General features: G+C 39.1%; 3 protein-coding genes across 7 annotated transcripts; 2 read left to right on the top strand and 1 right to left on the bottom strand.

Annotated features, from left to right (window-relative positions):
- Positions 1 to 12043: 12043 nt before the first annotated feature.
- Positions 12044 to 58105, top strand: LOC143882142 (mitochondrial Rho GTPase 1-like). The gene is made up of 14 exons (XM_077385583.1): positions 12044 to 12465; positions 12896 to 13028; positions 13629 to 13778; positions 21208 to 21384; positions 21521 to 21772; positions 22132 to 22200; positions 41139 to 41194; positions 46190 to 46271; positions 48805 to 49016; positions 49364 to 49433; positions 50668 to 50783; positions 54084 to 54234; positions 56578 to 56764; positions 57721 to 58105. The coding sequence occupies exons 1-14, from the start codon at positions 12251 to 12253 to the stop codon at positions 57792 to 57794; spliced, it is 1944 nt and encodes a 647-aa protein (XP_077241698.1). The 5' UTR covers positions 12044 to 12250; the 3' UTR covers positions 57795 to 58105.
- Positions 58106 to 64575: 6470 nt separating this feature from the next.
- LOC143881094 (protein transport protein SEC31 homolog B-like) lies at positions 64576 to 75607 on the top strand. 2 transcript variants are annotated; one of them, XM_077384087.1, is made up of 4 exons: positions 64576 to 65117; positions 67056 to 67178; positions 74038 to 74276; positions 75052 to 75607. In XM_077384087.1, exons 1-3 carry the CDS (start codon positions 64801 to 64803, stop codon positions 74039 to 74041), a joined length of 444 nt encoding a protein of 147 aa, XP_077240202.1. In that variant the 5' UTR covers positions 64576 to 64800; the 3' UTR covers positions 74042 to 74276; positions 75052 to 75607. The 2 variants fall into 2 exon arrangements, 1 of the variants encoding a protein (XP_077240202.1); XR_013251855.1 differs by lacking the exon at positions 64576 to 65117 and adding an exon at positions 66287 to 66923.
- A 3181-nt stretch (positions 75608 to 78788) lies between these two features.
- AGL15 (AGAMOUS-like 15) lies at positions 78789 to 119994 on the bottom strand. Of its 4 annotated transcripts, none has more exons than XM_077385580.1 (8): positions 119372 to 119994; positions 105958 to 106033; positions 103003 to 103067; positions 102794 to 102893; positions 102646 to 102681; positions 85318 to 85359; positions 85035 to 85210; positions 78789 to 79215 (listed from the first exon to the last, which is right to left on the bottom strand). In XM_077385580.1, the coding sequence occupies exons 1-8, from the start codon at positions 119584 to 119586 to the stop codon at positions 79131 to 79133; spliced, it is 795 nt and encodes a 264-aa protein (XP_077241695.1). In that variant the 5' UTR covers positions 119587 to 119994; the 3' UTR covers positions 78789 to 79130. The 4 variants fall into 4 exon arrangements, with proteins under 4 accessions (XP_077241695.1, XP_077241694.1, XP_077241696.1 ...); XM_077385579.1 differs by having other exon boundaries at positions 102646 to 102687; positions 119372 to 119991; XM_077385581.1 differs by lacking the exon at positions 119372 to 119994 and adding an exon at positions 116015 to 116214 and having other exon boundaries at positions 102646 to 102687.
- Positions 119995 to 121937: the final 1943 nt, after the last annotated feature.

Below are 121937 nucleotides of genomic sequence, written 5' to 3'. Positions count from 1 at the left end.
ATCGTCAAACAGGTGGACCCTACTTGTATAGCACTGTCCCTTGAAAAAATTCCAAGGGAAAATGTCCACAAACATGAGTTTTTATATGATGCCCGACCGTCGAGCATGTAAAAAAGGTACCGCTCTTAATATTTGATCCAACAGCTGCCCACTTTTTAAGAGGCCGCTGTTTGTGCCAGAAGCGTAGAGAGGGAAGGACGAGGAGATTTTGGGAGGAAGTAGAGTTGTAGGAGGGTGAGAAATGGCTATAAATCAAGAAAAAAGAATAGTTTTCTGAGTGGAGTTGTTCTTCCCTTTGAGATGCCAGAATTTGAAAATTCTGGCAAGCTTTTCAAACTTAAAACCTCGATCTACCTCTTCACATTTCAAGGAAATATATTAGAGAAGTCCCCTGTAATAACAAGTGTATTCTTGTTGCTTGTTGCTTGTTGCTTGTTGCTTGTTGCTTGTTGCTTTTTGCTCAGGAAGATGAAAGGTTGTGAGGTCTTAGTTCTCTACTCATTCCCATATACAATCATCTTCTTAGAGCTCGGTTCCGTCAACGCATCCTTCACGACTCCCAGCATGGTCGAGTCAGGTTGATTTCTTCGTCTTCCTGAGCGGTCAGGTATGCTCGCCTTCCATTTCTCTTTCATTCGCATTCTTTTCTTTCTATCATGTCTTCGAGTTCTAGCTCGGGTTTCGACTCTAGGTCGAAATCTTCTAATCCGGGCTCTTCGACCGGATACTTTTCTTCTCACTCGGAGGGGGTTGCTTCACGTGCCTCCCTTCTCGCTGCATGGCAGGTTGGTTCATTAGAGAGGACTTCGGAGGTATGGCAATGGAGTACGACCTGACCCCCGAGGTCGGGGCTCTGGTTGAGCCCTATCGCTGGTGAAAACCTAGGTAGAATTAGGGCTTGGTAGAATATACACGCGTCTATAGAAATTAGGTTGCCTCTCCCTACTGGGTGTAGTCGTTCTTGGTCGTCTGAGTTATGCATCTATGAGGACACCCTCAATGCTCGCTTTAGATTTCCTATTCACCCTTCTTCGTAGCAATTGGTAGCCATTATAGGCTTGTCCTAATTCATATTTTACCCAGCTCTTGGAGGAATCTGGTCGGGTTTGTATATCTTGTGCAAGCCCAATGGTCTAACCCTTGGCATTCTTCTTGTATTGTTTTGATGATTCCAAACACAAGTTGATTCGTTAAGTTTTACTATTGAATTTTATGCTTTAGTTGACAAGGAACAAAGTCAAGGAGCATGGATTAAGGCTTGGACCAATCATGAAGATCAAGTAACCAAAGATAAGTGAAGAAGATCCATGGAGAGAAGACTAAGACTTGAAGAATGAAGAACAATATTGAAGGATGTAATAATATAATCCCCAAAGGATCTCACTTAGAGGTACTCAGGGGTATCCTAAAAGAGTTCCAACTATGATTAACAAATAAAAGAAATTAAATGGACCCAAATTCCAAGTGTCGGAGTGAGCTTAAATGTGAAAAGGGCATCAAATTTGCATTTGCTTGGTTAGCCATAGGCCAATATCTTATAGATAATAGGTCTAAAGAATTTTAAAATAGTTTTGAAAGTATTTTTAACATATAGCGCTCTCTCTTACCTTTCCATAGAGCATAAGAACGTCAAAGTCTGATGAGAAATGTGAGAGACATGAATTTTACAAGTTAGCTGTGCAAATTTTTTTAAAACAATTCATAAACTCTCCAGCGACCATCTCGGCCAGCCGTGAGCGCCAAATTGGCTTTTTTAAATATGCACAGTGATTGGGATTAGTTAAAACGAGCCATTTGTAGTCATTCGTGGGTGCCTTAAAATGGCTAGTTTGAGCTGGTTTGGCTGTAAAGGGTGTTATAACCCCTTGGGATGTAAGATTATCACTCCAAAACATATTTTGATTATCTTAATGAGTGTTTAATACCCACAGTCCTCAATTTGCGATTTCTCGAAGGGATTAGATCCTAGGCCTCAAATTGTACTATCATTTGAGAGAGAAAAGTGGTTGTGAGCTTGTTGTTGTATCCACCTTGCGAGAGGCATTGTGTTTTTCATCTTCTTTATTATATCCGGAAGATGTAGAGCTATATCTGAGGTGCGATCTTCACAACTCCGAGGTGCGATCTTCACCAGAGTTGTGAAGATCGGGTTGTAACAGTGGGATCTTCACCAGAGTTGTGAAGATCGGGTTGTAGCAGTGGGATCTTCACTTGAATTAAGAAGATCTCTTTTTTAGTGAAAGCCATCAATGTTTGTTGGTGGAGTGGAAGTAGGTCCGAGCTGGTAACTAGGAGATTTATAGGGGCACTAAGTGCCGAGATACATATGGACCTTTGGAGAAAAGAAGTCGCGCATCGCGGGTGGCCGCGGGATTGCGTTGTCAGGTACGAAATAAGAGGACGTGTTTAAGGGGTAGACTCTCCCGCTAGAGTGCGTAGTTGGGCACAGGAGTCACGTTGGGTGACATAGAGATGCTAAGGTTGCGGTCACTCCCGGGCGTGCATCGTCACATAGTTCTACAGATATCCGAGTTGGATAAGCTCCTCAATCTAAACTTTTAGCTTCATGTAGCTTTTTGTTTCATGTGCATACACACGATGAAATTGGAAGTACTTGCTTTTATCCATCACTTGCCCTGATGAGCGGAGTCAGACAGGCCACTAGCCAAGTCTCTCTCAGTCCATTTTCTCAGGTGGCATTAGTGGGGTGCGACTATTTGGACGTTGCCTTGCATTTCGGGTGGGGGTGGTCATTATGTTGGCGACGGGCTATTTCCATAGTCTGTCAGTCAGTGCGCAGAAAAAAAATGGCCTTGCATCCTCGTACGTGGAAATGTGCTCTTCATGGTTGATGTACTTCTCTACTCGCCTGCGGAGGATGTCCATGTCCTTAACAGGCTTTTTACTTAGGGATTTGTCGTAGCAAGGACGTTGATTCCAACCCTTCCTCGAAGGAAATAAAGGTTGTTTCTGTTGGAAAATTTGTTGAGGGTACTGTTGATGATAGAAAACAGAAACTTGTTGCTTCAAGGCGTGATATCACTTTCCTTAAGACAAGATTCGCCCCCACTAGTAGTGTGCAAAGGGGATCCGCGAATTGCCTCCAAGATACAATGAAGCCTAGTAGGGAAGCCCTACTAATGTTTGATGACGCGTAGCACTAGCGGAATCAAACCCGAAATGCCCTTCCGAAATTTCAAGCCTTAGAGAAATCTCTAGATTCTGTTTCTGCAGAAAAACAGTATCTAGAACAGTAAACAAAAGAAAAAACAGTATGTAGAAATACTTGGGGATTTTTGTAGGAGTGTAGAAGAGAGTGTAAAATCAGTCAGAATTGCCAATTCGATTTCTATATTAAATGACTGAAGTTTGCACATTTTTATAGACCATCTGGTGTCTTTTCAGTGTGAAAAACACCTCTACAGGGCACCTTTCCAGAATGTTTGAAACCTGACCGTTAGATCGCACCCATTGATATTGAACGGTCCTGATCGATCCTAGATGTGACTGTTGGCTTGAGTAAAACCTCTCTCCAACCCAGTCATCGTTAGATCAACCATCTATGGTGTGGATCGCACCCCCTTGGCACATGACCGTTGGGGGAAGGGACACAACCCATTTGATCACACCCTTTGACCGTTGGAGTCATGGGCCCGTTGGGCCGACCGTTAGGCCCGAACCGAAACGGGCCCACCGTTAGGCCCGAACCGAAGCCCAACCCAACTGAACCATTCGGCTTGATGGGCCTGCGAACCATTTGACCCACCCATCCGACCGGTCCATCTTCATCTTGATCCAACGGTGCAGATCAAATCTGGAAAAATTAAAGGCTCCAATCGCTCCTCGCGACGTTGCGTACGTGCGAAGTGCAAAGTGCGCCTAAAAAAGCGCCAATAAAGCGCCACTATGCGCCCTATAGCCCATTGCCCACGCCGCGCGCGCGCGTGCGCGTGTGCGAACGGTGCGTTGCACCGTCCCGCGGGTCCAACCATGGGTTCAACCCAATGTGCAATCAACAAGAGTTAGAAAAGGTAGTGCTTTATAAGCCCTTCTCTTTCTTTTCTCTCATCCGATGTGGAACTATCTTTTTCAACTACACTTCTACATCCTTTTGTAAAAGCAAATATTTCCAAGAAAACTTTTTCTTTTTCCCAAACGCTTTTGATAAAACATTTTCCAAAACACTAAAACATGTAATATACATGATTTTGAAAATGCAAAATCTCTAACAATCCCCCACCATTTTCAAAATCAAAGAAAATTTTCTCATCAGGCTTGGAAATCTTATGCATAGATGAAGGTATCTCTCGATTTGAACCTTCACTTAGTGAGGACATATCAAAGTTAACCAGAATTGCATAGTAGACGTATCTTTGAACTAGCTATTCTATTTGGTTAACCGGATACGTCTCACACACAAGATTTCACCTCTTTGGGCAATTTCTAAAACCGACACATGAACTGGCCTTGTGTCTATATCTTGGTTTCATGAGCGCTCTAGAGACTAGCCAGGTCTCATAGGAAGCGGCACCACTTCCACACTCACATAGGTAGGCTTATCAAGAGTGCCCCTGTAACTAAGACACTCCAACAATATGTTATAAGCCTATTAAGAGTTTAAATACTCAGCCTTCTCCTTTTAAACATTACAGGTACCAAGCACTTTACCTTGGGATGGCAAATAATACAGATTATAGTGCTTGCAATCACTCCATATGATGTACTTGGACTCATTGAACTCAAGACTTGATGTTTATTCAAGTGTTGAGTTGATGTTCCATCATTGGTGACTATTGGTTAATGGCTTTAACCCCATCCCTAATGATGTTTTACACACCAGATCTCTTGCAAGAGCTTTAGTGAATGGATCGGCCAAGTTTTGGCTCGATCTCACAAAATCAATAGTTACTACTCCATTAGTAAGTAACTCTCTTATAGCACTATGTCTAAGTCCTATATGTCTGGACTTACCATTATAAACATGATTATATGCCCTTAATAGTGTGGCCTGACTATCACAATGGACATAAATCGATGGCATTGGTTTAGACCATAACGGAATTTCCAATAACAAATTCCGAAGCCATTCCGCCTCTTTACAGCATGCTGCCAGAGCTATAAACTCTGCTTCCATAGTTGAAGTTGTTATGCATGTCTGTTTCTTAGAGGCCCAGGAGACTGCTCCCCCACCAAGGGTGAAAATCCACCCACTGGTTGATAAATGGTCTATACGCTCAGTTATCCAACTAGCATCAGAGTATCCTTCTATTACAGTTGGATACCCACTATAACATAAACCATAGTCTATAGTTTTCTTTAAATATTTTAAAACTCTATAGACTGCATTCCAATGAGAAAAACTAGGATTACTGGTAAACCTACTAAGTTTACCTACAACATATGCTATGTCTGGCCTAGTACAAGTCATAGCATACATAAGACTACCAATTACACTAGCATACCCTAGTTGAGAGATAGTCCTACCAGTATTAAGATACAACTTTATATTTGGGTCAAAAGGTGTTGAAATGGGTGAACATTCAAAATGGTTAAACTTTTTGAGAACTTTCTCAATATAATGTGATTGTGTTAGAATAAGACCATTATTCTGTCTTATGATTCTAATACCCAAAATCACATCAGCTTCACCCATATCTTTCATATCAAAGTTTTGAGAAAGATATGATTTAGTACTTTGAATGCTTTCAATATCGGTACTAAAAATTAACATGTCATCAACATATAAACAAATAACAACACCTTTGCCACCCTTAAATTTACTGTATATACATTTATCTGACTCATGTATCTTATAACCATTTGACACTAAGACTTTATCAAATCTTTCATGCCATTGTTTAGGGGCTTGCTTAAGCCCATACAAAGATTTGATAAGCTTACATACTTTATGCTCTTGGCCTGGCAGAATAAATCCCTCAGGTTGTTCCATATACACTTCTTCATCAAGTTCACCATTTAAGAATGCGGTTTTAACATCCATCTGGTGAATGTGAAGTTTGTATATGGAAGCAAGGGCAATCAACACTCTAATGGTAGAAATCCTAGCAACAGGTGCATATGTGTCAAAGAAATCAATACCGGGTTTTTGAGTAAACCCTTTGGCAACTAACCTTGCCTTAAACTTTTCTATGGTCCCATCTACTTTGATCTTCTTCTTGAAGATCCATTTACATCCTATAGGTTTAGACGCAGGTGGTAGATCAACCAAAATCCAAGTTTTATTACCCATGATAGAATCCATTTCGTCATTAATTGCTTCTTTCCAAAAAGCAGCATCTTGTGACTTTATGGCTTCTCCATAGGTTTGAGGGTCACTTTCTATGCTAAAGTTTAACAAGATAGAACCTTGGAGTTTTTCCCTTGTCCCTTCTACCAGGTAGGTTACAAAGTCAGGGCCAAAACTCCTATCCCTTCTATCTCTTGAGCTTCTTCTTATTTTACTAGGTTGTACACTAGGTTCACCAACTTCTGTTTGTGATTCTAAATGATGATCTACAGAAGTTGTAGGTTCAATTTCTTTAGGAATTGAAGTGAACCTATTTTCATAGAAAAAGGCATCTCTAGATTCAATTATGGTATTGACATCTATAAAATCATTGGGTTCTATAACTAAGAACCTATAGGCCTTACTGTGACTAGCATATCCCAAAAAGATACACTCAATACCCTTTTCACCTAATTTCCTTAACTTAGGTTTAGGGACTTTAACTATAGATCTACAACCCCAAACTTTAAGGTAACTTAAGTTTGGTTTCCTTTTCTTCCACAATTCATAAGGGGTTATATCAGATTTCTTACTTGGTACCCTATTCAAAATGTGACAAGCTGTAAGTAAGGCTTCACCCCAAAAACTTTTATTTAAACCAGAATTAACAAGCATAGCATTAATCATTTCAGTAAGTGTCATATTCTTCCTTTCTGCTACACCATTTTGTTGTGGTGTATAAGGGGCAGAAGTTTCATGGACTATGCCTACTGATTCACAGAAATGAGGAAAGTGATATTCACCACCTCTATCTGATCTGATACATTTAATGCTTGTTATACATTGGTTTTCTACTTCAGTTTTATAAATCTTAAATTTTTCTAAAACCTCATCTTTATGACTAAGTAGATAAACATAACAGTACTTAGAATAATCATCAATAAATGTAACAAAGTACTTTTTACCTCCCTTTGTGGGAACACTATGAATGTCACATACATCACTATGAATTAAATCTAACAAGTTAGAAGTTCTATCTACTTTAGGAAATGACTTAGTAATTATCTTGGTTTGCATGCATGTTTTACATCTATCTACTAAGTCATTTTCATATTTAGGAATTAAGGTTAACTTAACCATATCATTCATTTTTTCAGTATTTACATGTCCTAAACGATTATGCCATAAAGATAAAGAAGAATCCAAAACATAAGCAAAGACATTCACTTTATTGATATTAAGTTTGAACATCCCTTCATACATATATCCCTTCCCAACAAAAGTACCCCCCTTAGAAAGAATGAACTTGTCAGATTCAAATACAAGTTTGAAGCCATTCTTGTTGATAATGCTTCCAGACACTAAGTTCTTTCTAACTTCTGGTACATGGTAGACACCGGTTAGAGTGAGTCGCTTGCCGGATGTGAACTCAAGTTCCACCTTGCCCTTCCCTTTGACTTCTGCTGTCGACGAATTTCCCATGTATAACACGCTTCCATCTTCAACTGTTTCATAAGTTGAAAACAGGTTCCTGTCTTTACAGACATGCATCGTCGCACCAGAGTCAATCCACCAATCATTGCCATCTTCAAGCATATTTGCCTCTGAAATCATGGCGACAAACTTTTCTTTGTCTGTTGGTGCACCCGACTTCTTATCCTTAAGAAGTCGGCACTCACTCTTGTAATGGCCTGGTTTGCCACAGTTGAAACAAGCACCCTTTCTTTTCTTATTCTTATTAGTATTCTTTTCAGGGTGTTTGTTTCTCTTCCAATTGCCTTTTCTTTGTTGGTTCGAATTCTTGACATTTTCCACCAAATGGATCTTAGAGGATACAGTTTCATTTTCTTTCTTGTCTCTGATTCTTGACTCTTCCTCAATCCTGAGGCATTGAGCCAAGTCTTCAATAGACATTTCCTCTTTCTTGTGTTTTAGACTTTTTCTAAAGTCTTTCCAATTTGGTGGAAGTTTGTCAATAATTGACGGGACAATGAAGGAATCATCAAGAAGGATGCCTTGCAAATGAATTTGATTAATTACATGTTGTATTTCATGTAATTGATCAATAACAGACTTATCATCTACCATTTTAAAATTTAAAAATTGACTCACAGTGAATTTCTTACTACTAGCGTCTTCCGCCAAGTATTTGGCTTCAAGTGCATTCCAGATTTCACTTGCTGATCCCATGCCTTGATATATGTCAAATAGTGTATCTGACATAGCATTTAGGATGTGCCCTTTGCAAATGTAGTCATCCTGTTCCCACTTCATCCTTGCACGAGCCTCCGCCAAAGTTTCATTTTCATTTGCTGACGGCTTTAGAGTTGTGAGAACATGGACCACTTTGAGTGATGTCAAAATGAAGTGCAGCTTCTTCTGCCAGCGCTTGAAATTTCCTTTGTCGAAACGTTCGAGTTTGACAAAGTCTTGGGTCATTTGATGAACTGAATAAAGTGCCATTGAAACAACAGTAGAGAATCTTGTCTTAAGATTGTTGGAAAATTTGTTGAGGGTACTGTTGATGATAGAAAACAGAAACTTGTTGCTTCAAGGCGTGATATCACTTTCCTTAAGACAAGATTCGCCCCCACTAGTAGTGTGCAAAGGGGATCCGCGAATTGCCTCCAAGATACAATGAAGCCTAGTAGGGAAGCCCTACTAATGTTTGATGACGCGTAGCACTAGCGGAATCAAACCCGAAATGCCCTTCCGAAATTTCAAGCCTTAGAGAAATCTCTAGATTCTGTTTCTGCAGAAAAACAGTATCTAGAACAGTAAACAAAAGAAAAAACAGTATGTAGAAATACTTGGGGATTTTTGTAGGAGTGTAGAAGAGAGTGTAAAATCAGTCAGAATTGCCAATTCGATTTCTATATTAAATGACTGAAGTTTGCACATTTTTATAGACCATCTGGTGTCTTTTCAGTGTGAAAAACACCTCTACAGGGCACCTTTCCAGAATGTTTGAAACCTGACCGTTAGATCGCACCCATTGATATTGAACGGTCCTGATCGATCCTAGATGTGACTGTTGGCTTGAGTAAAACCTCTCTCCAACCCAGTCATCGTTAGATCAACCATCTATGGTGTGGATCGCACCCCCTTGGCACATGACCGTTGGGGGAAGGGACACAACCCATTTGATCACACCCTTTGACCGTTGGTGCGCCTAAAAAAGCGCCAATAAAGCGCCACTATGCGCCCTATAGCCCATTGCCCACGCCGCGCGCGCGCGTGCGCGTGTGCGAACGGTGCGTTGCACCGTCTCGCGGGTGCAACCATGGGTTCAACCCAATGTGCAATCAACAAGAGTTAGAAAAGGTAGTGCTTTATAAGCCCTTCTCTTTCTTTTCTCTCATCCGATGTGGAACTATCTTTTTCAACTACACTTCTACATCCTTTTGTAAAAGCAAATATTTCCAAGAAAACTTTTTCTTTTTCCCAAACGCTTTTGATAAAACATTTTCCAAAACACTAAAACATGTAATATACATGATTTTGAAAATGCAAAATCTCTAACAGTTTCTCGGGTTAAGTTTTTCATCTCCATGGCTCTAGCATTGTACTGAGTAAAATAGCTTTTTAGCAGCTCACTGCTCTTCTGCATGAGGGTTGTCAGTGAGCCCGGGTCCCATGGTACTTTGAGTTGGGGAGAAAGTGATCGCAAAAATAGTACGCCCGACTTTTGAAATGAGCTAATGGAATTGGGGCTAAGGGAGGGATGCTGGGTGTGCGTTGCTTCCTCTAGGGTGACGAGGAAGGTTTGGGACATGATGGGCTCTTCCACTCCGTCTACGGCCATCGTAATCTTGAAGGCGTCCATGTGCTCTCTTGGATATGTGTAACCGTCATATGGTCACAAGAGAGGTAGCTTGAGGCTTCTGGGGATTGATACCTCCATAACTTTGGCGGTGAAGGGGCGGTCATCAGTCGTGACCCAAATTTGGTTGAAGGTTGAAGGAGATGTTCTCCCTCTTGGATGGTTTGAGTAGGGTGATATTCGTGCTTATGATGAGACTGGGTGTCCGGTTTGGGATGAGCCGGCTCTGCCATTTTTTTCCCATCAGCTAAACAAGGCGAGCAAGGTCTTCAACGTGCATGTGTGTGCATTTCGGGCATCAAGATAACGCTTCTATGTCTGGCTGTGGGTCAGAAACGGATGGAAGATGATTTCCGGGCTTAGGGTCATCCATTGCTAGGTTGAGATCTGGGGTGGTTTGGCTGCCTTTGTCACTGGCTCTTGTGGTAGAACTCGTGGTGGTGTTAGATTGTCAAGGGAAGCGCAAGCAAAAGGGAGGAGGAGCGATCGTCCAGAAACTCCTTCAGCCCCCCCCCCCGGCGTGCTAAACTTCGAAATTGGTATGTTGGCCCTCTTTTACCGTAGAGGCTATGTCAAGGCTCCATAGTGGGCGCCAATATGATGTTGCTCATTTCTGGCCGAGCGTACAAACGGTCCTGATTGTGATGGGTCCCGCCTTCATCTGGTTCTAATAGTTAGGAGTGAGATTGCCACGACCTATGACCTACGGTCACAAACCAAAGGTTAAGGACCACCCACAGTTGGAACTCCGGGGGAACCCTTCGGCACTCTAGTAAGACGGAGGCACCGGAATTAGAGCTGAACGCTAATGTGTGTGTGTGTGTGTGCGTGTGTGTGTGTGTGAGAGAGAGAGAGAGAGAGAGAGAGAGAGAGAGAGGGCTGAGTGGGGGTGGTGTTTAGGTGTGTTGTGCTCTGATCATAATGGTCAGAAGGGAAAGGTTCCAACAGGAGGCCTTAGAGGCTCCAAAAAAGCTTCGGACATGGAGTGAAGGGTTCCCTTTTACAGGGCCGAGTTCCGTGTTCAAGGGTGCGATATGATGATGGCGTGACACTGTGATGATCATTGAAGACACAAGTCATGCGTGTCTGGCTCTGAGGAGTGATGTGAGAAGACATGTAGTTTGCGTCATCTCAGGTGGCAACAGTTTACCGCCTTAGCAGATACAATATATCGTACAATGGAGGCTAAATCTCGTACAACTACTGGTAATGACAACCTGGAGAGTGACAAGATGCTGCACGGTCTCCTAGGGTGGGGAGAACGATTCTCGAGATGGTGATGCCATAAAAGGCAAGCCTGCAAGGGTTACGAGGCACTACTCGGGGTGAAGGCCTTCTAATCTCCGCTCCATGGGGCCTTTGTCCGTCGGGCACTTGGTGTGGTAGCTGGCCATGTATGAATGGCGGTCCTGTCTTGCCTGTGGGAGGGGTCCACGCGGGGGCCAATATCGTGCGGTCCGATTTTATTCCCAATAGTAATAACCTCTCACAGCTCGCTGAAGAGGCTCTTTTCTTTTAGAGTGAAAAATTGAGTGTAAAATATTTATTTTACTAGATTTTATATTGTGCCCCGATCGGGGCGCGTACACTGGCAGGACATCCACCCTTGATATTTGATCCAACAACAGCCCACTTTTTCAAACTCTTTAAGGGGCTGCTGTTGGATCAACTATCAAGGGCAGATGCCGTTTTAGGTTTGAAGAATGCGAGCCGCAGTGTAAAACAAGGTGAGTTCGCTCCATTGTAAAAACATAATCGTGCAAATATCAGTAGTTTGTTAAACTCCAACCAGTAAAAGCAGGTGGAGATGAAAAAAGGTCGGAGTTTATGGATGGGCCATGGACGGTGGGCCCGCAAAACACATTTAGTGATTAGACGTCTAATCAGATGTCGCAAATAACGCCACCCATGTACAAGTTCAATACCATCTCACCGATGCAACAAAAACAAATTGATATCTCTCGCGAAATGGGTTTGTCTGACTTCAAATCACACTCCCCTTCCAATATTACCTTTCCACTCATTTCTCCGACCTTTTCTTCTCTTTACCTTCTCTTCTAAGCTCCCACTCCCAGTTTTAGGGCAAAATACAGCCAAAACTAGGGTTTGATCTTCCCCATATTTCCACTCACCACTCTCTTCCATTTTAACCAAAAACGTCCCCATCTCCTCATCTTGCATCCCCTCTTTACTTTTCTTCCATGGCAAATTCAACTGCGACTCTGAATTTCGGAGGTCGGAGCAGCGTCCGAATAGTCGTAATCGGAGATCAAGGCACAGGAAAATCCAGCCTCATCGTCACCGTCGCCGCCGAATCCTTCCCCGACAACGCTCCCCCCGTCTTACCCCCGACTCGCCTTCCCTCCGATTTCTACCCCGATCGCGTTCCCGTCACGATCATCGACACTTCATCTAGGTCTGGAATCTACTAATTTTTCCCGATTTGATTTCTTAAGTTTTTTTTTTCTTAAATCTAAATCCTTGTTTGGCAACCATGTTTTTTTTTTTTTTCATAATAAATTTGGGTTTTCAAGTGATGATCGAGGGGTAATGCGGGTGGTAAAAAACAAGGAAAAAAAATAATTCATATTTTGAGTAGGGTTTTTTGTTTCCTGGTTTTTAGCCATTTCTCACCCAATAGTCTAGTCAATCATGCCCTCTAAAATCTCAATTCATGGTTGTAAACCAGTTGATTTTGTTCCAAGCTATTGATTGAAATTCAAGAGTACACAATCTAAACCAATAGATTTTATTCCAAGCCAGCCATAAAGGCAGTAGAATGCTTTTCTGAGTTATTTATATTTACTTACATGGAACTAGAAGTAATATAATTTATTTATTTGTAGACCGGAGAATAGAAGTAAGCTCGCAGCAGAATGTAAGCTGGCTGATGCTGTTGTGTTAACATATGGTTGTGATCAACTGGCCACGCTCGATCGGTTGAGTACTTTCTGGCTCCCCGAGCTTCGTCGCTTAGAGGTTTGTTTTCTTTACTGTAAATTTTTATTTTAATTTACATTATTGTTATTATTATTTTAATTTACATTATTGTTATTATTATTTTAATTTACATTATTGTTATTATTATTTTAATTTACATTATTGTTATTATTATTTTAATTTACATTATTGTTATTATTATTTTAATTTACATTATTGTTATTATTATTTTGGAGGGTTTTTTTTTTCATTTATGTTACGAACCCAAATCAGTTCGCAGCCTGATTGATCTTCTTAGATGGAAGATTAGCCTCTTTGATCCACTTCGAGGGAAGGGTCGGCCCTCTGTGCTCAAAGACACAATTTCTGAGACAAATTCCTACATTAATTTGAAAAAGACTATATACATGTTATTTATACTAAATAGAAAATCCACTTACCACTTACTCTAAAACTCCTACCCAAGCTGATCTAGAAAACCCTTATCTCCATGACTCCTATCCTATCCATACCAACAACTAGAGAGAAAATTCCACGATCTATAAAACTTATAAATTAATTTATTTTACCATATGTGGGACCCATCTAGGCGCGTACCAATTTAATTCATGTTTTTTCTGATTTTCTTCCTATGGGCAGGTTAAGGTTCCTGTTATAGTGGTCGGTTGCAAGTTGGATTTGCGAGATGACAACCAGCAGACGAGCCTGGAGCAGGTGATGTCGCCGATAATGCAACAGTTTCGGGAGATCGAGACATGTATAGAATGTTCGGCGCTGAAGCAAATTCAGGTATCAATTTTTTGCAGTCCTTGTTACACTGGCTGCTATCTGTTTTCATTTTGGTTTGCTCTGTCTTTGGTGCACACATGGACACTTTTGCTTTAATATTTCTGTATTTTGGATTGGATTTAGGGGTCAACTAGTTGTTATTTGGGTAACCATCATTCTCTATTGTTGTTTGTCATTAGTTCTATTAGTGGCGCTAACAATAACGATCGACTTGTGCCTATGTGTTCAAGTGAATTATTTTATATGTTGATGAATTCGTGTTTATATTTTTCTCTATGGCTAAATTATGTCTCCACAAATGCTCTATATTGTATTTCATACAATTGGAAATAATCCTTGTAGAAACATGCATTTCATTCCTGAAATGCCCAATTGCTCTTACTCGTAGTTTATTTATTCATTCACACTCATCCATACAAGCTAAATTACGTCTCCACATATGCTCTGTATTGTATTTTATACAATTGTAAATAATCCTTGTAGAAACATGCATTTCATGAATGAAATATCCATTTGCTTTTACACGTAGTTTATTGATTCATTCAGACTCATCCATATAGAGCCGAGCTTTAAAATTTGAAGACTGTGAGAAACGTGTACTTTTGAGCATGGTTTAAAATTTCGGTTTCGGTAACTGCTTCGGACCTGACAGAAAACCGAAATTTCGGCGAAATCCGAAATTTCATATTAAGCATTGGAATTTCGGTTTGAAATTCCGAAATTTCGGGCCGAAATTTTGTAGCAATTTTTTTTTACAGTAAAACGGCATTTCGGACCGAAATTCCAAAATTCCAAAATTTTGGCCTAAATTTGGTAATTGGCGAAATGCTGAATTTCAGTAAATTTCGATTTCGGTCCCCATCGAAATTCCGGATTTCGGTCGAAATTTTAAACCATGCTTTTGAGAAAGGTTTAAAATTTCGGTTTCGGACCTTGAAATTTCGAAATTTCGGTTGAAATCTGGTACAAAAATCGAAACCAATATTTTATTCAATATTAAATTTCGGTCGAAAGAAATATTAAATTAATTTGCCGAAAACACTGAAATTCCGAAATTTCGGCCGAAATAAATGACTGTTTCGGTTTTTGGTGGTTTCGGTGTCGGTCTCCACCGAAATCCGAAATTTCGGTCCTAAATTTCTGATTTCAGTCGAAATTTAAAACCATGCTTTTGAGTGCCCTAACTTTTGAAAGTAGAGAGTTTTGAGCAGGAATGGATCATGGGATTGCTTTTGATCTTGTCATTTGCAATCTCTTCCCAAGTTGGTTACTCATAAACCTGTGCTGGGGTGAAAGGCAATAATATATTTTTCTGTTGCTGTTGTGTTTAGATCCAGAAAGGGTTTTTTTGGATGGAATGTTGAATTTTGATGAGTGTGAAGTTCCATGTACGTAAAATCTTCTCCTTTGATCACTGCTTGAATGGAGGCCCCCCATTAGGCATATGTAGTTTGTGGCCGCTGCCGTAGAAGAGGGTGCTTTTAGTTCATGTTCGGAAGTCACACTACCGTATTGTTCCAGGGATATGGAGTTACAGATATTAAGAAAGTGCTAGTTTCTTTAACTGGCCTTTGGATTCGCATTGTGATGAGATGTACCTTCCGTTTTTTAAGTTTTAGAAAAGCATTTAATATTGATAGGGATCAAGAGAACAACAAGGATCATGCAACAGGTTTTAAAGAAGAAAACTAGAGCAAAGAGCTAGAAACGAAAGTGAAAGAGTAAAATGATATTCAGGGGTCAGGAAGGGAGTACAATGTTCTTACCAATAACCAGTTCGAAATAATGTCTTGAAGGGGGATTACCAGGGAAATATTGTCATTTAGAAGCACACTCTTACACCCAACAGTGTTATTGTTAATAGTATCATAAATCACTATTCCTGGTATTACCCATCCACTGGGAGAGTATATAAACAAATACAGATCCCTGGTATCATCATCTATACTGAGATATACCATGAGACCTACAAGTTGATTCGAGATCTTTCTATGGGTTGATGTACTACCAGAGTTCACCTCCCAATTCAATCTCATCAAGATGGATCAGAGATCGACTTTCCGCAACTTCCTCGATCCCGCAACTTCCCAGCATGAATGACAAACGAGGGTCCCCCGTCACCCCAGCTACGTTTTCGACATCTCCTCCAATTCTTTGCTAAGCACTGGAGATGACGGTGGGGAGCAGCTAGTGAGATCCAACTTCAAATAACCCCTTCTGACCACTGGAGTTCACCATGCTGCATGGCTGTTCTTCATTGGAGTGAATGCTCCTCTTGCACGACTAGAGGTTCACCTTCTATTCCTAGGTCATCCAGCCATATGAGCATTTCACTAAGGGGAATGTGACCTGTGGTGGGGACGTCTGCACTGCTGCTTTGCTTAACCATCACCCACCAAAACCACTGGTTCGCTAAGGATAGCCTCGGTTCCTTCAACATAAACCAACTCTGCCAAAATCCTAGGGGTGTCCTTAATAGGATACGACATAGTAGAAAAGACCAACATCAGAACCTGAAAGGGACACCTGTCGCGCAAACAATATACCTCCATCGAGGGTCAGTTGAAAAAAAGGCGTGCTGCTAGATGCATGCCCCTGACACTCTGTTTGAAATTAAAAAAAGGCCTGACTGAACGCTCAAAGAATTAACTGCATTTGAATTTTCTACCATCTGACTTGTCCGATGCACTTCTCCACATACCTGGTGATTGATCTCACTCATTGGATCACGATCTCCCGAAGTCAATCGCTTTCTCGCCCCTGCCTTTTCGTAGCTTACTGCTGCTTTGCCTCTAGCAGAATCCTAGTGATCATTTTGCTCTCCTAAACCTTCCATCCTCTCCGTGGTCAAAATTTATTGAAAACAGAAGAGAAAAAAAAGAAGAGAAAAAATGCAGCAGAAAAAAAATATAAAAATTCACACATGAGGGCAAAGATGCGAGGACAAGGAGATTTCTGAAGAGATTGTGAAGTTTTATAGAACTCTATTTTCTGTTTAGGAGTATTACACTCTTTCACCACAGGAGTGGAATTTGATCAAATGGAGGCGCCAGATCGAGAATTGTTGAGTCCGTTTGAGGAAGAGGAAATTAGAGCTGGTCTCTTTTCGAGGGAAGGTGATCGTGCACCGCGACTAGTTGGTTTCTGTCTGTCTTTTTTCCAGACCTGCTGAGATGTTGTGAAAGGTGAGCTTATGGGTTTTATTTTTAAAGTGTTTCATGAGGGATTAGTGGTGAATAAAGGTACATGTGCAACTTTCATTTTGTGGATTCCGAAAGTCGAAGGAGCAGATAAAATCTCTGATTTCTGACCTAGTAGTTAGTTTGATGTGTATATAAACTGTTGGCTGAGGTCCTTTCTGAGAGAATTAAAGAAGTCATGCACAATATCACTTCCCCTAACCAGTCTGCCTGCATTAAAGCTTATAACATAGTGGATTGGCATTTTCTTGAATACTTGATGGGAAGGATGGGCTTTTGGCCTAGATTGAGAATGTGGATTGATAAATGCTTATCTTTTGCTTGGGTTTCAACTCTTTTACATGGTATTCCTTAAGTTTTTTTTTTTCTAGTCTTCTAGGTTTTTACGATAGAGTGATCCCTTATCTCCATTTCTGTTCACTTTGATGGCGGAACTCTCAGCATAATGCTTGATAAGGGGAGGTGGTGTGGCTGCATTGAAGGTTTTTGAGTAGGGAACTCGGGCGTGGAGATCACTCATCTTCGGTACGTTGTTGATACTCTTTTGTGTAGTAAGGACGAGGAGGAATAGTTGCTGAAGTTGAAAGCTATCCTTCGATGTTATGTTGTAACTTGGAAGAGAAGACTCTGGTAAAACTAAGTTGATGGACATAGTTTTAAATTTTGGCCGAAATCCGAAATTTTGGTTCTGGCCAAGCCCGAAACAAAATACATCATAAACGGGATTTTTATAGGATTTCGCCTAAATTGTCTAAATTTCAACCGAAATCACCCTTAATTATAAATTTTTTACTGAAATATTAGAGATTTCCGCCTAAATTTTAAAAATTTTCACCGAAATTGTCGAAATTTCTAAATTGCCGAAATTTCCATCGTAATTTTAGACATTTCCATGGAGATTTTAAAAATACAGAAAATTTTAACCTAATTTTACATGATTTCGGCCGAAATTCCCACTAAAACCGAAATATTTCGATTTCGGTGGTGGCCGACACCGAAACCGAAATTTAAAACGTTTGATGGGTATTCATTTTCATAAAGATTTTCTAAAGGATTCATTAGCTCACCCCAACTAGAGACAAAGGCTTAGTTGAGTTGGGTTGATGGGTATTCATTTGAGTAATGAATAAAGTGTCAAGTATGCAAGATTACTTGTTTGCTATGTGGATATGCCCCCTTCCAAGTATCTAGGCATCCCTTTGTGAGAAGGTAGACCAAAGAAGATGTCGTGGTACCATTTAAAAAGAAGAAGATGGCATGGGACTCGATCATTGAAAAAGTGGATAATGTCTTATATACCTCGGGGGCAGGATAAGTCTTGTAAAGGCAGTTTTGGCTCATCTTCGTATTTACTTTATTCCAGTGTTAAAATGCCTGATAAGTGTAATCAAAAGAATTGAGCAGCTGCTGCTGAGAAACTTTCTTTCCTTTTTTTTTTTGTTTGGGGGTTTTGTGGGGGGGATGGGGATCAGATGATGAAAAGCGGATGCACTTGGTAAAATGATTGTGGACCTAAATCAGCTGTTGGGCTTGGTACGCACAACCTTAGATTTTTGAGTTATGCTTTACCTGGGAAGTGATTGTGGAGGTTTGGAGAATGGAGAAATTATCTTTGGCATTTGATTATCGAGCATAAATATGGGATCTGCCATGAAGGATGGACTTCAGATTACATACAAAAGTTGGGTTATGACGGTGTGGAGAGATGTTCTTAAAATGAACCCCAGGTTCATGAAAGGTATTGGATATAGTGAGTGTATAATGGATATAGTGAAAATTTGGAAAGACTAGTGGGGTGTGGAGGCGCGCCTCGCGCCTCTTATGGAATTGGTCCCGGATCTCTTCGCGGTAGCGAGTGCCTTTGATGTAACCATTCAGGATTCTTTTGAATGGTAATGGCAGGGTATCTTGGATTAGTGGCCGGGTTTGTAAATGGTCTAGACTCTTTCTATGAAGAGAAATAAAAGCATCAAAAGAATCTGGGGGTTTTCAACGTCAAATGCTTCTACCTGCAGCTTGCATTAGCTCTGCCTACCTTTCCAGCAAATAGAATACGGAGGATCCCAGCGTTCCCAAGTGTGTGCGCCTTCGGGTGGCCCACGACCCTGGCTAAGATTTTGACGGTAGATAATTTTAGCTGAAAATTTCTTGTTGTTTATCATTGCACAATGTGATTAGAGGGTGGTGAGTTGGTAGACCACCTTTTTATTCATTGCAAGATAACTAGAGAGGTGTGGAACCACATATTGGATCATCTTGGCATTATTTGGGTCTTTCCCCATGGCTGGAATAGCTTGTGGGGAGTTGGGCACTAGCTCCCTTGCCGGCTAGAGGGAAAATATTATGCAATTTAGTGTCACTTGCTACCATGTGGGCAGTGTAGAAAGAAAGGAATAATCACGTGTTTAACAACAAAGTAAAATGTCCTCACCTCTTTTCTTGAAGGTGATTGCTGTTACCATCAAGGTGAGCTTGAGTGTTTCCTTGCTTTAGATTTGTTTCCACCAAAGTTACCGGGATCGCCCTCCCATCCTCCGACCCGCGATCCGGGGTCGCCGACCCGAAACGTGGGTCGTTTGCGACCCGGATCACCAAAGATGGCGATCCGGGGACCCGCGTGAAAGGGAGAGATGCATAGATGGAGGGAACACTTAAGAGGACTTGGAAAAGAGAGTTGCACAGTAGCTTATTAGTTTGTTCAGATTTTTATGTTCTTATTACAGACCCGAGTAGTTATTTTCTGTTTGCTTTCATTTAAGATTGAGAATGCAATATATGTTGGTACTTAATTTAGTGATATCTGGAGATCTTTAAATTTTATATATTATGGATTGGATTGGAACTGGAATTTTCATTTTGAATATATATGAATGGCATACACGAGGTTTTTGGTTTTGTTCATTAAATGTATGTGGTATGGACTATAGAATGATATTCTTATAAAAATATATGAAATTATGTATATAGAGTACTAGAGTGACCTAGATTTGCACTCCACATTGACCCGTGAGCTAAAATAGCCAACTGACTTAACCTACCCTCATCGTACCGCGTACCGGAACAAACCGCGTTCCAGGTAACCTTGGTTTCCACGCTCTTAGATGGTTCTGTAAGGAGATGTGCTACAGTGTAGAGGAGTCCGATTTTTCCGTGCCTTAGTGCTCTCTCGCGCCCCCAGGTTGGCTGAAATTGAACTTTGATGGTTCAAAGCATTGGCAACCCTGGACCGACTGGAGTTGGGGGTCCTAAAGAGATGAGGACAGGTTCATTAAGTGTGCCTTTTCTAGTCCGATTGGGTTGAAGGATTCCAATGAAGCTGAAGTTATTGTCAGTATTGGATGGTATTTGATTTTCTGACGGCAATATTTTAGATTGGTTGATTGTTGAAGGAGCCTCTCTTAATGTGATCAAATGGCTGGGACCGCAAAACCTTCTCTCCCCGGAGATTTGCATACTTGATTGATGAAATCCATGAGCGTTTGAAGGGATACCTGGTTACATTTCAGCACGTTAGGAGATCTACTAATGCTGAGGCTGATCGTTTGGCCAGAGATAGTGTGATTAGCCCAGATTGGATCTGTTTGATCACCTTCCCCCTTGACTGTTTTTGTTTTCGATATTTCATTATACTTCTCTAGTGTAGTTTGTTTGTGTGCTTCCTCTTGTATTTGACCAGCGCGGTCTTGTTCTCTGTTTTTTTTTTTTTTTCCATTTAATGAAATCTTTTTGCCATTAAAAAAAAATTGATCACCTTGTCAGAAGAGGGAAAACTTCCATGATTTCCTGTTTGGTTGTCTTTGAGAATTCTTGGAACAAACAAAAAGAAAATATGTCGAGGCCAGAAGTTTTGGCCCTATCAAGGCTTGTAAATGCGACGCATATATCATCTTTGGAGAACTTGTCCTCTATCTTTGATTTAACATTCTTCTTTAGATGAAGCATGCTACTGTAGATCAACAGCATGGACCCCACCTAACCTTTAGAACATCCATTCAGTTCAATTCTCACATCTGAATCGCTGCTTTGTAGCTGAGAGCTTTAGATTTCTCATTTCTCACTTTCACCCATACTCTACGTTGCATAAATCTTTGCTGCTAATATTCTACTGAAATTACTTTTGGCTTTTCTTTCATGTATCCTTTTTGTTGATTTCTCAAACTTATATTTTTCCTCTCACTGTATTTCGGTTCTTTTGCCTTACTAATTTTAGTATATATCTTCTTGTGCAGGTCCCCGAGGTTTTCTATTATGCTCAAAAGGCAGTGCTTCATCCAACAGCACCACTATTTGATCAAGAGATACAGACTTTGAAGCCTCGATGTGTGAGAGCTCTAAAGCGGATATTCATTCTTTGTGATCATGACAGGGATGGTGCTCTCAGTGATGCAGAGTTGAATGATTTTCAGGTGTTTATCTATATACTCAGTGGAATTTTCTTTTTTTATGTTTTACCTTGCTTTGCAGTTTTAGAAGTAGAGTGACACGTTACATTTAGATGCATTGTCTACCATTCTGAAATGACTTCAAAATGCGTTTATGCAGGTTCGATGTTTTAATGCTCCACTTCAACCTTCTGAAATAGTGGGTGTCAAGAAGGTTGTACAAGAAAAGTTGCCTGAGGGGGTCAGTGAACGTGGTCTTACCTTGACAGGATTTCTATTTCTGCATGCTCTGTTTATAGAAAAAGGGCGTCTTGAAACAACATGGACAGTCCTGAGGAAATTTGGATATGACAACGATCTTAAACTCAGAGATGATCTTATTTCAGTATCTTTCAAACGCGCTCCTGATCAGGTGTGCTTCTCATCAAATTAACTTTAGATTCTTGTAACTCCAATGTTTGCAGAGATGCTTATGCAGATTTTACAAGATATCTGTTTCTGCGAAGCTTTAAAATCCTGAAGTTCTGTTGAAAAATGAATTTTATGCATTGTAGTTTTAGCAAGACTTCTATTTTGCAAGAAGTTTACTTGAGTGTTAGTAATTGGATTAATTAGTTTATAGAGCCTATATGTTCAAAAACTTTCATCTGTCTCAGAATAATGTTTATGTTTTTTCTTTAAATTTTTCTGCTGTACCTTTTCTCTGATTTCTTTCTGTTTTTGAAGTGCTATTTGGAGCTCCCTATAATACTCGTATGTATTGTATTTCAGAATGTTGAGCTGACAAATGAAATTGTGGAGTTCCTGAAAGGAACCTTCTTCATGTTTGACATTGATGGTGTATGTATTATCACTTCTTTATCCTCTTACTGATGATGTCAAGTATATATTTTAATGCTTTTACAGCTTCAAATGTTCTCTGTTAGTTCATATCATAATACATATGTCTAAATGTGTACAAATACATACTTATCCCAGTTCCATTTCTGTTGGTGATAGGATTTCTCATTTAGCTGTTGATATTTTGTGTTCTCTTTCTTATTGATGCAGGTTCCTCCCCCCCCCCCCCCCCCCCCCTTTTTGTTTGGGTTGGTATGCTAGTTGTTTCTTAAAATCATAACGAGAACTTTTTGATAACTCAGTTCTTGAATAACATGCCTTATTTTTGCTTACGAGTTACCTACTTGGATCTGTTGCTTATTCAGGCAGTAGTCGTAGGACTACTGTATAGCTATGATTGAAGCTGCTTTGCACTGGCCGCAGGGGATGGGGTCTTGAGACAGAGTAACATATGGATTGGAATGGATGTACAAATCAAGTCATAAATATTGAAAGTTAAAAGATGGAAGAATGATGAGAAATGTGGTTCCATGTTTTTACCCTTGTAGAGAGGAGAGTAACTGTGATGGACAAGTCAATCGCAACAACAATTGATAGGGTTATTTTTTCAGATTGGTTTATCTGTTTCTTTATTGGTCGGGGTCACCTTAGTAATGCTGTTGTTTATTGTAGCTTGAGTAACAAAACTTAGTGTCATTTACGATTTCACAAATGACGGTGGATCATTTGCAAAAGTGCAAGATGCTTATAATCTAACATTGAGCCCTGTGTTGGGAGTAGGTCCGTGTAGTTCGAGAGTTTTCACAGTGTCTTCAAAAAGGGTTTGAATTCTGTTCAGGTGAGTCATTTTAGGCTCTGGTTGGCCAATGATGGCCTCCTGATATTCAAGTGTAATATCTTTTGAGTTGATCGAGATTAGTAGGCTCTGATATTTTATCTCCATTTTGATCAAGAAATCTGACGGCTTTTCCAGACAAGATTTCGTCAACGATGTAGGGTCCAGACCAGTTAGGCCTGAATCTTCCCTCAGGATCGAAGACGGGAGCTCGGCATTCTTTAAGCACCATATCCCCCTCTCAGAGGTCTCTTCGAACCTTCTTGTTGAAAGCTCTTTCTATTCTGCGCTGATAGCCTTGTACGTGATACGATGCTTTCATTCTCTTCTCATGCATCATGTACAATTCCTGATGTCGGATGCAGGTCCATTCAGATTCTGGTAGACTGCTTTCTATTAGAATCCTTAGTGAAGGGATTTTTAGCTTGATTGGCAGTACAACTTCCATACCATATGCAAGTGAGTACGGAGTAGCCCCTGTAGAAGTAAGGACTGACGTTTGTAGGTCCAAAGTGCAAACGGTAGCTTGTTCGACCAATCTCGGTAAGCCTTGGTCATTTTGCGAAGAATCGTCTTGATGTTCTTGTCAGCTGCTTCGACGACGCCATTAGTCTATAGCCGATATGACGATGACTCGTGGTCTTTGATCTTGAATTCTTTGCATAATGAGGCTATCTCCTTGAAGTGAGAACCATTATCTGAAATCAGCTCATGTGGAACACCGTATCTGCAAATGATGTTGGCCCTGATGAACTTTGCAACTGATGCTGATGATATCAAAGCATATGATTGAGCTTCGATCCACTTTGTGAAGTAATCGATTGCAACAAGTATGTACTCATGTCCGCCGGATGACTTAGGAGAGATCTTGCCAAAGATGTTTCCTACTTTTATCTATCACATATTCAGGAGGTTTCTTTCATATCAAGAGTGTGTTGGGGAGGCCAGGAAAGACGGATTGGATCGAGAGGCAATGCTTATGCCTCTTCTTTAGGATTCCCATCATTTGCAGTCGAGTTATCAATCTGTCCTCTCATCTTCCAGCTATTCTATTCTTCCTTCTCTTATGGGACTGGCAAGTGTAAGTAAGCTTTTGAGTTATAGCCGGGTAACATAGTTGTAGGATTACTGTATAGCTATGATTGAAGCTGCTTTGCACTGGCCGCAGGGGATGGGGTCTTGAGACAGAGTAACATGTGGATTGGAATGGATGTACAAATCGGGTCATAAATATTGAAAGTTAAAAGATGGAAGAATGATGAGAAACGTGGTTCCATGTTTTTACCCTTGTAGAAAGGAGAGTAACTGTGGTGGACAAGTCAATGGCAACAACAAATGATAGGGTTATTTGTTCAGATTGGTTTAGCTGTTTTTTATTGGTCGGGGTCGCCTTAGTAGTGCTGTTGTTTATTGTAGCTCGAGTAACAAAACTTTAAGTGTCATTTACGATTTCACAAATGATCCACCGTCATTTGAGCCCTTTGTGTGATGGTAGGGGAGACTATGGACTATATCTTTTTCCATTTCAGAATTGTTAGAGAAGTCTGGTGTCACATTCTCTGAAGATTTGGGTTATTGTCGGTTTTCTCGACTCGGCTTCTTCATCTCCTTGATTGTTGGTCATTTGATCTTTGGAGGAGTAGGGGAGAATTTTGTGGAGAGTGGTGTTGCTGGCTACCATTTGGACTATTTGGAAAGAAAGGAATGATCATGTCTTTAGAGGCTTGGTCGAAAGGCCATATTATTTGTCTATGAAGGCTATCTCGCTCACCATTTTCTTGGTGAAGATTCTTCCGTGCCTATAGCTTTGCATTGAGTTCTGATCTTTGGTGGTGCTGGCGAGAGATATGCTCTAGTGGGGAGGAGTAGGCGGAGTTCTCATGGATGAATTGGGCCTCATCATGTGCGCTTTCTCTAGCCCCATTGGGATCGCAAACTCACAAGAAAGCAGAGTTTAGAGAGTTAAGAACGGTCTTGCGAGGAATCAGAATTACTGAGATGAGTGATGTAAGCAGGTTGATAGTGAAGGGAGATTTGCTTTAATGTCATCAGGTGGATGGACGGGAGCCACCCTCACCAAGGAAGATTTTCCCATATGATTGACCAGTTTCAGGATCTTGGGGCAGATTCCCAAGTTTGATTCCAGTATGCTAAGAGATCGGCCAATAGTGATGTAGATAGATTTGTCTGTGCGGGCATTGGAAGGGCGTCTTGGGAGATTTTTATTTTCTCCCCCCTTTAGAGTCTCAGTTGTTTGTTTTTCTTTTTTGTTGTTTTCCTAATTATACTCATGTTTGCACTGGCCATCTCGGTTGCGGGCTCTTCCCTCATCTTTTTTTCTCTAATAAAGTTTCTTTTTCATTAAAAAAGGGATAGGTGGTTATTTTTAGTCGAGTCCTTCAAAAACCCAGACTACTAGCATAAGGGATAGGATACTTGGATTGACTAAGGGTATGCCCCGGGTTACTCCTTATCCATATCCTATTTTACTTTCTCCCTTTTTATGACTCCGATAAGGCTGGTTCATGTTATTTGTACGTGATAGTTTCTCTCATGTGGGGCATGTCACATTGGGCATTCTTGTCTACACATTTTTTGGGTTTGAAAAAAGTAATGGAGACTTGTTTTTATTTAATCTCATAATGATCTTGTGTGTACCATGTTCAAGCCTAAACAAGTTATGCCCGACTTGTGCCTCAGACCAACTATTGGATGACTAAGTCAGCCTTAATAGTTCAGTTACTACTGTCATTCAAAAAAAAAGTTGAGCTACTACTTCATTGGTTGTTTTGTTAGACTCGAAGAAAGAGGTCATATCAAATTCTATTCCATTATGAGTCTGAATCTGTATGTTTGTGAAAAAACGTATCAGAGGAGATCAAGTCCATAAAGTGAAGAAGAATCAAGAGGTCTGACAGCGTGAGAAGAGAGGAGAAAAAGGAGACTGGTTCTGCTCAAGCTGAAAATACCTCAAATATGGATTTAGGGGTACATGCAATGTTTGTTTGAAAATAAGGTCGAGAAGGGACAAAGAAGCAGGAGGGAGACATGGCCAGTTGTTGAAAGGGTACAGAGGAGGAAGAAGGTTGGGGAAGAGAACCTTATTTCACATGTTAATAAAGATCGGCTGAGGCAAGCTCAAAATTTTGATAACGAAATGGATTCCAGCCGGTGATCATATCTGGGATCAGTGAGTCGAATGAAGGCTTACTAGGATGAAATTGTAGAAGTGGAAGTAAGAGATGGGGAGCCTATGATTCTGGTAAACATCAAGGTGAAAGGAGGCAGGAGAGCGGAGCTCAGATGTTGCTTGGCTGTTGAAATCCAAGGGTATGAAATGGCAGAGGTAGTTCTTGAGGAACGTGCCTGTCAACATTGGAGCCAGAGACATTGCTGTTTGAACTATGATCGGAGAAGGAAGCCGCATCTATTTGCAGGATGGGAATGATTCTAAAGGGGTTATGTCAAGATCATTATACGCTTGATATCTAGCATGTGACCTCGGAGCGAAGTCTATCCGGATTCACATCTTTTCTGTTTTATTGCATGCTTGATATTTTTCTACAATCAAGGTGATTGGCACCATCTTTGGAATGGTTATAGATATTGACGAGGAGCCAATCCTGGGGACTAGATTGGATAGTCCAAGATTAAACCTATAATGGGAATGGGAATGGCAGTTCATACGCTAGGTGGTTAGTGTCGCAGTTGGACATCATCCTGACCTGTGACAGTTAGAAGTGAAGGGGATGATGTTGTGCCTATAGAAAAAATCAGTTCTCCCAGCGGTTTTGTGGAAATGGAGATGCATGAAACCTCAAGATGGACGGTGAAGAAAGCTACAGAGATGGAAATGTCGCACAAGGGAAAGTGAGAGGTTGAGGAGAGTGATGTGGCAAAAAAGACTGACAAGGGAATACATGGCTACGATCTCTCTGGTTTTGAATGAACGTGATCCAACGGCATGGCTAGTAGTGTCTTAGGGATAAAATATGTAGGAAAAGAATGTTTTACATCATTGAAACAAACAGGTCTAAATAAAAATTTCTACAGTAGGTGGTCATGAAAAGAAAGGGCAAGGGTTTGTAATTGAAGCGGAAAAGCCCTGTGATAGTGATACAGACATGTGGGGGGATAGGAAAAAGAGCAAATGACGAAAGGGCAAGGGCAATGAATTCCTCTCTCAAGAAGAAATACATGCACTTAAACTTTTCTTAAAGTTGCGTTTCAGAGAGTAAAGAGCGCAGTAGGTAAAGAAAATAAAACAATATCTGGCAGTGATTGCTTCTAATGTGATTCCCATCCACAAGATGAAAATGCAATGTGGCCCGAACACTAGAGAAGGGGATTTATGTTGAGAGAAATGAACCTATGGTGGATATAACGTGGAAATACTTGGTTAAGGGAAAGTAGATCATCAACCTTGGTCCAAGCAAAAATTTGGAGTCAGATCGAGTGATTATTATAGAGGAGAGCAATTTCAGGTGGTGAGGGCAATGGACAATAGTGGGAAAGTTGAGGCTGCAATTGTATGACCTTCTGCAGGAATGTATGAGGAGGCACGGAACTAGGACATTGTCCTTGGTAAGGACCGAATTTCAAATGAAAATCAAGGCCAACCGGGAAGCACAGTCATCGACGTCAACACCACTCCAATCAAATAGGAACAATTGTGGAAAATATTGAGTGGAAGGATAGTCATCAAGTTTGGGTATTGGAAGGAGAAGAAGCAACTCTCGTCACTATCATTCGGAGGGACTGGGACTGATACATTTTCCATGTATATTAGAGAGTATCTCTAAAATGGACATATGATCACTATCGTATAATAAGTCATAGGGCTGCAACAAGGTCGGGTTTTTCAAAACCCTAGCCCAACCCTGGATCCCATTATCTCGGCCCTGACCCTGAGTCAGGGCCGGAAAACCTCAACCCATTACCCGCCCTACAGGGTATTGTGCTGGCCCTGGCCCGCCCTGATTGGGCAGGGCCGGGCCGGGCCGACCCTAATTGACCCTAGTGCAAATACCTGTTCAGAGTGCCAAAAATAAAGCAACCACTTATCATATGGAACAAAATGATCAATAAACAGAGAAAGGGAACAAAATAAGACAATATGAATTCAACAACATGCGGGCAACAGAGACAATTAATAATAATAATCTAAAGAAACATCAATCCAAGATAATAGAAAACATTAGCAAAAGAAACATGCACAGATGGTTCAATTCTATAATAGAAAACTCAGGGTCGGGCCGGGTCAGGGTACCTGAGGCATTAACCCAAAACCCGCCCGACATGAGTCAGGGTAAAAAAAAATGAACCCTGACCCGCCCTCAGGGTTAGAAAATCCAGCCTTGACCCTGTTCGGGCTCAGGGCGGGTTAGGGCTGACAGGGCCAAACTTGCACCTCTAATAAGCCATCTAGGGCGTGGAAACCAGTACCATTCCGGTTTGAGTTATGGTGGCTCAAGGAACCGGGTGTTAAGCGATCATATCAAAGGGTGATGGTAGGTAATGAACCCAATAGGTTGGGTTGGACAAAAAGTTGCTTTTAAGCTAAAGAAGGTGAAGGAAGAGTTTACATGTATGGGCTAAGCATAGGGAGGAGGAGATTGAAGGAAAGAAGGAAGACACTAGCGACCAGTAGAATACTTGATTGAAATGAAGAAGAAGAACTAGTGGTTGAAGAAGACAGAGAAGATCTAAGAAGTATTGTGATTCAAGAAGAAACAAAGTGGAAACAAAGGGCTAGAGTAAAATGGTTGAAAGGGGAAGATGAAAATACTCCTTTTTTCTGCAGCATAGCAAATGCTAAAACAAGGCATAATCACATATCAAGTTTAGTGGTCAATGGGATAGGAATGAGGTATCGGAGATAGCGAATGAAATTATTTGCTTTTATAAAGAGTTATACACATCATATCCTTTCTAGTATCGGAGATAGCGAATGAAATTATTTGCTTTTATTATGAGTTATATACATCATATCCTTTCTTTATATCCAAGTTGGATGGGTTTGGGGTTTAAACTTTAAAGCATTAGAGGAAGAAAAGAAGCCCGTTGGAAGAAGATTTTTCTAAAAAAGAGGTTGAAAATGAGGCGTTTAGTATGAAAGGGGATAGTGCCATGGGGTCAGATGGATTTTGGGATTTTGTTTCTCTCTCTATCCTGAATGATGAATGCTGGTCATTTATGAAGCACATTATGGTGGTATTTAAGGACATTTTGGTGGTGAAAAAGATGTCTACAAGCTTGCTAAGATGAGTGAAAGGAAGAGTAGGGACTTGAATCATATAAAATGCATCAAAGACGAGAATCAATGATTGTTAGTAAAAGAAAACGAGGTTAAAGAGAGGTGGGGAAGTTACTTCGATAAGTTGTTTAATGGAGAACCTGTAGCGAATTTGGGAGAACTGGATAACGCTTTTGATGATACAAACCGGAGGTTTGTTCGTAGAATCCGAACATCAGAGGTAAGAGTAACTATGAAAAATATGAAATTAGGTAAGGCTAGGGGGGCTTGCCTATTGAGACTTGGAGATGCTTGGGTGATGTGGGTTTGGTTTGGTTAACTAGATTATTTAACAATATTTTGAAGACTAAGAAGATGCCTCATGAGTGGAGGAAGAGTACATTAGTACCTATTTATAAGAATAAAGGGGATATTCAGAGTTGCACCAATTACCGGGGAATTAAGCTAATGAGGCACACCATGAAGCTTTGGGAGAGGGTAGTTGAGCACAGACTAAGAAAAGAGACTAAGGTGTCAGAGAATCAGTTTGGCTTAATGCCCGGACGATCGACTATGGAAGCTATCTTCTTGATTTGACGGTTAATGGAGAGATTTAGAGAAAATAAAAAGGACCTTCATATGGTTTTCATTGATTTGGAGAAATTGTATGATAGGGTTCCCAGGAGTGTTATGTGGTGGGTCCTTGAAAGGAAAACAAATGCCTACTAAATATGTTGATGTGATTGAGGATATGTACGATGGAGAGCTGTAACTAGTGTCAGAGCCACGGATGGCACGTCTAGTGAGTTTCCAATCACAATAGGGCTACACCATGGATTAGCTCTAAGCCCTTATCTTTTGACGCTAGTTATGGATGAACTTACTGAGGGTATTCAGGAATAGGTGCCATGGTGTATGTTATTTGCAGTTAACATAGTATTAATTGACGAAACCAAAGCATGAGTTAATGCTAAGTTAGAGTTATGGAGAACTACTTTGGAATCCAAAGGTTTTAGACTGAGTAGGACTAAGACAGAGTATATGGAGTGCAACTTTAGTGATGTAAAGAGGCGGAATGAGGATGTAGTAAATATGACTGGACAGGAGGTACCTAAGAGGGATATATTTCGCTATCTTGGTTCAATCCTACATAAGGAAGGAGAGATTGAAGAGGATGTTAACCAAATATTAAGAGCAGGTTGGTTGAAATGGAAGCATGCTTCAGGAGTCCTGTGCGATCGTAAAATACCTACAAAGTTGAAGGGAAAGTTTTATATCACAGCCGTGAGGCCAGCCATGCTGTACGGCTCACAATGTTGGTCCGCCAAGAGGCAACATGTGCATAGGATGAGTGTATCGGAGATGCAAATGCTTAGATGGATGTGCGGCCACACAAGGTTAGATCGAATTAAAAATGATGACATCCGTAAAAAGGTGGGGGTGGCACCAATTGAGGAGAAGATGAGAGAGCACCGCTAAAGATGGTTTGGGCATATCCAACGTAGGCCTTTGGATACTCCAGTGAGAAGAAGTGACTCGTGCCAAGTTGGTGGAGTAAAACGAGGTAGGGCCAGACCGAAAACAACTTAGGTAGAAACAATGAGGAAAGACCCTAGGGCTAGGAACCTAACAGAGAACATGACCTTGGATAGGATAGAATGGAGGAAAATGATCCACGTAGAACCCAACTAGAGCCAGGATTATAGCCGGATAGATTCCTTTCACCTTCTTCAGGAATTTTTTTCTAAAGGATTCATTCAGCCGACCCCAACTAGTTTGGGACAAAGTTTTGTTGAGTTGAGTTGAGTATTAGAGAGCTGGATGGATATGCATTGTGGCGCATCATATATGGCTCTTACTCCCAAGACGGGGTGGAGTTGGAGGACTTTTGGTTGATTAGTCTCATTGGAAGTATGCATAAATTATCGCATGGATATTAACTTCTAGAATCAAAAGTTCTGGAGTGTTTAGGGGAGGTGATTCCCCCCCTTCCCCCTCTCTCTTCTCCCTCCATTCCTATTCACAATAGTGGTTGAGTTAGATGATGGACAAGGCTACTAGAGGAGCTTATTTCACCACTTTAGGGTGGGCAATTCAAACCTCGGAGTCCATTTATAGCTTGAAGATGATAATATGAATTCAACTTTGGCCCAGATGGCAACCTAGCCTTTGGGGTGGGGGGATTGGGTTTAAAAAACCTTGCCAAAAACAATGCGGAATTTAAAACTTAAATGGCAAACAATCCACAAATGAATATAAAACCAAATGCACAAATGAAATAAAGAGAAAAGATAAGGAGCATAGTGCATCGAATTTATAGTGGTTCGGTCCAAGCCAAGGACCTACTCCACTCCACCAAGTTTGTCTTAATGGTGAGGACCAAACCAATTACATTCGAGATAACTCTGCGTCTCACACTGGCTCTGGAGATGGCTACGCGTCTCCACACTCGCCCTATTACAATCTTTGAATAAGGAAACAAAAATCCCTTCCGAGGGTTACAATAAAGTAGATGAAGATATACAATGAAGTCCTAGGTCCAATCCTTTGCTAATTGAGCAAGAGAGTCTCAAAGTTGTTTTTCCAACTCAAAATATGTTCAAATGAGGCTTGGGAATGTTGGATCTATGTTTAAGAAGGTTAGAGGCCTTTGTATAGGCAAAGGAATCCAAAACTAGCCATTATTGGGTCCCCAACGGCTAGTATGGAGGCTACCAGTGGAGCTCCGTGTGAGCCGTTGGCCTATTTTTATTTTTAGACAGCACCCTTCACGGAGCTCCGTGGAATCCCACGGAGGTCCGTGAATGGTGGAGCTCCGATAAGAAACTAAGGAGATGAATTTTACAAGTTAACAATGCAAATCTGGAATCCATATACGGACCTCCGTGGGAAAGTACGAAGAATGCGTCATTTGAAGCCATCTTTCATCTTGAAACTCAAAATCTGAAAATCCATTCTCAACTAGATCCCATAAATCATGAGACGACCACGGTCTCGACCTTACCAGCACCGGAGGTTCACTAATTGATGAACCCCCCAAAACCTTATGCCAAACAAACTGGCCTGTGGCGATTGCTCGATGGAGTCGTTGCCCCACCCTGCGCAAGAAACTTTGAGTTTTGTAGGCCAATCATCATGTTAGTATGAGGGGGTTGTGTCAGCGAGGGGCTGCACCGAGGTCCGTACATGGATTCCAGATTTGCACTGTTAACTTGTAAAACTCATATCTCCTTTGTTTCTTATCAGATTTTGACGTTCTTGAGCTCTACAGATATGAGAAGTAGGAGATCTATCTGTTAAAAATAATTAAAAAATCATTTGAAAATATTTTATAGTCATTATCCTTAAGGGAATGGACAATGGTCAACTAAGCTAGTGCCAATTTAGATCTCTTTCATTTCTAAACTTTCTTTTGGCACTTTGGCTTTGGTCCATGTGTTTTACTTTATACTTTTATATTATTTAGAACCTTATTAATACCTCCTTTGAGTCTTTAATAACCCTAAGCTAAGGATTGTACAAATACATTCTTGCAACTCCACAAGTCATCAACTAGTTCTTCAACTAGGTCTTTACTTCAAGTCCCTTTGATTCCTTGGATCTTCTAAGGCTTCTCTATTTGATGCTCCAATTAGGGCTTCAATGCCTTGATCCAAGCATCATTGAATTTGCACAAGTAATCACAAAAATCTGTAACTCAATTAATAAACATATTAGCAACACAAAATCAATTGTGTTTGGAATCATCAAAATAAGATGGGAGTGCCAAGGTGTGAACCATTGGGCTTACATAATCTTATACAGAATTATTTTTGTGGAGCTTCCATTGAGTAGGCTAGAAGACTTAAATTAGTACTGCTTCTATAAAGTGGGATCAACGACTGATTATCTCAAAGTCAGTGGGGGTGAGAGTGGAAGATCAATATGTTGTGGCGATCAAGGTTTTAAATTTATTCCGAAATTCGGAATTTCGGCGGATTTTGGTCGAGACCGAAATCGAAATCGTCGAAACGTACATTATTTCGGCCAAAATTTCGGTAATTTCGGCCCAAAATTTCGACCCCCTTTACCAAATTTCGACCGAACTCTTGGTATTTCGGTTGAAATTTCGGTTTCGGTGGGGACCGAAATATACCCCGAAACCGAAATTTAAAACCTTGGTGGCGATTACCAATATTTTGGGTGTATAAGAGCGGATCTCCCAAGCTTTAACCTTGGTCTACCTTTATGTGTGGGTATGCCAGATAAAACCCTATGGAATCTGGTGGTTAAGAAGTTTGAAAGGAAACTTTCCTCTTGGATGAGGGGACTTCTCTCACTTGAGGGAAGAATAGCATTGTTAAAATCAACACTTGCAAATACCCCTATTGACTACATGTCATTGTTTCCTTGCCCACGTAGTATCTTGGATCGAATGGAGAAGAATAACAACAAATATAAGGAATGATTGGGAGGAAGACCGAACATATCATTTGGAACCATGGAATATGGTTTGTAAATCAAAATGAGAGGTTGTCTTAGGTGTAGTAAGATTTAAGGAGATAAATTGATGAACCAAACTTTCCTCAGCAGGTGGCTTTTGATCTTTGGAGCAGAGGAGTTGAGCCCGTGGAGAGAAATTATTGTGAAAATATGGGGTGGAGAGGAATGGGTGGAGTCCAAAGAATTAACGAGGGGAGAGTGCTCCTACATATGGTGCAGTGTAGATAATATTGCAGATTTTTTTTTTACAACTGGACCAGATTCAGGTTTGGAAAATCAAACAAGATTAATTTTTGGGAGGATAAAGGGTGTAGTGAAGCCTCTCTTAAAACAGTATTTCCAACATTGTTTAGGTTGGCTGTCGACAAGAAAGCGATGGTAATTTCTCAATACAGGTGAGAAGATGTGAGGGTGTCTTTGAAACCATCCTTTAGAAGGGGATTTATGGACTGTAATGGGAATGCGGTGGGTAGGTTGATGGCTTTGTTGAACAATATTTTTGGAGGGATGCAATGTGATGATTGATCTGGACACTAACATTGAATGGAATATTTTCGTCTAGCTCTATGTATTAGGCACTGCCATGCATAGGAGAAAGCAGAGCCTGATGTGTCATTATGGTTGAATCCAGCGCCTCCACGAATGTTAATCTTCTGCTGGACAGTTGGCCGTGACAAAATCCGGCGATTGATCTCCTCATTGGCAGGAATCAGAACATTCAGAACTCATGTTGTATGAAGAGTCAGTAAATCGTCTTATCAATTTCTCAACTACTACTGAAATGTGGTTTTTTTATGTTCGGGTGGCAGTGGGCGCTGCCAAAATCCATTGGCTCTTTTATTGCAGCTTGGAGGGCATCAACTTTGTCATTGAGAGGGAGAATGTTATGGAAGCTCTGTTTTCCATCTACTATGGACAAGTTGGTTGGAGAGAACTGAAAGAACTTTTAGAAGAAGAGTGCATATATCAATTTTTTAAAATCATGGGAAGAGTGGTGAAGTGGGCTGTAATTATTAACTACTTTAAAGGATTGAAGATTTCAATGGTGAGAAAAAAATCAAAGTTTTAAAGTACTGTGATCAAACTTCTGATAGTGCGCAGGTGGATACCAGCGCCTTTGGTGTGAATAAGGATGTACTTTGATAACGCAAGCCAAGGTAACACGGGATCTGCATGCATAAGAGGAATTATTAGAGACAGAGATGGCGAGGTAAGACTCACCTTTGCTAGTCCAGCGGGAGAAAGAAATTTCACTGAGCCAGAAGCTTTGGTTCTTTAGCAGGGCATTAGGCTATTCTGTTTTCGGGTGAGGTATCACATACAGAGAGGGGGACTGCCTTAGTGTTATCAGGTCTACAAAGAGAGGTAAAGTTACCCAAGGGAGGTTAGTGCATATCTTTGAAGAAGTCCTGGAAAAATTGAGAGCCACCTAATTCAGTTCTGCCATGTGAAAAGAGTGGCTAACAGCCAGGTTGATAATCTATCAAATGAAGGAGTTTTATGCAATGACCTAATACTTGAGACTTTATGCCGAGGTATTAGTTTATTGCAAATTTTTAAGTCTGCCGTGTAGAACTTTGTTTTGAGCTTTATCGTCTCAGTCCTGATTCTGTCTGTAGTTTGATCACCTTGATCGGGGCCTTTGTGTACTTTTGGACTGATCAATAAAATCAGTTGTTATTAAAAAATGTTTGTGATTAAAAACTAATGTAATTTCTCTGTTAAATTCAATATTCCTCATTGACTTTAATTAATTCTTCATCTAATTTTAGAGATTAAACATGGAAATTGGGTGCAATGATAAAATCCTAGGAAATGATTCCCACACTCCCTTGTATTGATATTGACACTCCTCACTTTATGAATCACTTTGTGATTGGCTGTTGGTATTTTTTGGGAATTTGAACAGCCTTTACAGGAAAAAAAGTTTAAGATAAAAAGAGGAGAGAGTGGATATTATTTCTCTGGGAGAAATTTGTTAATTTACTTTTGTGTACTAATCCTTATATCTTAAGGTTTAAGATCCATATTTGTTTCCAATAAAAGCACGTCAAATCCTTCTTGAACCTATATCCTATGAATTTCTTGTGTCGGCGACCCTCGAACGCAATCCCTTGCCATATCAATTGCTTGTATCCTTATTCACGTAAAGTACAAATTGCTCATCCTTTTCTTCTAAATGTGTAAGTTTCTTCTTTAGGGAAGTCGTCCGTGCAGCTGCAAGTAGTTGGTTACTTAAGTATGAATATGTAGTTATTTTTTGCTGCCACTTTCTGCCTTGTTTGGAAGGAAAGAAACAAGAGAGCATTTAATGGGTTATCTAAAGGTGTCCGCAATATACAAAGACAGATCTTTTTTTTTTTTTTTTTCGGGTTCTTTGGAAATAGATCCTTACTATATTCATTGGGATATCAGTGTCCTCTTTAAAATACACAAAGACAACTCGTTTTTGTGGCTGTTCTTTGGCAATCAATCCTTCCTATATTCAGTGCGACATCTTCATCTTTCCACAGGTCTTGGATATTAGGCTGAGCAAGGTTTGTGTGGAGGGACCCCATCTTAGATGATGCCCACCACCTCCTGGGTTGTTGAAGTTGAACTTTGACGGCTCAAGTATCGACAACCCTGGACCTACCGATTGGTATAAGGGGATTGTGGAGGAATGCTACCAGAGAAGTTCTCTGGGTCTCTTCAGAACCGATCAGGAAAAAAGATGCTAATGAGGCGGAGGTGCCTTCTTTGTTGAATGGAATTAGATTAACATATTTGTCATACCTAGATCAGACATGGTTACAAATTTTGGCCGAAATACCGAAATTTCGGATTTCAGTCGGGACCAACACCAAAAGTACATTGAATAGGTGTCAATCCAGATTTCAGCCGAAATTCCGAAATTTTGGTGAGGGTTGGAAGAGTGTGGAGGTGTTCTTTGCATTGTTGTGAAATTGGTTCTGAAGAGATAAAAGAGATCAGTAGTGATGGTGGTCTGGTTTGATGGGTAAAGCAAAGCTGAGTGCCGCTGATTGAGAGGTAAAGGAATCGTCCTCATGATCTCACTTCATTGTTTTAGGTGTAAGTGTTCATTTTAACTTGCCAAAACAGTCCGAGGTGGTTATATGTGGCCTGAAGTCATGCATAGCCTGCGAATTCTAATCCCAAATAGGTTGTGCTAGTGAATAACATTAAAATTTTCAAAATTTCAGAGAATGTGGAGGTCTAATTCTTTTAGCATCAAGATTGTCCATCAATATCCAAGTGTAATGCCAAACAAGTCAAGTCAGATTGTGAACTTAAATTGCAAGAGGGACTGTTGTGCTGAAAGTAGAGCTTTAGATTGTAATTTAAGAGACTGAAATTACAGTAGTTTTCAAAGCTACTTTGCACCAATTATGATGGAGATTTCTAGTAATAGAAGCTTGTTGGTGCCAGGTCAGTAAAGCTACTACTCCGTATGGATTCTAACCAAGGAAAGAACTCCAACCGAACACGGCCAAATTCGAAAAAAAAAATTTCTTTTAAAAAAATTGTCAAAATTAACGAAATTTCGGAAAATGGTGAATTTTTTATATTAAAAACCTGAAATTAGTTTTTTTTAACTTGATTTCAACCGAAACCGAAAAATTTCGGTTTCGGTTGTGGTCGAAGCCGACATTTAAAACCTTGGACCAGAGAATCATTGAGGGAGATTCCCTCATGTGGTCAGATGGGTGGGAGATGAGATAAACTTTCCTTGGAGATTCGCTGATTCCATATAGGAGATTTTGGATAAACTGGAGGGCCACGACGCTGAGGTTCGACATCTTTGGCGTTCGACTGATTGGGATGCAGATGCATTAGGTCTCTCGGAAGACAGAGAGGTTAATTTACTTCCTGATCACATTCCTAACAAGGATATTATTTATATGTTGTATTTTGGTTGTTTAAATTTCTTGAATAATGTGTAAGGGTAGTTTAGGCATTACTCGTTAGTTGGAGGGTATTATAGTCATTGTACACATGTTGCCCTAGTTGGGTCTATACATACATCATTTACATGAGAGATCTCCTTAGTGGAGATTCTCTGTCTCTCAATTCCTCTTCTTCCTCTCTACCTCATCCTCCGTTTCTAATCCATTTCTAACATGGTATCAGAGCGAAGATCCTAGGAAAGGAGAAGAGAAGAAGAGTCTCTCTCTCTCTCTCTCTCTCGTGTGCACGTCTCCCTCCCTCTACAAAATCCTTAAAATCTCCCTCACGCCATTCTCTCACTCCCACGCGCTACCCACTGTCTCTTAAAAATATCTCTTGCTCCCATTAGCGCAAAACCAATAACCATGCCGTACCCCCGCCCCACCCCCCCACGCCCCAACAATTTTTCTCTCCCTCTATTTAGCGCAAAACCAAACCCAACACCCATTCTCTTTCTCTCTCTCTCTCTCTCTCTCTCTCTCTCTCTCTCTCTCTCTCTCTCTCCACCCGACCCTCCATTTGCGCAAACCCCACACGCAAACCCCTTTTCTTTGTTTTGCTGTGAATCCTTCAACAAAAAAAGACGCCGTAACCCACTCCTATTTTGGCTTGCCGTAAACCCATTTGGGTTATCCTCCACCACATATTCCTCCATATTCCCTCTAATCTCCATCCAAAATCCCAAATCCCTCCATCCACAACCTAAATCTTTCATTTCCTTATCTTTTGAATTCATATTTGAGGAACAATCTTTTTTGGGCATCCCCAAATCCTAAATCCCTAAACCCTAACTCTTCTTGTGAGTCTCTAAACCCAAATCCCTTTTGTAAATACCATTTGTAAATCCATCCACCCAAAATAAAGAGAAACACCAAAAGATTCCTTCTTTATCAATTCTTTTCAGTCTTTTCTCAGTCCATATCCCCGTTTGTTGTTCCTCTCATGTTGTCTTCATTAGTTGATGTATTTCACCATTCTTCTGTTATTTTGTTTCTACTTCACATTGTTCGTTCTTCGCATTATTAGTTGCTTCTTCACATTGTTTGTTGTTTCCTCTTCGTGTTCTTGGCATAGTACGTGTTCATCGTGGTTTGTGTTGCAATCCACTTCTCATTGTCCGGCTATATGCATGGTCGTTAGTGTGAATTTCGGCCTTATCTCTCCAGGCGACGTGCTGCCGTCGACCTTGTCTCGAGATGATGGTGTCTCCCATCGTTGGTTGGTTATCTCAGGCGATGGTGTCCCCCGTCGATCTGGTCTCCAAAAAATTGTGTCCCCAATTGTTGCCTGGTTATCTCCAGGCGGCGGTGTCCCCCGTCGATCTTGTCTCTTCGGGCAACGGTATCCCCATCGTTGGTCGGTTATGTAACGGTGCCCCCCTTGTCTCTCTAGGTAATGGTATGCCCGTTGTTGGTTGGTTATATCTTCAGACGACGGTGTCCCCTTTGTTGGTTGGTTATCTTTTCAGGCGACGTGGTTCCATCAACCTTGTCTCCAGATGTTGGTGTCCCCCATCGTTGGTTGGTTGTATCTCTAGACGACGGCGTCCCCCGTCGTTAGTTGGTGTTCTCTCCAGGCGACGTGGTGTCCCCCATCGTTGGTTGGTTTCGATCACCTTTTCGATATTATTCTTTTTCTTCTATTAGCGTTGGGCTGCTCGATTGATGTCTTTGCCTTTGGTACTTCGTTGTTGCTTGAGTGCGCACCTTTGGTGTGCCTATGTTGCTCGCTGGATCGTTGGTGGCGACTTCGTTGCTCGTTGGTATGCAGATTTGTTCGCCGTGCTCATTCAGGGGGAGGCCCTGTTATGATCGCTCTCGCCATAGTGCTGCTTTAAGGGGGCTGCTCTTTTGTGATGGCCGTTGATCTCGCCGGTGTACTCTTGTGGCCGTTACTTTCTATTATTATGTTTCTGATTATGTATTCACCACACCAGCTTGAGGAGGAGTGTTGTACCAAGCTGGCTATGTGTATGAGATTATTGTCGATTTTGTTGTATGGTCATTTTTTAGTTTTTTGTTGTAATTTTCTTTGTAGCAGGCTGGAGTTCCATAGTATATGCACTCCAGCTTGAGGGGGAGTGTTGAATAATGCGTAGGGGTAGTTTAGGCTTTGCTTGTAAGTTAGAGGGTATTATAGTCATTGTACACATGTTGCCCTAGTTGGGCCTATATATACATCATTTACATGAGAGAGCTCTTTAGTGGAGACTCTCCATCTCTCCATTCCTCTTTTTTTCCCTCTCTACCTCATCCTCCATTTCTAACAAAATTGTTTTCCTGTTTGTCTCTGCTTATATTTATGTATTGACCATCTCTGTCATTGGGCACTTGCCCCACTTAATAAAATTCTTTACCATTAAAAAAATGTAGTTAGATGCCTAAATTTGATCATTCCATGTTATTGCAAACATGATAGCTTTTTGTTTTTGTTTGAAAAGAATGCATAACGGTAACTTGTTGAAAGAACAATTAACATGATTAGGTAGGAGTCCATGAAGTAGAAACTTGGTAGCGTATCGTGGATCTGTTTGTGGTGAATGTATCATAGTTGTTGCCTATTTTTATGTTGGTCCTGGCAATTCTTTTGATGATCTGCACAGAAATGGGTGTGCAATGGCTTAGAGTTCCATGATTCTTTATTGTTGTTATAAAAGCTTCTCATATTAACCTCATATGTAGGACTTCAGTGTGTGGTATCATGAGTGAATAATTGTCTGTTTCATGCAAGGCTGAGTTGAGTCTAGTTTACTTAATCTAAGTTGGTATAGTGAATTACTGTTAGAGAGACAAAGCTAGGTTTGACAAGGTGAAAGGATGATTTATTTAATTTGAGTGGAGTGTTTATGTTGCAGACTATTAAGCTTTGGGCTTGAATCTTTCTCCCTGCAACTTAATTATGGAACCTTTTCTTATTTACTGTTCCTTAATGATGTTGCTTTGTTGCACCAGAACATTTGCACGCAATACTGTCTTTCAATATGGGATTCGAATCCTTAACTCAGAAATAGCTACCCAATTTAGTATTTACTCTTCCTTTGGCTCAATAAGTTATTGTTTAAGATTTATGTATACTGAGATTTTGTTGTTGTTAAAGTAATGGATTTTTTATGATAAAAATAAATCATCATCCTCATTATGAGTGCATGCTATCTTATCGTCAAAAAATAAATTCCTTTTATTACCTAAAAACTCTCTGGATTTTAGATTAAAGGCAGAACAATGTCAGTTGTCTTTTTCACTGTTGTTGCTCAAAAAGAAAATGCCGGTATCATATAGATTAGGTCAGCACAATAAAATTCAGTAGCCATTATTTTGAGATTCTGTATAATACTTGTCGTTCTAGCTTTCCAGATTTCTAGTCTATAGATCATTACAGTAATTTTAGCTGCTCCATACTTTTCTTAGAGTCTCACTTTATGTATCTTGTGGCTACTAGGATGGGGCTCTACGACCTGCTGAGCTTGATGATCTTTTCTCAACTGCACCAGCAAGGTGAATTACCATTTTGAATTATGGTATAATAGCACGTTTACTTCACCATTCAAAAAATAATAATAATAATAATATGTTTACTTCATTCTACCATACACTCTTACTTTGTAAATATTCAGGCTGTTCGTGATCATTTAATGAGGCTATTTCTTCTATATATTGTTGTTAAGTAGTTGTGAAAGTTTGTCATTGCTGATGAGTGTATGGAAGCTGGAATCACTGAAGTTCACTCATAGGTCACACACATTTCAAACTAGGTAGACTCTGGCAGGCTTGCATAAATGGTTGGATGGATACTTTTTTGAATGATGGTGTAATAGTACATTTGCTTCATTTGAGGCAGACTATGGTATTACTTGTGAACTTATATTATAATACTCCATGCACTAACTTTTGCTCAATTACTGTTTTTACATTTGGGTTGGCTTCCGCACCATTTATGCAATATGTGTTGCTTTCCCCTTTCCTGTTTGTGATTGTGGCTGAGACGTTGAGAAGGCTTATTGCTTCTGGGTGCGACCTTGATTTGTTCCAAGGTTTTGTAGTGGGGAGGGACAAGGTGGAGGTGTCGCATTTACAGTTTGCTAATGATACTTTGTTTTTCTGCTGTCCTGATGAGCCTTCTATTGCAAATCTTAAGGGGACTATTAGATGTTATGAGTTGTTTTCTGGTCAGAAAGTAAATTTCCACAAATCCTGTATGTTTGCTGTTAATCTGCCTTTGGATATAGCTTATGGCCTTGCTTCGATGTTGGGTTGTAAATTGAATTTTCTCCCATCCAAATACTTGGGTTTACCTCTTGGGGTGGGTAGACCAAAGAAACATCTATGGGACTCAGTGGTTGAGAGAATTGATAAGAGGCTTGACATGTGGAAAATGATCTCATCTCCAAAGGTGGCAGATTGGTGTTGGTGAAGGTGGTCCTAGCCAGTATCCCTACGTATTTCCTCTCTCTTTTTAAATGTCCGGTTAGTGTATCATTGAGGATTGAGCAAATCCAACGGAGATTTTTATGGGAGGGTTCTGGGGATTCATCTGGGGTTCCTTCAGTGAAATGGGAGGAGGTTTGTAATCCGTTTAAATTTGGGGGTTTGGGAATTAGGAGAATTCGGGAATTAAATTTTGCGTTGCTCGGGAAATGGCTGTGGAGGTTTGGTAGTGAGCAAGACCAGATGTGGACGAAAGTGGTAGTTAGTAAATATGGATCTAAGTTAGGTAAGTGGGAGTCGGATGACGTGTTCTCGCCTAAAGGGTTTATTGTCTGGAGAGACATTTTGAAAGTTCGATCCAAATTTGTATTGGGAACCAGGTTTAAAGTCTATTCAGGTGAACGCATCAGATTCTGATTGGATGCCTGGTGTGCTTCTGAGCCCCTGAGCGTGATGTTCCCATCGCTATTTCGAATCGCTCATGAAAAGGCGGTGTTGGTTAAAGATTGTTTTGTTCGGGAAAGTGGGAGAGTGGTGTGGATGCCAGCTTTTCGCAGAAACTTCTTTGAGAGAGAGTTGGATGTTGTGGCGAATCTCTTTCAGCTGTTAGAATCATGCTATATTAAGATGTCTGGGGATGATAAGAGAGTTTGATTTGGGATAAATCTGGATTCTTCTCAGTTAAGTCTTTTTATTCTCATCTTCTCCCTGGCTCGTCTCATCCTATTTTGGCCAAGGTTTGGAATTCTTTATTCTCCTCTCGGGTGTGCTTTTTCGGGTGGGCAGTTTGCAGGGATAGGATTCAAACCATAAATTTTCTCAGGAAGAGGGGGATGATCCTAGTTGATTACTGTCCTCTATGCTTTAAGGATGGTGAGTCGGCTAGCCATCTTTTTATTCATTGCAGCTTTGCTAATGCTGTTTGGGGTTTAATTTTATCGAGATTTGGTCTTTGCTGGGTGTTCCCTAATTCTATTTTGGAAATGTTGTTGTGCTGGGAGGGAGTGCCTTGGAAGAAGAAAGGGAGAATGCTATGGCATATGTGTTTATTTTCTACCTTGAGAGGAATGCTAGAGTTTTTGAGGGTGTTCATAAAACAACTCAGAGAGTATATATCAATATCATTGCTTCTGTGATAGTAAGGGCTAGATGTCTCCCCCCCTCTTTCGTCTCTGCATTTGATTTATGGGAAGGGTGGAGAGTGATTTGCTTGGAAGGGTCCCATTGCCCCAAGGTGGTTCAATCAAAAGTGGAGTCCGCCCCCTCCTGGTTACCTGAAAATTATTTTTGATGGTTCTAGCATTGGCAACCCGGGGCCGGCTGGTATTGGGGGTTTATGTCGCACTTCTAGTGGTGAGTCTGCTGGTCTTTTGCTGGTCCCCTGGGGTTCTGTGATTCAAGTGAAGCTGAGGTTTATGCGGCGTTGGAGGGGTTCAAGCACATCGATAGAGGTTCTCTGAACTCGTTTATTGTGGAAGGTGACTCTCTCAATGTTATCAGATGGCTTCGGGGATCTGCTCTTCCTCCATGGAGATTTTGGTCCATCTTCGATGAGATTCATGATATTGTTCGTGGCTCTTCCATTGTCTTCAATCATGTGCGAAGATCTGCTAATGGCGAGGCAGATGCTTTTGCTCGGGAGGGTATTGATAAGGATGTATTGGAATTTTTTGATTTCTTGCCTCCTTGAGGCTCTTGTATTTTTCTTCCCCCTGTTGTTTTATCCTGGGTGACCTCCTTGGTCTTCCCGTTTTAATATATTTTTCTTTGATTATCTTTCAAAAAAAAATGAAGACATTCGTAAAAAGGTGGGGTGGCACCAATCGAGGAGAAGATGAGAGAGCACCACTTAAGATGGTTTGGACATATCCAATGTAGGCCTTTGGATGCTCCAGTGAGAAGAGGCGACTCGTGCCAAATTGATGGAGTAAAAAGAGGTAGGGGCAGACCGGAAACAACTTCGGTAGAAACAGTGAGGAAAGACTTGATAGCTAGGAACATGACAGAGATGACCTTGGATAGGATAGAATGGAAGAAAATGATCCACGTAGAAGAACCCAACTAGAGCCGGGATTAGATCCGGGTAGATTCCTTTCACCTTCTTCATGAATTTTTTCCAAAGGATTCATTTAACAGACCCCAACTAGTTTGGGAGAAAGGCTTTGTTGAGTTGAGTTGAGTTGACTAGTGCAGGGCAACATTTAACTTACAGTTGGGGCTCTCATAATTAATGCTCCATAAGTGTATAATTTCTTATATCTTATTGCTAGACCAGGAACCGACATTGTTCCTACATTGGTAATTTATAATATCTTATTTCTAATACTTAATAAAGAAAAAATAGAAAAATCTAGTGATATAAGATACAAGAGTACATTCTAAGAAAATGTTGTTCAATGTATATACATATAACAATACTATATAAAGTACAACATAGTGAAAGGAAGATAAAAAAAAAATAGAAAAGAAAACAAGTGCAAAACCCACATATCGTAATCGCATTTCATACCACTAGCATTCTAACAGGATTGGAGGGTGTGTGTCTACAGTATGTTTCTAACCAAAAGAGTGTAAGACTTTCAACTCATCTGTCTCTCAAATGACAAGAAGTGTAAGACTGTTCTCTATCTTTTTTTTTGAAATGGAAGACTGTTCTCTATCTTCCCACACACTATCTCTCTGTATTAGATGCTAAAAAGGAAATGGAATTTAATGGGTGGTGAGATTGTAAGAAAAATCGGGTGATAGACTTATTTTCTAGTACTTAATATTCTCTAATATTTTATATAAAAAGAGGCCACCGAGAATATAAAATATAAGATTTCCAACTGTATTTGCCAATGCTATACGTCTTACCGGAATTTTTTATGCATGCTTGGTGCAAGGGTTTACCTAGGATTTGATTCTTCATGCATAGGAAATTTAGGATCTTAGCCTTATTCCTTGAAATCTTGAGGTGCAGTGGTACTTGTTTCATAAGATATTTTGTATATCTGTTTGACTACATTGATCAATGGTGTGTCCAAATTGAAAAATGGTTCCCTATCTGTAATTCATGTGTGGCTTCAATGTTTGGTGTTGGCGTGGGCTTTTGGGCAATGCTGTTTACTATGCATATTAAGTTGTTGAGATTCTTGATTATATGACATGATCACCTATGCATAGGAAGTGGTACATGCATTCTTTTTTATATGGCATGATCACCAGGTATCTAGATTCTGGTTTTTTATTTTTATTTCTGTTATTGCACATATCAACTTAAATAACACAAAAGATGGAATTTAAAGGTTCGAATATAATGAAATAAACGCTGTTTGGCTATTTCCTTGTAAGTACACTGATGATCAAATGCAATAGGTGTGGCTCACCTATTTAGGTATCCAATCCATTCATTCTCTAGGGCCTAGTATGGGCTGCCTCTTTCATTTCATTGCAGTGGCACAAATTAGTGGGATATGAGGGTTTGATGTTGGGTTTTCGGGTCATGGCAATGCATGGTGAGGCGTTAACATGTGAGTGGTTTGGATCATCAAACAAGTGGCTCCTATTTCTTCCCTTCCCTGCTAATGTATTTAGTAGAAAGACAAGTACACTTCTCATATAACAGCTCCTTTTACGAAGTGGAACCTACCCCATTAATCATTATGGATTATCTCTCGTTTTGTTGATATTGATGGATATTCAAACATTAACTATTAGGCATTTAGTCTAACAAAAAATATCTTATTTTTATCTTAATATGACTTCTCATTTTGGAAACGGCGAAAAGAGAACTTTTGAGTGTCTAACATCAATGACCTTGACTTCAGCTAAACAATTTTAATGGAAGTCTTTTTTTTTTTTGGAGGAGGCTTCCTAATGCCTTTTTGTTAGACAATACAATTTTTGGTTGCTACTTTTTCAGGTAATTTTCTATATATTGTATCGACTTTAATCTGACCCTGTAAGATGTTTTCTTGATGTTAGCATTTGTGGGTCTTGTAATAAGATCTTTATGGAATTTTCAAAATGTTGTTTCTGTTTTTTCATTTCTTATATCACCTCAAAGTTTATTCTGTGGTACAGTCCTTGGACTGAAGGCCCTTATATGGATGCTGCGGAAAAGAATGCTTTAGGAAGTTTGTCGCTTGCAGGATTTCTGTCTGAGGTGTGCATCTCCATCACTTGTGCATTGGCCATTACACTTTCATTTTATAGGGTTGTGAAGCCACATCAAGTTATTTATAGCTTTAATTTAGGATGACATGAATATATATATAATCTTGATCTTGTTTTTGTGTTTAATATCTGTGTTTTGCGAAACTTCCGACCCCATAAATCATATATGCAAGTTATGAGTTTTTGGACCAATCATCCATAAGTTCGCTGTGTTGAAGTATAAATGATTACATAATACCAACTCTAACAGCTTAAGCTTTTGGAGTAACAGGTTGTTTCACATGGTACCAGAGCAACTGCATCATGGCAGGTCTTGGGTTCAAAACACAACAGCTCCCTGATATTTAAAATCCACATATACTGCCAACCCAAAAAAGAGGGGCCACATGTGTAGGCGTGTGCTGAAGTATAAATGATTAAATACCACCAACTCTAACAGCTTAAGCTTTTGGAGTAATAGGTTGTTTTACACAATGTTTTTCCTTAAATTGGCATTCCTTATAGAACTGTAAAAGGCAGCGTATGAGAGCCGTAAAATACATAAACTGTCATTCGTAATACCACTTACACGATGGGAGAGTTGAAGTCCTTAGACCTGCTCATGAACTTATTGAAAGATTCTGAGTGTTTGTTGTTGTATTTTGTAATTGCATTTAGTTATGCTTTGGACTCCAAACATATTGAGCGACTTCACTACTAAATCAGCACAAAATATGATACCGACTAAATTTCCTAAGAGAAGGTAGTCTACATTCATTTGGAAGGATATTCCAGCGAAAATTGAATGTTTCATTTGGAAAGTTTTTATGAATGCAGCCCTGTTGATAGCCGATGGAAGGATGCATTCATCCCTCTTCCTTCCAAGTGTGTATGGTTACAAAAATATGCAATTTGAGCAATTGTGCCAAGTTATACATACAGTATCCATAGGATTAGCCTTCAATGAATTTTTTTGTCCTTGTTGGAAGAGAAATTGGCAAACATCTAGCATTCTTTTTTTTTTGGATCGGTAAGCTGGGATCGACCTTAGACCTCAAGGTTGAGAAACCAAGCCTCAACCATTGAGCTACAGGCCCAACTCCACAAACATCTAGTATTCTCTTCCACATCATATTTTTATCTTTGTGACCTTTTCTTAATAATGTGAAACAGTTTGAGAAATCAAAGTTGAACTTGGAGAGGAGGTAGGGGGAATCTTGTGGGAGCCTATCCCACACTTTTGCAGGCTCATAGCTAAAAACCTACTTATCATTACGGTAATCATTCTAATTTGATATCCATTCTCAGAGATACAACAACCATTTTTTTGCTACCCAAGACTTCAATACATTTGAAAATCTTGAATTCTCTACTGGAGGAAGTGTTATCAGAGAATATTTAGCTCATCTAGATTTGTTAATTAATATATATCATTCATTGGTGGTGGAATGGAAGGAATTTGGGGAAGAAAGGGCTCTGCAAGGCATGAATGGGGGAACATAAAGAAATTTGCAGAAAGGTTTTATGCTTTGGCCATGGAATGGATGGTTACCACCCCTTGATCATTGAGGTCTTTTACTTTGCCCCATCTGAAGTGGGGCCTAAATATTGCGTGTCATAGGGAAATCGTATCAGCACATCAATCCCTTATTTAGTTGTTTCTATAATGACATTCCCATCTTTACTTGTTAAAGGCTGTTATGATTCCAGTAGATCCTTCAACATTGCCACTCCATGTTGGGAGGGCTGGACCACGATAATAGTTCTGATTCCAATTTGTAACATGCACAGGGATAGGGAAACAATACTGTCAGTCCCTTGTTTTGTTAATGGCACTTCTCTTTTAACTGTTCCCCAAATGCTAGTTTCTCCAACATTGTGCCACTGCATGGTGGTACGACCAGGACCATGACTAGGGATTTGGTGCCCATATACATATGGAAATGTTGGCACTCCCATGTTTTGATAATGACACGGCTGTCATTATCTGTAAAGGCTGTTAAACTTCCCTAACTGCTATCAACAGACAATCAAAAAATTGTTTACTAAAGTAAGGAGCGGCATTACTAAAACAAGGAAGTGCAGATCATTTCCTATATATGTCTATAGCCATGCTCATATCTATCCGTACATATTATGTGTCAGTGTACTTCGATTTTCATTTAGCAATTACTCTCAACTAATGACCTCTGAATTTCTAGTTCAAGGGCCATGAATATAAACTGAGAATTCTTTATTTTGTGATAGCAGCTAATTGCTGTTTGATCGTACATCTGGAATTATTAATTGTCTCAGAAACCTTATACTTACAAGGCATTCTAATTTGATAATTTCTTAACAAGTGCTTTTCCTTGGTGCCTGCATGTTTTTGTAGATACCACATTATTTAAAATTTTATTTAGTTATCAATTGCTTTTTTTTTTTTTTTTGAATGGTAGTTGTCAATGACTTCTTATCTATTTGATACTTATATTTACCCAAGTTTCGTTCTGTTTAAGCTATCTGCACATATAGTTATTATCCGAATATACCTGTGATTGCAGTGGGCCCTTATGACGCTGCTAGACCCAGCTTGTAGTCTGGCTAATTTGATATACATTGGTTATGCTGGTGACCCTGCTTCAGCATTCCATATAACCAGGCGAAGACGATTAGATCGCAAGAAGCAACAATCACAAAGAAATGTTTTCCAATGCTATATTTTTGGACCTAAAAAGGCCGGAAAATCTGCATTGTTAAATTCTTTTATTGGAAAGTAAGATGCCTTTTGACCTTACTCTCCAAGTCAATGATATCAATTCAAGTCAGATCTGGTTTGTGACCTGATTCGAATTGCTGAAATATGGGTTTTCATCCGTTTTGTTTTTCCATTAGTCATTTGAGTTAAAGTAAATGTCTTTGTTATCTTTTGACCTTGTTCTCCAAGTCAATGATATCAATTCAAGTCAGTTCTGGTTTGTGACCTGATTTGAATTGCTGAAATGTGTTTTCATCCGTTTTGTTTTTCCATTAGTCTTTTGAGTTAAAGTAAATGTCTTTGTTTACCGCTCTTCCTAATTTGTACAGTCGTTCCTCAGTCCTTTATTATGTTTCCAAATACAGGCCCTTCTCTGACCGATACAAGGAGACCACGACTGAATGTTTTGCAGCAAATATTGTGGACCATCCATTGGTAAGTATTATGTGAAGAAGCACCATTTCCTTGTGATAATCTTGATGAAAGATTCAGGAACTCTCTCTCTCTCTGTAGTGTAAAAGTTTGAAGTGTTTTCCATCTCAAAATTTTGTTCCCCTTAACTTAATAACTTAATATTCTCACGTTACCTACCCAAAGATTTTTTGATGATCTGAATTATTTTTTATTTGAAGTTCCCTTTCTGTGACTGCTGGTCCTATTAATACTTTAACATTCTTATTGATGAATACCAATGGGAATATCGACCTAAGAAAACTCCACTCAATTAAAGTTTCTCTTCTACTTATGGCATTTTCTCGTGGTGTTTAGTATTCAAAATTAACCTTCATTTATCTCTTAGGCATTCTGAAGTGTTCTTATGATACAAGCTTTTACTCTAGACAGATAATTTTTTTCTCACTTTTTGGAGTAGAAACAGTGTTGTTCTTCCATTTAGCCATGTTAACTCCTACATAAACCTATTTGAGTGCAAAATGTTGGGGAAATGATATTTCACCCCTTTATTTGGTCCGTCCACCCCCTTATTTGTCCTTTTTGCATGTCGCCAATTTTGGCACATGGTAATGGTTTGCATGGCGCCGATTTTGGCATATGGTAATGGTTTACTTTAGAAAAGGAAAGAATATCTCTCTCTCTCTCTCTGGCTGCTGGTTGGACCAAATCTGGATCCACAACGATAGGTCGTCCAACTAAAATAGCATTGGAGCTTTCTTTCAAACAATCTTTGGAAGAGGATGCTTACGCTGTTGAATCCCTCAAGCCAAGTGTCTTAGACAAGGGGCTGGAGAAACTAAAAGCCCCTCAAAGACACCCTAAGGAAACCAAACTCATATTGATTTTAGTTTTCACAACAGATGTATGAACTCTCAAACCATGTTGTGGTTATTTGCCTTGACAAATTTAGGCCGCCTTTAATACTCCTGGTTCTGTGCAAGCCTTGTATGACCATATTGTTGTTGATTTTTCTGTTGACACCGATGACTATATTTATGAGAGGATAGACCTGCGTAGAATGTTTAGTATCTTAGCTATCCATCCCACATGCTATGATATACTACTAGAGTCTTATCCTTAATGCAGTTTCGGTTGTCATTTTTCTGTTGCAACCCCAATATATCCCATTACCTTTTCTGACTCTTGAATTTATTATTTTTTTACTCTTTCACTTTGGTTTTCTGTCCAATTACATATATTATTGTCATCTATGAAGGAAACACCCAAGAAGACCCTTATAATGCGGGAGGTACCAGAAGATGGCGTTAAGGATCTGCTTTCTAATAAAGAGTCATTGGCAACTTGTGACATAGCAGTATTTGTGTACGATAGGTATTGCTCGGACAGCTCATTTGTGGTTAGCTTCTCTGTTTGTTCAGTTCCGAATTAATATTTATATCTATTAGTGTTATGTTATAGATTCCTACGACAGCAATCCTTTTGTTTTTAAAATCTAAACTGGTATTCTGTTTTTTTTTTTGAATGGCAAACTAGTTTTCTCTGCCTAATATGAATTTTTTTTCATTCTATATGTTCTCCATTCTCTTAGCATTAGGCATCGGCTGGTCATCTTAAATAGCATCCTTGGCTGGTTCTTGGAAGCCATCATCTATTCTCTGATGGGCTTAAATTTGAATTCATTTTGTTTTGTTTCTTTGTTTTCTTTCCTTTTTAAGCAATGAGTGAGATCATCATATATCTATGGACTTGGAATGCGTTCCATGGATATGATGTTGATAGTTTTACTTAATATTTCACTTAATTTCTATTATACAGTTACATTGATTCTTGGCCAACTAAGTTGGAACCCAGCGATAACTCAAACAGCACGGAAACAGCCTCTCTGCAAAGCAGGGGTAAGGCTGCGTACATCTAGCCCCCCCCCCCCCCCCCCCCCCCCCCCCCCCCCCCGCAATGACGGGAGCCCTGTGCACTAGGCCGCCCTTTTAGCCGACCCCAACTAGTTTGGGACAAAGGCTTAGTCGAGTTGAGTTGAGTTTGGAGAATGTCTCAAATATGCTGCTCATAATCCCAGTTTCAGTTACCCTTCCTTTGGAACCAATGTAATCAATGCTTCTAGCCTTCAAGGATTGGCAATATGCATATTCATGGTTTAAAAACTCGTACAGAACAGTATGTTTTGGCTGAAAGAATGTATTTCGGCCTAGGCCCAGTGGAAATCTGTATGTGAAACAATTCATATTGTTGTTTCACATTTTTTTTTTTTTGGAAAGGTTTTCATCGAAACATTAGTTTATTTCCTTCAAGAAGGGCTTTGATTTCAAAGAAAGAAAACTATACTCCTGAGCATTCCTCTTCGTTTATTCTCTATCTCTACCACATGGTCAAAATCAAAAGGAAAACATATTTTCCTTGGATTAAAAACAAAAAGTTGAGATTGCAGTGTAGATTAATGAATTGAATTATTCCGTTTTGAACTATGGTTTTTGAGTTAAATAGCCTCGCATTGGTGTTGTCCTGCCTGTGTCTGTCATTGGTCTTGTTGCCACTGCCACGCCGGAGTTCATGGTTGTTGCGGTCACCACAACGAATTCCATTGAAGAAATTGAAGAACGTCTCCTATATGCCTAATAGAGTATGTACTTGAAGTTGAACATTATTATTTACTTGTATGTACTTTGAACAACATTTCCTAAGAAGATACTTCACTGGATTTTGTGTATTAAGTATTAGAAATAATCGCATAAATTTCCAACATTGAAACAATGCTGGTTCTTGTTCCGAGCAATAAGATGTAGGGGATTATAAATTTATGGAGCATTAATTATAAGAGCCTCAAATGTATTTGCATTCCATTTGTGTTTTGTATTTTCCGATTTCCTACTATCCACTGTTTTGGGATTAGATCCATGCATTTACGTTGCAATTGTACTTAATGGTTGACATTTTAGATTTACATTGACATTTTAATTAACAGAATTTGGTTGCAGCCTATAAATAACTAAAATTACACAACTTTATCCAAATAGTTACTAGAGGACCCGCAAAACATTTGGAAGAGATATTGTTTATTACCTTTATCCACATGTTCTACTTTTTCTACTTATTCCTTGTTTTTAGTGTTTTGAGATTTTTCAACATATTTATGTGGCTGTCCTTTTTCTACTTATTTCTTGTTTTTTAGTGATTTTTTTACTTATTCATTGTTATTAATGATTTTTAGATTTTTCTTCTTGGAGAATGTTTCATGTGTGGGTCACTCTATTGCTGTCATTATGAATGGAAAGTCGGATACTGTAGTTTTGATGCCAGCAGCCATTCTTTCCTGCTATGTGGTATTCATATGGTTGTGTTATGAACATTGGATCAATTAGTGAGTCACCCTTCATTGCTTCTGTTATGAATGGAAAGTTGTATCCTATACACGACTTTTGCGCTACATCCAATTCTTTCCTGTCATGGTATACTTGTTGTGGACGAACATTTTCATAAATGTGTATCATTAAAAAATGAAGATAAACTTTGGTTAGTTCATCATTTGGTCAGTTCATCATGTGGCATTGATATTTCTTTTGCTTTGCTCTGACATGGATTATAGTGAGCTATACTTTACAAGAGTGTTAATTTTCATCCATTTGATCTTCATATGGGATATCGATGTTACAAATTTCTTTGCAACAGTTAATTTTTATTCTTTTGATCTTTGTATTGGAATTATGTTACGGAATTGGTTCTCTTCGCTTTTGCAAATCACGTCTGCTGCTTCCATCCATTTTTCAGTTCCGTTTTCCTAGTTTTTTCTGCCCTGATTACCGTAAAAAATTCTTAGAACATGAGTCATCCATCACTTTAGCAAGGATTGAGACGTCAGTTTCATTCTGGACGTCAATCCCCATGGAAGTTTAAGTACTTTGTAGAGGTACATGGAAGTCCATAGAAATCTTGTAAAAATCATAGAAATTTATGGTGGTATATATATATATATATATATATATATATATATATATATATATATGCAAACAATGAAAATTTAGGATGAAACTTCAGGAAATACTAAAGTAAGGCCAATTACACCCTTAGAAATCATCAAATAAGGAAGACACCCGTCCATAATGGTTTAAGAAGATCAAACACCTTGTGACATGCTATGTCATGCATGTTTGGAATAGTACATACATTTTAAATATAATTGGAATAGTAAATACATTTTAAACATATATATTTTACATGTTTTAAAAGATCATGATCATGCAATTTCTTTTACTTTTCAACTTACTCATCTTCTTAATAGAATGAACCATTAATATATTAGGGATGTCTGGGTTTTTTGGATTATGTTGGGTGCATGCAAGGAATCAAACTTTGGACTTCGGTCCGAAATTACTCCGGACTTCATTCCCCACGGAAGTTGACACATGTCGACCGAAATTGACACGTGCCTATGGAAGTTTAAAACCATGCTCTTTCGAAACCTTGTATTGTTACTAGGTTTACCAACAATTGAAGGTAATTGTAAATGATGACTTGCTTTTATGTTGTTCTTTATTCTACTATTTTATATTCTTATTTAGGAACCGAACTTTGTTAATTTCAGTTCCATTTTCACCATCTTTTATATTGCTGATTTCCTTTGGGCACGATCTAATGGTATTAACTTTTGTGCATTTGCAGTTCTGATGAAAATTCGTGGCGTAAAACAAAGGATTTACTTATGGATGTTGCTACTCATGGAGAAAACACCGGATTTGAGGTGCCTTGCCTCATTGTTCCTACTAAGGATGATTTAGATCCGTCTCCAATGGCCTTACAAGATTCAACAAGGGTATATATACTTTATGCTTTATGGTTTCTCGTCTCTTTCCTTACATCTATAGTTTTGTACTTCCTCTTCCTCTTAGTGCTACTCCTTTTTTGTCTTGATAGCGTGGATTTAAATTTCGGTTTCGGTTTCGGCTGAAATCCCTAAATTTCGGCAGAAATCAGGTAAAAAAGGGTATTATTTTATTATTTCCTGTGGAATAATACTATATTTAAAAAAAAAAGAGAAAACGGTTTCTACACACAAGTGGAGATAAGTTATCTACACACTAGCTTAAAATACAGTGCGGGCCCACATTGTTTGGGTGATCCAAACCATTCATTTGATTGGCCCTCACAAAGATAGGGTGTCCCCAAAAAATCAGCTCCATAGGATCATCCTAACCCTTCGAACCGTGGAGGCAAAAAATGGACAGATTTGTGAAGGTTTATACACGTCCATTTTACCTCCACAAATCGTAGGGTTGGGATGATCCTATGGAGCTGATTTTTTGTGGACACCCTATCTATGTGAGGGCCAATCAAATGAATGGTTTGGATCACCCAAACAATATGCCCTCCATTGTATTTTAAGCTACTGTGTAAATAACTTATCTACACTTGTGTGTAGAAACCGCTTTCTCTTAAAGAAACCAATTTCTCGAAATTTCTACCGAATTTGGAAATTTTGGCTGAAATTGGGGAATTCTGAAATTTCGGATTTTGAGAAATTTCGGTTTTGGTCTCAACTGAAATCCGAAATATAAAACCATGCTTGACCGTTCCTTAGTACAAATGAAATCTTAATTATCCTTTTTATGAAATGACAATATATAGGAATTAAGAACCATTCTTGATTGACATATCAATGGGCCTGATTATGATTCGGGATGTACTACCATGTCCCCAATATTGCACTTTCAACAACAGAAAATACTTATTGTTATATTACACACACACACAGATATATATATATATATATATATATATATATATATATATATATATATATATATATATATATATATATATATATATAGCAGAAGAGAAAAGGAGAGAATTATTTGAATTTCTCCCAAAATTCTATGAGAATTACACAACTTTTTTTGACTTTTTTTAACAAAGGCACCCATTCAACCCACATAATTTCAATCCTACCCCCCCTCCTTTATGCTTTTTTAATTATGGAAACCTCTATAGATTGGAGGGCTAGAATCAGCCTATGGAAATTATTTTACGGGCACAACCTATTGATGTTGTGTTCCATCACATGGGTGGTTTGGATCAACATATGATGTGGTCCGTACAATTCTTTGTCGGCCCCGTGCATCGCACGGGGTTTTTTACTAGTATATATATATATAAGGAAACTGTTGGTGAGCTAGCTTGCCCAATCACATGGGTCCCACATTTTGGGGAGTGATCCAAACCATTCATTTGCAAGGCCTTATCATAGATAGGGGGTGGAGGACAAAAATGGGGCAGAGTTGTGTCTGTCCATTTTTGTCCTCCACAAATGGAGGGGTTAGGATGATCCTATGGAGCTGATTTTTGGTACACCCCCCATCTATGTAAGGGACTTTCAAATGAATGGTTTGGATCATCCTAACAAAGTGGGCCCCCATGTGATTGGGCAAGCTAGCTCACCAACAGTTTCCTCTCTCTCTCTCTCTCTCTCTATATATATATATATATATATATATATATATATATATATATATATATATATATAGCAGAAGAGAAAAGTGAATAGTTTTTTGATTTATTTCAAAATTCTGTCAATTTAACACATCAACATGGTGGTTTTTTACTGCTTAATGCCCTTGCCATATGTATGTACAAACTAACTATGTGAGGGTAAACAAGTCATTTTATTGTTTTCCCCCTACTTTTTAAATATGAATGTGTCACGAAAGTCAACATTGGCAGCCTTTCTATATGCAAAATTACGGAAAGTTTGTAGTAATTACATGATATTACGAATTCCGGACACCTTTAAAAATATTGACGAATTCCGGGCACCTTAAGAGAAACAACAATAATGGTAAACTCTATAGATTGGAGGGCTAGGATCAGCCTGTGGAAATGATTTTACGGGCACAACCTATTTACTTTGTGTTCCATCACATGGATGGTTTGGATCAACCTATGATGTGGTCCGTACAGTTCTTTGTCTGCCCGTGCATCGCAGGGGTTTTTTACAATATATATATTATGAATGATGGGGTGTTTTAAGTTTTCAATTGAGGTATTCGTTACCCAAAGGCATTTCATTTTTTTCTTAAACTTCATTGTTGTTAATTGTGGCGATATGTTTGGAATATGCATTGCGCCCACTATTCATTTATGTTTTTTCATGCTCTTGTAGGTCAGCCAGGATATGGGAATAGAAGCACCTATAACGGTCAGTATGAAATTAGGAGATTTTAATAATGTGTTCCATCGGATTATCAAAGCAGCACAGCACCCCCATTTGAGTATTCCTGAGACTGAAGCCGGGAGAAACCGCAAGCAGTACCGTCGGCTTGTCAACCAATCTCTCATGTTTGTTTCTGGTATGCCTTCTAATTTTCACCATCAAGCTATACATACATTATTTTCCTCCGATGTTAGAATGATAGATCCCATTTAAGAATAATAGATCCTTTGGTTTACTTCATCTGAAAAAAATCTGCAAGGAAGCCACTTGATTTTCTTTTGTTTTCCATGTTGGATTCTTTTGGCTTCACACAATTAAGAAGAAACATAAATTTATCACTTTTTATTAAGTGAACAAGGGGCATAATTTTAGGTAAATGATATATTCACGACTAAGTTTTAATAATAGGCACGAACTCTCCTTGTTGTAATAGCTGTCAAAGACTGCGGACAGTATTTTGGGAATTGTAACAGCTGGTTAAGCATGTAGGACAAGATGAGTTCACACCTATTATCAAAACATGGTTTTGCTGACATCATTTCTCTAATTTTATTGGTTGAAAAAATGAAAAACGCTCCTACAAATACTCCCTGAACATATGCACCATATTTTGCTAATATAACCTGGAGAATTTGGGTTCTTGAGGGATGTCAGAATCCTCATGCTTCTGAATTTTGATATCATGACAAATTTGGTCTCAAATAGATGAGGCACTTTTGGAAATATTTTTTTTGGGTTTCTTAAATCAACCCAAACCTTGTTTGAGTTACGTGGGAGGTCAGTTCGAACCATAGTTAATAGAAACTTCCTACTTGGACTCGCTTTCCTCGAAAGCTCGCTTCTAAAGCTGAGTTCTTCTAGCTATCCAAATCTAGGGGTGGCATGCTTCCCAAGTGTTTCCTCTTTTAAGAGTATTGAGATGATTATTTCTTCTTAAAATAATATTCTCTCATTTTCATAATGCGGAATGAGCATTGTGTGGAAGCATGTTTATGCATGTCTGTTTGCAGTATTTTTTGTCACTGATATTTTCTATGCCCATTTACTTTGGAGTTTGAACTCTGCCTTGTATTTTGCTTGAACAATGCCCAGTTGGGGCTGCAGTTGCGATCGTCGGCCTTGCAGCTTACAAAGTATATGCGACAAGGAAAAGTGCATCCAATTAGGTTTCTTCAGCAAGTACTTGGTATGGTTTGAATCGGGTGTCTCTTTCTCCAGTTTTGGATGCCTATCCTTTATCTTTTTTTCGGACTTTTAATTATTCTGTACAGAGCAGTTGCAATTTTCTAGGGGCCGGAAAAGGAGATTTCTGGCTCTGGGGTGTCTAATTTTTCTTCTATGCTATTTGACATATTTTCTTCATATATTGTGTAATAGCTCTTGAGAAGTCTGGCTCAGATGCGCCTTTTAGAAGTAGAGGTGGGCCCAACATTTGAATTTAGTTTGAGTTGAGCTTTCTGTTGGTTGTTGCAGACTTTATTCACTCTTCAATTCTGAAATGGACCGACTTCCTAAAATAATCAGATCATACTATTAAAACATCGATCCAAGAACATGAAACACATTTAGATTGCTCTATATTCGTTTGTGGTTTCAGTGGGATGTCAATGGAGATTCTAGCAAAAGTATGATCTCCTCCAAAGTGCACAAAAACCCTTGTAGAGGCTGTAAAAGAACCGCATTTGGGTGCATGAAACCTGTTCAGTTTTGAAAATCAATATGTGGTGACCGCAATGAAGAGCTCCCATTAAAGTTTTGGGGCTTAGAAGCATATGAATCTTTTAGGAGTCATTTGGATACATGGATTTTATAATCCAATATTGTAAAATCCAGGATTTTGAATGCGTAAATAAGGAGTCTTACCACTAGTTTCCTGATTTTTAGCCAAACAAGGTGTTGCTTATCGGAGGGCTTCATCTCTCTCATACAGTTATGTGCTTAATAGTTGATGTGAGTTTGATGACAGCCATTTCAAAAAAAAAAAAAAAAAAGAAAGTTTGATGACAATTATATCTTAAAAAAAGGAAGTTTTGATGGCATTATAGAAGGGCTTGGATGTTCTGCTGTCTCTCGGCTGAGACTGACCATGGTTTTGAATTTAGGTTTCGGTATGTGTTTCGGCCCTTACCGAAACCTAAAATTTGAAATTTTGGTACACCATTAAAAAATAATGTAACATTTAATACCAAATGTCAGCTGAAATTTCTGTAATTTCCGTCGAAATTTCAGGAAAATGCTATATAAATAATAAATTTGAGATTTTTGGGTTGAAATTCTCGAAATTTTTAAAAACTGAAATTTTGGCCGAAATCCAGTACCGTTATGGGTTTTTGCCAATATCGGTGTTGATGTGATGCTGACCGAAATTTCGGATTTCGGTCAAAATCTAAGACCATGCTTGAGACAAGATTAGTGTATTTTAAACGGGCTTTTGCAACAGAGGTCTCCCACTTTTCCTTATTTATACAAAATCAATATTCTTGTTTGTCAATCAACAGAAAGAGACCAACGTAGAGTGATTTTTAGCAAATCCTGTCGTGCCATATATTTGTGACCAATCCAACAAAAAATATATATACATCTGTGGCCATTTAACTCATGAAATGACCAAAGTCTATCTATCCATGGCACGACTGGATTTTAAATGTCAGCCACTATCAAAACCGAAATATTTTGGTTTCGGTAGAGATTTCTGTCGAAATCATGTAAAGATTTTGGATTTCTTTTTTAAATTTCCGCCGAAATGTGTAAAAATTTGGGTGGAAATCTTAAACATTTTAGTGGAAATTTTTGTAAAGAAGGATGAAAAATGAAATTTCGGATTTAGGCAAAATTTCGGGGAAATCATGTGAAAATCCGATTCAATATAATTTCGGTTTCGGTCCAAACTGAAACTGAAATATTTTGGGAGAAATTTCGGATTTCGACCGAAATTAAAAACTATGTCTATAATACGGGATTCGCTAGGCAATTTCGAGGGAAGGCATTTCGAGTTGAATGTTGCATGAAAGAACAACGGCCTCATATGAATTAAATGCCAGTCCCCTAAACGCCCTTGTAGTATAGTACGTGATATGGGAAGGGAGACAGACATGGTTCTATCAATTGTCATTCATTTTTTTTTCCAAGAATTTTTTTTATTGGAAAACCCTTTCCATGGGAATTTTTCTACCACCTTATAGCATATACACATGCCCCTAAACCAAATCATAGCAATAATGCCGTACAACCACCCCCCCCCCAGGCTGCCGCCAGCTCTGATCCACCACCGGTATCCCATAAAAGGGCACTTTTCAGCCACAATTTATGGGAAATCAATACCGTATGGAGCCATCGTCACAGTTATATAGCATGCCAATCAATTTCTTGACTTTGCCTTGCCCCTTGTAGGGCATTGTATCCCTGGCAGAGAGAAGAGGCTAGTGTTGTACCCTCTGGCGTACCTCTAGTTTCCGCCATTCCTACGGAGTTGGAGATACGATCACTGCATTTGTGTGTGCCACTAATTCCAATTAAGAGGTGTTTCCTTCCCGCGATTACCCGCCGTTCGACAATAGAACTAGGCTCTATAGGAGAGAGGTGTTTGGCCATGCCCAGTCCCTACAATAATATCTTTTTACAGGAGAGGAAAGCCGTATTTTCAGACTTAACCCCATGAGCTTCCGTTCTAGGGTTGCATGACTTCCACTCCCAAGTGGAAATGATATGTAAGGAGTGTTTTGCACCGATTAATCAGTTAGCTGACACGTTCAGTGATTAGCTACGCAATATCAGAATCAGTGAAGCGAGGTACCTCTGGAGAGAGGGACCGAATTGAACAACTAAACCGATAGGGGTGTAGTCTGGAGGACCAGAGCTGAGTAGGAAACAATTCCCTAAGCCCGAGCAAGTGCACTGAGTGCCCACGGATAGAACGAAATGATTAAACCGCTGCTAAGGGGGCACGCCTCGCTCAGGAAAATCTCTCCCTTTCTGCGCTTGTGTGCCAGCGTGCTAAAGTGCGTGAGTCGTGAAAGGGAGGCTTAGCCGATCGCTTTTAGAGAACAAATGTAACCAAAACCTCCTAAAGGAGCCTTACCTCCCGATGTGAGGCTTCACCGATTGAGAACACAGGTGGGTAAATTTGAGGTGACATTATAGTGTAGCCAGATGACTACAAGTGATAGGTGTAGGGGAGAAACTTGAGTCGGGCTCAACCCGATTTTGACTCGGGTTGGCTGGCATTTCCTCTAGTTGGGTTGGGAAAAGCCAACCCGATTTTAATCTGGGGTTGGGGTTAGGGTTGAGGCCTTTGGCAACTCGACCCGACCCCAAGCCGAACTCCGTGCTCTAATTTTTATTGTGGTTTCTCAGTTTTCTTTTTCTGTTTGGCCCTAGGTTAACCTCAACCCGACCCGACTCAACCTGGCCCGAATTCTTTGAGGTGGTACCTTACATGCAGGTTCCTCCATTTGTTCATTGACGTGTGCCCCCCACTTTCAGTCGTTTATACCCATCCCTTAAACATTCCGCCAAATGACCTTTTTTTAAAATTTCAAACGGACGTCATGATACTGTTCATCCATGATCATCTGTTGATCGACGGCTACCCCTTTACTCTCTCTTGCCCTTTCATTATACCGATCATTTTACTTTGATTCATTCTGATGGTTCAATTGTGTACCCATTTCATCCAACGGCGAATCTTTCTTCTGTAATTTTTCCGGCCCTATTTCCGGTAATCGAGAGTCCTGGATGTTGTTTTCCGATGTCTTCACATCAACTGTGCGCCTTCTACCAACCCAAATGGATAATGGTCATGGTTTTTGCTTACCGGTATGGCACCCTATTTGAAGTCCTCCACATATTCACCCACCAAACTAATTGAGAACCATTGTTTCTCCACTCGTTTGACATGCCGGATTCCAGGGACAAGAGAAAACAGTTTCCAAATGCTTGAGCACCCTTATTGAAAACAGCTACAGCCTGAGATTCATATTCAAAACAAAAAAAATATTTCTTTCATGTTAAGGGAGAATGGTTTCGGTAGTAGAGGGAGATCTCGAAACCACTTAGCCCATTCCCATACGTCTTCTAATGACCATTTTTCCAGCTTGATTCTCCCAGTGAGACATGTTTTGAGAAGCTCTTATCTATCTCCAATCTCCTTACTAGTTATCACCTCCTTCCCCTCGTCCCATACTTCAATATTCCCAACTTCCAGCCAGATCTGCTTAGTTGATTTTATAGTCCTTTCTGTTTCCCTCTCTCCTGGATGGCTTTGTTTTCTGATTCCATCGCATTTTCAGCATTTACTTCTTCGATTAAAGTTATGGTACCCACAGCCTTTGCAAAACCAGTCTCCCGGAAGAATTTTGATAGGGTTTCGAGGGTAAATATTCTTTTGTCGCAGTGTTTCTTCCACTCGCCTCGTATAGTTACTCCTTTAGTAAATCTTTGGTTCGTCATCGCCATTAAATCTTACTTGGTTTGTCATTGCCCAACTTCACTATAAATTCAAATTCTAGATGACAGTCAGTACCACGTTATTGAGTAGGGGTGGACATGGTTCCGGTTCGAACCGAGGAACCGAACCGAACCGGCACATATGGTTCGGTTCGGTTCCATTTCTATATGGTTCGGTTCCGGTTCCGAAATCCGGGAACCGGTGCAAATTCAGTTCGGTTCTGGGTTTGGGATTCCGGAACCGAAAACCGAACCGAGAACCGACCCTCACCTTAAGTCCTTAAGTTCCGTACCTCCTCATTTGATAAAATCACCCCACGCCCATTTTAATTCACCCCCTTATAAGTTTTAATTCATGCAGGGGATGGAAATATCATTTCCACGAGATTTTATAGGGTGTGGGGTGTGGCCCTAAAATCTAGTATTTTCAAAAAAGTAATGTACGGCCCACTTCATAGGAATATCCAAACCGTTCATTTGTTGGGACACAACATAAATTGGTTGTGCCCCGGAAATCATCTTCAAGTGATATTCCATTGATTGACAGTTAGGATCTTCCAATTACCAAGTGTAATTGGAACCGAACCGAGTGTAATTCATGTTGAACAGAATAACCAAGTGTAATTCATTAGTCATATATAAACACTAAATAAGGGTTACAAGGCCATTGGTGAAGGTTGGGTAAACCCAGAAATGAACCGAACCGAACCGATTATATATGGTTCTGGTTCGGTTCCATACATATATGGTTCGGTTTTGGTTCCAATTTCAGGGAACCGATTATATATGGTTCGGTTCTGGGTTTAGCCCAAAACCGAACCGAACCGAACCATGTCCACCCTTATTATTGAGAGGAAATATTGGTGTTAGCTGTGACTAATCTTGTGATAATTGATGAGTACGGGGCAAGATCCCAATCAAGTGACAAAGAGGCAGGCAAGAATGACAAAGAGACCTTGCCAAAGCTAATGCATACTTAACATGCAGCACAGCCAGAAGAAGCATTTAAAATGCACTCTGATCAATCCGAAACCCGGATTGTCCAACAATCCATATGAATCTAGCGAGCTGTGAGTGGAATCATCGCAAGGATCAAATGGTTGTTCCTGCAGGGCCCTCCATGGCCCCACTGTGATCTCACGCAATGTAGTTCAACTATGATCCCATTAGGCTAGTGGACCCCACTAGGACACTACCCTGAAGAACACCATTAGATCAAATACCTGAAGCACAACCAATGTGCATGTCCTTCATTCGATCCTGCATTTACCGCGTTGGGTCCTGCATGGGGTGGACATGAATTACCTCCAAAAGACCCACTCAATGGTATACCTTTCGATCTATTAAACATGGGCCCGTAAATACATTTGCAAATTCCTTCTGAAGCAATCAATGTTTTTGAAAACCTTTGTTAAACAATTTATCAAATCGTCCGGCCAATCATTATTTAAAGGTCCTAGTTGAGATCGAAACTGTAAATCAATTTTTTCTACAAGGGAGGTGGAGGATGCCTCGTTAGGCATCACTATTGATCCCATGGGTTCACTGATAATCCTATTTCAACTACGGCTAGATAGACCACAGCCATAAGGCACGGCCAAAGGCCAAAACATCAGGTCTAAGGACATGTGCAATGGTCCAGTTTGATAGAATAACCATATCCAAATCCTTGTCCACATGCTAATATGTAATGTGATCCGTCCGGTGCGTGATCCAATCATCGCACTCATTCCACTTGCTTAGGGTCAACTACCTTAGTAACCGAGATAGGCCACCCCAATGCGTGTATGGAGGCAGGATCAATGCTAATTATGTACATGTACAAGATGTCCAATCTCAAGCCCAACTACGAACATTCCATGTCTCCAAAGAACCAGATGATCATATCTCACTGCCACATATTCTCTATGCTCATGACCAATCCTATGATGCTACTTAAAGACAAACATGTGTCTGGAAACACACCACACACTCCAATAAGTACCCAATAACTAACACGAATCAATAAATTATAGATTCAACACGACAACCGGCTTTTAGGACATACTCTCTTACAGTTAGTAAATTTTATTTTATTTTCTTATTTATCGTGGAACACTTCTTTTCCAAGAATAGAAAACAATCATTATTAAATGAAATCACCAAACTATGAATTTCTAATTTCATATAGATTTTTTTTAATTTTTGTTCCCAAAAAGAAAAGTACCAACATCCAAACATGCACTTCCCATTTTTCCTAAATCCTAATATGGGAATTGCTAGCATCCATCGCAAAAGGGATTTCGCAGCTGCTCTGTCGCACATCAGACCAGCGACCTCATTAATGAAGACGACAGCTTTTGTCTCCATTCACGAGGTGGCTGGTCTGAGGTGCAACAGACTAGCCTCGAAAAGCTTTTTGCGATGGAGCTTAGCAAATCCCTCCTAATATATAACACTCACAAGTCACATCCAACATGGCCTCTACATTTTTCTACATCTGCATACAACACACAACGTTTACATGCACACGAGAAAAGCTAACACCACCTCAACGAGAGACCAACGTTTCAGTTTTCGTTCCTCTTTCCTTCCCCATCTCCACCCTCGTTCCCTCTCTCAGGAAACAGAAGATAAAAACCCTAGATTTAGGTTTCTCTTTCACAATTAACCGAGCAAAGTAGTACTGGTGGTGGTTTCCTTCTCCAGATCTGCGCCAAATTAGGGCATCGAATTTCTCATTCCGCCATGGCCTGCATTAAGGCCGCATCTCGATCAGCCTCAGTTGCATTCTCCCCCGATTCGCCCTACCTTTCCGCGGGCACCTTGGCCGGAGCAGTGGATCTATCCTTCAGTTCTTCGGCGAATCTGGAGATCTTCAAACTCGATTTTCAATCCGAGGATCCAGAGCTCCCTGTTGTAGGGCAGTGCCCTAGCACAGAACGCTTTAATCGTCTCTCATGGGTTAAGACCGGATCGACCACAGAGCAATTCTCTTCAGGCCTCATTGCTGGAGGTCTTGTTGATGGTAGCATTAATATCTGGAATCCCCTTAACCTCATTCGGTATTTTTTTCATACCATAAAATTTCAGTTCTTTTTTTCTCCTTTTCCGTTTTTTCATTGTATATGATGTCACTGTTAAATGATTAAAATTTCACTCTTTATTATTGTTTGCATATGCTTCCATTAGTTTCCGTGATTTAAATAATTTGTACTGAAATTTAAAACCTTGGTTTCAATGGGCTAGAGGATGGGATGTTAGGATTTAAGAAATATGATAAGGGAAAAGGGATTAAATGGGGGTCGATAGGATTAGGTGAGGATTGTTGGGTTTTAGCAGATTTTTTGTTAAACTATGATGGATGAGTGATTCAATATAAAGAAAACAAGGTTCGATTATAGGGAATAGTTAGGTTTTGTTGGAGAAGGGTGGATTGAGGTTTAGAAAATTAGGGTTCAGTTTTTTTTTTTTTGGTTGACCCTTATGTATTTAATTAGAAAAACAACAAGCAATAATGAAGAGAAGAAAAGAAGAAGACTAGAGAAGATAGAGAAAACTAGCTTCTTGCTAGGGTTATATAAGCTTCACACCTCCAATTGGTTTAAAAGAGATCATTTTTAGTAGATGTTTTGCTAAACTGCAATGGACGAGTAGTGGAGAATAAAGAAAAGGGTCTGATTATAAGAAATAGCTAGGGTTTGATGGAAAAGGGTTGTTTAAGGTTTAGAAAATTGAGATCAGGTATTTGAAATATAAGAAAGTACAATGATCGGTCTCCTCTTTACTTTGTTGTGTAGTTCAATGATATTGCCTACCAAATATCATTCTCTACATTAACAAAATGAAATGAAAATGCAAATAATATCTTTCCATTTTTTGTCGTTCCGACAATTTTGGTCAATGTTTGTGAATTTCGGTCAAATTTTTGAAATTTTGGTTAAAATTTCAGGGAAATAATGACATGAAAAGAAATCTAAGTAGATTTCATTTCGGCGGGAATGGAAATGGAAACATTTCGGTTGTTTCGAGGAAATTTCGGGAAAATTAAAACCATGATTGAAACCCTAATTCCATTTAGCCATTTTCTTCAAAACCCTAACTCGGTCTCCTTTATTATCTTTTCCCTTAGGTCCCTGCATCACCGTGAGACAATGTGTCTAATAAAGAAAGTAAATAGGGAATTTGTTTCTAAATTTTTATTTGGACAATATGAGGTTTCTTGCAGTTCAAGTTTAGTTTGAAAGAGTTGCCTGTTGTATTAAGCATTGTAGATGGGTTTTAAGGTGTCCCAAATAGGAAACTTGTGGCACATATAATTTGGCCTTTAAGTTGATAACTTGATATGGTAATATGCAAGGTTTATAGTCACACACACACACATATTGGATTTCAACTTGGCAACCTGTCAAACCACAATTCATTGAACCTGAGAGTGTGCTGGAGTAAATGAAAATCTTAGACCATGACCCAGGAGAATGTTGGTCATGGATTTCTTTATAAAAATATCTTTGCATAATAATTAAAGAGGGAGTCTAGCCATTTCACAGACTGATTTTTCGCATGATGCTTTTGCATATGACAACCACCTACATGCTCAATTAGTCGCCTCATTCTTAGGTGACATGATGGTTATGATAAGCAAAATCACTCTTCGACATTGTAGGGTGTGAAAGGGGCTTGACTCTTTCATTATTGAATGTTATCTTTGTAATTTTAATGCTAAAAGACATTATGAAGGGGGAACAAAAATAGTTAAGTATTCACATATTACAAGGAATGCTCATTCTTATGTGTAGAACCACTTTCTTTGTAGTTCGGAGGATAATGATGGTGCTCTTGTTGGGCACCTTCAGAAACATACAGGCCCTGTAAGTTTTTGATAGTTAAACTTTTTTGCATTGTGATGTGATGTTTCTTTTTCTTCTTTTGGTATGTTTGATGATATTTTTTTCTTTTTTTACATAATCATCTCATCTTTTTAAATTTGTTATTATCTACAGGTTCGTGGATTGGAGTTCAATACTAATACCCCAAATCTACTTCCTTCTGCAGCTGAGGAAGGAGAACTCTACATTTGGGATCTATCAAACCCAAGTGAACCAACTCACTTCCCATCTCTCAAAGTATGTGGAGATCTCTTATGTTTTTTATTAGTTGATGCATGCGAAACCTCATCATCGCTTTTGTTGAATGTCTTAGATCGCTCGTGTTTCTTAATAGTTGATTCATATGAAACCTCAACATCTCCTTTGTTGAATTTTTTACCTACTCACATAATAACTTCACCAGTATGCACTTTGACTTACAAAACGCTTACAATACTAACGTTCAATGTTACGGCTACTTTCCATTTTACTTCACTATTAAGGAGAATGAAAAACAACTACACTGGGTTAAAGCTTGTCCAATACGTAAATTTGGTCTAAAGTATGTTTTTTAACAGGAGTATCCATTACCTTATTTGCATCACGAATATGTAAATAAAGGACACTTCTTGACTGCTAGTAAATTTAAGATCTCATCAATAACTGATGTAGGACGTGTGCCAAGGAAACACTTATTTGCAACTCTAATACCAAACTGATGTAGGACATATGGAGTTAGGACTAATACTTCGTTCTGATACCAAACTACTGAAGGACATATCTATGGAAGGGACATTTGAGGTGAAAAGATGGGTAAAAACTAGGGGTTTGAATCCTAAAATACGTGATTAGATTGGAAAAAGATTTCTACTAGGTTTAGGGTAGGTTTAAAAGGGTGCAAATGTATACTGGGAATGTGCAGACCTATGTCGGGAAGGTGCATGCAAGGATTTTCAGTGAGACTCAGGGGCACAGGAAAGGTGGATGCAAGGACTTTCAGCGAGACTAAGGGGCACAATGATCAAAGAATAAAAAGAACGTTTTAATGCTTGTTCGTGGAAGGTGCAAATGAGGCAGAAGTTTGGGCGATCCATCACGGTGTTAAATGCTTGCAGAATGTGGACTTGAACAAGGTGGTGATTGAAGGAGATTCCCTTAACGTCATTCGATGGCTTAGTGGTCCACAGGGTGTCCCTTGGAGATTTGCAGCTCTCTTTGATGAGATTCAGGATCGATTAGGGTCGGCATTGATATCTTTCACTCATGTCAGACGGTCTGCTAATGGGGAGGCTGGCAGATTGGCTAGACAGTTGAACATTTTGATTTCCTTCTGCCATAAGTTGTGTGGCTTTTGGTAACTAACTCCTTTGTATCTTGGGGACTCTGTTAGTTCCCTTCTCTTTAATGAAATTCTTTACCATTTAAAAAAAAGGCTTGTTCTGGGTCGATGGATTAAGGAGAGGGAGAAGAATAATGGAGGAGAGAAGAAGAAGAATGAAAGAAAAGAAAAATAAAGAATAATGGAGGAGAGAAGAAAAATGAAAGAAAAGAAAAGAAAAGTGTAAGGATAGAAACCTGACATGGAGTCACACCAAGGTTCTCCGGCATTTCACCTTAGGATTTGAAGCATCACACTTCAAAAAAGGCATCCAACCCAATCAACATAAGAAACCATCAATTTTCATTCATCTTCAGTTGTCTTTTTTTAAAGGCCAGTCATATTCAGTAGTCTTAAGGGCCAATAGGCATTTCATATTTTTAGGCTATGCAATCCATACAAAAATTCAAAAAAATATTCTAAGAAAATCCTAATCCTTATTTAAAAACTACTTCTAGTCTTATTAGGACTCCTATTGTCTCTTTGCGTGGTAACCTTACTACAAATAAATTACTTTTCTTTTTGAAATAAAACTCTTTATTCAACCCAAACTCCTAATGAATAAAGAAATCCCCATCACATGGACCTTTTCTTTTCTTTTCTTTTTGAAAATTGTAGCCAAATATATTTAAAAAAAGGACCGAGATGGTCAGAGTACAATGAGAAAAAAGAACAACAATATAAAAGTACAAGAATAGAGTTTCACGGCGGAAGAGAGTCAAAGAGAGCTAGAGAGTCCTTGAAAACTCCTGCTCTAGCTAAACCATTCGCTTCTTGATTAGCGGAGTGAAGCACATGGACCTTTTCTACTACAAATATACTACCTTTAAAAAAAAAAATACTACTAGACTTCTTTTAAATTGCAAGGTGGGCCCGCAAGGTCACTCGCCAACTTAAGTATTACTTCCAATTGACTTAATTGCCCCTATCACTTTAAAAAAAAGGGCGGCCCAGTGCACGAGGCTTCCGCCATTGCGGGGTCTGGGGAGGGCTAGATGTATGCAGCCTTACCCTTGCTTTGCAGAGAGGCTGTTTCCGTGACTCAAACCCGTGACCACCAGGTCACAATGGAGCAACCCTACCGTTTCACCAAGGCTTGCCCTCCTGCCATCACTTAAGATTTTCATAATTTCAAAAAAATAAAAAATAATGGAGAGAAGAATAAGAAAAATGAAAGTAAAGAAAATAAAAGTGTAAGTATAAAAAACTGACCTAGAGTCACACCAAGGTTCTCCTAGGCATCACACCTTAGGATATGAAGCATCACACTTCAGAAAAGGCATCACACCTTAGGATATGAAGCATCACACTTCAGAAAAGGCATCACCCTCAAGCAACATAAGAAGCCATCAACTTTCATTCTTATTCAGTTGTCATTTTTTTTTTGAATAACCATTCATATTCAGTTGTCTTTAGGGCCAACAGGACTTTCAAATTTTAGGCTATGCAAGCCATACGAAAATTGAAAAACATATTCTGAGAAAATCCTAATCCTTATCCTTTTTAGAATAAAATCCTAATCCTTGTTGCCAAACAACTTCTAGTCTAATTAGGACTCATATTCTCTTTTTACATGGACTCTATCTAACCCTACTACAAATAAACTACTTTTCTTTTTGAAATCAAACTCTTAATTCAACTCAAACTCTGAACGACTTAAGTTATCTCCATTACATGTACCTTTCCTACCACAAATAGGGTACTAGACTTCTTTTAAGTTGCAAGGTGGGCCCTTGAGGTTCCTTACCAACTTAAGTGATTAATTACAAATGACTTGAAGAAACCAGGTGATATTAGTGGTAAAAGACCATGTTACCCCTCCTATAACTTAAGGGACTTAAAAGACACGCAAAAGACACTTAAAAATTAAAATATGGGTCCTTGTACGATCCTCATCAATAACACTCTTTCTTTGTTGCTAAAAAGGGCAATATTTGGGGCTCTTCGAAGGTTTCAAGATTGGCCGTAACTCTGTGGAAGTGTCATTACTCCAATTTGCTGATGATACCCTTCTCTTTTGTGCTCCTGAGGAATATCAGATTTTGAACTTAAAAGCCACTCTTAGATGTTATGAAATGATTTCTGGTCAGAGAACCAATTTCCAGAAATCTAGGTTGTATGCTTTGAATTCTTCACAGAATGATCTATGCTGTTTTGCTCGAATATTGGGTTGTTAGGTGGAGGCCCTGCCGTCTTCTTATCTTGGCCTTCCTCTTGGAGTTGGGAGACCCAATAAAGCATTATGGGAGCCTATTGTTGAGAGCATTGAGCGAAGATTAGAAACTTGGAAAAGGAATTTAGTATCTAAAGGAGGTCGGCTAACTCTTGTTAAAGCGGTGTTAGGAAACATCCCTATTTACTTCCTATCTCTTTTCAAATGCCCTGTGAGTGTGGTGTTGAGGATTGAGCAAATTTAGAGAAGATTTCTATGGGGGGATCTAAGGATAAGAAAGGAATTCCATTGATTAAATGGGAATTTGTTTGCCTTCCTTTCGATAAGGGGGGTCTGGCCATTAGAGGAGTTAGAGACTTCAATCATGCTCTTTTGAGAAAATGGTTATTAAGGTTTGGGGTGGAGGAGTCTTCATTATGGGTGAAAGTGATAGGGAGTAAATACGGTTTCTCGGCTGGTAAATGGGGCTCGGAGGATTTATATAATAAAAAATCGTTGACTGTGAGGCGGGATATTTTCAAGCTGATGCACCTTTTTTATGGTGGTATTAGATATAAAGTCTACTCAAGTGACTGTATTAGATTCTGGATTGATGCGTGGTACTCGAGAACCTCTTATGGTGTTGTTCCCTGACTTATATGTGATCGTTTCCCAGAAAGAGGCTTTAGTTTGTGAATGCTTTGTTTGAGAGGACAGCAGAGTGAATTGGATGCTGAGTTTCAGAAGGAATTTTTTCGATTGGGAATTGGATTAAGTTTCCTAGCTATTAAAGTTGATTGGGGGATTCTACATCAAAAGATCCGGGTTTGATAAGAGAGTATGGATTTGGAATTCGTCGGGCTTTTTCTCTGTTAAATCCTTCTATCATCATCTTGTGCCCTGCGGTGTACCATCTATCTCAGCCAAGGTATGGAAATTTCATTGTCCTCCTGGAGTTAGTTTCTTTGGGTGGGCGGTGATACATGGCCGGATTCAAACGATTGATTTTCTTTGGAAACGAGGCATGTCGCTCGTGGATTATTGCCCCTTATGTTTGGAAGATGGTGAATCTATTAACCATCTATTTATCCATTGTAAGGTTGTTAGGGAGGTGTGGAGCCACATCCTAGGGCGGTTTGGCATTTGTTGGATTTTTCCTCGGTCGATCCCTGATTTGATGGCATACTGGGAGGCTCTTCCTTAGAAGAAAAAAGGGAAGGTGTTATGGAATATTTGTCTTCTTGCCTCGTGGTGGGTTATTTGGAATGAGAGAAATTCTAGAGTCTTTATTGGGGTGACCAAATCTCCATATTTGCTATATATCAAAGTAATTGCTCTTTCTATTGCTTGGGCGAAGAGCCTCTCATTGTTTCAATTTGTCTCGGCCTTTGATTTATGAGAGGGGTGGCAAATAGTGTGCAATGAAAGTGAAGCTAGATCTCGAATCATTGAACATTGGGAGCCTCCTTCTGTGGATTGTCTCAAGTTCAATTTTGACGGGTCGAGTTTGGGCAACCCGGGGCCGACGGGTATTGGAGGTCTATGTAGAGACTCTTGTGTGTCGGCTTTATGGTCCTTTTCTGGCCCCATTGGAGTTGGTGATGCAACTGAGGCGGAGGTTAAAGCGGTGTATCAAGGAATTATTAAAATTGACAAGGCTCTCTATAACAAAACAATTGTAGAGGGTGATTCTAAAAATGTGGTGCGGTGGCTCTCGAGTTCGGCGTCTCCCCCTTGGAGATTTTCCTCTTTCTTTGAGGAAATCGCTGACTTAACTTTCAGATCCTCTATTGTATTTAGGCATGTAAGGAGATCTGCTAATTCTAAGGTAGACTCTCTAGCTAGGGATGGTGTGTTTAGGGGGGTGGGGTTGGAATGGTTTGATTTCCTTCTCCCCTGATTTCTCGGTCTATCTTGTATTTCTTTCTTTATGTTTGTATCTTTGAGGACCTTCTCGGTTCTCCTTATTAATTCATTCTTTTACCATTTCAAAATTTTTTTTTTTTTTTTTGTTTACCTTTACATTTGGTTGTAGTGCTTTGCTGTCTGGTCCTCTTTATCGGCCCAGGCACAGTCGATACACTTTCTAACACTATGATATTGAGTTTCTGCCCTTTCATAACTGTATTAGGGTTATAAAATCTGCTGCTCGGCCTTATCATTACTTTTTTAATCTGTTTTCTTAATGCTTTGCTCGGCTCGTTATTTCTTTTCATTTTTGTGGATCAACCATTTTTCCTTAATTTTTTTAAGGCAAGGGACTGTGTTTCTGACTGTTTTATGCCTTGGAAGGCAGTGGGACAGCTCGTTCCTGCTATTATACATGCTTAAATATCTTTTAATACCTATATCTGTTACTGCTAAAAAATAATCTGCAGTGAAATGATATTGTTTGTAGTTCATACTAATTCTAAATCATTAGCAGATAGCTGGCGTAGTTTCACTGATTAATTGATCTTTTCTTCATTTGAATTAGTTTTGTCTTGCTTTGTAACTTGGGTGTGACAAGGTTACACATTGACATTATCATGAGCCATGTATTTCTTTACAATTTTATGACACCCATATTGAAGTGTCCGTGTAACATTACATTCTGTCTTAATTTTTTTAGACACCCATATTGAAGTGTCCGTGTAAACATTACATTCTGTCTTAATTTTTTTGACCGCGTTTTACGTATTTTATTAAACTCAAGCTTATTGGCTTTCCATGTACAAATCTCAACAAGCTCCCTCTTGCTCTTATTATATGCACTGGAGTGCATTCATGGGCTACCTTTCACATGCATTCACAACAAACAGTGATCAAACTAATGCCCATCAAGTGTTCTTGTCTTGTGGGTTTTTTTTTCAGTTGAAAATATACTTTTTTCAGTTCAAAATATACTATCTTGTATTCTATGATCAGCAAACTTTATTTTATTTTCCAGTGTGAAATTTTACTTTTTTGCTCCTGCTCAATAGTCAATACATCTATACGAGTTACTAGATATGTGCACTTCTGCTGATTTATCACCAATTTATCTTCATTTCCCACTATAGAAGGCACTACTAGGTCATATGACAAGGGCAAAATGCCTTGGCATGTACCCACATGATTGGCAGAGTCGATGGGACCAAACATTCATTCGAGTGTCAGACTAGTCTCAGTGCCTGTACCAATCATGATGATGGATGAGAGTAAATGCCTCCCTTTGTGGGCGCATGCCTCTTGTGATTTGTGCCACACGCTACTAGTGTTGAAATCAAGTTTTAAAATTTTGGTTTTGGTTTCGGACATAGCTGAAACCGCAATTTCGGCTGAAATTCGGTAAAAAAAACAAATTTCAAACTTGTACTGAAATTTCGTTGGAAAATTTCAGCCGAAATTTGTGACTCGGGGAAAATTTCACTTTCAGGTAGTTCCGGATTTCGGTCGAAATTTAAAACCATGGTTGAATGAACATCAATTTCATGCATGGAAACCTTTCCTAAAGCATCTTCTTGTAGACGTACTTCTTATGATCATTGCTTTGCCCTTTCCTAAAGCATCTTCTCTCACCACGTTCTTCTTATGATCATTGCTTTGCTTCTTTTGTACGAGTGCAGCTGAGCTGAGACCTGCCATCACAACGTTGACAAGACTCTTTAATGAGACATCAGAAGCACTTGGAGGCTCACACGCAAATCCAGCTAAGAAGCGTGAGATAGAGGACAATTCAAGGAAAATTGGTGCTCTATTTGCAAAATTAAACAGTGGGGACATATCTTCCAATGCTGCCTCTAAGCTTAGTCAGCTCTGCCAGGCTGTGGACTCTGGGGACTTTGATGCTGCCTTACACATCCAGGTATATGGCTCACGCATTACTTCTAATCTACTGTTTAATGGAAAGACATGGGTTGCAATGCCCACAACCCTATATTATTACCTTATAAATGCATAAAACTCGGTAACTATTAAATATTTTGTAGACCTAAAGTCCTGTGTATATGTATCTTTCAAAAAAAAAAAAGTCTTGTATATATATGTAAACTTATATGTATCAACTAAATGTTTTATATGACAAATATAAAATTAGTTATAGAAAAAATTTAGCTATATAAAAAGAAAATGTGTAATTGACACAGAAAAAAAGGTGACTAATTGAATTTGTTGAATCACCAGGAGTCCAACCCTTTGCAGCTAGCCACACCATGATCGGATGATACTAGAACCTTCCTTAGGGACCTGACATTAGAGGATAAAGGCTGACCATGTGGCATGGGTACAGGACCGTGTAGTTTGTCTCATGGAGATCCCTCAGATTAATGGTCTTGATCATTAGGATCATATCTTCACAACGATCCTTTAGGCCGTGAAAAATTTGAGCTCTATGCCTAGCTGATAAAAGTTTAGTCTCAAAAGCCTATATGTTTTGCATGAATCATGTTCATGCATAGCTCTCGGGCTATTTTCTTGTGAGAATAATAGGAAACAAAAGGTAAAACAAATGGCAAATCATGAAATAGAGAAAAGGGATTGGTCAGTTGTTGGTCCCCAATCATTGTTGATTTGCAATGTCATATGTACACAAATAATATACACTTCTTGTTAGCAAATGACTTATCATTCCCTGCGAACAGGTGCTTCTAACGACAAGTGATTGGGATGAGTGCAACTTCTGGCTTGCAGCACTGAAACGAATGAATAAGACGAGGCAGAGCGTGAGATTAAATTAAGGTACAGTTTTTTCGGAGCAAATAGATTTACATTCTATTTTCTGAAGAAATGGCATTTTCCTGCACAGAACTTCTCTTGGATTTCATGTATGCAGATTGCCATTTTACAAAGCAATTGCTGGGTTTTTAATTTTCTCCTTTTCTATCATTTATTCCTTGGTGGGGCCTTCAATAAAACCTTTAGTAAGCAACCATGAAGACAGTTCAGTTCCCTGTAAACATGGGAACAGAGAGCTTTAGGCCATTGAGAAAGCCCTCCAGCTGATTATTTTGATCTAATATCTGTAGTGCTACAAAAATAGAGTTCAAAGTTTTTGCTTGGTGGTTTCATGTTTTGTCTGTAATTTCAATTATATCTTCATCACTGACCTTTGAGCTGTAAATCCCGCAAGATATGGTATTATTGATATTTTTCAAGTTTTTTTTATGCCTCACGAATTTGCAAGGTAATAAAGGCCTCTTTAAACAACACAAAAATGGGTTCTTATTTAGAAATGAGACTGTTAAACTATTTTATTTGTAAATGGGACACTAAGGATTCGTTTTACTTGGGAGGAGAGATGAGAAAAGTCAGAGTTATAGTGAAGTAGAACTAGAGTGAATTGGAAGTAAACTTTCTTGGGATGTTTGCCTGTCCAAAAGTGAACTAATATGAAAATGGGTGTCATTATAAAAACGAATAAGGGTATTTCAGTCATTGAAAGATTCCTTTTTGGAACTGTTTTCAGTTTACAAGAAACGAAATAGTCTTTAACATTAACCTGACATTTCTAGAAGCTTTAGGGGCGGTTTGGATACGCTGATTTTAGAATTAAGGTTTAGTTTGAAAACATTGTAAACGAGGGTTCGTGATCAAGCTGATGTATGCTGTCCTTACATCATGTTTTTGGATTTTAAGTGAGAAATCTCAGAATGGGGGATAGATTTCTTAGTTAAAATCCTAGATTCTAAAGAGAAGCGAAATGCTCGGTCTCCTTCTCGTCTCCCATCTAGGATTTTGAGAAATCTAAGATTCTAAAATCTGCGTATCCAAATGGCCCCTTAGAAACCGTCTGTCGTTTTTTTATTTCTCGCCTTTCTTTCCGTCTAGCAAGATATTAGGAGATCATCCCATGTTTCTAGATTTTAGAAATCTCACGAAGGAAGAGATTTCTAAAACCTGGATTTCATACTTAAAATCCACGATAGTGGCGATTTCAAACTAAAACCTGGATTCTAAAATCCACGTATCCAAACAGCCCCTTATAAAATTATTATGCAAGAAGGATGTAGGTAGCGAATTTTGAGTTTATCCATGAGAAGAAAATGCTACTCCGAAGTGCATTTGTACTAACTGAGCGATTAGTTCGCTTTCCACACCAATCACACATCAGTCATTTCATAGTCCCAAGCTTACAGCACATGACTGAAATATTTATCAAAATAGAAGAGAGAAGGTAATTGATAACAACAACCAATCTCTTCTTTTAAGCTTCAATAAACAAAAATTTGATGTAGGGTATAAAAATGAACGGCTCAAAAGTTTGTATTAAAATTTTGACAAATTGGACGATTAGGATTACTCATTGTAATGAAAGATTACCAAACCGTTGAGCCTTTATAATATCTGTTTTTATTTTTAAATGGTAATTGATTGTATTAGAATAGAGGCTACAGGTGAATGCCATTGGGCAGAGGTTGCGTAATAACGATTTCTAGTCTATTTACACCACTCTTTGGGTCTACAAGTTGGTTTGCAGATTTTTAGAAAGGTGTCGAAAAACTAATATATTTTTCTTGAGGAGTTCTAAACTGAAGGGCCCTTGCAAAAAAAGGTGTGAAAGGGCGCCCTCATTGGTTGTACACATAGTTAGCAAAATAGGAAAAATTCGAGTTTGATACGGTATTGGTTCAAAAACAACGTAGTAAGAAAAAAAACATAAACACAAAAAAAATGCGTTTAAAATTTTGTCATTTACAAAATACGGCGAGGGTAAAATTGGGAAGTTGGCCGAAAAATAGTGTTTAAAAAGTTTAAAACGCATTTAAAAAAAAAAGAGGAAGTCTAAACTGAAGGGAGCCCTTGCAAAAAAGAGGTTAAAGAGCTCTCCTATTGGCTACACATCACCATGAAATTTGTTTTCACGGAAGCAATTGTTGGGAGAGAACAAGGGAGAGTGGGAAGGAGAATTGGGAGAGCATGAGCGAGGATATGGTGCAAACTGGCTGAAAAATAAGGAAAAAACCAACTCTATTTTGGGTAGGATTTTTTATTTTTTATTTTCCTGTTTTTCAGCCATTTCTCACCCTCTCCTCATGCCCACCTTCATGTTCTAACCTTAGAATAAATCCGAAGCGGCACACCCCGGACCAGTTCATAATAGGATAAGGACGCCTTCGAAAATTACATGCAGCTTACACCATTGGATGATCCGAACCGTCCATTTGATCATCCACAACGTAAAACATTGCGTCCCAATAATCATTTCCATAGGATGATCCCAGCCCTCCCATCTATAGAGTTTTCTATATTATGCAGTTCCTCTATAGATTGGACGGCTAGGATCATCCTATGGAAATGATTTTTTTTAGCACAACCGATGTACATTGTGGTCCATCAAATGGACTGTTTGGATCATCCTATGGTACAGTACTTTTTGAAAAAATAATGGACTATACGGGCTTACACCATATAATATCTCGCGAAAACAGTTGAAGGCTCAATTTGATCCTTCCACTCAAATTACCCAAATTTCTTAGCATCCTAATGAAGGATCAGTTTTTTTTTTTTGGTAGCTAAGCTGGGACATCTGAGGTGAAGAACAAAGCCTTAACAACGTAAGGATCAAATTGATTTGGAGGCAAGGGCACTTTGTATGGATAAGTGTGAAAGCTTCACAATCAAGCCATCTCATACACTGGAAGGGTATGTAACCAAAAGAATGAACATTTGAACAATGGCAGAATCACATGATAGTTTTGACATCTTCAGTCTTGAGAACAAGGATCATTTAGAGGGTTGGATTGCAAAGGCCCCAAATTTGGGTATGTTGGGTGCTTTATGTAGCTTTAAAGTAGTTTTCAGAGGTAAATAACAGTAGTTGGAGATTCAGCTCCTGGTTTTGTTAAAGAATCATATCTAGATTAGAAGAGGGGAACATGGCAATGCTAAGAACTCTAAGGAGGATGCCCGCTCGAAAGTGGGTGTTTGCAAGTCTCATTCTCTCAGATTTCTTACAATATTTTGCTTTACTAGCAGTATGCTACATGGTTAACATACAGCGTCAACAACTGGTTTTTTAGAAGCATGTACGTGTGCATTACATGGAAATCGTAATCATGGTTTTTTTAAATTTCGGTCAGCTTCAAAAAGATGGTGTCGGCCAAGGCCGAAATGAAATTTACATGAAATCATTTTTTTACAAGATTTCGGCGAAATTTCACGAAATACCAAAATTCTGAAATTTTACTGAAATTTTGTTTTTACCCTTTTTTACAAAGTGTCCACCGAAATGTTATGATTTACATTGAAATTGCCGAAATTTTAGACATTTCTGTGATTTTTTTTTTAAATAACCAAAATTATTACCATATTTTTAGATGATTTCAACTGAAATTTCCACCGAAACCGAAATATTTTGGTGGCGGACGAAACCGGCACAAAAACCAAAATTTAAAACCTTGATCATCATAACAACTATCTTTGTCTCCACTGTTCAAGAGCATATCCTTGCAGCATATACAGAGTACTGCCTTTAAGAAATACACACCAGACACATTTTGCAAAGTTACACAACTTCAAAAGTACGGTTCTTTTGGCATCATTATTTATCACTATAACATCACCCATTTCAATTCAGTCGGTTTTGACTCTATAATGGAAATGTAACTCAAAGATAATGAAATGAAATGCTCCATGGCCATATCAAAAGTCTAGATGGGCATGTTAAAGAAAAAGCATACCATGTCATTGCAAAATAAAGGATGGACATCCGAAAGAAAGATCATCGCGGGGGTGTTTGGATTCTTGAATCGTTGGAACATGATGCTCTCTCTGGTGTGTTCCTCTTGCAATAAATGTCAGACAATCTGCGAAACATTTTGTACTGAGATCGAGTGGAATACTACCGTATGATCATGAGACATTTTGGAGCTTACTAGAAATTTGGATTCTTTGAGATGCAGGTAAAACTAAAGTATTAATTTATGTGGGAGCAAAGGCAGGAAACATGCATGGATTGGCAATATTATAGGGCGCATCACCATATGGAGTACAAGTCACACATCATTTTAATATAAAAGAATGAACAAAATATCTTGTTGTACTTGTAATTAGCCATACAAAAAGTTTGCAAGCTGTCAGCATTACATCTAGCTACTATAAGCTTGTTTCCAAGTCTTCCACATGACTAAATTACTCACCATCAAAGATACAGTAATCACTAGTAGATTTCTTATTGGCGTGTGAGCCTGCCCAATCCACATCATAATATTGCTCTATGATCAAATTGACGTAAACAAAGGAGATCCAAGGATTGGAACCCCCCAAAGTTTGGATACTTGATGCAAACAAGGAGATCCAAGAATTGAAAAATCCCAAGTTTGGGGATAACAAATATAAAAGAAAGGAAAGGACAAGGGGTCTGTTATTTTTATTTTTTTTAAATTGACAAATATATTCATACCAGCAAAATATACAATGGGGACCAGTAGTCCCATGTACATAGTATGAATTGGCCTGGAGCATTTCCTTGGCCAAAAGAAAACCCATTCCTCCTGAAACTAAACATGTTTCTTTACATTTTCCTTTACAAATTTCCAAAACACTGAGCAATCTTTTCAAGCACAAAAGACCCCATGGACGCAAGGTCCTTCTTAAGGGATGGTTGTAGTATTTGCAGTTCCTTCCATCATAGGCTACCTACTTCTAAGAGCTTCCAAGACCTTCAAGCAGGAAAGCCAATTTGCTGTACTGTTTATTGCCCCAAACTATTAGCAAACCAGCTCAAGATAGTCAAAAGACCTAAAATGTGATCCGGTGGGATCTGTCAAAAAAGGAGAGCAGCCTCCCTAACTTCTGAGAGTGATAAGTTCCCTACTACCTCTTACCGGGGTTTTTCCTTTTTTAGTCTAGAATATCTTTTTTCTACATCTAGGAACATTTGCTTTGTTTCTTCAATATTTTCCCAGTATCCTATCCCCAGATTCTCCCAATTTTGTCATTTTTTCAAACTCCTCGGAGGTTACCCTTTCCTCTGCATCTGACGATTCTTCTCTTTCCGCTTCTGAAGCCTCCTCTCCAGGATTACACACCTCCCTTTCTTCGTCAAAGGTTTCCATCCCTCCTTCTACTGATAGCTGCTCTCCCCTCTCAATGCAAGATTTAATTTTCCCACTAAGCACCACCTCCATTGAGTCTCTCGTCATTTTGGATCCTTCGTCCGGAGGTATTACTTCCTTCGTCTTTTCCTTTTCTCTTGCCCGATTAGCCTCCGGCCTTTCCTTACTTTCATGCCGATGTTTTTCCTTAAAATGCCTCTGATTAGGCAGGAGAACGCTGCCTTCAAGCGCAGGAACCAGCGGTTTTGAATGTCTGTCTTCAGGGGCCACGGCATCCTAAGTTTTGAGAGTCGGAGTTTCTTGAATTCTTTTGCAATCTCGCTTCTCGATGGGGATACATCATATGATCTTCCCTGGTTTTGTCTCCAACCTCTTTTATGAAGCACCCTTCCTTCTTATACTTACCCCTTCCTCCTCTTCTGAATACAGAGAGCCACCTAAATTCTCATAATTTTCTAGCATTTTTATTATATTTGAAACAAAATGTTTCCTTTTTTGGTCCTTGCTATTTGGGACGTCTCTCCCCCACCATTTCTTGGGAAACATGAACCCACCTTTCCTATTTTTTCTTTGAGGTTAAGGGATTTTGGACTTATCGAGGCAGCTTAAAGAGGAAACTTATTATCACGGAAACTTTGCAATTTCTAATCATTTTCACCTTTCCAGATGAGATGATTCTTCACTGGAGTTCTGGAGTCTCGACTGCGCGAAATATTTTTAAAGCCAAACTTCACCTTTTTTTAGGTTATTCCTAGCCTGAGATCCTTAGCATTTTTAAAGACTGACTTGTTGCCTAATCATTTTCACCTTTCCAGATGAGATGATTCTTCACTGGAGTTCTGGAGTCTCGACTGCGCGAAATATTTTTAAAGCCAAACTTCACCTTTTTTTAGGTTATTCCTAGCCTGAGATCCTTAGCATTTTTAAAGACTGACTTGTTGCCTAATCATTTTCACCTTTCCAGATGAAATGATTCTTCAATGGAGTTCTGGAGTCTCGACTGCGCGAAATATTTTTAAAGCCAAACTTCACCTTTTTTTAGGTTATTCCTAGCCTGAGATCCTTAGCATTTTTAAAGACTGACTTGTTGCCAGACATCGATTAAGACCGCCACGATTTGGGTGCTCCTGACCAAGATCTACATGAGAGAAGGCATTTAATGCTATCTGCTTGGTAGACTCTAACCTTGGCCTAAGGGATCCAGCTAGTGACATCTCAGCTACCGAGTGGTCAGGTGGGAATTTGAAATTTGAAATCAACAGTTCCTTTTGGCCCTTCGGTTCTTGCCTCAATCTGCCAGGTTTTTCCCCTCACAAATCTATGCCTTCCTCCAACGCCGAAGGGAGAAGGCCGGTGATATTATTTCCTAACTGGTTAGATGATTGAGAGGATGCTTCCTCATTTTCCGCCTCTGGTATGCACTTCACTTGAACTAGGAAGAATTTGTTATCCATTTTTAAATTAACAAAAGGTGGTATCGATTTCCAGAACTCTGTAAGGACTTTCACTGAGGCAAAGGCCACACAATAATCGTGGTTCCCTGATAATTGAACTTTGGTCACATGCCCAAAGAGCTTTCCCAAAGCTTCAACAGTTGATAACGACCATGCTATACATATTTGAGGTTTGATTCGTTTTATTAGTTAGAGTTCATTTTCTATGGATCTAATGTATTGATTCTACTTGGATTGAATTAAGTTTGTATTGTTGAATGTACTCTAAAGCTTTGATTACTCTATAAAACCCAAGGTGAAAATGATTATTATGGATATGAATGTTGCTGCCCACATTGATCTAGAACCATCTTAATGGTCAAAAGTTATCAAAATTGACTTGCAAAACCTAGGTTTGCATCAAATAGAGAAGAGATGGAGAAGATAGAACTATCAAGGCATCACACCAAGGTAACTTAGGAAATCACACCTCAATGGGTCATCAGGACATCACACCAAGACGTGGAGATTTCTCATCCAAGGTTGCCCAAGCAAAGGTTTTTATTTTCACTCATATTAATGTTGATGGCCTTAAACATGGTTTTAAAATTTTCACCAAAACAGACTCAAACGACCAAAATCATTCCATCTCCATCCCCAACGAACACATATCGAAACCAAATCGTAGGTGTATTAATTGTATAATATACCATTATGTGTTGCGTAATTATACGGGAATTGCATGTGAAATGTAGTGTATGTATTATGAATAAATATTTATATGAATTACATGTGAAATATCGTATGTAATGAGTTAATCAGGCATGCACGAAAGCGAATGTCACTAGGTGTTAGACGCTAAAACATTATGGTTGGTTTTTTGCTTATGGGATGATTTTTGAGTGTATATTTGTGATTAATCTGGCACTTCCAAAAGTTTCACCCTAAATATCCATCATCTGGGTATGTTTCCATATAGCTCCATAATTTTACAAGATTTCTACCGAAATTTTCATCCGAAACCGGCATGTTTCCATTTCCATCACGACACCTCTCTCTCTCAATCCAAGAAACTTCCATACAATTTGACACTCTGGCATGCTGCCCTCTTTAACTTAAAGCCCTAACTCTAGAAATTTCCAACAAAACCCATGAAAATAAAAAACCAACTCCCATCTCTACGAAAATATGATCCTCCCTACTTAAAGAAGTTGTGGGAATGATGGGCCCCATCTTTATTATAAAATCACTTAGTGACATGGAAAACAACATACAATGACTAAAATATCCATTATGGCTTAAGTTACTCTAATATAACTCTACTCAGCATCTAACTCCGAATTGTGCCAAACGTGCCCTTAAGTGACTTAGCAAAGAACATAGAATGACTAAAATACCCCTTGTGACTTCAGTTACTCTAATGTAACTCTACTCAGCATCTAACTCCTAAGTACGTCAAACGAGCCCTTAAGTGACTTAGAAAAGAACATAAGGGCGGCCCAGTGCACGAGGCTCCTGCCATTGCAGGGTCTGCGGAGGCCTAGATGTACGCAGCCTTACGCCTGCTTTGCAGAGAGGCTGTTTCCGTGACTCGAACTTGTGACCACCAGGTCACAATGGAGCGACCTTACCGTTGCGCCAAGGCTCGCCTTGTAACTTACGTTACTCTAATATAACTCTACTCAGCATCTAACTCCTAAATGCCCCATCTCATTTTCCAAATTCCAAACAAAATCTTGGAATTGGCTCTTTTGTCCCATGGCATCCTAGAATTGACTGTTTTTCCATTTCTTGTTCCTTTGACTATATGTCTTGATCTGATCCCTATCACTAGAGGGTCAGTGTTGGATGAGCAAAGGTAAGATGAGTACTCGTATCGCTTCAGAGATGCAATGACGATGATACATTGATGAGTACATCCGTCAACCTGCCACCATTCCGATTAAGGATGGTGCTAGGATTGATCCACAGAGTCACCATCAGATAGTTATGGACTTGCTTGTGGGGGTGATGATTGAGGCCCTGGTGATGTGGGAGATGATCTTGAGGGCAGTGTGAGAGGTGAGAGTCCTATACCCTTAGTCCATTTATAGTGGACGGAGGTTTTGAACATGCTATATAGGTTGAGGACCAATGTGCAAGACCACATGCATCACAACCAGGAACGGGACAAGTATTTCAACGGCTATGACAGAAGTTTCAGCAAAAATACAGAAGACTACTACTCCCTAGAGCCTAGAGGCCCGTTCTGCTTATGGCATTGAAAGTTTGACAACGTTGGGAGTAAGAACATTGGAAGTGGGAGCAAGGTTTCTGAACCCCATAAGATGCTTCATATGGGTATTGATATGAGTATGACTAAGGATACCTATATGGCACAGACTCACAGTCACACATTAAGCTATACGGGTATGGGATGTTATATGGATCATATGGACATGCACATGGGGATAGGGGGAGTTCATCTTCATAGATTCGTCAGAAAATGCACCATGACAGAAATAGTGATGTTGGGTTTGAGTCGGTCATAATATCGTACTCCTTTGTATACTTGTATCCCACATATTGTACTTTCCTTGTGTTATAATCCTTCACTATATTGTATTCCTTCATTACATTGCACTTGCTTTATGGAATTAATGAATGAGTAGCTTCTTTTCTACATTTTGTGTTTATTTGAAGCATATATGAGGTTGTATAGTATTTTGTGTTTAGAATGAACCTCACTAATGTGGTGCATGTCACTAGGTGTTTGCTCTTTTTTAAACCATTATGGATGATATTATTGCTCATGTGATTGTTTCTAAGCGTGTATTTGTGCTAATTCTAGAATTCCTAAAGTTCCATCTTATATTTCCATTGTTTGCATGAATTTTCATGAACTTCCATGATTTTACAGGATTTCCATGAGCTTCCACGACTAAAGTCAACTTACTTCCATTTCCATGGGGATCGAAGTCCATATTGAAACTGACATTTTAGGAGATGTACATGTTTGCTATCTACAAGTAGAAGAATAATATTTTATTAATTTTAGTAGCCATTCTTATTAGTGTATTGATTCCTTTGATATACCCAAAATATTAAGAATAAAATGCAGAAGAAAAAGATATTCCATGATAGAAAGAGCATTACCCCAAGTGCAAAGAAGTATCTGAATCACCATGCCTCTCACATGCAGAATTAAACATCACATTTGAACTTATTATATCGTGCTTCATGTGGGAACTCTTTCTGTCAAAGGGATGAGATTCAAGATACGGTACTATTGAGTGTTCAGTTGATGGTAGCTGACCTCGAAGCTCTGCGACCTAAAACAGTGTGGAAGGAAAAGATAGATTATATGACGTGACACAACGCTGAATGCAGATGTAAGTCAAGACATTATTAATATCATCAACTAAAAGTAAGCAGTTGCCTGTTTCCGTAAACTCTCGTTCTCCAACATCGCTTGTCGTTCCTAATAAAAAAAAGTAAGTTCCCATAAATAAAAATGGAAATATATACTCTAAATGATATCCCCAGAAAAATGCATGCCCGCATCTGGCAATTGCTACAATAAATGTGAATCAAACGATGTATTATAATAAAACGAATAAATGTCACATCCACACAATACCAATTTTACTAGATTCTTTTTTTATTATTAACATTCACAGTTCACAACCTTGGTTAAATGGCCATGACTTAAACTAGGAGACGAGAAAGTGACGAAGTACAGTTCGATGCAAATGGAAAGAAAAAACTTGGACCGTTCAAACAAATATGGCATCATTTTTTACAATAAATAATAATCTACAGCAGTTACAAATAATCTCAAAAACTCAGAAATATGTAAATCCATTGTCCAACGCGTCTAGCTCCTACCTATTGGAAACATACAAGTAACAAAGATATTTAGCTATTTAGAATTTTAGACAATTAACCAAACAGAACTATGCCAAAAAGAAACTAACATGAACACAAATAAAAAACAGAGTAAGCCATGTGATTAAAAAATTCAAAGATCACCTTGTTCTTTGTGCATGAATATATCAAGATCTAACAAGATGGATAGATATAAATCTCACAATATCCATGAAGCATTCCTCGAGTTTTAAAAAATGATACACAAGCATTTGAACAAACCTCTAAATCAGGTATCCATTTTTCCTGAGCCCACCAATCAAACAAGATTGACACAAGGGAAAACTATAACAATGAGATAGGAAATATTTGAATTCCATGGACAATTTCCATGTTACAATACAGTCGCAACCCTGAAAATTCTAGGTACCAGATATTTGGAGAGCTAATCAATTTCCCCCTCGTTACCCTCAATCATATCTCATGATTCAAATTTTTTTCCGTTATCAGACAAAATGCAGTGAGGAAAGACTTGATAGCTAGGAACATAACAGAGAACATGACCTTGGATAGGAGGGGATGGAAGAAAATGATCCATGTAGATGAACCCAACTAGTGTCAGGATTAGACTTAGTCATTTTGAGCCGGTTAGATTCTTTCACCTTCATCATGAAAATTTTCTAAAGGATTCATTAGCCGACCCCAACTGGTTTAAGACAAAGGCTTAGTTGAGTTGAATTGAGTATCAGACAAAATGCACTACAAGTATCGGGCACATCATAGTTATCAGCTTTCCACAGTTATCCACATGCAAACAAGTGCTTTTATGGGCTGAGGGACTCCAGTAAATCTTTACCATAAGTAAATATCTGTTTATTGACTCATAAAGATTAAACACTGGCAATTACCAGAATCAGTTCACTACCTCAAGTACTTGGTAAGCTATTGCCATTGTAAACTTTCCACAACTTACCCTCATGAGAACAGTCAGTTGAGAAGCACAAATAAACCCCTAACCACAAGTCCAAATAGGCTTCCCACATTATTTGCATTAAACAAACTAGTAATAGCAGCATGTGAAGTAGATTTTTTTTGCCTCTCATGAGCGTATTGGGGTCATGAAGTAATACTCAAAAAAAAAATATTTGGGGTCATGAAGTGTTGTGCAGATGCCTTGTATTATGGCAGTGATTCAACACCTAACGAACTAATGTGCGACACACATGAGGTTTCTCGGGCAAAGCCCCAGAAGCAAAACTCAATTTTCAGGTAACTTTATAAGGCTATTTCAATAATTGTAATGACATTAATATATAGGCCAAATATTAGGGTTACAGGAGACTGGCTCTTCTGGCCTATTCTTGGCTAAGAGAGAAAGAGTGCTATGTAACCCTAATTGAAATAGTGAAAACTCTTCTCTCTTGTGGACATAGGTACATTGCTGAACCACGTAAATCTGATGTTTCTTGTTTGTGTGTTGTGTTTCTTGCCTCTCATCTTGACGCGTTGATGCAGCACCGTGAAGAGAAATTGAGGTAACGGGAGAGAAATAGACGAAAGGGGATAGAACTAGAAGAATAGGGGAAGAAGAGACGAAAATAACCCGAAGAAGAGACGAATTTAGGGAGAAGTAGAAGAAGAATAGACGAATTTAGGGAGAGGAGAAGAAATCAGAAGAGGGAAGAAGAACACCAGAATTAGAGGGAGAAAAATCTTTATTCAATATCAATCAAAGTTAACAATAAAGCTGTAAAAAGGCCTATAAATAGGCAAATAACAACCTAAAAGATAGAAACCTACTAAAATAAGAATTTAAACTTCCTAATTCTAAATAACATAGAAAAGAAAATCCTAGAAACTAAAATAGCATGGAAATAAATTTCTAAAAGTCCTATTGGGCAACTATGCCTCTTATTGGGCCTACAATCTGCATCATTCTCCCTCGCTTGAAAAGAACTCGCCCTCGAGTTCTAAGCCGCCAGGATCGAATATGTAGACCACCCATGCAAGTAGTATGAGTCGTGATCTGTCGGCGGCGCTCCTGATGTGTGATGCTCGTAACAACCGTGAGAAGCGTCTGAAATGCTGACAGAGTGAGAGAAGAAATCACCCATGGAGAATCATAAATGCACGAACCTCTCCTGACAAGTAATGAAGCTGGGAATATGGCAACGTACTCCTCCTGTATCAGTGGGATATGCATAACAGCTATAGGCAGTACCAATCCATGACTAGCTTCAATAGGATTATCATCCACTGGTATCACATCTGGCGCAAAGGAATCAGCAACAAAATCATCTGCTAGAATCGTATCTGGCATAGTGATATCAGACGGGCAATCCTCCTGATCAATCTGCGTAACAAGCTCCACTGTCTCAGCACAAATCTTGATAACCCGCTCAATCGGCTCAGGGATAGGGCAATCCTCAACAATATGCTCTCGAACATCCGTCTCAAGTAATGGCTCAACAGTCATGTCACTCGGCTCTGACTCAGGACGATGCTCGATCAACTCTGACAAGGGAAAAACCTCACATGGATCTGCCACAATATCTGCCTTAGAAGTGTGAAGCTGTCTCTGCTCACGTATACGACGCACTGAATCAGCTATAATTTCAGCTTTGCATATATAATGACGGTCTTCTTTTAGTCGTTCAAAGAGGACTTCGACTTTACTTTCAACACTACACAATACTCTATATTCTCGCTCACGATTCAATCTCTGTTGATTCAAATAGTCGAGAGCATAAATATTCATAAACGCATCACGAACATCCTCCCAACGACAGATTGACTGCTCACGTCTTCTACAACGGTTCGTTTCAATGTGGCTCCATGAACATCGGGCTTGTCGTCGCACAGTTTCTTTAGCCCAGTAGATAGTCTGGCGGTGATCATGGCCATTGTGCTCATGATATGCGTCTAGAGCATCAATCCAACGTAAACATGTATCCTCAAAATAGCGAAAGTGAGTGCGGCCATTCCAATAGCTTTCGTCGTACCCATCAAAAAACGGAACAAGTGGTGGAGTCATAGAGATCAATGACGAAAACTTAAATCAACCGTCTGATTTGTTTGTCATGTCGAAAGGAACACAATGCATGTCTCGGATCTCAAATCGGATGACGGAAAGGAGTGGATCGGATGAGGGGCGCGACCAACGGTCGAGATTTCTCTTGAAACTGCGCTGAAGACTGTTGTCCGCTGTTGAAAATAGGCTGGAGGCGCTCTAAAAGTTGTCACGGACAACTTTCGTGTTGAGGTCGAGGCTAAATTTCAAACAGAAATAGCCCAAAACTAGAGAGAGAAACTAGATAGAGAGATAAGAGAGAGAAAGTGAAGAGAAAAATAGAAGTCTCTCTTCTTTTTCCTGATTTTTTTTTTTTTGGGTGCCTATTGTAAAAGAGGGGGTTAAATTGGTTTGTACTAATTGGAGGGGGTTGTCTGAAGGAAGATGGGGGGTGAAATACAACTTCTTTCTTCTTTTTTTCACTTGACAGACTGACGTGAAAACGTAAGTAAAAATAGGGGCGTTGCCCAAGGAAAGAAGGGGGGTCGGATGGTAGTGAAACACTTAATATCAGGGGGGTGCCTGAGTGAAAGAAAAAGGGGCTGATTTAAGGCAAGTTAACTTTATTGTGATATGACCCTCACTTTTAATAAATGAAGAGAGAGTTACCTTTTTTGTTTGCAACAGCTGGCCCATAGACTTTATTGTTCATGTATTGCTTGCTTGGGAAGGAAACTCTTCTTCTAATAAAGAAACTTGTACTTGCCTTTCCTTGCCTTGCCTTGCCTTTCTTACTTTTGTGGCCCCACTTACACAATTTTATTCTATTATGCTGCTTCTTCTCTTCTTGGTCACGTGACCTGCTTCTAAAAATATGCTTTTTTCTAAAGCATGCGATGCCTTATTGCGCAAGCTTCCTTTTAGTATTTTGTATTGCTTGTGGTCACGTGACCTCTTAACACCCAGAAAATAAAGTTACCTCTCTTAGATAACTTCAAGAAAGTAACCCTAAATATTTCCTTCTTCCTCACGCAGCAGTATAGGAGTTTCTTCTCGAAAGGAAACTTGGCGGTGGTGATTCCGGAAAAAAAAAAGTGTCGAAAAACCTGCAAACCAATTCTATCAGCCCAGAGAAGATAGACGGGACAGAGCCGCAGGGAAGGGCCGACAGAAAAATGGGTTTAAAAGCTACAGGAAAGAGGCTTTGTGGTGGTGGCTGTTGGGATTGGGCTGAGATTAGGGTATGATTTGAATAGGGTATTTAATGGACTGATCTTAGGTCTGGCTTCTAAAACCTAGGGCTGAAAGTTGTTGGATGAAATTGTTGGGCTTGCAATCAGTAGGATAATTTGAATGGAGGGTTCGGGAAGAGTTTTGGGGAAGGGAAACTCGGCTAGGGCTAAGTTGTTGTTAGAGATGTAGGGGAAACTCGGCTAGGGCTAAGTTGTTGTTAGAGATGTAGGGTTTTTTTTTTGTTTTTTTTTTCTCTGCAACTCTCGGATGCAACTGGGCTGTTTGGTTCACAAAAGAACAGGGAAAGAATGCGGGCGTGGATGGCTGGTGGTGTTTTTTTTTTTTTAGCTGAACTGGTGGATTATTGGTGGAGTATGGGACTGCTAACAAGAAGGATCTGGGTCAGGGTTTGGTTAGGGAAGAACAACAGTTAGGGTTTCAGGTTTGTGGCTATTCAAAAGTTGGTTTTGGTGAGTTTCATGTGCAAGCTTGCAGATTGGGGCTGGTTTGGGTTAGACGCAGGACAACAATGTTAATTGGAAGAAACCACCGAAAACTGAAAACTCGTCTTGGATCTTTAGCTCTGATACCAAATTGATGCAACATCGTGAAGAAATTGAGGTAACGGGAGAAATAGACGAAAGGGGATAGAACTAGAAGAATAGGGGAAGAAGAGACGAAAATAACCCGAAGAAGAGACGAATTTAGGGAGAAGTAGAAGAAGAATAGACGAATTTAGGGAGAGGAGAAGAAATCAGAAGAGGGAAGAAGAAAACCAGAATTAGAGGGAGAAGAATCTTTATTCAATATCAATCAAAGTTAACAATAAAGCTGTAAAAAGACCTATAAATAGGCAAATAACAACCTAAAAGATAGAAACCTACTAAAATAAGAATTTAAACTTCCTAATTCTAAATAACATAGAAAATAAAATCCTGGAAACTAAAATAGCATGGAAATAAATTTCTAAAAGTCCTATTGGGCAACTATGCCTCTTATTGGGCCTACAATCTGCATCACGCGTGCTACACATCGTGTTTGATCTTATTTTGAGAGATTAGAGATCTCTCGATTTTCAACATGAAGTTTCAATGGCTATGAGCCAAACACCTAATTGTACAAATTTAGGTTTCTATGCCTAGATATTAGGAGTGGACAAAGAATTCTCAATGTGACTGGATGCTTTCACATGATGACCATTAATTCAACTCAGGTGACAAGAAGTTGATATAAAAAAACTCACTAGCTTGTTGCTTCATAGTTTCACTTATGCAACAAGAAGAGGGGGTCATCAAATAGATAAACAAACATCCATGAAGTATAGTTGCAAAAGAGAGTTTCGGTTCGCTTATATAATATAGGAATTCGTTGCAATATGAATTGTTGCCCCATTATCATAATACAACTATGCTGGAGATGTCGATGAGAACCCAATCTCTAATAAGGAGCGAAGCCCGATTAGCTCCCCACTTGTATAGGACATAGCCCTATACTCAGCTACTTGACTTAGAAACAACGTCTTGCTTTTTTACTTCTCCATGACACAAATTACTTCTTACAAACGTGCAATATCCAGTAGTTGATCTTTTGTCTGCAGGAGATCCCGCCCAGTCTGCATCACTGAATCCTTCTAACTAGAGGTGGACATGGTTCGGGTTGGTTCAGTTCTGGGATAAACCCAAAACCGAACCAATCCCTATCGGTTCTCAATATTGGGAACCATAATTGAACCCTGGAACCGAACCAAACCAGAACCGATCTTGAACGGGTTGGCACGGTTTGGTGCTGGGTTTTTTATTTATTTTTCCCAGCCCCCTTTCTTTCAAATCCCCCCCCCCTCCTCTTATTTTTAATGAAATAAAAAAGACTATTAGTTTTAACACTCCCTTCCAGCAAAGGTGCTTCTGTGAAGGAGGCTAGCAAATCCCATTTGACACACACACGCACATATATACGATTCGGTTCAATTCTGGGTCCCAGGACCCCAACCCCAAAACCGAACCGAAACCAACGGTTCCAAAATTTTGGAACCAGAACCGAATCGAACCAAATAGGTCGGTTCGGTTCTTCGAGTTGGACCAGAACCATGTCCACCCCTACTTGTACCTTTTCATGTCCATATTTTCTAAAATACAAACCTTTACCTGGAGTACCCTTCAAATATTTGATGATCTGAATGACAGCCACCCATTGTGAAGTGGAGAACTCATAAAGCGACTAACCATAGCCACTGTAAATGATATGTCTGACCGGGTGACAGTCAGATAGATCAACTTACCAACTAGTCTTCTGTATCGACCAGGATCATTCAGCAACTCACCCTGATCAGGAAGATATTTAACATTTGGATCCATAAGAGTGGATGCAAGTTTCACCCCCATTGATCCAGTCTCCTCTAAAATGTCTAACACATATTTTCTTTGTGACAAAAAAAGGCCATGACGTTGACGTGAGCGTGCTACCTCAATACCGAGGAAATATCTGAGCTGACTCAAATCTTTAGTGGAAAATTCCCCTTGGAGAAAGTATTTCAAATTATGTATCCCAGATCTGTCATCTTCTATAATTACAATATCATCGACATACACTATCGGAAGGATATATCCAACAGCGGCCTTGTGACTAAACACGAAATGATCGACAACACACTGCTTCAACCCAAAAATGCAAAATTGCAGTACTAAACCTTCCAGACCAAGCCCTCAGTGATAGTTTCACACCATAAATTGCCTTCTGAAGACGGCATACTCCCCTGAGCAACATGCCCAGGGGGTTGCTCCATATAAAGTTCCTCAAAAAGATCGTCATGGAGGAAGGCATTCTTCCCATCAAGCTGATACAGAGGCCAGCCATGATTAACAGCTAGAGAGATGAGTACTCGTACCAAAGGAATCTTGGCGATGGGAGAAAAGGTATCCGGATAGTCAACACCAAATGTTTGAGTATACCCTTTAGCAACAAGGTGAGCTTTGACACGCTCTACAGACGGGTCTGGAAGATACTTTACCACAAGACCCAATGCACCCAATAGGTCGAGCTCCAAAAGAGAGAGGAACCAACTGCCATGTTTTATTTGAGTGAAGTGCAGCCATCTTTGCGTCCATGACAGCCCGCCACCCAAGATGATTTAGAGCATCTGTAACTAACTTAGGCAAAGTAACCGAAGACATGCTAGAAACAAATGAATGATAAGATGGTAAAAGATGCTCATAAGAAACGAACTTTGAAATGAGATGTGCAATAGTACGAGAGCGAGTATGGGATGCAATGGTGAATCTAAAGTAGGAGAACAAATACATGGAGGACAACGAGGATCAGCTGGCTGAGAAGGTGCCTCATTCGCAGTAGTGGTCAGAGATGGTGTCTCATTCATAGGGAAAACAACTTGTCGAGATCCCTGAGTATAAGTTTGCACTCCAGACTCTATTTTCCCTGTAGGGCCTGGGATGGGGTCAGGAACAACTGTAGAGATAAGTAGAGGAGGCAAAGGAGAACCCACCACGACTGGAACTGGAATACTGGGAACATCAACCGATAAGGAAGGAGAGGAATCAGATGAATAAGGCTGGTCTTTAAAAAATGTGACATCTGCATAGACAAATGTCTGCTGAAGACGTGGACTATAACACTTATAACATTTCTGGGTACAACAGTAACCCAGAAAGATACACTTCTCTGCACAAGGTTCCAACTTGTCAAGACCAAGAGACAAATTCTGAAAAAAGCACGTACAACCAAAGACACGCGACACTAGGGAAACAGATCAATGGAAAACGGTGTTTTCCCAGATAAAATAGAGGAAGGAAGACGGTTTCCTAGGTAGCATATTATAAGAGTTGCATCCCCCCAATGAATTTTAGGAACTTTCATCCATGGTTTTAAATTTCGACCCCCGAAATCCAAAATTTCGGATTTCGGTGGAGACCGACACCGACCAAAACCGAAACGGTCATTTATTTCGGTAGAAATTTCAGTTTTTCTGAAATTTGACCAAAAAAACTGTTTTTTTAATATTTTACCGAAATTTCGGCCGAAATTTAATATTAAATAAAATAATCATTTCGGGTTATGTACCAGATTTTGACCGAAATTTTGAAATTTCGGTCGAAATTTTGAAATTTCGGTCGAAATTTCGAAATTCCTTCCGAAACCGGTACCGAAACCGAAATTTTAAACCTTGCTTTCATCTAAACATAATGATTCGAGTCATATCAAGCAGGTAGCGAATTTTCCTCTCAGCAACACCATTCTGCATTAAAGACTTGAGATTGATCTTTAAGTAAAAACAACCAAGTGACAGGAGAATAGTCATAAACAAATATGATAAAATATTTAAAGCCATTTAATGGCGTAGTTCTAGACGGACCTCAAACATCAGAATGTTTAAGGTCAAAAGGACAAGACACTTGACTACTAACTCGAGAAGGGAATGACACATGATGGTGTTTTCCCAACTCACAGGACTCGCAATGAAAAGATGGAAAAGAATTTGAAACATAAGAAGTTTTCCTAAGCATTGCAGCAGATGGATGTCCCAAACGACAATGCCGCTGATAAGCATCAATTGACGTATGAAGTGCGACGCCAGCTCCTTCCTGGTCAAGGTAATATAGGCCATCAATCTCACAGCCCAAGCCAACCCTCATCCTAGACTCCTAGTCTTCATGTCTTGAAAAACACAATAGGAAGGAAAATAACGAAATAGAATAATTCAGAGATTTCGTCAATTGGCTAACAGATAATAGGTTAACAGGAAAAGATGGGACATAAAGAACAAAAGACAATTGAAGGCCCGATGTGGTGAAGACTATACTCATCTCAGATACAAGGGACGTAGTTCCATCAGCTAAAGTAACAGTACTAGGGCCCATAAAAAGAAATGATTGGGATGCTCATGAATCAATGAGCCATGATCCAGAAGTACCAGAGAGAAAACATGAGGGGCTGCCTTTATGTGCAAACATGGCAGCTGACTGCTTTCTTTTGTCCTGAGACGCACAAGTTCATCATATTCTGCACGAGGGACAACCATGGTGTCAGGAGTTACAGATGGAAAGAGGAAAGACTATCAGAAGCAGCAACATAATCACTCGCAGGTCGGTAGGGGCAAAGCTTAGGATATAAATCGTAGCAATACCCAACATTATGTCCATCCATACGACAGTGAGTGCAATAACGGGACCCACGTCCACGACCTCCACCATCACGGTCACGGCCACGCCCAAAACGACCACACCATGACCATCATTAGTTCCAGTATATGTCACAGGAGCAGACCCATCCACCATTGGGTCATTATGCTGAACTACTCTCATACGCTGGACCCGGGAGAAAACATCTGGGATGGGAATCGAACCAGAACTGACAATCTGTTGTCGGAGTTGTAGATAGTCAGGCCCCAATGAATCCAGAAACCGAACAACACGTAACTCCTGATGCTTTTTAAGAACTCGTGATCAACGGTAAAGGGAAACAATAAATCAAGCTCCTAACATAGCGCAAGGTAATCAATCACTGTAATGGGTTCCCACCGGGTTGTCTCCTCGCTAAAGATTAAACCATTCGGAAAACTGGTCACAGATACGTGTCAAATTATCACCCCCAGAATACATCATAGCCGTCTATCCCAAATTTCCTTTGAACACTGAAGGTACATCAAGGAAGTAACAATATTGGGTTCCATACAACCCTAGAGAAAAGAGCAGATCACAACACCGTCTTCATGCTACTAATCATAAGTCAAATCAGTGGTAGCCGGAAGAGCGCGCTCTAGAAAACTGATTTTCTGACATCCAAGTAAATAAGTGTAGACAACCATTTTCCACGGGGGGAGATTTGTCCCATCCAACTTTATGGAATTCATCTGAAGTGAAGGTTCGACATGGGAATAACTAGATTGGGCAGTGTACGAAGCAAAACGGATGTCATCAGCCTTGAGCTCAGCAGTTTGCAGAGGTGAGTGCCCCACAGATTCAATATAAAGTCATACAAACACCAAGAACACTAACAAAGCGTCCAACCTCCACAAAGCACAACAACACACCAACCACACCACTGCACCACAAAGAAGCTCCAATAAATCAACCAACAATAACACACTCACCAACAACCATCACCACAACATCATCAACAAAGGTCACTATCAATCAAAGTGACCATCAACAATTATCAACAACAACCACCATCAACAACCCTCGACAGCAACGAGCCGACAACACATGTAGCAAAGTAACCATCACAAGTTGAAATATCACCAATTCAGCCAACAACAATGCAACTATCACCAAAGAAGCCAGCAACCAAGAACATCCAACAACTCCACGAACAACTCAGTCAACAACCAACAACTCAATCACAAACAAATCGATCACCATAAAGGTATCAACAACAACCATCACCAAATCCAACAACAACCATCACCAAATCCACCAACAACAAATGAAAAAGATGAGGGAAGAAACTATATTAAGATCATAAAGAAATGAAGATTAGGGATTGATTTGATAGAGAAGTTAAGAGCGTAGGGTTAGAGATTGAAAAACAAAAGAATGAAGATTTAGGGTTGGAAGGTGCGGCTAGGTTTAGGGAGGTGAAGGAATGCGGCTAGGATTAGAGCTTTAGGGAAGGCAGGGGGAAATGAAGAGGAGTAGGTGATGGTGCAGCTAGGGTATGAAGGCAAAGGGATATGCGGCTAGGGTTAGGGTTAAAAACCCAAAAAAATTGAAGGGTTAGGGTTTTATGGGTCAGCAGCTAGGGTTTTGGGACAATAGGTGGGGCGGTTGGGTTGAGGAGGGTTTGGATGAAGGTTGGGAGAGAAGAAGGATGGGGTTAGAGTTTAAACACAAAAAGAAGACCTCCCATCATGGGTACAAGAACACATACTCCTTTGTGAAAGACGGCATTCACATCACTTTAAGTCCTGTAAAGGATCCCCCTAAACTGTCTGGGAATGTGTTAGCACCTCGTGAGTCAGTTAAAAAGGGTGTTTCACCAAAAAGTAAGTCGTTGGCACTATTCATCGCACATTCTCCATTCGAGAGCACTCATGAAAAAATAAGTTCAGTCATAGGTTCCTCTATCATCGAGACTGCTAGGAATCGTGACTTCATCATTATCCTTGTTAATAGGTTCCTAGATGTGTTTCGTTTCATATCTATTTGTGTCGCTAGGTTTTTCAGATGTATCAGTTCTTTGGGAAACTTTATGGAGCAAATGGGGACAGAACTTCATGTCAGTAGTGTTTTCCATCCCCATCCAAATGGACCAACAGAAATGGTTAATTACAGCATAAGGGATTTACCTAATTTTTTAACTAGCAAGATACACCATCAATGGAACATGTTTTTACCTCAAGCAAGATTCACATATCACAGTTCCTTTGGTAGTACCATTGGTAGATCCTCTTTACCCTATGAAGCCATCCTTAGATTTTCCATTCCCAATTGTTGGGCCGTACCACCATACCTTGCACCGGGCGTATCAGTGCTGAATCCGAGGATCTTATTCATCACATGGAAGAGGTATACCAAGAGAGATATTGAAGCAGATTCGTGCGAGTAGCGATGAATGTGAGACAGCCGCAGATCAGCATTGCGGAGAGCAGGCTTTCAATACGGGCGGTTTAATGATAGTATATTTTCGACGCAAGCGATTATTGGCGGAGTAGACCCACCAAAGCATGAGCCAGGCGACACACGTACATTACCATTTCGGGCAACTACTTTAGAGGATCAGATCAAGGACACTGTAGATATATGGACGACCTATACACACCACGGATCACATCGACGATACCTTGTTCGATGATGGGGCCGTTTCCAGCTAATCACAGATTTAACTCGACGGAGTCGTGTTCTTCCCACTCGGGGAGAATTGGTGTGGCCCGACCGTTGGATCACCATTTTATTATGTTTGCACTTATTTATTTTGGTTTATTTGGATGTATTTGACATTATTGGATTATCCTTGATGTTGGGGATATTCACATCATCTAGGGCTAGTTAAAGACATACAAATATGAGATATGGGGGAAGAGGGCACTAGTTTTTGAAGAATTCTGAAAATCCAAGAAAAAGGAGCCATCGGCCTCCCCTTCTCTCCAACACACCATGGGTGTCTTCTCCTCCCCTCACCCTCACGTGTGGTGAGTCTTCTGCTTCTCTATCTTCCTCTATTTTCTTCCTTTTCCTCCCCTCTTGTCATCTATTTCTCCCTATTCTTCTCTTCTATTCTCTTCTTTCTCTTCTTCCTCACTCTTTCTTTCTTTTCTCCACGCCTCTCACCCTAACTCTCTGGTCATCTCTCACTCTCACCCATCTTTGTCTCCCTCTCACTCTCTATTCTCTTTTCTCACTCGCCCCCCTCATTTATCTCTCGCCCTCGCTGCTCTCTCTTTCTCTTGATTTCCTCTCTTTCACCTTTCTCGAATCTCCCAACTCCCTACCTTCCTTATCTTCTTCTTCTTCCTCATCTCTAGCTATTTTCTTCTCCTCTACTCCTCTTGAATCCTTCTCATCAACAATATTTCAAGAGGTTGCTGTTGTCCGGAGTTTTGACCACGAGCTTCTCCCCCATTCTCTTGGTCTCTTTGCTAGCAAGATTCAAAGTGAAAGGACTGCTGAATTTTTATGATGAGATTTTTTCTTGATTTCAGCCCTTTTAGGACCCCTTTTGCCTTTGGAAACCCGTAGGAACCTTACCAGTAAGTTACCCTAGCATATTTTGAGCCTTTTGTCATTTTTTTAGGCCCTAGATCTTTTTTTTTTATGTTATGGATGGCAATGAATCAGCGAATAAAGTCAGTTATTTGAGCCTTTAAATCCTATCTTTGAGTCATTTATTTGATATGTTCAATAACTGCTTGAAGTAGAAATATTTATCATTGATGGTTCGTTGCTTACAGTCCATTTTATGCTTCATTTATGCTGAAATTTGCCATTAAATGTTTCTCTATTTGTTTATGGGTTATGGATGATTGTATGGATATGAAGATTTGGTCCCATTGAGCTCCTAAAGTTCTGGTAGTTATTCACAAACCTCCGGGTTTGCACCAGAATACCATCATACTGGATGAGTAGAAGTCACCGGTCAAAAAAGGATGGAAACTCTGATCGGGTCATCATCTACGTGTTGAAAAGAAAGTACTCTTCTTACAGGTTATTCACTGTGCAACACACCCTATTGTTACTATGAAGGTTTGTTTGATCTCTATAAATTATAAAATGACCCAACAAACTTTTCATCTTTAGTAGATATTAATGTGCGGACAAGGATCTTTTGCTCTAAGAATGAATATTTGTCCAAAGTTGCATGATACACGCCTCTGAATGTTAAGCAAAGTCTTCAAGAGCTTTCCACAGGGTATGCGCAAATGTGAGATCCAAAATTTGAGCTAAAACTGTCGGATAGAGGGTAGCGTTCAACTACGCTATGACACATTGATCCTTCACTAGTCATGCCAATAGGCTGAATAATCCTCCCAAAGGTATGTTTTGCTTCATCTATGATTATCCTCCACTTTTCCTCACATATTCATCAGGTGCTAGATGCGAGATGATCAAGAATTCCCAAGCATGGACAATAGGAAGGATCTGGCCTTAGATTTAGAATCGGCTGTCCAATTTCTTAAGCTTTTAGATGGGTGCTATATTAAGAGAAGCGGTTTGGACAAAAGAATATGGACTGCGGAATCTTCTGGTTTTTCTCTGTCAAATCTTTCTATTTCAGCTTGTTGCCTTGCAGTGTATCCTCTATTTCAGCCAAGGTGTGAGAATTTCATTGCCCGCCTAGAGTTGGTATCTTCGGGTGGGCGGTATGTCGCGATCGGATTCAAACGATTAACTTCCTTCGAAAGCGTGGTATGATGCTTGTTGACCATTGTCCCCTTTGCTTGAATGATGGTGAATCTGTGGGTCATCTCTTCATGCATTGCTCCTTTTCGCATCAGATATGGAGTTTGATATTTCTGAGATTTGGCATTAGTTGGATTTTTCCGTTTTCTATTCCAAAGTTGATGCTTCATTGGACCTTTGTGCCATGGAAGAAGAAAGGCAAAGTATTGTGGAATTTGTGTCTTCTAGCAACATGGTAGGTGATATGGAAAGAGAGAAACTCTCGTGTCCTTGAAGGGGTTGCAAAATCTCCGTATTGGCTATATATGAAAATTATTGCGCTCACTATTTCATATGCGAGCTTTTGACTAATGGGAGGGTTGGAGGGTTGTTTGCTCTAGTAGGGAGATTCGGCCTGGAACCATTCATAGATGGGAGGCTCCGCCAATTGACATGTTCAAGATTAACATTGATGGGTTGAGCTTTGGGAACCCGGGCCCGTCCGGAGTAGGAGGAGTGTGTCGGGATGCTTGTGGTGAAGTTGTATGGGCTTATTCCGGTCCTCTTGGAGTTTATGATGCCTCGGAGGCCGAGGTGATGGCGGTTTATCATGGCATAAAAAGGCTTGCTGGAGATAGCATGGATAGCACTATTGTGGAGGGAGACTCCTGGAATGTGATTAGGTGGTTGAAGGGGTTGGTAGCTCCTCCTTGGAGATTTTCCTCTATTTTCGATGAAATAGATGATTTAATTGCGGGCTCATCTATTGTTTTCAATCATATCCGGAGGTCCGCTAATGAGGAGGCAGGCTCTTTGGCTAGGAGTGGGGTTAGGAGGTTGGAGTTGGAGTGGTTTGATTTCCTTCCACCTTAAGAAGTGTATTGTTTTGTTTTTGTGGTGTTGTTGTATTGTTTCTCTTGTAATTTTGGTTGGGGTCCATCTCGGCCCTCTTCCTTTTTAATGAAATCATCCTGCCATTTCAAAAAAAAAGAAAAAAGGAAGGATCTGGCCTTTCCAAAGGAGAATAGTACAATTGGTAATCTTTATGGTCACAAGCATTGTTTTGAAAATCTTACGATTTACAATTCGATTTTACGATTCAAATCAAATAATATGCATAATGATTTAAATCCCATGTTTGAATCTTAATTTGGATGAATCTTACGATTTTCAATTGAATCTTACGATTTGGTGATAAATTGTACAATCATACTATTCATGTGATTTATCCAAATTAAGTTTCGTATTAAAGAAAATAAGAATTTTTTGAAAGACCTAATTTCCTTTCTACAATATAAGAAGCCTTCGAAATCCCTGCCATTACAAGGAAAAAGAAAGGGAAGGAGTAGGAATTCAAAGAAATCAACCAGTCAAGCACAGTGCATGCGCTTGAGGGCATTACTTACAACGAGGTGTAAAATGACAACAATGGGGACAACACCGACAAATGGCAGTGTTAGGATGATCCTATAGGGCTGATTTTTGGTACACACCCTATCCATGGAAGGGCCTTCCAAATGAATGCTTTGGACCAGCCCAAAAATGTGGGGCCACATGTGTTTGTGAGCTCCTGCTCACATAAGCTTATCTGAGCAGCTGCTCACAAACCATTTCCTCATATATATATATATATATATATATATATATATATATATATATATATATATATATATATATATATATATATATGAGTGAATAAATCTTATGCTTTCCGATACGATTTACGATCCAATACAATTTGACCCCGATTACGATTTACGACTCGATTCTAATTTTCAAAACATTAGTAACATAGCGAATGGAGTGGTCATGTTTGAAGAGGAAGAAGCAAGGAAGGATGAAATGCTATTTAAATGCATAGAAAAAAGGAGTATTTGGAAGAAGAAATAGAGAGTAAGAAGAAAAAGGAGTATCTGGAAGAAGAAAAAAGGAGTATTTGGAGGGAGTGTGAGATGACTTGCGAGGAAGAGAAGTTCAAAATGGGGTCGCACAAGCAGAAGATAGAGAGACTTCAGGCTTTGAAAGCTCATGAAGTTGGAGGGAATTAGAGATTATTTTTGAAAGGATGGTACTATCTTGGGTGTTAAAACGCAGTGGTGGGGATTATCCTATGTTTAAATACTTTCATTTAAGTTAATCTCTAGCATGAGTCTTAAGGGAGGTGAAAGTTAACAAAAGAAGGAAAAGAAGAAAGACTCGAAGGAATTTCAAAGGGTGGGAACTTTGGTAGAAACCAAAATAGAATAGTAAGATATAAATGGAAGTTACTAGAGAAGAAAGAGAGGAGGATTATACATCTAGGGTTTGAAAGACAAAAGAAAGGTAGAATAATGATAGATCTGGGATTTTGAATGAATGGAGGTGAATATCAATAGGGATTTTGAATGAACGTGAGATCTTGATTCTCAACCAGTTCCAAGACCATTTAAAAGTGAATACATGTGGACATGAGAGAAGAGAAAGGGGGCAAAACATGAGCGAGATTTAATCCAATCTACTCGAAAATCAGTGTGAACAATGCCTTACTTATCATACAACTTACTTAAAGTCTAAAACACCCTTAAAGATGTTTAAAAATTCTTTTCCAACAGGCAGACATCCTTTTATGTAATACAAAAATAACATGTTTTTCTGAATTATTAGCTCAAAAAAAAACACTGAATCGAATCATACATGTAATACTAGCTCAAGCAAATTTTAATCCATGGTTAAGACTATTTGAATGGAAAAAAGGTTTCTTTGAGAGAAGCCTATTAAATCTATACGTGAAAATGCTAAAACCGTCACAATGTAAAAGTTAACATATCATTAGAGAAATCTAGTGCACCTGTAAACGTGATTGCTCAAGTTGTTCCAACAGTAAGTGCTCCTGGAACAATACAATTTTCAATTCAAAATTGACATAAAAGGCCAAAGAAACAATAAATTAATAAAATAACAAAAAAAGAATAAAATAGTCATAATTTCTTCATTACCTTCCTGTCTTTCACAGATAATATCCCCTCATTCAATTGATGTTCTAGGTGTTGCAGTTCTGACAAACTCAAGCCTACGAGATCTTTACCCATCATCTGCCTAAACAAACGAAGGAAACTAAGAAATAAGAATATTTTTGAAGATAAATTAAGGAACTAACCTGTGCCCTTCAAAATCATAATGTATAACAAAATAAAAGCAGACTTACAAATGTGTCATTCGCAACTTTCTAACTTCATCTTTCAGAATGTTTAGCTCCTTACTATGTCGTTTCTATTTGGGGGATAAAACACAAAATAGTTGAAAGAAACCTTCAATATATATATATGTGTGTGTGTGTGTGTGTGCGTGTGTGTGTGGGCTATATTTATCTGGTCCGTCGGCCAGAAACACAGTGGGCCCACATTGTTTGGGTGATCAAAAACATTGATTTGATGAGCCCTGATATAGATAGGGTGTGTGCAAGAAATCAAGGGTTAGCATGATCCTATGGAGACGATTTCTTGGGCACACCCTATCTATGTCATGGCCCATCAAATGAATGGTTTGCATCACCCAAACAATGTGGGCCCCCTCTGTATTTCTGGCCGACGGACCAGATAAGTTATCTGGTCGATCGACCAGAAACACTTTTCCGATATATATATATATATATATATATATATATATATATATATATGTGTGTGTGTGTGTGTGTGTGTGTGTGTGTGTGTGTGTGTGCGTGCGTGTGCGTGCGTGTGTGAGGAAATGGTTTCTGAGCAGCTGCTCAGATAATTATCAGAGCATGGAATTTTAAAACAAGGGTGGGACCCACATTTTGGGGGTGATCCTAAGCATTCATTTAGAAGGCCCCATCATGGATGGGGTGTGTACCAAAAATCAGCTCCATTGGATCATCTTAGGGTGTCCATTTGTGGAGGGAAAAATGGACAGATACTGTTTGTCCACAAATCTGCCCATTTTTTCCCTCCACAAATGAAAAGGTTAGGATGATCCAATGGAGCTGGTTTTTGTACACACCCCATCTATGATGGGGCCTTCAAAATGAATGCTTAGGATCACCCCCAATATGTGGGTCCACCCTTGTATTAAAATTCTATGCTCAGATAACTATCTGAACAGCTGCTCACAAACCATTTCCTCATATATATATATATATATATATATATATATATATATATATATATATATATATGTGAGGAAAAGGATTGTACACTCGACCGTACCTAAAGTTAGGTACGGTAGAGTGCCAAATCACATGGGTCCCCCATTTTTGGTGGGCATCTAAACCATTCATTTGCAAGGCCCCTTCATAGATAGGGTGCATACCAAAAATCAGCACCATTGAATCATCCTAACCCCTCCAAAACTGGAGGCCAAAATGGGCAGATTTGTGGACAAACACTGTCTGTCCATTTTGGCCTCTACAAATGGATGGGTTAGGATGATCCTATGGAGCTGATTTTTGGTATGCACCCTATCTATGATGGGGCCTTGCAAATGAATGGTTTAGATGCTCACCAAAAATGTGGGACCCATGTGATTTGGCACTCTACCGTACCTAACTTTAGGTACGGTCGAGCGTACAATCTTATTCCTCTATATATATATATATATATATATATATATATATATATATATATATATATGAGCATGCATTTGCTGCGCTCGAGCACAGAAACAGGGTGGGGCCACATTTTGGGTGGGATCCAAAGCATTCATTTGATGGGCCCTTTCATGGGTAGGGTGTCCACCAAAAATCAGCTCCATTGGATCACCTTAGGGTGTCCTTTTGTGGGGCCAAAAATGGACAGATTTGTGGACAAACAGTATCTGTCCATTTTTGGCCCCACAAATGGACACCCATTGGTGATCCAATGGAGTTGATTTTTGGTAGGCCCCCCATCCATGATGGGGCCTTCCAAATGAATGCTTAGGATCACCGCCCCAATGGCCCCACCCCCCTGTTTCTGTGCTCGAGGCTCGAGCGCAGCAACCCTTCTCTCTCTCTCTCTCTCTCTCTCTCTCTCTCTCTCTCTCTCTCTCTATATATATATATATATATATATATATATATATATATATATATATATATATATATATATATATATATAGAGAGAGAGAGAGAGAGAGAGAACGGTTTCTACACACAAGTGTAGATAAGTTATCTACACACTAGCTTAAAATACAGTGGGGGCCCACATTGTTTGGGTGATCCAAAGCATTCATTTGATGGGCTAGTGTGTAGATAACTCATCTACACTTGTGTGTAGAAACCGTTTTCTCATATATATATATATATATATATATATAGAGGAAAGTGAAGCTACACCGCCGGCTTAAAATACAATGGGCCCACATTGTTTTGGTGATCCAAACCATTCATTTGATTGGCCCTCACATAGATAGGCTGTCCACCAAAAATCAGCTCCATAGGATCATCCCAACCCTTCAAACTATGGAGGCAAAAATGGACAAATTTGTGAAGGTTTTTACACGTTCATTTTTGCCTCCACAAATCGTAGGGTTGGGATGATCCTATGGAGCTGATTTTTGGTGGACAGCCTATCTATGTGAGGGCCAATCAAATGAATGGTTTGGATCACCAAAACAATGTGGGTCCATTGTATTTTAAGCCGGCGGTGTAGCTAAGTTAGCTACACCGGCGGTGTAGCTGCTTCACTTTCCTCATATATATATATACTAGTAAAAAACCCCGTGCGATGCACGGGCCGACAAAGAACTGTACGGACCACGTCATAAGTTGATCCAAACCGTCCATGTGATGGAACACAACATAAATAGGTTGTGCCCCAAAAATCATTTCCATAGGCTAATCCTAGCCCTCCAATCTATAGAGGTTTCCATAATTCCTCTTAAATCGGATGGTTAAGATCACCATATAGATTTTTTAATAAAAAACCATAAAGGAGGGGGGTAAGATTGAAATTATATGGCTTTAATGGGTGCCTTTGTTAAAAGCATAAAGGAGGGGGTAGGATTGAAAATATGTGAGTTGAATGGGTGCATTTGTTAAAAAAGTCAAAAAAAGTGATGCGTAATTCTCATAGAATTTTCAAAAAATTCTCTTCTTTTCTCTTCTGCTATATAGTATATAGATATATAACCACTAATGCAAAGAAAATACACAAACATGTGATACCTCGACCTCATACAGTGCTGAAGAAGGCTCAGAATAATCAAAGTTTCTGTTGTATCTCGCAAGTGTTCTTTTCATGCTTCACAAAGAAAAGAGAAAGAAACAACGTCAGTATACCTTATAAAGTTTTAATTGAGGACTTGGGAGTACCATTAATTGGAAAATATCAATTGATGTCCATTAAAAAAATAGGCACTAAACCTTCCCAAACATTTAAAACAATATTTCATGTAATGTTCTAGCAAGATGAAACTATAATTGCCCTGTCAATCCTACAGATAATATAGGAATGCTCTGATTCAACGTCGTAACCTGAGAAGGGAGACAACTTCTTCCATGAGAGAAGAAAAACCACTACATCAAGTCTATCATACGATTGTATCATTCAACTAGAATTTTTTACATCAAATTACCATCATCCCTTAAATTATAAAAGAAAAGAAATATAAACTCCAAATTCCTACAAGTATTATTCAACTAGAATTTTTTACATCAAGTTACTATTATGCCGTAAATTATAAAAAAAAGAATTATAAAATCCAAATTCCTACAAAGCTCTTTGGAGCATATCTAGCACACACTACATGTTAAAAGACTGTTATCTTCACATGCTACTCTAACACATTCCTCAACAAAAACTTTAATTGTTAAATCTACTGAACGGTATATAGCTGCAACCATTACAAGAGCAAGCCCAGTTTGAGTGAACATCTCAGAAGTTACTAAGCTCAGTATATGAAGTTTCTTCACTAAAGTTTAAGGATGTGAGTAGAATTACATCACTTATTAATCTAAAATTATTCGATGGGACCCAAGTGGGAGGTCAGATTCTTTCACAGTCAATTTGATCTGGGTAGATTCTTTCACAGTCAATTTGAGCCGGGTAGATTCTTTCACCTTCTTCATGAAAATTTTCTAAAGGATTCATTAGCCGACCCCAAATAATTTGGGACAAAGGCTTAGTTGAGTTGAGTTGAGTTGTAACTAGACTTATTATCCATAAGATAATGGCCTATGGTCAACCAACCAAGTGCCTCTTTTGTTCTATTTCATTTTAAAGCCCTCTTTGGTACTTGGGCTTTTGAGTCACTCAATTTATATTAACTTGTTTGGGACCCTTGAGTGCCTCAAGTGGGATTCATTTAGGGATTAGATTTATACAATCTAATACAAGACATGGACTTTGAATCTTCCATTGACCTTCAATCTTTAAGTCTTGATCTTCTTCATGGATCTCCTCTTCTTCCCCTTGGCTCACTTTGATCTTCAGGATTGGTCCAAGCCTTGATCTATTCTCCTTAACTTTGTTCCTTGAACGAATTTTATCTTCAACTTAAACACAAAATTCATCAGTAAAAACATAGTGAATCAACTTATGTTTCGATTCATCAAAACAAGATTAGAAGATTGCTAAGGGTTGAACCATTGGGCTTACAAAAGGGTTCCTTCTCTTACTAACTTGAATTCATGGATTCTACGTATTGGGAGTTTTATTAGCCTCCAATGATAGTGTTGGTGTTGGAACTACCATAGCAGCTTCGACAAGCGGGGCAAATAGTGATAGAGGTCGTGGTGGCGCCTTTTGCCCTTTGGTAGAGGTCATAGAGTCCATGATTCAAGGGGGTGTGGTAGTGATCTTGGGTTCATGAAGCATTTTCATTGTGTCCTAACCATAGTTACCAGGTCGGGAAACGGATACAGGAAACGGAAACGTGAAACGCAGGAAAAAAATTAAAGGGGAAACGAGAAACGTGAAGAGCCACACAGCAGATTTTGTCTTATTCATTTAATTTATCTAAGGTGGATGTTCTAATGCACAAGTCAGGTTCGAATTTTTTTAAGAAATTTTTTGTTTTTAAAATTTGCCCCTTTTTTATTGGGGACAGCCCCTTTTAATGTATTTATGACTCCACTTTTACACAGGAGGTGGCTGTCCCAAATAAAAAGGGGGCCTATTTATCATTTCCCAAAAGAATCTTGCACGAGAGAGCAGCCACACAACAGATTTTGTCTTAGGGAGATGATTTTTTTCTGGGGACAACCCATTTTAGTCTATTTTTAACTACTCTTTACATTGGAGGTGGCTGTCCCAAATAAAAAGGGGGCCTATATATCATTTCACACAAGAATTATGCACGAGAGACCAGACACACAACAGATTTTGTCTTATTCACATAAATTATGTGAGATGGCTGTTCACATGGTAAAGTCAGTCATAAAATATTTTAATAAAAGCTTTGTAGTGGGGGCATGTTTAATTACAAAACAGGGTCTTATTTTATTTACCAAAACACCATTTTGAGGGAGCTTTTTGGTAAATTACACTTACACAACTAAAACCCTAATTCCAACTACAATTAAGAGATTAAATACCACCCCTTTTCAATGTTGGAAAGAGAAGAAGCTCTTGAGAAGGGAATCTTGCCGCTGGTTTATCTTGGGAAGGAAACAGCATGCAGGTTTTCAAATTGGAACATTTCTAATGAAGAAGAAGAAGACGATGGCCGGAGTAGAGATTCAGGTACGAATCTTATCCTTTTTTTTTGTTTTCTTCAATAATCCCTTACCATTTTTGCAACTTTTCTTTGGTTTTCTCGTGATTGCGTTTCCGGGACGTTTCACGGGCGTTTCCGGAACGTTTCTGTGATGTTTCCCCAAATTTTTAGAACCGTTTCATTGCTGTTTCAGAAACGCGTTTCCCTCTTTGCTTGAACGTTTCCGGTAACCATGGTCCTAACAACCATAAATTTGGGCAAGCTTATGTGGGCCAATCAGCGTTTGTATACAATAGAAGGTGATGATATGCATTCAAGGAGTTATGTCATAAATGAGGAGTACAACTTGGGTTGGGTCGGGTTGAGCTTTCGCTAGAAAATGAATTGGAATCAACCCGAACCTGACCCGATTTTATAGTAAACGCTCAACCCGACTTCCTAAAAACTAGCCCGAGTTGCACCCCTTTCATGAATCGGACACATTGTTCCGACGGTGATTCAATCTTTCATTCATGAGATGAGTATGAGAAGCTCATGAAGATATCTCAGCAGTCCACAGGCTGTCCCCCCCACATCCATGATTACTATGGACAACTTGGGTAATTTTGCTCTTTTTGTTTAGCAGGGGTCATCTCCCTGGGTCATTGATTCGAGAGACTCTGACCATATAAAAGTGCAGTCTATATTTTCTTCATTCGAAAAGGTTTTCCTTCACTCAATTTATTACAATTGTAGATCGTTCTTTATCTGTTGTGTTCGGTGGAGGTATTCTTTGTCCTACCTCTTCCCATATGTTCTCTTCAGTTGTTCATATTCCTAAGTTTTCTTTTAATTTATAATTTTTTAATAAACTAATGAAATCCCTTTAGTGCTATCTAGCTTTGTATCCTTCCTCTTGTGTTTTACAAGTTAAAAACACAAGGAGTGTGATTGGTGGAGGACTTGAGCGAACCACCTTTATGATCTCCATCGTAGGGTTCATGGTTATACTCCACATTCAACTTCTTCACCACATATATAGCATTGTTGGTCTGTCTCTCTGTTCCATATAGTTTAAAGTCTTGAGTTCCTTCTTTGCATTCAATGTCTAGTTTAGAGTATGAAGCTTGTGAGCTGAGCAAAGAATCACAGGGTTCCAAAATTACCTTGGTAATCATGGAATTCTTCATCAAACCTCTTGTAGACAGAATCCTCAACAAAATGGAATGCCAAAACATAATCCTAACATATTATTGAAGTAACCCACCCTCCCTTGTCAAATATATGTTCCAAAAATATATTGAAAGATGTCACTTTGACTACATGTTACTTGATTCATTGTATCCTGTCTTCAGTCTTCGAAGGCTAGCCTCCTCACTCCATACTCTTTCACAACATTGCCTTATTTTGTTCCTCATAGATTTGGTGGCGTTTGTTTTGTTCACATATTAGTTCAAGGTGTTGATAAGTTAGACTACTGTTCTATTAAATGTAATTTTTGGGGATATTTTTGAACTCAAAAGGGCGTCGTTGCTACAATCATAGTTTTTGGAAGTGGTTTGTTTGTCTTAATGTTCATTTCTTAGAGAAAACTCTATTTTTCAAGGAAGATCTAAACTTTCCTTGGGATTTTCAATAAACATGTTACCTTGTGAAGTTGTTACCTCTGGTCCATCTAATGTATCTCATTTACATGTTTACACGAGAAAAAGGTAAAGGGGGCATCAAATGTCATGACTCGACGAGCTAATTAATCAGATTATGAGTTTGTAGATTCCTGGTCGTCTTCGCCTTCCAACCGCTATTCTCAAAGGTAAATGAGTTTATACACAACATCATATTGATCAATTTTTTGTCTTTACTAAATTGTCTCATTCCTATAAGCATTTTGCATCTCTCTATTTTCCTAAGTCTTGCTAAGCTGGCCCTTCTCATAATTGATGGAAAAGAACTATTGATGAGGAGATTAATGGAGATTGTTACCAAATAGAAAATGAATGGTTGGCCCTTGGCTGTAGATGCATCTATGCCGGTAGGTATCTCCCCAATTGTATGGTTGAGAGATTGCATTAAAGGTTAAACTTGTGAATTTTACACAAATCATGTGGATCATTATATATTTATGTTTAGGAGATCTGCTAGTATAATTTTCTTGGAAGAGTATGTTGATGACGTTATTGATACAGACATGTATTTACTAGTAGAAGAATTATCTTCTGCAACACTTCTGAACAAAATACGGCTAGCTAAGGCATTTCCTTTGTACAAGGTAGCTAGATCTAAGTATGATATTAGTCTTTACAACTCACAAGGAAGTATGTGATGGATTTGTCGACAAATATAGGGATGTTGGGTACCAAGCCTATTGATACTCCTATGAATCCAAACATTAAGTTGTTACAAGACCAAGTAAAGTTATTTAATGATCCAGATGATATAAAAGACTTGTTGGGAAGCTTATCTATTTGATTTTTATTTTCCGCGGCACTTATCTATTTGATTATCATTCATTCTGATAATTCCTTTTGCAGCCAGTGTTACTCATTGATGAGCAGTTTGAGGCATCTTACAGTAACATAAAGATGCACCAAGTCAAAGGATAATTCTTAAGGCCAATAATCACTTGAGTATTGAGGATTCTTCTGATGTTGATTTGGGCAAGAGTTCCCTATGATAAAAGGTCCACAACTACTAATTATTGTGCCTTGATTGGAGGAAACTTGGTAAGTTCAAAAAAGAAAAGGCAGTGTAGTTGCTCAGTCTAGTGCAAACTATGAGTACATTGCGATGGCTCACACTACTTGTTGAGTTAATGTGGTTGAAAGCTCTTATATCTTGGATGGATTTTAAGGTAGAGGAACCATCTATTGTGACAACCAGGGAGCTACTCATATAGCAAGCAATTTTGTATTTCACGAGGACTAAACATATTGAAATATATTGTCAATTGATTCAAGAAAATGTCATGAGTAAATAGATATCTACTGCATATATGAAGTCCAAATATCACTTAGCAGATATCTTTAAAAAAGCACTTGGTGGTGATCAGTTTCAAAGAATTAGGGGCAAGCTGTGCAAGGAAGATATTTATGCTCCAATCTGATATAGCATTGCAGAATGACTTCTTTGAAGAATATCCTAACATCTCCACGGAGTTCCAACCTTGGAGATTTTAATCATTTTCTTTGAAACTATATATAAGTTCATCTCATCAGCCCATGAAGAGGCTCATGTTCTACATAGCACATAATAAAGCAACCCATTGTAGTGGTGGCTAATCTGTGCAATGGTGGAGTGAAAGAATTCTTGTCCTTTGATGGCAATGTCTTAGATTTACATTTTGATTTTGAGAATTTTAGGTATCTTCCAGAACAGGCAAGTATCTCTCTCTCTGTCATCAAGTCCAAAAAGACGGGCATGATTTGCACAGTAAAACAACCGATTCCTGTGATGAACAATCTGTCCATTGATTAAGTGGCTAGACTGCCATCTTTGCACGGCCAAGTTATGGAATGAAATTAAAAAGAGAACAGATAAAAATCATGTATCCTTAAATAGTATCTTACCAACAAAATAAGATAAGTAAACTAAGCATTTGAGCAACTCTTACACCATCCATTTGCAATCAAGAGTGTTGGGGGTAAAATTCGCCACCAATCAAAGCCTGAAATGTGCCATGTTCCCAACCAATAACAGGCAAGGGCTCTAATCCTTTATATAAATAGGAGCACGATCTCCAAGGTGCGCACTTAACTTACTTTGGCATTCATTCAATTCTAGAGTTCTCATCAAAGAGCTCAGCTCATATTACTATTGCCGGTTCTGACTTAAGCATCGGACAACACCCCCACCCCGCATCTCTCTCCTCCCCCCCCCCCCCCCCCCCCCCACGGGTATTCCAAACTCCGGGTGCTTTCTGACCATCTGTTCATGAGCAGAGGTCATCTCCTCAGGAGTGCTTCCAGCTGGGACCCCATTCAACCTTAGGTCAGATTTCAATTGCAACGAAGAGTTTCTAAAGGTGCATGTCCACATAACAAGCATATAACCCAATATGTTACCCAAAATCATAGAATCCAAATGCAACAAAACCTTTTGGACAGAAATGAAAGTGAAAAAAAAAAAAAAAACAGAACACCCAAAAAGGACGATCCGTGGATTCGCCAAAATATTTTAATCAATTTCTAAATTTTATTCTTTATATAATAATATGAATATAATAAGTAATATATTGAACATTTTAATAGGTTAAGTAGATATAATATTTTATTTCCATTTAAGAAACTTACAATTAGGATGCGTAAAACTCAAAACATGCGGTAATTGTAAAGTTGAGGTCGTGGTATTCAAAAAAAGAAAGAAAGATAAAAGAGATCTAGAAGTGTCTTAGAGAATTCTGAAGTATTGAAATCCAAGATGCGTCCGACACGGATTCTTCCCCCATTTAGATGAATCCATGAAACAATGGAGAAGAGTATGAAATTAACAGAGGAAGCTAAGATATGCATGTACACATACATAGACACATAAAATTAGGGCATACCCAGAACTGGAGAATTCAAATAGCTTCCCTGTGTTGGAGAAAATGATGACAGCGACCTCAGCATCACATAAAATGGAGAGCTCCTTAGCTTTCTTGAGCAATCCAACGCGGCGTTTCGAGAATGTGACCTGCCTATTCGTTTTATTCTCAATCCTCTTGATCTCAACTTTCCCCCTTTTCTTCATTTTTCCTAGTAAAATTTCCCCTCTTTTTCCGATCCGAAGAAACTCAGGAAAAAAGAGCTCATATATATAGATTAGAAAGAGAGAACAGAGAAAACAAAGAGAAGCCACCAAATATAGTAAAGAGGGAGTCTTTCTAAAAAGTGGGGGGATTGGAATTGCAAAAATGGAAAAGCAGTAACGCTTGCATGGCCATTATCTCGAATGCGGTGTGGTAAAGTGTCACATTTGGAGGATGGAGGAAAGCTGGAATTTATTATGGGTATACTCAAAATAGAGAAATTTATTATCAACATCTCCAAAACACCTATTTTTAGAAAGGGCGTGAAGGTTGGGAAATTTGGTCCTTATTTTTAGGTATGGCTGTTTTAAAGCGATAGAGAAAGACAGGGAGAGGGACAGAGAAAGATGGCTATATTTGTGTTGTTAATAATTAGGAGGAGGAATTTCTTGGTTTTCTCTTCCTGTTTTTCTTTCTTTGGAAGGAAAAAGGAGGTTCAAGAAGACGAGCCTTCAAATAACTTCCTTCTTTAGCATGTTTCCTAATAAAGGGATTGTATGCCACCGGGAATCAGGCACTTGAATCAAATTACGGAATCTGGTTTCTGCAGTGGTATTCTAATTCCGCCCCAACCGTAATGAAAATTTTATAAGAATTTTTAAATAATTTCTTTTAGCAAATGTCATCAGTACAACCTTATTTTGATATCTGCACAAACCCAGCTGTCTTTATTCTTTAATTGGCTCATGTTAGCAAGATCTATGTATGATAGTAGTCTTCACAACTCACAAGGAAGTATGTGACAGATTTGTTGACAACTAAAGGGTTGTTGGGTACCAAACCTATTGACACTCCTATGAATCCAAACATTAGGTTGTTACAAGACCAAAGAAAGTTATTCAATGATCCAGGAAGATATAAATGACCTGTTGGGAAGCTTATCTATTTGATTATCAATTTATCATTCATTCTGATATTCCTTCTGCAGTCAGTGTGATGAGTTTGTTCATGCACCCACCCAGTGTTCCTTTTTAATGAGCAGTTTGATTTATCTTACAATAATATAAAGATGCACCAGCCAAAGGATCATTCGTAAGCCCAACAATCACTTGAGTATTGAGGATTATTCTGATATTGATTTGGGCAAGATTTCCCTATGATAGAAGGTCCACTACTACTAACTATTGTGCCTTTATTGGAGGAAACTTGGTAAGTTCAAAAAGAAAAGGCAGTGTAGTTGCTAAGTCTAGTGCAAAGGATGAGTACAGTGTGATGGTTCACACTACTTGTTGAGCTAATGTGGTTGAAAGCTCTTATGTCTTAGATGGATTTTAAGGTTGAGGAACCAATGATGATGTATTGTGACAACAAGGCAGCTACTCATAAAGCAAGCAATTTCGTATTTCATGAGGTCTAAACTTACTGAAATAGACTGTCACGTAATATATCCACTGCATATGTGAAGTCCAAAGATCAGTGAGCAGTTTCAAAGAATTTCGGGCAAGCAGGGCAAGGATGATCTTTGGCCTGTGACCTTTGGGAAGGTTGGTCGGTTAAGTGTTCAAAATTGGGATCCTCCTCCTGATGGGCTTCTAAAAATGAATTTTGACGGATCGAGTATGGTGAATCCAGGGCCGGCGGGTATTGAGGGTGTTCTTAGGAACTCGAGGGGAGATGTCATTTGGGCTTTTGCAGGGCTTATTGGAGTTGCTGATGCAAGCGAGGTGGAGGTTCAAGCTGTCTATCAAGGGATTAAGTGTTTAGAGAAAGTTCGGCTGGATAGGGTGATGGTGGAAGAGGCTCATGTTCTACATAGTACATAATAAACCAACCCACTGTTGTTGTGGCTAATCTCTGCAATGGTGGAGTGAAAGAATTCTTGTCCTTTGATGGCAATGTCTTAGATTTACATTTTGATTTTGAGAATTTTAGGTATCTTCCAGAACAGGCAAGTATCTCTCTCTGCCATCAAGTCCAAAAAGAAGGACATGATTTGCACACTGAAACAACCGATTCCAGTGATGAACAATCTGTCCATTGGTCAAGTGGCTAGATTGCCATCTTTGCACGGCCAAGTTATGGAATGAAATTAAAAAGAGAACAGATAAAAATCACCTATCCTTAAATAGTATCTTACCAACAAAATAAGATAAGTAAACTAAGCATTTGAGCAACTCTTATACCATCCCATGTTCCTAACCAATAACAGGCAAGGGCTCTAATCCTTTATATAAATAGGGGCACAATCTCCAATGTGCGCACTTAACTTTGGCATTCATTCTCATCAAAGAGGTCAGCTGATATTGCTATTGCCAGTTCTGACTTAAGCATCGGATACCACCACCAAAATCATAGAATCCAGAGGTACTTTTACCCAAAATCATAGAATCCAGAGGCAACAAAACCTTCTGGACAGAAATTAAAGTAAAACAAAAAAACAAAAAAACAAAACACCCAAAAAGGACGATCCATGGATTCGCCAAAATATTTTAATCAATTTCTAAATTTTATTTTTTATATAATAATATGAATATAATAAGTAATATATTGAACATTTTAATAGGTTAAGTAGATATAATATTTTATTTCCATTTAAGAAACTTACAATTAGGATGGGTAAAACTAAAACATGCGGTAATTGTAAAGTTGAGGTCATGGTATTCAAAAAAAGAAAAAAAAAGATAAAAGAGATCTAGAAGTGTCTTAGAGAATCCTGAAGTATTGAAATCCAAGATGCGTCCGACACGGATTCTTCGCCCATTTGGAAGAATCCATGTAACAATGGAGAAGAGTATGAAATTAACAGAGGAAGCTAAGATATGCATGTACACATACATAGACACATAAAATTAGGACATACCCAGAACTGGAGAATTCAAATAGCTTCCCTGTGTTGGAGAAAATGATGGCAGCGACCTCAGCATCGCATAAAATGGAGAGCTCCTTAGCTTTCTTGAGCAATCCAACGCGGCGTTTCGAGAATGTGACCTGCCTATTGGTTTTATTCTCAATCCTCTTAATCTCAACTTTCCCCCTCTTCTTCATTTTTCCTGGTAAAATTTCCCCTCTTTTTCTGATCCGAAGAAACCCAGGAAAAAAGAGCTCATATATATAGATTAGAAAGAGAGAACAGAGAAAACAAAGAGAAGCCACCAAATATAGTAAAGAGGGAGTCTTTCTAAAAAGTGGGGGGATTGGAATTGCCAAAATGGAAAAGCAGTAACGCTTGCATGGCCATTATCTCGAATGCAGTGTGGTAAAAGTGTCACGTTTGGAGGATGGAGGAAAGCTGGACTTTATTATGGGATACTCAAAATAAAGAATTTTATTATCAACATCTCCAAAACACCTATTTTTAGAAAGGGCGTGAAGGTTGGGAAATTCACTCCTTATTTTTAGGTATGACTATTTTAAAGAGATAGAGAGAGAGAGACAGGGGGGGAGAAAGATGGCTATATTTGTGTTGTTAATAATTAGGAGGAGAAATTTCTTGGTTTTCTCTTTCTGTTTTTTTTTTTCTTTGGAAGAAAAAAGGAGGTTCGAGAAGACGAGCCTTCAAATAACTTCCTTCTTTAGCATGTTTCCTAATAAAGGGACTGTATGCCACCGGGAATCAGGCACTGGAATCAAATTACGGAATCTGGTTTCTGCAGTGGTATTCTAATTCCGCCCCAACCGTAATGAAAATTTTATAAGAATTTTTAAATTATTTCTTTTAGCAAATGTTATCAGTACAACCTTATTTTGATATTTGCACAATCCCAGCTGTCTTTATTCTTTAATTGGCTCATGTTAGCAAGATCTAAGTATGACATTAGTCTTCACAACTCACAAGGAAGTATGCGACAGATTTGTTGACACCCCTATGAATCCAAACATTAAGTTGTTACAAGACCAAAGAAAGTTATTCAATGATCCAGGAAGATATAAATGACCTGTTGGGAAGCTTATCTATTTGATTATCATTCATTCTGATATTCCTTTTGCAGTCAGTGTGATGAGTTTGTTCATGCACCCACCCAGTGTTCCATCTTGATGAGCAGTTTGATTTATCTTACAATAATATAAAGATGCACCAAGTCAAAGGATCATTCTTAAGCCCAACAATCACTTGAGTATTGAGGATTATTCTGATATTGATTTGAGCAAGATTTCCCTATGATAGAAGGTCCACTACTACTAATTATTGTGCCTTTATTGGAGGAAACTTGGTAAGTTCAAAAAGAAAAGGCAGTGTAGTTGCTAAGTCTAGTGCAAAGGATGAGTACAGTGTGATGGTTCACACTACTTGTCGATCTAATGTGGTTGAAAACTCTTATGTCTTGGATGGATTTTGAGGTTGAGGAACCAATGATGATGTATTGTGACAACAAGGCAGCTACTCATAAAGCAAGCAATTTCGTATTTCATGAGGTCTAAACTTACTGAAATAGACTGTCATGTTATTCAAGAAAATGATGCTAGTAAATAGATATCCACTGCATATGTGAAGTCCAAAGATCAGTGAGCAGATACCTTTAAAAATAACACTTGGTCGTGATCAGTTTCAAAGAATTTCGGGCAAGCAGGGCAAGGATGATCTTTGGCCTGTGACCTTTGGGAAGGTTGGTCGGTTAAGTGTTCAAAATTGGGATCCTCCTCCTGATGGGCTTCTAAAAATGAATTTTGATGGATCGAGTATGGGGAATCCGGGGCCAGCGGGTATTGAGGGTGTTCTTAGGAACTCAAGGGGAGATGTCATTTGGGCTTTTGTAGGGCCTATTGGAGTTGCTGGTGCAAGCGAGGCGGAGGTTCGAGCTGTCTATCAAGGGATTAGGTGTTTAGAGAAAGTTTGGCTGGATAGGGTGATTGTGGAAGGGGATTCCCTAGACGTTATCCAATGGCTTAGGGGCTCCTCGGTTCCCCTTTGGAGATTTCCATCCTTCTTCGACGAGATTCAAGATAAAATTGAAGGTTCCTCGATCTCTTTTATGCATGTCCGGAGGTCGGCCAATAGTGCGGCGGATAAGTTAGCAAGGGATAGAGTAGTTAAGGCGGGTCTTGACATGTTTGATTTCCTTCCCCCATGATTGCGTGGTTGGCGCGCCTCCTTTACACTTTATTTGTTTCTATCTTCTTCTTTGTATCGTTTTGTTTATTTCTTCTTCTCTCTTGTATTGTGCGGGTGGACCATCTCGGTCTTCCTCTTGTTTTAATGAAATTTTTGTTCCATTCAAAAAAAAAAAAAAAAAAAGCAGGGCACGGATGATATTTATGCTCCGAGCGGATATAGCATTGCAGAATGACTTATTTGAAGAATATCCTAACATCTCCACAGAGTTCAAACCTTGGAGATTTTAATAATTTCCTTCAAAAACTACATATTAGTCCATCTCATCAAGACCATGAAGAGGCTCATGTTCTACATAACGAAGCAACCCATTATTGTGGTGGTTAATCCGTGCAACGGTGTAGTGAATTAATTCTCGTCCTTGCATGGCAATGCCTTAGATTTACATTTTGATTTTGAGAATTGTAGGCATCTTCCATAACAGGCAAGTATCTCTCTATTATCAAATGCAAGAAGAGGGACATGATTTGCACACTGAAATAACTGATTCCTGTGATGAACAATCTGCCCATCGGTCAAGTGGGATTGCCATCTTTGCACGGCCAATTCACGGAATGGAATTAAAAAAGGAACAGATAAAGCTCATGTATCCTTAAACAGTAGCTTACCAACAAAATAAAATAAGTAAACTAAGCATTTGAGCAACTCTTAAATCATCTGTTTGGAATCAAGAGTGTTGGGGGTAAAATTCGCCCCCAATCAAAGCCTAACGCATGGCATGCGCCCAACCAATAACAGACAACGTCTCTAATCCTTTTAATAAATATGGGCACAGTCTCCAAGGTAAGCACTTAATTTACTTTGGCAATCATTCAATTCCAGAGTTCTCATCAGAGAGTTCAGCTCATATTACCGTTGCCGGTTCTAACTTAATCATTGGAGACCCACCCACCCCCAATACAAAAAAAAAACACAAAAAAACAAAACAAAACTCCATGAGAGGTCAGATTTCAATGGCAACAAAGAGTTTCTAAAGGTGCATATCCAAATAACAAGCATATAACCCAATTTGTCACTCACCCAAAATACCCTTTAGATAGAAATGAAAAAAAAAACACCCAAAAGATAAGAGTATGAAATTAACAGATGAATCAACATAGCCCATACCTAGAACTGGAGAATTCAAATAGCCTCCCTGTGTTGGAGAAAATGATGAGAGCGACCTCGGCATCACATAAAATGGAAAGTTCCTTTGCTTTCTTGAGCAATCCAACACGGCGTTTCGAGAATGTGACTTGCCTACTAGTTGTATTCTCAATCATCTTGATCTCAATTTTTCCCCTCCCCATTTCTCCTGGTAAAATTTCCCCTCTTCTTCCCATCCAAAAAAACCCGGAAAAAAAGAGCTAATATATATAAAGAGAGAACAGAGAGAACAGAGAGAGAGAGAGAGACAGATAACCCACCAAATATAGCAGAGAGGGAGGGTTTCTACAAAGATTTGGGGGTTGGAATTGCCAAAAATGGAAAGGAAAAAACGTTTTCATGGCCATTATCTCGAATGCAGTGTGGTGAAATTGCCACATTTGGTGGAGGGAGGAAGGTTGGAATTTATTATGGATATACTCAAAATAGAAAAAAATTATTATCAACATCTCTTAAACACCTATTTTTAGAAAGGGGGTGAAGGTTGGGAAATTCACCCCCCATTTTTAGGTATGGCTATTTCAGAGATAGAGATCGAGAGATGACAAATTTCTTGTTTTTCTCTTTTTCTGTTTTTCTTTCTTTGGAAGGAAAAAGGAGTCTCCAGAGAACTTTCCTTGTTTAGCATGTTTCCTAATAAAAGGATTGTATGCCACCCGGAATCAGGGGTTGGAATCAGATGCCTGAATCTGGTTCCTGCTGTGGTATTCTATTCGGCCCCAAATGGAATGATGATTTTATCAGATTTTTTAAAGGGAAATGTTATCAGCATAACCTCATTTTGATTGAGATTTTATATGGTGTAAGCCCTTATGGTCCCCTATTTTGAAAAAAGTATTGTAGATGATCCAAACCGTCCATGTCATGACGTAAATAGGTTGTGGCAAAAAAAAATCATTTCTATCGGATGATCCCAACCCTCCGATCTATAGAGGAACTGCATATTATGGAAACCTCTATAGATCAGAGGGCTAGGATGATCCTATGGGGCACAACCTATTTACATTATGTTTCATCACACCATATACAATCTCATTTTGATATTTGCACAAACCTAGCTGTCTTTTCTTCTTTAATTGGCCCGTGAGAGCCTTCTGGGAAATGTAAGAACCTTTTGACAGTCTTTTAAACACTACAGCAAAATATGGGTTGGCGAAAATATCAGAATAGCGTTGTGCTGATATGATTTCCCTTTATAAATAATTTTTTTAATTTAATTTTTTTTTTTTCATTTCCTTTTAAAGGGAATCAAAATATGAATCTCCATTTCGATTCTTGATCCCGATAAAGGCACACTTTGTGTGATTTTGGAAAAGAAGTCTCTTACTACGTGTGATTAGCAAAAACAGTCTTCTAATTTGACAAAGCACAAAGTCAGTCATCACATTTGGTTTGATTTTGCAAATTCAATCGTGCCATCATTTTGTGATGGAATTTCCCATGAAATAATTTGTTTACTTATGAAAATACCAAAATGTATCGAAGTATAAAACGCAAAAATAAACTCGATTTCAAAATTAATCTATATTAAATTTAGGGAGATGATTTTTCGCCCTGTAGGATAATGCGCCCCCTTTCAACGTGAACTGTGGGCAGAGTCTAACACTCTTTGACATCAAAATCACTTTACAAGGAGGGTGTATTATCCTTAAGGGGGACAAAAAATCATCTCCCTAAATTTAATATTTATTTATTTAATATAATTAAGTAAAGGAATTAATCTAATTACTTGTTTTATTTTTTTACCCAGGAAAAGTACCTGTCATTTTGCAGCTACATAACCTAAAATGAGGTTAAGCAAAATAATTTAACTATATTAGTTATTTATTATTAAATAAATAATATAATAAATACATGGGAAAAATATTTTTAAAATGTGAACATTTGTTGAAATTGTGAATCAAGGGCAAAGTTCTCAAAATCATGATAAAGGGTTATCAGGTATGGTCAGAGGTGTTTTAGGATAAGAATATCCTTTTCTTTCTTTTCCCTCTACCTTTTAGGAAAGGATCCCAATGCATTTCACCAACCCTTTTCACCTTTTTATCTTTTTCTTACCCAAGCCATTGCCACTTCCAAATGGTAAAACTCCATTGTCATTTTGCTTTGGGAAATAAACCCTCAGAAAGCATGTCTCTTTCCACTGCCAACCCTTTTCACCTTTTTATCTTCTTCTTCCCTCGCGCCGAAAAGTAACGTCGCTGGCCGGATAGCACGTCTCTCTCGTCGGAAAGCACGTCCTGAATGTGAAGGAGTTTGTAACAAAACTACCGGAATCCTATCGGACATCCGATTCGGACTCCCAAATGTGTAGGAGTTTTTAACAAAACTACTGAAATCCTATCAGAAGTTCGAAAGTCAAAATTCACATCACATTAAATAGTGGGTCCTAAGTTTAAATTAGTGGTTCCAATATCAAAATAATGGTTCCAATGACAAAATAGACTCACTTTAGAATGTTAGAACCACTATTAATAAGCTATAAACTACTATTACACTCTTGGAACACTATTTAGTGGTATGGCGT

The sequence above is a fragment of the Tasmannia lanceolata genome, unplaced genomic scaffold, assembly GCF_043159265.1.
Source record: "Tasmannia lanceolata isolate RefF3 unplaced genomic scaffold, GAP_Taslan_0.1 ptg000007l, whole genome shotgun sequence".
In the NCBI taxonomy this organism is placed as follows: Eukaryota; Viridiplantae; Streptophyta; class Magnoliopsida; order Canellales; family Winteraceae; genus Tasmannia; species Tasmannia lanceolata.
Note: the sequence above shows the minus strand (reverse complement) of the source record. Positions and strands in the feature narration are given on the sequence as shown.

Excerpts from the sequence above, each read along its gene's own strand:
- LOC143882142 (XM_077385583.1), top strand. The coding sequence starts at position 12,251 with ATGGCAAATTCAACTGCGACTCTGAATTTCGGAGGTCGGAGCAGCGTC. Across the intron at positions 50,784-54,083 it reads GCAGTATTTGTGTACGATAG|TTCTGATGAAAATTCGTGGC; the intron begins GTATTGCTCGGA and ends GTGCATTTGCAG. Across the intron at positions 56,765-57,720 it reads ATCTCTCATGTTTGTTTCTG|TTGGGGCTGCAGTTGCGATC; the intron begins GTATGCCTTCTA and ends AACAATGCCCAG.
- LOC143881094 (XM_077384087.1), top strand. The coding sequence starts at position 64,801 with ATGGCCTGCATTAAGGCCGCATCTCGATCAGCCTCAGTTGCATTCTCC. Across the intron at positions 65,118-67,055 it reads AATCCCCTTAACCTCATTCG|GTTCGTGGATTGGAGTTCAA; the intron begins GTATTTTTTTCA and ends TATTATCTACAG.
- AGL15 (XM_077385579.1), bottom strand. The coding sequence starts at position 119,586 with ATGGGAAGAAGAGGGGAAATTTTACCAGGAGAAATGGGGAGGGGAAAA. Across the intron at positions 102,688-102,793 it reads TATCTGTGAAAGACAGGAAG|GAGCACTTACTGTTGGAACA; the intron begins GTAATGAAGAAA and ends GTATTGTTCCAG. Across the intron at positions 85,211-85,317 it reads ACGAGAGTTTACGGAAACAG|GTCGCAGAGCTTCGAGGTCA; the intron begins GCAACTGCTTAC and ends ACACTGTTTTAG.